The 144,179-nt window shown below is 45.6% G+C and overlaps 5 protein-coding genes and 1 long non-coding RNA gene across 21 annotated transcripts; 2 read left to right on the top strand and 4 right to left on the bottom strand.

Annotated features, from left to right (window-relative positions):
* Positions 1-1,679: 1,679 nt before the first annotated feature.
* On the top strand, positions 1,680-65,008 carry LOC126983610 (probable histone-lysine N-methyltransferase CG1716). Of its 9 annotated transcripts, none has more exons than XM_050836426.1 (18): positions 1,703-1,788; positions 6,677-6,736; positions 8,049-8,370; positions 16,891-20,737; positions 33,396-33,524; positions 49,542-49,743; positions 50,640-50,737; positions 51,199-51,370; positions 52,373-52,615; positions 53,127-53,383; positions 54,085-54,537; positions 55,771-55,927; positions 56,460-56,637; positions 57,478-58,022; positions 58,305-58,463; positions 59,083-59,361; positions 60,855-61,034; positions 63,244-65,008. In XM_050836426.1, the coding sequence occupies exons 4-18, from the start codon at positions 17,019-17,021 to the stop codon at positions 63,406-63,408; spliced, it is 6,936 nt and encodes a 2,311-aa protein (XP_050692383.1). In that variant the 5' UTR covers positions 1,703-1,788; positions 6,677-6,736; positions 8,049-8,370; positions 16,891-17,018; the 3' UTR covers positions 63,409-65,008. The 9 variants fall into 9 exon arrangements, with proteins under 9 accessions (XP_050692384.1, XP_050692385.1, XP_050692386.1 ...); XM_050836434.1 differs by having other exon boundaries at positions 57,493-58,022; XM_050836433.1 differs by having other exon boundaries at positions 51,199-51,361.
* LOC126983617 (uncharacterized) lies at positions 27,798-31,232 on the bottom strand. The gene is made up of 3 exons (XR_007736046.1): positions 30,989-31,232; positions 30,346-30,827; positions 27,798-30,191 (listed from the first exon to the last, which is right to left on the bottom strand). It is a non-coding gene; the product is annotated as an uncharacterized LOC126983617 (long non-coding RNA).
* A 1,963-nt stretch (positions 65,009-66,971) lies between the features above and the next one.
* LOC126983611 (uncharacterized) lies at positions 66,972-98,549 on the bottom strand. 8 transcript variants are annotated; one of them, XM_050836440.1, is made up of 16 exons: positions 98,404-98,549; positions 95,953-96,069; positions 94,641-94,769; positions 90,318-90,529; positions 85,894-86,027; positions 84,793-84,981; positions 82,950-83,219; positions 80,507-80,737; positions 79,610-79,813; positions 78,813-78,898; positions 77,953-78,193; positions 77,582-77,683; positions 76,823-76,986; positions 75,511-75,758; positions 74,619-74,836; positions 66,972-74,196 (listed from the first exon to the last, which is right to left on the bottom strand). In XM_050836440.1, the coding sequence occupies exons 5-16, from the start codon at positions 86,015-86,017 to the stop codon at positions 73,967-73,969; spliced, it is 2,307 nt and encodes a 768-aa protein (XP_050692397.1). In that variant the 5' UTR covers positions 86,018-86,027; positions 90,318-90,529; positions 94,641-94,769; positions 95,953-96,069; positions 98,404-98,549; the 3' UTR covers positions 66,972-73,966. The 8 variants fall into 8 exon arrangements, with proteins under 8 accessions (XP_050692397.1, XP_050692399.1, XP_050692395.1 ...); XM_050836442.1 differs by having other exon boundaries at positions 90,318-90,539; XM_050836438.1 differs by lacking the exon at positions 95,953-96,069.
* Positions 89,747-93,991, top strand: LOC126983616 (uncharacterized). The gene is made up of 3 exons (XM_050836452.1): positions 89,747-90,175; positions 92,530-92,718; positions 92,947-93,991. The coding sequence occupies exons 1-3, from the start codon at positions 90,092-90,094 to the stop codon at positions 93,142-93,144; spliced, it is 471 nt and encodes a 156-aa protein (XP_050692409.1). The 5' UTR covers positions 89,747-90,091; the 3' UTR covers positions 93,145-93,991.
* Positions 98,550-98,576: 27 nt separating the features above from the next.
* Positions 98,577-105,322, bottom strand: LOC126983613 (uncharacterized). The gene is made up of 6 exons (XM_050836446.1): positions 104,515-105,322; positions 103,329-103,553; positions 102,664-102,734; positions 102,143-102,273; positions 101,628-101,730; positions 98,577-101,291 (listed from the first exon to the last, which is right to left on the bottom strand). The coding sequence occupies exons 1-6, from the start codon at positions 104,744-104,746 to the stop codon at positions 101,163-101,165; spliced, it is 891 nt and encodes a 296-aa protein (XP_050692403.1). The 5' UTR covers positions 104,747-105,322; the 3' UTR covers positions 98,577-101,162.
* Positions 105,323-105,463: 141 nt separating this feature from the next.
* Positions 105,464-118,029, bottom strand: LOC126983460 (glutamate-gated chloride channel-like). The gene is made up of 10 exons (XM_050836159.1): positions 117,880-118,029; positions 113,104-113,187; positions 112,474-112,571; positions 111,580-111,641; positions 110,630-110,699; positions 109,945-110,115; positions 109,422-109,436; positions 108,977-109,120; positions 107,554-107,888; positions 105,464-107,244 (listed from the first exon to the last, which is right to left on the bottom strand). The coding sequence occupies exons 2-10, from the start codon at positions 113,157-113,159 to the stop codon at positions 107,068-107,070; spliced, it is 1,128 nt and encodes a 375-aa protein (XP_050692116.1). The 5' UTR covers positions 113,160-113,187; positions 117,880-118,029; the 3' UTR covers positions 105,464-107,067.
* Positions 118,030-144,179: the final 26,150 nt, after the last annotated feature.

Here is a 144,179-nt window from a genome sequence, read left to right on the forward strand (position 1 = left end):
TGTACCATGAACCTAAAGAAACATATATTTGACAAGGCTTTCGTAGGAGTTGTGAGCATTTAGGAAGGCGCATTTTGTCTTTAATGTTATACCCCAAAAAAGATATAGGCCTACTGTCACTTTTCTTGCCAAACTTAACCTAAAAACTACAAAAAGAGGATAAAATGGGAAACTTAAGAGGCAGTAGGCTATGTGATAAATTAGGAAGGCGCAGTTTGTCTCTTTACTATAATACCCCCAAAAAGATATACTAGTCACTTTTCTTAACAAACTCAACCTAAAAACTGCAAGAAGAGGATAAAACGGGAAACTATAAGAGGCAGTATGTGATAAATTAGGAATGAGCAGTTTGTCTCTTCACAATACCCCCCAAAAGACATGTTCTTGCCAAACTAAACCTAAAAACTACAAAAAGATGATAAAATGGGAGGCTAACGATGCAATATGTAATAAATTATGTAAGAATGCGTAGTTTCTCTATACTGTAATAGGCCTACCCTAAAAAATATATAACTTTACATTTACCTATATATAACAAATCCCACAATCCCCCTTAAAAGCCACTTGGATATGATATTAAATAGAAGCGTACAGAGGTGGTATATATATATATGATCAAATAATGGAAACACGCTCTCCTTGTCTGGAAATCATGGAGGCAGAGTGCTAATTAAACCAACCCGTCGTCACATAAGGGAAAGTATAATTAAGGTCGATAAATGAGGAAGATAAAGAGGAAACATTTATGACCAGCCTTAACCTGATAACCCATAGACAAAAGGTGAAATAGTAGGTTAAAAAGGCCATATGTAGCCATTAAAATCAGAAGGAGAAGGGAAGGAAAGGAAGAGATGGTCATTTCCCTTTCCAACCAACCATGGCCTTAAAAACCAATAGATAAAAGATAAAGTAGTAGGTTGATATTAAAATAGGTGATATATAGCCATTGAAATCAGAAGGAGAAGGGAAGGAAAGGAAGAGATGGTCATTTCCCTTTCCAACCAACCATGGCCTTAAAAACCAATAGATAAAAGATAAAGTAGTAGGTTGATATTAAAATAGGTGATATATAGCCATTGAAATCAGAAGGAGAAGGGAAGGAAAAGAAGAGATGGTTATTTCCCTTAATTTCCAACCAGCCATAACCTTAAAAACTAATAGATAAAATATAATATAGTAGGTTAATATTAAAATAGGCGATATATAGCCATTGAAATCCAGTGTTGCTACATGGAAGAAGGGAAGGAAAGGAAAAAGACATGGCCGTTCCTCTTTCTAACCAACCATAGCCTCAAAAACATTAGATAAACGATAAAATGGTAGATTAAAAGAGGCGATATATAGCCATTGAAACCCGGTGTTGCTATATGGAAGAAGGGAAGGAAAGGAGAAGGACATGACCATTCCTCTTTTTAACTAACCATAACCTCAAAAACATTAGATAAACGATAAAATGGTGGATTAAAAGAGGCGATATATAGCCATTGAAACCCGGTGTTGCTATATGGAAGAAGGGAAGGGAAGGAGGACATCGCCATTCCCCTTTCTAACCAACCATAGCCTCAAAAACTAACAGATAGAGATACAACTGCAGTCTAAAAGAGGAGATTTAGATCCATTTAAATCCGGCGGGGTTGCAGAAGAGAGGGAGGGAGAGGAGGAGGGAAGGAGGAAGAAGGGAAGGGGGAGGGAGAAGTCACGTGACCCTCGCCATGGTGGACGTGGACGTGCCTCTCTCCCTGCTACATTTTCACTCTTTTCACCATGTAATTCGCCACTGAGACGCAGGTAAGCCGGCCCACCTGTCCATAAGGGTGCAAGGGAGGCATGGGAGGTAAAAAAATAAGCGTGAAAGACAAATAAACAGGGAAAAGGGAGGATAATGTGACGGGTTGAGGGAGTTTGGGTCGACCCCGGGTAAGACGGGGACCTGCGAATCGGTATTTTCCGTTATTTTATCCGTTTTATGCTGTTCTGGTCTACTTTTCAGGGTGCGGCGGATGCAGGGTGAGCTGGAGAGGGCGAGGACGGCGCAGGGAGAGTAAGGGCGGCGAGGGAGAGGCAGGGAGAGAGGGAAGATATGGTGGCTGGTGGCGTGGTTAGCTCCCTCACCCTCTCCCTCCCTCGCCCTTGCTCCCTTGCTTCGCCCTGCCTCTCCCTGCCTCCCACGTCGGTTCCCTGCCTCATTTCGCCCCTGTCACGCCTCCCCTGCCTCACCCTGCCTCCCGTGCCCCTGCCGTAGGAGACTGGAGCTCCCTGCCCCTGTCACCCTTCCTCCCTTCCTCACCCTTGCTTCACCCTGGCTCCTGCATTCGTTTCCTGCCTCATTTTACCCTTGTCATGCCTCCCGTGCCCCTGCCGGAGGAGACTGGAGCTCCCTGCCCCTGTCACCCTTCCTTCCTTCCTCACCCTTGCTTCACCCTGGCTCCTATGTTCGTTTCTTGCCTTATTTTACCCTTGACACGGCTCCCCTGTCTCACCCTGCCTCCCGTGCCCCTGCCAAAGGAGACTGGAGCTCCCTACCCCTGTCACCCTTCCTCCCCTTTTCACCCTTGCTTCTCCCTGGCTCTCCCTGCCTCCCACGTTCATTTCCTGCCTCATTTTGCCCCTGTCACGCCCCTCCTGCCTCACCCTGCCTCTGATGCCCCTGCCGAAGGAGACTGGAGCTCCCTGCCTCCCTTCCTCACCCTTGCTTCTCCCTGCCTCCCACGTCGGTTCCCTGCCCCATTTCGCCCCTGTCACGCCTCCCCAGCCTCACCCTGCCTCTCGTGCCCCTGCCAAAGGAGACTGGAGCTCCCTGCCCCTGTCACCCTGCCTCTCCCTGGCTCCTACGTTCGTTTCCTGCCTTATTTTACCCTTGACTCGACTCTCCTGCCTCACCCTGCCTCTCATGTCCCTGCCAAAGGAGACTGGAGCTCCCTTTCCCTGTCACCCTCCCTCCCTTCCTCACCCTGCCTCTCCCTGCCTCCCATGTCAGTTTCCTGCCTCATTTTACCCTTGTCATGCCTCTCCAGCCCCTGCCAGCCACCTTCACCTACTCTCTTGTTTCTCCCTTCCTCTCCCAGCCTCCCCTGTCCATTTCCTGCTGTATTTCACCCTTGTCATGTCTCCCTGCCTCTTCTATCCCTGCCATAGCTCCCTGCCCCCCTCCCTGCCTGTCTGATTTGCTCTGGAACTTCCTCCTATACTTCCTCTTCCTCCTCCTCTTTATTCTGCTTCTTTTCCTCCTCTTCTTCCTCTTCTATCATTCCTCTTCCTTCTGAATCAATGGCATTTCTTCTTCCTCTGTCGAAGTCTTCTATGGCCTCTTCCTTTTCTCCTCCTTTTCCTGCTCTTCTTTCTCATCTTCCTCCTTGTTTTCTTCTTCCTCCTCCTCCTCTTTCTTCTCCACTCCTTGTTCTCTTCCTCTTCCTCCGTTTCCTTCTCTTCTCCACTCCTGTTCTCTTCCTCCTCCTCCTTTTCCTTCTCTTCTCCACTCCTGTTCTCTTCCTCTTCCTCCGTTTCCTTCTCTTCTCCACTCCTGTTCTCTTCCTCTTCCTCCATTTCCTTCTCTTCTCCACTCCTGTTCTCTTCCTCTTCCTCCGTTTCCTTCTCTTCTCCACTCCTGTTCTCTTCCTCTTCCTCCGTTTCCTTCTCTTCTCCACTCCTGTTCTCTTCTTCCTCCGTTTCCTTCTCTTCTCCACTCCTGTTCTCTTCCTCTTCCTCCGTTTCCTTCTCTTCTCCACTCCTGTTCTCTTCCTCTGTTTCCTTCTCTTCTCCACTCCTGTTCTCTTCCTCCTCTTCCTTTTCCCTCTCTTCCTTCTCCACTTCTTGTTCTCTTCCTCCTCTTCCTGTAAATACTCCATGTCTTTCTTTTCCTTTTCCTCCTATTTCCTCTCCTCCTCCTCTCACTCCTGATCCACCTCTTTCAATCAATAGCAGTTCCTCCTCCTACTACTCTATGGCTACTCCTCTCCCTCCTACACTTCTTTCCTCCTTTTCCTTGTACATGTTGCTACGTACTCAGTCTTTTTATTATGCATTTGTTTTCTGTTGTATGTTGGGTCGGGTGTAATAATATATTCGTGATTTGCCGTAAAGTGAAAATTTGTGTTAGTTTTCTTAGTTTAGTTTTACGGATTCATTAGTTTTGCAGGTGTTTCTATTGATAAGTTTCGTGTGTTGGTATTTGGGACGCCTTTGTGCGAAATGAAGTATACTTTGTGCACACTGCCGCGTTGTTTTCGGTCGCAAATCACTCGTTTGTGAAAAATTTCTTAAAATGTGGTCCAAGGGTTTGTATATTGAAAGACGTATTTCCGTTTAATGCATTTTGGAGGTCACAGGTTAGGGTAGATTTAGTTAGGTTAGTTTTATTTTGGTTAGAGTTAGTTGTTTAAGATAGATACATGATCCGCTTTGTCTGGAGGTCACAGGTTACGTTAGATTGTTAGGTTGAGGGTGACTTAGGTTAGTGTGCTTCAAGTGTTCAGAGGAGGAGGAGGCAATTGAGGGGGAGTGATGGGAGAGGGGAAGCAGTTTGGTTACATGGGAGCCATCGTGGAGAGTGAGGCTGGAGTGGGGAGGGCAGGCAGAGGAAAACCAACGACAGCGTGGGAGAGATCTGTGTTTGTGATGCATAAGGAATTGAGAACAGAGGCAAGGTACCGTATATGTTTATGGCACTTGTATTAGATCTGTGCTGGAGGAAATGTGTGGAGGATGATCTTGTCGCCCTCAGTGTTAACAGGAAGCAGTTGATAAAAGATATTTGTAGGATGATGATCGAACAAAAATGGATGATAGATGGAATATAATGATGTTCTTATGCACTGCACATATTGACGTAACTGATTGGGAAATTGATTCTTCCTTGGTTGAATTTGTGTGTTTGTTTGATGCTTAACCCAGTAGCTGCGATGGGCCGAATTTGTGGCTTTACCGTGTAGTAGTGACGGGCCAAATTTGTGGCTTTACCGTGTAGCAGTGACGGGCCAAATTTGTGGCTTTACCGTGTAGCAGTGACGGGCCAAATTTGTGCCATGATATAAACCCCCCAAAATAGTTGATACATAAACTGATCACAAATGCTTTGATATATATTATGAAATGGTTTGTATAAGTGATGATTTTTTCTCATTTTTCTCGCTTCGAGGGACCATTAGGAAACATGATCCCCGCTGCTACCGGGTTAATTCATCTCCCCTCTCCTCTCTCCTCCCCTCTCCTAACCCAAAGAATAAACTGAGCAAGGTGGAGGAATATAGAATGAGGGTACAAGTTGCAGAAAAAAAATTGCATATCTACTTTTCTCATTGATGCTACCGGGTTAAGGTAATCAATATTCACTCATCCTTTGGCACAGTAACTTGGTGCTTGACATTGTTCACTGGTCCTCGTATGTTTTGCTGCCACCTTGAACGTTATCATTTATTTTTCATACGTATCTTCTTTTCTTCTTCCAGCTTTTCCCTACTTGGGGTCGCTACAATGATCCTTCGCGATTCTCGTCCAGGTGTTTCTCTCTTGTGCTACATCCGGAGTTAGTCCAACTTCTTCCATATCTCTCCTTACGCAGTCCCTCCACCTCGTCTTCGGTCTGCCTCTCCTTCTCCTCCCTGGTATCTCCCTGTTTGATACCCTCTTGAGATAGTGATCTTCCTCTCGCTTTCCACATGACTGTCTGGGAAGGGTAATTGAAGAACGCATATACTAAGAGTCTTCATAGTAACGGTCAAGCATCACATTTCACCCTCGCATATGTAGCTCTTTGATATGTTGCCAAAGTTGCATCGTCTTAAATACTAATGAAAATGAAGGATGGTCTAATGAAAGATTTATATAATATGTGCAAAATCAGGATTCCAAAAGTAAAGCAAGTGTTGATCTCCAAAGAATGGTATAGTTCAGTTACAGAGGTGTCACGTTACTCCCCTTGTGTCACTTGTTCTCGGTAGACCTGCCAGCACCTACGTAACCTTTGCTGTGCTGTCTCTGTCGCCTCCAGACCTGACACTCACCCAGTATACTCGTCTGTTAAACTGGTGTTGCTGGTGCGCTTGCTGTTGCCATAATTAACTAGGTCTTATTCAGGGTTGTAATAGAATCAGTGTGGTGGTTCTCATTATGTCATAGCCCGTTAGCAGCGACGGGCCAAATTTGTGGCTTTACCGTGTAGCACCGATGGGCCAAATTTGTGGCTTTACCGTGTACCAGCGATGTGCCAAATTTGTGGCTTTACTGTGTACCAGCAACGGGCCAAATTTGTGGCTTTACCATGTATCAGTGATGGGCCAAATTTGTGGCTTTACTGTGTACCAGCAACGGGCCAAATTTGTGGCTTTACCATGTATCAGTGATGGGCCAAATTTGTGGCTTTACTGTGTACCAGCGACGGGCCAAATTTGTGGCTTTACCATGTATCAGCGATGGGCCAAATTTGTGGCTTTACCATGAAGCAGCGACGGGCCAAATTTGTGGCTTTACCATGTATCAGCGATGGGCCAAATTTGTGGCTTTACCATGTATCAGCGATGGGCCAAATTTGTGGCTTTACCATGAAGCAGCGACGGGCCAAATTTGTGCCACGATAAAGACCCCCCAAAATAGATGATGCATAAACTGATCACAAATACGTTGATACATATTATGAAATGGTTTGCGTGAGTGATGATTTTTTCTCATTTTTCTCGCTTAGAGGGACCTTTAAGAAACATGATCCCCGCAGCTACCGGGTTAAATTCCTGACATAAAAAAAGTGAGTGAAGTGGCATCAATTTTGTTCAGTGTGTGGCGGGGTGAGTTTCTGTGACGTTGCTTTTTAAATATTTGTGTATTTAAAATGAGGCACACTGACTTGACTAGCATACACGTAAATGCAAATATGATGAGAATTTTATGTAAACTGTAGGAGGATTATGGTAGTTTGTTGGTTGTAAATATGCCAAGAATGATGAATAGCCTCTTCACAGAACCCCTCGCCAACACAGCACTGCAAGTAGACACTATGCTTCATCCTCGGAGAGTTTGATAGTTTTGGTCAGTTCACAAGAGGGGCTGTGTGTCAGGAACATGTTTGACAGTCATGGATCAGGCAGGAGTGTGGTTGAAGGTTAACCCGTCCGCTGCGATTAGCACGCATTTCCCCTTCACTGGTAGCCTGGTAACATAAACCCCCACGTCTTTCTCTGCCTCTGTGGTGGATAGTGGATTGTTTCCCATGTGGTACTAGTATGCTGGATTTTCCCTCACAAGGTGCATGACTTTACATTTTTCTTCATTGAATTGTAGCAGCCACTTTTTGTTCCACTCCTGTAGCTTGGTGATGTCTTCTTGTAGGAAATCCACATCCAAGGGGTTAAATTGTTGATGGGGTCTGGAAGATTTGGTAATATGTCCTCTATCAAGACACCTCTCTTTTGGCCACTCTTTAGTTTTGTCTGTTGTGGGAGCGGTGAGTAGCGGGCTTTTTTTTTCTACGCTTTTTGTTGCCCTTGAGCCGTCTCCTTTGTTGTAAAAAAAAAAGAAAAAAAAGAGTTGTGTGGGCCAAATGGTTGCTTGCCGTCTCTATTTAGCGCCAATTGGTTGTTTTACCGTTCGTTCAGGTTACTATTACTTGGTTAGAGGTCAAGGTGTTCGTTGAGTTTACTATTATTTGGTCAGAGGTCAAGGTTTGCGAACTCCTAACACAAAACATTCTATTTCCACAAAGTCACATCAAACTCGTGGAAAATGATTTTGCCGCCAACTTGCCTCAGGCCAACCTGTTATTAAACACGGAGTATCCACATGACTGTGCCTGTGCTTCTCTTTATTGAAATATGGAAGTGAAAGCCTCGCACAAAAGGTTCAGACGTGGCCAAATTTGTGTTTACATAGGGTTTCAAAAATAATTGTGGAAGTTGTTTTTATCAATGGCCACGATTTGTATGTTTTTTTGTTTTTAGTCTTGTGTGAGTGTGTGCGTGTGAGGTTGTGTGTGTGTGTGTGTGTGTGTGCGTGTGCGCCTCCCTCACTGCTGGACACAGGCTCACAGTGATATCCGCGTTACCACACTTTGCCTTCCCCAGGTGTCCATAAACACACCAAGCCACAATGGAGGATGAACCCCCAGTGAGCCGTGCGCGCTGCCCCAGCCTGGCCTGTGGGTGGCTGTGTGCGCCGTCCACCACCACCACCTCCGTCACAGCCGCCACCACCACCCGGGAGGCAGCACAACACTAACATGGCAGAAACACAACCAAGAGGCAGAAAAACGTGCTGAAGAGAACAACCAGAAATTGATTGTTTTGTGCCGTGATGGATCATTGAAACACGAACCCCTCCGTCATGTTTAAAGACTTGTGCTAGACCCGCTTAGAAGGCTGAGAGTGATGTTTTTCCTAAGTCAAGGTAGTGTGGGGTGTACCGAGTGTTTGTGTTGATGGCTGGAACTGTGAGGTTGGTGCTGGAAGATCAAGTGTGTGGGAAGTTGTTCATTGGTGGATATTAACCCTTATACTCCGTCAGGCACGATCATGGCTTTCATGTTAGTCTCCGTCACGCCACGAACGTATCACTCTTTAAATATCACACTCATTTTATGACACAATTTGTTTATGCTTGAGGCAATGCATCATACATCAAGCCCTGTCATTGGTCCTTTGTCTTCAACATGCTGGATGCTTGGCCAGTCACGTCCCAGCTTTTACAAGGATTTGTTTATGTTGTAGTTAGGCTCCAGATTTTCCCGCGGTGGGTACATGTTCGCGATGTGTGCTGTATTTTTTTATTTTTTTAGCAATTTCTAGGCAAGTTAGCAGATACCTTGGTATATATGTGTTTCCATGAGTAAATTAAGTATTTCAGGCACATGATATGAAACATTGACAATACGTGAGAATTGTTTTTTTGTCTTATTGAGCTAGATAAGAGTGGAGTGTGCCACGAGGATGGTGTCATATGACGAGTGTGAGGTGATACTGGAGGTTTCCCATCTAGAGGAATATATAACTTCCATTTGTTCATTTATGATTATACCACAGCAGAGAGCAACTTCTAAGCTTTCAAATGATACATAATTGTCCCAGTGTTTGTTACAATAATTTGACTGAACACTGAGGTAAGCAAGGGAACACCTGTTAACTATAGTGACCCGTTTTTTATGTACGTAACTTAACACCACCCACTCATTTTATCACGGAGTATAAGGGTGAAACACGCAAGATCTTGTACACGTGTAGTATTAGTATTTGTTAACAGTTATGTGGCTCGGTTGTCTTTTTTATTCAATTTTTGGGATGGTCAGTTAGAAATGTTGAGTTTTCACCGAGTTTAACCAGGCAGCAGCGACGGGCCAAATTTGTGGTTTTACCGTGTAACAGCGACGGGCCAAATTTGTGGTTTTACCGTGTAGCAACGACGGGCCAAATTTGTGCCATGATACAAACCCTCAAAAATAGATGATACATAAACTGATCACAAATGCGTTGATATATATTATGAAACTGTTTGTGTGAGTGATGATTTTTTCTCATTTTTCTCGCTTAGAGGGAACATTAAGAAACATGATCCCCACTGCTACCGGGTTAAATGACATTACACACTCATAAAAAGGGATACAAAAAATGTCAACCAAACCAACCATTCATGCCTTGAAATGTCCATAAAGGATAAATCTGGCGGTTACTGAACTCTACTGCATCGTGTGGGGAAGCAAGCAAAGGAAAAACTACCTTAATTAATGTGGCTGATTCCTAGGCCTAAAGTTGTATGACTGTCGAACTCGGCTGGCGTGGGAGGTACTGTGGAAGGAGGGAAGGGGTGGAGGAAGCAGGAGGTGGATGGGAGGAGAGGTGAAGGGAGTAGGAGACAGATTGGAGGAAATGGGACTTAGAGGAGAGGAAAAGGATGCAGGAGATGGATGGGAGGAGAGGTTAAGCAGACAGTAGGTGAGTGAGAGGTATAGAGGAAGCAGGCAGGAGACAGGTTGGAGGTAATGGGAGCGTGGGGAGTAGATGAACAGTGAGTAAAGGGGGAGGAAGCAGGAGGTGGATGGGAGGAGAGGTGAAGCAGACAGTAGGTGGGTGGGAGGTACTGAGGAAGTAGAAGGGGAGAGAAAGCAGGCAGGAGATAGATTGGAGTTAATGGGAGTGTTGGGAGTAGATGAACAGTAACAGTAAAGGAGGAGGAAGCAGGAGATGGATGGGAGGAAAGGTTAAGCAGACAGTAGGTGAGTGAGAGGTACAGAGGAAGCAGGCAGGAGATAGGTTGGAGGTAAAGAACAGGGAGAGTAAAGGAGGAGGAAGTAGGAGATGTGTGAGAGGAGAGGAGGTAAGGGGGAGGTACAGAGGATGGAAGGTAATGGGACTGTGGAGGTATAAAAACAGGCTGAGGAAGCAAAAGGGGAAATAGAGGGAATGAAAAGAGGTAAAAGAAAAGGGGAAAAGGAAGAGTAAGTAAAATGTAAAGGAAAGGAAAATGGGAGTGTGTTATCAGAATTCCACAACCACATAACCCTCCTCAGTATATTGGACCCATAACTCTCCTAATCCATATTACTACACCCACTCAGATAGTAATATATAATCAAGTCTGGGTCGAGCTTAACCTGGTAGCAGCGGGGATCATGTTTCTTAATGGTCCCTCTAAGCGAGAAAAATGAGAAAAAATCATCACTCACACAAACCATTTCATAATATATATCAATGCATTTGTGATCAGTTTATACATCATCTATTTTGGGGGTTTATATCATGGCATAAATTTGGCCCGTCGCTGCTACACGGTAAAGCCACAAATTTGGCCCGTCGCTGCTACCAGGTTAAGTCCTATTTATTTGTTATGCTTATATAGAGGGTATGATTGACGTTATTTAGTTGCTTTAGTAAGATGAGCTTATTCTCTGGGAAATTCTACGATTTTTTATTTATTTATTTATTTTTACGGCAAAGGAGACAGCTCAAAGGCACACAAAAAAGGGAAACTAATGAAAAAAAGCCCGCTACTCACTGTTCCTAATTGCGCTGTATTTGTGTGAGCTTTTTCCATGGCACTTCTATGCACACAAAAATCATCACAATATTACATGTACCGTCTCACTACACTCCCACCTTGGTCGTAAATCTACCCATTGAAATCTCCACGCCTTTGTTCAATGAGTGTAACAAAGCGTAGAAACATTTGAGAGTGTCCGCCTAAGACCCTGCAGTGGTCGGTCACCTTGATGCTCGTTCTAGGCAGGGGCGTGGAGTTGGAGGCAGGAGTTTGAGGAGTGCTACTTTTGGCTGGAGTCGGAGTCGGTAAAATTATTTCCAACTCGGATTCCTTAACGTGAGGAATTCCCATGTAAAGTACAGAGTGGGAAATAAGCTTTTGTGGCATTCTTGTGGAGGTCATTTCAGGCGAGCAATTTATGTGAAGTTTTTGTGGGACTTGTGGAGGTCATTTCAGGCAAGCAATTTATGTGAAGTTTTTGTGGGACTTGTGGAGGTCATTTCAGGCAGGCAATTTGTGTGAAGTTTTTGTGGGACTTGTGGGAGGTCATTTCAGGCAAGCAATTTATGTGAAGTTTTTGTGGGACTTGTGGAGGTCATTTCAGGCAAGCAATTTGTGTGGAGTTTTTGTGGAACTCTTGTGGAGGTCATTTCAGGCTAGCAATTTGTGTGAAGTTTTGTGGGACTCTTGTGGGAGGTCATTTCAGGCAGGCAATTTGTGTGAAGTTTTTGTGGGACTTGTGGAGGTCATTTCAGGCAGGCAATTTGTGTGAAGTTTTGTGGGAGGTCATTTCAGGCAGGCAATTTGTGTGAAGTTTTTGTGGGACTTGTGGAGGTCATTTCAGGCTAGCAATTTATGTGAAGTTTTTGTGGGACTTGTGGAGGTCATTTCAGGCTAGCAATTTATGTGAAGTTTTTGTGGGACTTGTGGAGGTCATATCAGGCAGGCAATTTGTGTGAAGTTTTGTGGGACTTGTGGAGGTCATTTCAGGCAGGCAATTTGTGTAAAGTTTTTGTGGAACTCTTGTGGGAGGTCATTTCAGACAAGCAATTTATGTGAAGTTTTTGTGGGACTTGTGGAGGTCATTTCAGGCTAGCAATTTGTGTGAAGTTTTTGTGGGACTTGTGGGAGGTCATTTCAGGCAGGCAATTTGTGTGAAGTTTTTGTGGGACTTGTGGGAGGTCATTTCAGGCTAGCAATTTGTGTGAAGTTTTTGTGGGACTCTTGTGGGGGTCATATCAGGCAAGCAGCGAGTAGCGGGCTTTTTTTATTATTTTCTTTTTTGTGTGTGCCCTTGAGCTGCCTCCTTTGTTGTAAAAAAAAAAAAAATTATGTGAAGTTTTTGTGGGACTTGTGGGGGTCATATCAGGTAAGCGATTAGTGGGAATGTTAATTTAATGCAGATCTAACTTTGCTTGGAAAAGTTACGTTTCAGGAGGGGGTGGAGTCAGAATGAGTTGCAACTTAGAAATTTCCTGGAGTCGAGTCGTAGCTTTTAAAATCTGACTAGACATCCTTCGATTTACATGCCAAATATGTCATGCCATAGTCTGTCTGATGTGTTCTTGTGTGTTGTAAGTTGTGTGGTGATGAATTACTGCTTCAGGGTTGTATTCTCGCATTGCAGCATTATGATGAGGCAGGAAGGCACTGGTTGGAAAGCATATTTTATACCAATACTGGGTAAAATTCAGCAGGCGATTGGAAATTCATACTGATGGTTAACTAATGAACACCTTACATGTCATAGTTAATAGTTCCTCTTATTTACCACTAAAAGGACTGGCATTCCTTCCCCTACAGACACCACCACAACCACCACCCCCTGAACCACACCAACCAGCACTACCAAAACACCCAGCACCCCCCACCCCCTCCCCTCCCCACAGGACCACCCATCCCACCACACCCAGGACCACCACGATCAAATACTTTCATGTAGAAGTTTCAAATGAATCTATTTTCTCTTACAGTATCAGCAGTTAGCAGGCTTTTTTTCCCCCCTCCTAAAACTGCTTCTGTTACTATACGCACACACACACACTCACACACACACACACACACAAAAAAAAAAAAAGATTCTGCTTACACACACACACTCACACACACACACACACACAAAAAAAAAAAAAGATTCCAGATTGGATAGCTTATTTCACACTGATGTTAAAAATCTATCATTATGTTCTGTGTTTAGAGTCCCTTTGTGAGTGGTGTGCAGTAAGGACTTTGGCATTTAGCTCCAGTCTTGTGCTTCACTAGTATGGCAGGAACTCCCTATCAGTTGTTATTACCAGCAGGACATCCTCTTGATTGTGAGGGAAGTGCGTGTGGAATTAATTAGTGAGTGAGGAAAGCATACCAGTGCCACAGCTTGGTGTACTCTGAATGCACAAGTCTGGTCATCTGGGCTGATCATCCCGCACACCCCAACGTAAGTGTTGACATTCAACACTCCCTGAACGTGTATGTACATTCGCAAGAGAGGCATACATAACCGACTCCTATAGATCTGGACCTCCTCTTTCCAATTGTGTTTTTGGTTTTTAGCTGTGATGAATAGTTTTTGAGATACAGAGGTTAAAGGAGACCTCCCATTGGGCTCCCCGACTGCGCCTGAGGGGATAGTCGCGTCCGTAGCGCGCAAGGAAAGGGTTAAGAAACATGATCCCTGCTGCTACCGGGTTAACATTGGTGTGAAATAAGCTATCCTCTCGAATAATTTTTTCTGTGGTAATGGAAGCAGTTTTAGGAGGGAAAATAACCTGCTAAATGCTGCTCCTGTAAGAGAACATAGATGCATTTGAGACTGCTACGTGAAAGTATTTGATCATCGTGGTGTGGTGGTTGGGGTGGTCCTGGTGGGTGGAGGTGCTGGGTATTTTGTCAGTGCTGGTTGGGGTTGTGGTGGTGGTTCAGGAGGTGGTGGTTGTGTTGGTGTTGATAGGGTGAGTGCTGGCCTGTTTGGTGGTGCATAAGGGGAACTATTCACTAAGACATGTAAGGTGCTCATGAGTTCACTATTAATACGAATTTCAAGTCGCCTGCTGCATTTTACCGTGATAGGCTGTCTAATCTCACACCAGCCAAGTGAAAAGTACATTGTGGCTTGTTGATTGTTTGGGAAGTAGCAATGTGGTTTGTCATGTGTTCCTTGCAGTCATGTGTTAATCTCCAGAAGCCTATAATCGCCTATGGACCAACCTATGCAAAAAAAACCATCACAACCTGGGAGAAACACCCATGTCGAAGCCGGAACATCATATTCAGTGTTCTTAGTCATGGGAAAGGAATATAAAGAGATACGAGAAGTGACAACATTGAAAAAAAGGAAGGATCAAAAGGAGCCAGACCTATGAAGCAATCTAAGGCAGTATTTGTCGCAAGATGAAAAATGCTAGGTAGAGCCCCATCTCTTAACCCGTCCGCTGCGATTGGCATGGATTTTGCCGTCACTGGTAGCCTGGTAACATATACTCCCAGGTCTTTCTCTGCCTCTGTGGTGGATAGTGGAGTGTTTCCCATGTGGTATTGGTATGCTGGATATCCCCTCCCAAGGTGCAGGACTACATTTTTCTTCATTGAATTGTAGCAGCCACTTTTTGCTCCTTTCCTGTAGCTTGGTGATGTCTTCTTGTAGGAAATCCACAGTCAAGGGGTTAAGTAATCCTCCACATAGCAAGAGCAAGCTGTCTGCCGCTAAACAATCCAAGAAGATGCAGTAATGAAAACACAGACTTCCTAATATGTGGAATCAATTAAGACCTGTAATCTTTCCTTCTTATCTGGCCTGACTACTCCACTGAAAGACTCAACAACACAGAACAACAACAACAACAACCACAACCATATTAGGAAGACAATGAAGACAACAGGAAGATTTTTACTTAACCAGGATTGTAGAAATAAGAAAAAAGTACCCCTATGCAAAATCTGGAAAATAAGAGACTAGAAAACAAAGGAGCTTGCAATATGTGTGTAGTGAAAGTAAACAAGGTAGAAGAAGGTGCTGTTACAAAGGGTCGGGGTGATGATATTAACCATTTTCGGCACCCAAGCGTACACGTTTGACAAGGCTTTCTTTCGTAGGAGTTGTGTCTGGCCTTCCCTTGGGTAGTTTAACCGGGTAGCTGTGGGGATCGTGTTTCTCAAAGGCCCCTCTAAGTGAGAAAATTGAGAAAAAATCATCACTCGCACAAACCATTTCATAATATATATCAAAGCATTTGTCATCATCTATTTTTGGGGGTTTATATCATGGCAAAGATTTGGCCCGTCGCTGGTACACAGTAAAGCCACAAATTTGGCCCGTCGCTGGTACACAGTAAAGCCACAAATTTGGCCCATCGCTGGTACACAGTAAAGCCACAAATTTGGCCCGTTGCTGGTACACAGTAAAGCCACAAATTTGGCCCATTGCTGGTACACAGTAAAGCCACAAATTTGGCCCATCGCTGGTACACAGTAAAGCCACAAATTTGGCCCATCGCTGGTACACAGTAAAGCCACAAATTTGGCCCATCGCTGGTACACAGTAAAGCCACAAATTTGGCCCATCGCTGGTACACAGTAAAGCCACAAATTTGGCCCATCGCTGGTACACAGTAAAGCCACAAATTTGGCCCGTCGCTGGTACTGGGTTAAACTTTTCCTTCTTAATTTTTCTTCTGGAGTCTGTCGAAGATAAAACTAAAGACTATTCATAAACATACCATGGCCTCAGTTCACCTGTTTGAAAAGCCTCTCATTGAAGTTACAGGGATTTACATGGACTGTTTCGTGATCCCATGATAGTTTTACATGACTTCTGCAACTTGAATGGGAAAATCACCCAAGAAAACCCAGTTAATCCTCTGTGGCCCTGGAAAATAATCGCAATGGGAGCCCGGTATGTTTAAGAAGATTGAACTAAGCTCCTTCAGTCTTTGTATGGTGTATTTCTAAGTCATTTTGTTAGGTGTGTCATTGAACAAAAAAAGAGAGAGAGAGAAGAAAAGGAGCTGCATTGAAGGTTTTTTTTATTTTATTTTTATTTATTTTTTTATTTTTTTAGTTTGTATTTTGCCTCGAGCTTCCTCCCTTCCTGTAAAGAAATATATAATAAAATAAATCAATAAATAAATAAATAAATGAGCAACATCCAGTGAGAATATCTTGCGTCAGGTTGCATAAGCGTTTGGGCGAGGGCAGTGACACGCAGCTGCTGGCAGGTTGTGGGCAGTGGGGAAGGGAGGGACAGGCAGGGATTTGGCAGAGGGTTGTTAGGCTATATATGTTTCAAACACGTTTACAAATACATCTTGATAACATCCCTTATTATAGATTGACATCATATAATTGCATAGATTTATACAGATTTATGGATTTTTGCATTTTTCAGTTAGTTTTCTCTGTCAGTTTTCACATTTACAAAACTCTTAACCTGTCCGCTGTGATTGGCACGGATTGGGCCTTCACTGGTAGCCTGGTGACATATACTCCCAGGTCTTTCTCTGCTTCTGTGGTGGATAGTGGAGTATTTCCCATGTGGTATTGGTGTGCTAGATATCCGCTCCCAAAGTGCATGACTACATATTTCTGCACTGAATTGTAGCAGCCACTTTTTGCTCCACTCATGTAGCTTAGGGATGTCTTCTTGTAGGATGTCCACAGTCAAGGCGTTAAGGCATATCACCCTAACAAACCCTTACAGAATACCTCTTTCCATTTCAGGTACTTAATGAAGCTCCTCTCCCTAACAGTTAACCCTTAAGACTCCCCCATTCCCCTGTTAGCTCTAAGGCCCAACACCCTTACAGAATACCTCTTTCCATTTCAGGTACTTAATGAAGCTCCTCTCCCTGACAGTTACCCCCTAAGACATCCCCCTTTCTCCTATTAGCTTTAAGGCCCGGCACCCTAACAGACTCTTACCGAACACCTTTCTTCCCCTCACAGGCACCAAGGCAGCAGAGAACGGAGAGGCGGAGGAGGCAGGGAGGGCACTACTGGGTGAGCTATTCCCTTAGTGCCATCGCGTAGTGTCGTACCAGTGCCCTCGGCGTCACTACCCCCTGGCCACAGCTATGAATGGGGACGCGGGTGACGCCCCTACCCTTGCCCCGTCCACCACCACCACTGCTGCTGCTACTCCAGTCAGACGATCGGCACGGACTCGCAAACCGAACTCGCGATTTGCAGATGACGAGGTCGGGGGTTGCTTCAAGAAAATCGTCTCTGGTATAGGGTCCCCAGAAGCTACCGCCCCCGCCCCCTCCCCTACCCTAACCCCAGGCCGCCCCAGGAAAGCAACGGGGCGGAGGAAGGACAGCCGGAGCGACGACCGTAGCGATGAGGGAGAGGAGAGGGGTGAGCGAGGGAGGAAAGACAGCAGGGAGGAGGAGAAAAGTGAGGAACTGGAGGAAAGGAGCGAACGAGGGAGGAAACTAAGTGAGGAGGCAGAGGAGAAGAGTGAGAAGAGGAGGAAGGAGGAGGTGGTGGAGGAGGAGAGAAGTGAGGTAGTGAAGAAACCCAAGCAGAATGAGGAGCAAGTGGAGAGCGTGGAGGAAAAAGACGAGCGGAGGAAAGAAAACAGGAGTGAGGACGTGGAGGAAAAACAGGAACGGAGGAGAAAACTTAGCGAGTCCGAGAAGGAGGAGAAGAGGAGGAGAGACAGCCAGAGCGAGGAGAGAGAGGAAAAACCACCCACTAACTCCCTCCACAATGGCTTAGAGGAAGTGGAGGAGTTCGTGAGGATAACCAGGAGTGGGCGGAGGGAGGAAGACCCACGGAGGAAACCAATCAGAAAGAGAGGAAAAGGGAAGGATGATGAACGCGAGGAGAACGAGGGAGTAGCGGACAACCCTAAGATCGCACCTTCCGAAGATAAGAGTAGAGATTCCCCTGCCGGTAAAATCAGTAAACCAGCGACTCAGGAGGGGAGCAGAGCAGTTGAGGAGTCCCCACACACCCCCAGTGAACCTGCAAAAAAGACGGACAGTGAGAAAGGCAACAGTGATAAGGAGTGTGTCCAGTCACCCAGTGTAGGGCTCGGGGTGAAGGGTGTGCGTGAGGGTGCGGATAAGAACACAGACTCACCCATGGACGTAGATCCCCCACCTCATCTGCAGAAGAAGGAGGATGAGGAGAACCCATCGTCGCAGAGAGATACCATGCACAGGAGGCTGCAGGGACAGGTCGTGACGGTTAGCCTGACAAGACTGACCAGAATGAACTCCACTGCAGCCTCCACTCCACCCACTACCTCCACCACTGCCACCACCACCACCACTCCTGCTGTCTCCACCGTCACCAGCACCACCACACCCACCACCACTAGTGTAGCCACCACCACTGCACCTGCTATCACCACCTCCACCACCACCACCAAGATCACCACCATCACCAGTCACCCCAGGCAGCCAGCACCCAAGCTCATCCCCCCCCAAGCACCTGCAGAACCTCCCCCAGACCCCAGACTTAACAGGGGACAAAGGAGCAACTTAGTGACACTCGTTGGAGGCCCAGCGTCACCCAGAGCCCCAAGTACGCAAGGCAATGACCCCAGCGGTACCTCCCCCCCGTCCATTCCTCCGCCATCCCCAGCCACAAGGGGGAAGGAGGGTGTTGTCTTAGCCCCAGGGAGTGGACAGGATGCCAAGGACAGTGCCAGGGGGTGTGAGAAGGGTGCCAGCTCCCCACAGAAGGTAAAAAGTGCGAGTGTGATGGAGAATATACCCCTGCCTTCTGCTTCCCTCGCCTCCATGCCCTCCGCCCCCTCTGCCTCCCCTTCCTCACCCAGACACAGCAGGCAGGAGGAGGAGGCACTAAGGAAGGCAGGAGGGAAGAGGGAGAGAAGTGAGAAGGAGGACAGTCCAGCAAAACCCATCAAACCAAAGGAGGAAAAGGAGCCGGAGATAACTTCACCTCAGGCTAAGAAGAGGAAAGAGGACCAGAAGGAGGAGGAGACTAGAGAAGAGAGCAAACAAGAGGAGACGAAGAAGAGACTCGGTGACGCCAAGGAGGAGGACCAGCGGAAGAGGAGGAAAGTGGAGGAGGAGGAGGAAGAGGTGGAGAGGCATGGCACACCCACACCCACATCACAGAGGGAAACACCACACTGCCCAACTTTAGCTGACATCCACATGCCCCCTGAACCGCCCCCTGCCCCAGCCACACCAGTACCTCCCCCAGTGCCACCTCTACCCAAGAAGCCCCCAGTCACACCCCAGGACTCCCCCAGAAGCAAGAAAGACGCAGTACTGTCCCCCAGGGTAGAGCGAGAAGTCCCACGCGAGAAGGAGTCCCCCACACACAACAGGGACTCACAAAGAAGCGGGAATCCTACTCGACCCCTGGAAAAGGAGACACCCAGGGAGATCAAGGACTCCAGGGATGAGAAGGACGCTGGGAAGGAGCCATTGAAGGATAACACAAACTCCCTCAGAAGCGTTGAGAGGGAGAAGAGCGAGGAGGCGGTAGAGCAACGCAGCTTGAGTGAAAAAGACGCAAGGGAAGACTCAGGAAATGGAGGTGATAAGGACGAGATAGAAGGCAAAGAAGAGGTGACCAGAGGAGACAGAGACACAGTGAAGAGTAAAGAAACCATTAAGAGTGACAACAAAGACCAGAGCAAGACTGAGACTAGAGATAAGAGCAGTGAGAGAGATGCCGTCAGGGGAAGAACGGAGGCTGCCACAGTGGACAGAGAAGCAGGCCGGGGAAGGAGCGAGAGGGAGAGGGAGACGAACAGGAGTACCAGAGACCAAACCAGGAAGAGGGACGACCAAGTTAGGGACAGAGAAGTGAATAGAAGCGAGAAAGAGGAATCGCATCAAGGGGAGAGAGAGAAAAACAAGAGCAAAAGGGACAGTTCAAAGGAGGAGAAGGATGAGAAAGAGTCCGTCAGCAAGAGAACGCAAATCACAAACCTTCTAGACATACCCATGCCCTCGGACACTCCACCTACCCCACCTACACCACCTACCACTATCACCACCCATAACACCAACACACAGGACACCCTCACCTCCAAGGGCCTGTTCTCCCACAACGCCGAGGACCAGGGAGGCTTAGGGAGCTTTCTCGGCTTCTCCTCCTCCAGCACAACCATTCCCTTCCTCGAGGACACGGCATCGCCAGCCTCGGAGTGTGAGATACCCGGGCTCTCCATCATCGCCTCGTCCTCCCCCAAGACCAACGCCCCAAAGAAACCCGCCAAGGATGACCAGTCGCATAGGAGCTGGTTTGCATTTAGGGGTGGCCGCAGGAGTCAGACAAACGGGCAATCGGAAACGCAGAGCAACGGAAGTGACAAGGAGAATAAAAGCAAGGAGGAGGAGGAGGAGGAAAGCAAGGAGGATGAAATACAGGAGATTCACATGGAGGAGATAACCAAAGCAGAACCGATGGACTTAGAAGAAGAGGAGGAGGAGGAGGAGGAGAAGGAGAAGGAAATGGAGGTGAAGGAGGAGAAGGAAGACAAGGAGGAGGAAAAAGCAAAAACAGAAGTGGTGGAAGAGAAGGAGGAGGTGAAGAAGGAGGAGGAGGTGGAGGAAGTGGACGAGGAGCAGCTGAGGAAGGAAGCGGAGGAGAGGGTGGCGCGGAACAGGGCTGTGGTGGAGGAACGGCTGCGGAGCTTCACCCACCTGGAGGAGAATGTGTACATCTGTGAGCGGAAGAGGAGCAAGCGGAACAAGGAGGTGCGTCGGATGGTGTGCGACTGTTCCCTGACCAAAGAGGAGGTGGCGCGGGGAGAGGTGGGCTGCGGGGAGGACTGCCTCAATCGTCTCCTCATGATAGAGTGGTGAGTGTCTTCCTGTTCCTAACTCCTCCTCCTCCTCCTCTTCCTCTTCCTCAAATTTTCCTCTTTCTAATCTTCTTTTGGTTTCTTTTCTTTCTACTTTTTCTTTCTTTTTATTTCAGATCTCTTCTTCCTCTTCCTCCTCCTCCTCTTCCTCTTCCTAATCTTCTTTTGTTTTAATTTCTTTCTACCTCAGTTCTCTTCTTCCTCCTCCTCTTCTTTCTTGTCTCTTTCTCTTTTTTTTCTTCCCTATGATAGTGGTAAGTGTGTTTTTCCTAGCTCAAGCCTTCTCTTCCTCCTCCTCCTCCTCCTCCTCCTCCCCACTCTTTTTTTTTTTTTTTTTTTTTTTCCATGATCATTTTGTTTAACGTCCGTGTTCACTCTTCCTGAGCGGTTGGACGCTTTATGGCTCTCCTCCATTCTACTCTGTCTTCTGCCCGATGCTCATCCACTCTGTCTTCTGCCCGATGCTCATCCAATCCCATCAATGCCAAGTCTTCCTGTATACACCTCCACATTTTCCTAGGTCTACCAACTGGTCTCCTTCCTTCTACCTCTAATCTCTCCACAACTCCCAGCACTGTATCCTCACCTGCTCTCTTTACATGTCCAAACCATCGGAGTCTTTCCCTTCTGAGCACTGTTTCTTTACATGTCCAAACCTTATGAGTCTTTCCCTTCTGAGCACTGTTTCTTTACATGTCCAAACCATCAGAGTCTTTCCCTTCTGAGCACTGTTTCTTTACATGTCCAAACCATCGGAGTCTTTCCCTTCTGAGCACTGTTTCTTTACATGTCCAAACCATAGGAGTCTTTCCCTTCTGAGCACTGTTTCTTTACATGTCCAAACCATCGGAGTCTTTCCCTTCTGAGCACTGTTTCTTTACATGTCCAAACCATAGGAGTCTTTCCCTTCTGAGCACTGTTTCTTTACATGTCCAAACCATAGGAGTCTTTCCCTTCTGAGCACTGTTTCTTTACATGACCAAACCATCGGAGTCTTTCCCTTCTGAGCACTGTTTCTTTACATGTCCAAACCATCGGAGTCTTTCCCTTCTGAGCACTGTTTCTTTACATGTCCAAACCATCGGAGTCTTTCCCTTCTGAGCACTGTTTCTTTACATGTCCAAACCATCGGAGTCTTTCCCTTCTGAGCACTGTTTCTTTACATATCCAAACCTTATGAGTCTTTCCCTTCTGAACACTGTTTCTTTACATGTCCAAACCATTGGAGTCTTTCCCTTCTGAACACTGTTTCTTTACATGTCCAAACCTTATGGGTCTTTCCCTCCTGAGCTCAGTTTCTTTACATGACCAAACCATAGGAGTCTTTCCCTTCTGAGCACTGTTTCCATTGGTGATGAGTACTCTTCCTTTCTCAGTCCTCCTCTTTCCTCTTACTCTTCCTCCTCCTCCTCCTCCTCTTCCTATAACCTTCCCAATTCCTCTTGTGACATCGTGGTGACAGTTCGTCTATCTCAGTTTTCCTCTTCCTGTTTTCCTCCTCCTCTTTTTATACCTCACTGGCCTCCTGCTGGTGGTAATTATAGCAGTCATTAGAGCTTTTTCTGTCTTTGTTTTCCTCTTCTACTTTTCCTCCTCCTCCTCTTCTTTCCATGTCCAATTTTCCTCTTCTCCTTTTCCTCCTCCTTCTCCTCCTTTTCTTCCTACGTCTAATCCACCTCCTCGCGATGTAGTGAGTTTTTTCTTCTTCTCTTCCTTTTCCTCTCTCCTCTTCCTATTTTCCTTCCACCTCCTTATATTCACAAACTAACTAATGACATTGTATTTTTTGGTTATTTTTACTGTTCATTTCTATTATTCTCTGCTTTTTTATTTTACTGATGTCTCCCTACCAAATATATCATCCATTTTCCTTGCTTTCCTAATAATCGTGGTGAATATGTGTATCTATGTTCATCTATATCTCCAGAGGCTCTTAAAATCCCCTCCATAAGAAGATAGCCTCGACAGAATCCTCTCCAGTATCCCCTTCAGCACTCCCTCTCAGCATACTTTCCCTGCCTACTAGTTCTCCAGAGGCTCTTAGATTCCACCCCCTCAGAAGATAGCTACGACAGAATCCTCTCCAATATTCCCTGTTCTGGCACTCCCTCTCAGCACACTCAATCCCTTGCCTAAAAGCTCTCAAATACTCATATACTCAATTGGTCTAGTGGTCTCCCCTTAACACCCTCTCCCTCAGTCTTGTTCTCATATACTCTCCTCTCAAAGTCATTCTCACTCTTTTATATATCACGTGTCCGAACCATCTCAGAGCGCCACACTAGTCTTCACCTATCCAGCCCACTCCACTATTCACTCCCGTCACTGTTACACCCGAAATTGACGTCTCCTCTGACCTCTTGCCCTTTTTTTCTGTTGTGGGGGCAGGGTCTAGTGGGCTTCTTGTTGCTGTTATTGTTTTTTTGCCCCCTTGACCTGCCTCCCTTGCTAGAAAATACAAAATTAAACAAAATAAAATAAAAATGAAATCTCGTCCACATCTTCATTGCTTCCAAATTGACCTCTCTTGTGGCCTGTTGTTCTTTTTTTCTGTTGTGGGGGCAGGGTCTAGTGAGTGGGCTTGTTGTTGCTGTTTACTGACCTTTGACCTGCCTCCCTTGCTAGAAAAAATAAAAAAATAAAATGAAAACTCAGCGACATCTTCATTGCTTCCAAATTGATCTCTCTTGTGGCCTGTTGTTCTTTTTTCTGTTGTGGGGGCAGGGTCTAGTGAGTGGGCTTGTTGTTGCTGTTTATTGACCTTTGACCTGCCTCCCTTGCTAGAAAAAAAAAAAATAATAATAATAAAATAAAAATGCAAACTCATACACATCCTCATTGCTTCCAAATTGACCTCTCTTGTGGCCTATTGTTCTTTTTTCTGTTGTGGGAGCAGGGTCTAGTGGACTCTTTGTTGCTGTTGTTGTTTTTTGTCCCTTTCACCTTTCCCTTGCTAGAAAATACAAAACAAAATAAAATAAAAAATGCAAACTCGTCCACATCCTCATTGCTTCCTCTGTCCCATCTTTACTTTTTTTCTGTAGTGGGGGCAGGGTCTAGTGGGCTTGTTGTTGCTGTTGTTGTTTTTTTACCTTTGAACTGTCTCCCTTGCTAGAAAAATACAAAATAAAATACAATAAAAATGAAAACTCCTCCTTTTCCTTTCTCCTCTTCCTATATTCCTTCCACCTCCTTATATTCACCAACTAACCAGTGGAACTTTATTTTTAGGTTATTTTTACTCTTCATTTCTATTCTTCTGCTTTTTTTCTTTTACTGATGTCTCCCCTACCAAACATATCATCCATTTTCTTTGCTTTCCTAATGATAATGGTGAGAAAAAGTCGTCCACATCTTCATTGCTTCCTCTCTCCAATCTATACACACCACATGCACCTCTCATACAGCTTGTTTCCACCGCATGTAGTTGTAATTGCTCGGCTACGCTCCGCCCCCATATGACAGAGCTGAGAGGATGATTCTATTTCCTATGCCCTTCTTTACCTCTGCTCCCGAAATTGACCCCTCTTTCGACCACCTCTTTGGATTCTTTTTAGGAGCAGCGAGTAGTGGGCTTTTTTTTATAATTGTTTCCTTTTTTTGTGCCCTTGAGCTGTCTCCTTTGTTGTAAAAAAAAAAAAAAAAAAATGCTAACACTTCCTCCTTTCATAGCTCTTCAATGCACCTATTATCTGTTTAATTACCTGTTTATCCTATTATCTTCTCCCATTACTTTTCCTCCATGCTTCAACGCTTACATCAAACCATGCCTCCTTAGTATTTGAATTCACTTGCATCCTTCATTCTCTCTTTCCCAGTCATGTCTTGTACTACCTAACCTAACCTAACCTAACTCTGTACGGCATCTCATAATCAATGGTCGCTCGCTCTTGCCCATCCAGATACAATTACATTACTCCTTCTGACATTTTCTTATATATTTTCCTCTTACACACCCTGTCAGATTCATTAATAATTCTCTACAGCATCCTTTTCTATCTAACCTAACCTAACTCTGTACGACTTCTCAAAATCAATGGTCGCTCTGTCTTGCCCCTTCAGATACAATTACATTACTTCTACTTATATTTTCTTATATGTTTTCCTTTTACACACCCTGTCAGATTCATTAGTAATTCTCTACAGCATCCTTTTCTATCTAACCTAACCTAACCTAACCTAACTCTGTACGTCATCTCATAATCAGTGGTCGCTCTCTCTTGCCCTTCCAGATACAATTACATTACTTCTACTGACATTTTCTTATATGTTTTCCTCTTACACACCCTGTCAGATTCATTAATAATTCTCTACAGCATCCTTTTCTATCTAACCTAACCTAACCTAACCTAACTCTGTGCAACTTCTCAAAATCAATGGTCACTCAGTCTTCCCCTTTCAGATACAATTACATTACTTCTACTGTCATTTTCTTATACGTTTTCCTCTTACACACCCTGTCAGATTCATTAATAATTCTCTACAGCAGCCTTTTCTGTCTAACCTAACCTAACCTAACTCTGTACAACTTCTCAAAATCAATGGTCTCTGCTCTCATTCAGACACGATTACATTATCCTGACATTTCCTCCTATGTTTTCCTCTTCACACACTGTCAGATTCATTAACAACTCTACAGCATCCATTCATTTCCTCTTCTTCCTAACCTAACCTAACTCTGTACAACTTCTCAAAATCACTGGCCTCTGCGCTCATTCATTACTCCTACTGACACATCCTCCTATGTTTTCCTCTTACACACCATGTCAGATTCATTAACAATTCTCTACAGCATCCTTTTCTATCTTAACCTAACCTAACCTAACCTAACTCTGTACAACTCCTCGAAATAAGTGGTCTCTGCTCTCATGCCCTTTCAGATATTATTGCATTAGTCTTTCCAACACATCTTTGCAACTTTTTCCTTTTACACACCCTGTCAGATTCATTAACAATTCTCTACAGCATCCATTCCCCTCATACCAACACTGTATCGTCTGTAAATATACCTGCCCACACCCACTCTATACCTCTCACTTGGAACCCTGCACATATATCCCTCACCCTAGCTTTCATTTCTCATATAACCATCCATGTAATTATTGTGTAGTCTTTGTGACATCATATATTCCTGTCAACAACTCCTCCGTCTCCTATTCCTACACACAGAGGCACTCACATCCCTTCTAAAAGTACCTGATCCCTTCAAGCAGACACCTTCCCACACTGTATATATCTCAATCCTATTCTCTTTGTCAGTTTTCCTCTTCTCTTTTTTTTTTTTTTTCCCTCGTTTTCTTCCTGCGTTCAATCCCATTCCACGTCCTTATGATTTTGTGGTGAGTTTGTCTTCCTATGCCAAATGTCCTCCTCCTCCTCCTCCTCCTCCTCTTCTTCCTATATGTAATCCTCTACCTCCTCTTCATTATCTAGTTGTGAGTGTTTAACCTATCTTCTCTTCCTCCTCTTCTTCCTGTATCTAATCATCCTCCTCGTCATGGTATAGTGGTGTGTTTTTCCTATTTCAGTCTTCTCTTCATCCTCCTTTCTCCTCCTCTGCTTTGTATTCCTATTCTGTCTCGGCATCCATCAACCCTTCCTGTCAGTGGGGCTTCGTGGTGCAGTGGTTAGCACACTCGGCTCACAACCGAGAGAGCCCGGGTTCGATTCCCAGGCGGAGTGGAAAATCTTGGGCGGCTTTTCCGATACCCTATGCCCCTGTCCACCCAGCAGTGAATGAGTACCAGGTATTAATCGGGGGTTGTGTCCCGTCTCCTGGGATCTGTTCCCTTCTCCTATAATTCCTTCCCCTTCTGTCTCTCTCCGGCATATGACCACAGATGTTGCACCGACTAAACAAAACTTTCCAACTTTTCCTGTCAGTCATCCATGTCGTAAGCCTTCTCCAACTCCATGAAACCAGTTAACAGCTTCCTATCTTTAACTATTTTTCAACCTTCATTTTCAGTGGTAAGATTTGGTCCACACCTCATTTCCCTTTTCTATCTTTCTTGCCCATAACGATTATTTTCATCGCCTCATTTCAGGTCCACACATCATTTCCTTTTTAATCTTCCTTCCTCATCACCATCATATTCAGTGCTAAGATTTGGTCCATGCCTCCTCTCCCTTTTCTATCTTCCTTGCTGATGACCTACATTTTTATTGGTTGTTTTCATCCCCTCATTTCAGGTCCACATATCATTTCCCTTTTTAATCTTCCTTCCTCATCACCAACATTTTTCAACCTTCATTTTTGGTGCTAAGATTTGGTCCACGCCTCCTCTCCATTTTCTATCTTCCTTGATCATAACCTTCATTTTTATCGGTTGTTTTCATCCCCTCATTTCAGGTCCACTCATCATTTCCCTTTTTAATCTTCCTTCCTCATCACCAACATTTTTCAACCTTCATTTTTGGTGCTAAGATTTGGTCTACGCCTCCTCTTCCTTTTCTTTTCATTATCTACATTTTTATTGGTTATTTTCATCTCATCATTTCAGGTCCACATGTCATTTCCTTTTTCTCAGTCTTCCTTCCTCCAACATTTTTCATCGGTTATTTATCTCATTGAAAGCCCTTCCATATACTCTCTGGCACACTGCATAAGCCTAGCCTCCTATAACTCGTACAATAATCCTTAGGCACTCCTTTTTTTCCCTTTATCCAGCGGCACAGTGACGGCTGTTTCTCTAGTCTTCTGGCACCTCACCCTCCTCCCAGATAGATTACACAGCCACAAGGTCTATTCCACCAGTACATATTAGTTTAGTATTTCTTCCGTTATGTTATCAATGGCAGGTGGCTCTCTCTTTCTCTTTTATTTTATTTTTTTACAACAAAGGAGACAGCTCAAGGGCACAAAAAAAGGAAACAATAATAAAAAAAGCCCGCCACTCGCTGCTCCTAAAAAGAATCCAAAGAGGTGGCCGAAAGAGGGGTCAGTTTCTTACTATTAACTTCTTTATTGCTGTTTTTCTTTCATCCATTTCCACCTCTCGCTCTGGTTCCCTACATTGATTTTGCTCCCCTACTGGCTACTGATGCCCCCCCCACACACACACACACACACACGCACACAGTCATCTCTGGTTTGAAATGCCTCCTCTGTATCTCATTCATCCCCTCATCCTTGTAACAAACATTTTTATCAGTTATTTTCATCCTCTCATTCAAAACACTTCCTTATACATTTCCCGGTGCACTGAGTAAGCTTCTTCCCCTATAACTGTTACAATCGGATCTTACTACTTTTATACAGTAACACAACAATCATTTCTCTATTTTGCAAGTGTTCATTTTCTCCCCTATTTCTCATCTTTTTATTTCCAGATTATTATTATTTTTTTTTCCGAGATAATTTTCCATCATTTTTCTACCCAAATTCATCCAACTACTATTTTTTGCTTTCCCTGTTGAGTGACCTATGAAAAGCAGGATAGGTTAGTTCTATCACTGGTCCAGTATGCATGTTTTTTCTGTCCTTTTCTTTTCTTTTTTATTTAATGGTTGTTATGATATCTCACATACACACACACAGCTCATATGTGACTTCAGGGTTAGATATATTGGCAACACTGAGGAAGTTCGGCATCACAATCTGCTAATCTCTTTCATTTGTCTTCCCACTTTTTTTTTTCTTCATATTTGTTTCCTTTTTTTATGCCCTTGAACAGACTCCTTTGCTGTAAAAAGAAAAAAAAAAAAAAAATCTTCCCTTGTTTTCCTTTTTCCTGCTTATCTTTTCATCTGTCTTCCCTTGTGTTAATTTTTTTCTGCTTATCTTTCCATCTATCTTCCCTTTTGTCCCTTTCTGTCCATTCTACTTTGCCGTTCCCCAAATTTTCCATACCCCTTTCCTGCTTTAATTCCTCTCATCATCATCATCATCATCATCATTTCATCAACGCCTGCTCCTAGGAGCTCCCACCAGGGGATGGCCACGGCAGAAGAGCTTCCATCTTTATCCAGACACTCCCTCCTTGCCTGCTCAAAGTTTCTCAAAGATTTTTCCCCCCTCTCCCTAACGTACTCTTGTACCCTATCCCTCCATTTCACTGGAGGTCGTCCTCTGGCATTCCCTCCCTCTATCTCACTCACATATGCCCTTCTGGTCATCTTACTCTCCTCCATTCACTCCATGTAGCCAAACCACTTTAAAGTCTGTTGCTTCATTTCTTCCACTGCTCCACACTTCTTCCCTTCACCCCCGTGACACATTCCAAAATGCTCGTACACACTTTCATTACTCATTCCATCCATTCTACTCACACCACAAGCACTCCTCAAATAACTCATTTCCACTGCCTGCACTCTAGACCTCTGACTTTCATTCCAGGGCCATGTTTCACTTGCATATGTGAGGGTTGGTACTATTATTGTATTTCTCAAATCCCTCTTTACCTCCATGCTCACACTTCTGCCATTCATTATTCGTCCCAAAGACCCGACCACCCTTCTTCCTTGCAATGCCCTTTCTCTTATCTCTCCTTCCATACCACCATGCTTACACATAACTGATCCAAGGTTCTTAAGCTCATTGACCTCCTCCATTTCTTCACCATTCAAAATTATTTTGCATTCTTTTTCACTTTCAATTCCCACTCTATATGAGCATACAAAATCTACAACCTCACTTCGACTTCGCTCACAAACCATCACTTTACTTTTGTTGACATTTACTTTCAGCTTTCTTCTATTACAGACACTATCAAAAACACTGAACAAATTTTCCTCTCGTGTTTTAATTTTCATCTGTTTCAATTCACTTTACTGTTCCCAAGCTTTTTAATTCCCCCTTTGCTATTTTTTTATATTTTCATTGCCATTTTGAATGCCCTCTCTTTCTACAAAACTTTAATTCCATTCTTTTCTTGAATTCTCACATGCTGTTCCTTAACTTTACGGAAATTCTCGTCGGCTATCTAATTTTCCTTTGGTGTCTGCATTCCCCTCTGCTGTCTCATAACTTCTTAACCCCCATTTGCTGTTTTGATTCCCTTCTTCTGTTCCAAAACTTAATATAATGATTTTGACTTATTTTCTGCCCTCTCACGCCTTCATTTCTTCACACTTCCCCTTCCCTGATATTCCAAAACAGAACCTTTATTTATTTTTTCTCCCCCTCTCCTACTGATTTGATAGCTCTTTCTCTTCCCCATACTCATCTATTTGTCCTGTAATTCTTTCAATGCCTGTACTTCTTCCACTTCATGCTAACTAACCATCTTTACTTACCACTCCATGCTACACTTTTTAAACTTTCCATTAATTTATATCTTTTCATTTGTTCACCCATCTGTTTCATTCTATTCAAACCTTGCATCCTTTTCTACGTTTAAATTTATTCATGCATCCTCTATATCCATCCTATTCTTTCTTTTCTTCACCCACTATCTCATATCTTAGCATGTTATCATAGTTCCCCTTGCCATTCATCAGTATTCCCAACCTTTCCCTGCTCACCCACTACTACCACAATCCTCCTGCTAGCCATACCTATTCCTTACCCAAATTGTCCATCCCATTCTTTCTTTTCTTCACCCACTATCTCATACCTTATCATGTTATCATAGTTCCCCTTGCCATTCATCAGTATTCCCAACCTTTCCCTGCTCACCCACTACTTCCACAATCCTCCTGCTAGCCACATATCTATTCCTTACCCATATTTTCCATCCCATTCTTTCTTTTCTTCACCCACTATCTCATATCTTAGCATGTTATCATAGTTCCTCTTGTCATTCATAGTATTCTCAGCTTTTCCCGTCTCATCCACTTCTACCTCAGTCCTTCTTGCCATATATATTTCTTTGCCGTCGTTCATTCTTCAATCCCCTTCACCTTATCACCATTCTTTCCTCCCTTCTCTTAGCATATTCTCAGTGGTCAGTATTTCCAACCTTTCCCTGCTCACCTACTACTACCTCAGTCCTGCTTGCTATATCTATTCCTTACCCTCATTTCTTTCTCTACTATCCCCTTCACTTTTCCACCTTCTTTCCTCCCATTCACTTAGCATGTTCTCATAGTTCCCCTTGCCATTCATAGTATTCCCAACCTTTCCATAATCACTTACCCTACCTACCTCAGTCCTGCTTGCTATATCTATTCCTTACCCTCATTTCTTTCTCTACTATCCCCTTCACTTTTCCACCTTCTTTCCTCCCATTCACTTAGCATGTTCTCATAGTTCCCCTTGCCATTCATAGTATTCCCAACCTTTCCATAATCACTTACCCTACATACCTCAGTCCTGCTTGCTATATCTATTCCTTACCCTCATTCCTTCTGCTATCTCCTTCACCTTTCCGCTGTTCCTTCCTCCCCTTCCCACGCCCATACAAGTCCATCCGTTCGCCTCTTATCCATAGCCGTCACAACCATCACTGCTTCTTACACACACTGCGCCTCATCTATCCATCCGTTCTTCTTCTTCATCCTTCGTCCTCTAACACAATATTCTTAGTACTTATATTCTTGCATTACTTTATTATTTTTATTTTTACTGTCCTCTTTGGATTCTTTTTAGGAGCAGTGAGTAGCGGGCTTTTTTTTTTATTAATGTTTGCTTTTTTTGTGCCCTTGAACTGTCTCCTTTGCTGTAAAAAAAAAAAAAAAAAAAAAAAAATTATTGTTACTCATTTTCATCATTCCTTTTGCTCGTCCTTACTTGCCGCTCTGCTTCCCTCCCTCTTTACTTGATGGTACTCGCTCCTTATTTATCTCCTTCATCCCCTCAGCTTTACTGTTATCTTCATCTTTTTTTACGCTATTTTCTATAGCGGTGAAGTACGAGGTTCCTATATTGATGATGCTTTATTCAATAGCCTCGTTCAGGGTGTAATTTCATTGTTTATTTAAGTTTTGCTCATCATTTAATTCATAAGTTATTCAGTGGGATTATCTTTTGTTTGATCCTAGATGTTGACGTGCAAACGATCTATCAGTTATTCATTAGCAAAGGAGTGAGTGTTTAGTATTATCACCCAGGTTTTAGATGTCACCCATATTTAGAACCGTTCCGAATGTCTTTGGCTTCATTCTCAGTCTGCTTGGATATGGAGCTGTGTGTTCGAGGCATTTTATTTATTCATTAGCAAAGGGGAGATGCAGTGTTCAGTCTGATCACCCAGTTTTTAGATGCAACCAGACATGGGGTAATTGTAATCTGTAATCGTAATCAATTACGGTTTTTCAAGTAATCGTAAACGTAATCAATTACCCTCTTAGTTTTTTAAGTAATCGTAATTGTAATCGAAAACATTAAAATGTAATCGTAATCGTGATTACTTTTGCGATTACATTAGCAAAGTTTTAGTTAATAGTTTCTGGTACACAATTATGTACTCTAAATATCTGTAGTAATTCAACCAATTAAATATTTAGTATGGTGCATGTGTAGGAAATTTGCAAGTTCACCTTTCAGTCCTTCCTGTAATCACGATTGTAATCACGAGTAATACATCGTGTAATCTTAATTGATTACACCTGATTTTATTGTAATCGTAATCGTGAAAATGTGAAGTAATCGTAATTGATTACATAACATAAGTAATCACCCCATGTCTGGATGTAACCCATATTTAGAACTATCCTGAATGTCTTTTGGCCTCATTCTCTGTCTGCTTGGATATAGAGCTCTGTGTTTGAGGCATTTTTTCCTTATTTTTGTGTTGTCGTGACCTGTCCTAGTCAGAAGATGAAGCAACTCCTAGCCTTACTTACCTACTCATCATCACACTCCTACTACATACTCCTTCTCCTACTAAACTAATCAGTATCACTCCCCCAGCCTTTCAGTCCCAGCACTTCTTAAATTCTCAACGACACTAACCCTTCTGCTTTTTTTCTTTCATCCCTTTCCACCTCGCTCCGGTTTCCTACGTTGATTTTGCTTCCTTACCAGCTACCTCTGTTCTCCCTCACACTCACACACAGTCATCTCTGATTTGAAATGCTTCCTCCATATCTCATTTATCCACCCATACCCCTCCTTACCATATCAAACAGTTCTGCTACTTGTCACATCCACCCTCTCCACTATCATATCGAGCATTTCTGAGCCACTCCATATCACAGCTTTCCAATCCCAGCACCTCTTAACCTCTCAATGACATCAACCCTTCTGCTTATGTTCACACCTTACCCTTTCCCCTCCAGTACCATATCAAACAGTTCTGAGCCACTCCATATCACTCACAGCTTTCCAGTCCCAGCACTTAACCCTGTATCTACCACTAAGGCCCTCCACTTCTAACCCTTTTTCTAACCCCTCTTCTAAAACCCTTCTTTTTCTTCTTCTTCTTCTAACCTCTCCACTTCTTTCACTTTCCATTCTTCCACTTCTTGTCACACACACTCCACACCACTACATTAAACAACTTGATATATTACCCACTCCATATCACATCCAGTCCTCCACATACCACACATCCACCCCGCACAACTACTACATTAATACACTACCCACTACATATCACATCCAGCCTTCCAGCTCGTAACCCCACACACAATCCTACCTACAATCTCCTCACACCTTCTCCCGACCTCATGATTCATCTCCCCTTCATCCCCCCACAAACAATCCCACGTACAATTTCCTCGCACCTTCTCCCGACCCCATGACTCATCTCTCCCCTCCGTTCCCCCACAGTGGTTCCCGGTGCCCTCTCACGGATCGGTGCACGAACAAACGCTTCCTGAACCGCCAGTATGGGGACGTGGAGGTGTTCAACGCGGACGAGAAGGGCTGTGGCTTACGCGCCCGCTCGGACCTACCGCCGTAAGTACTGACTGCCCTGCGTTCATTCTTTTTTATATTGATGCCAAGTTGTTATTGTGGCCTTGTGATTATTCTCTGACTCATGTTGTTCTTGCTCCTTAATCTGTCTCTTTCTCTGTATGTCTTATCTGTTTTCCCTCCCATTCTCTTAATCTGTCTCTTTCTCTCTTTCTATCTATCTGTCTTTCTCTTGCTTCCCTCGCTGCTTCCCTTCCTCACATTCTCATAATCGGTCTCTCTCTCTCTCTCTATCTGTCTGTCTTTCTCTTGCTTCCCTCGCTGCTTCCCTTCCTCACATTCTCATAATTGGTCTCTCTCTTTCTATCTGTCTGTCTTTCTCTTATTTCCCTCGCTGCTTCCCTTCCTCACATTCTCTCTTTCTCTTTCTTCTATCTCTGTCTTTCTCTTAGTTCCTGTTTGTCCTCTTCTCATTCTCTTCCTCTATCTATCTCTCTTTCTCTTTCTATCTATCATTGTTACATTATTCCCATTTTTTATTTTTCCTTTATTATTATTGGTAGCTACTTATTTTCATCATTGCTTTTGCTTCCCTCGCTGCCTCCTTTCCTTGCATTCATTGTTACATTATTATTTTTATTATTTTTGCATTTATTATTATTGGTAGCTACTTATTTTCATCATTGCTTTTGCTCAACCTTATTTTCCTTCCCTGCTTCTCTCCCTCTTTCTTTTTCTTGCATTCAGATTCTTAGTTCTTGTCACTGTTGTTCTCATCATTGCTTTTGCTCAACCTTATTTTCCTTCCCTGCTTCTCTCCCTCTTTCGTTTCCTTACATTCAGATTCTTAGTTCTTGTCACTGTTGTTCTCATCATTGCTTTTGCTCAACCTTATTTTCCTTCCCTGCTTCCCTCCTTCTTACTTTTTCTTACAATGATATTCTTACTTCTTGTCACTGTTGTTCTCGTCATGGCTTTCGCTGTGTTCACTGTTGGATATAACCTCTTAACTTTTTGTATTTATTTATTTGCTTTTCTTATTTATGTTTGCTATTTTATTTTAGTATTTTTTGATTTGGGAAGAGGATATGAAGTTCCCTCAATCATAAATTTATCTCCATTTTCTCTCTCTCTTTTTTTTAACTGCTCGTCCATTGCTCCACATTAACTTGTTCATTTATCTGTTCATCATTTATTTTATTATGCATTTTTTTTCAACTGCCATTTATTGTTATTCTTTCCTCTTGTCCTTTCCTCCACTCTTCTCAGGCTCTATCAGTTTCCTCTGCTATCATTACCTCACCTTTGCCGACCTTCCTCTTCCTTGCTTCACTGGTCACCATCATCTTCACCACTCATGACCTTTCCTCAGCTCAGGCAGACAAGCAGGTCACAGGATGGTCTGGGGTCATGGTTCTCATAACACACTCATCATCCCCATCACTTGACCACCCTCACTATCATCAACCCTCACTATCATCTTGCACAATTGAGTCGCCGCCCGAGGGTTGTGGCGGGCAGGCTGTATTGCGTGTTGAGCAGACAGCAGATGAATGGCCAGAGTAACACAGCGGCCACCTATAAATATAGAAGTCGGGTCAGACTGAGCACCTGGTGGAGAGATGGAATTAGATCCTTAGGTGCAACAAAATAAGTACACTAAGATGAGATAGAAGCAGAGAGGTTTGGGAAAGACCTTCATCCTGCAGCCAACCAGTAATGGCTGCTGATAAGGTGTTGGTGTGAGCAGGAAAGGTGGGTCAGGGAGGGAACAGATACTTGAGAACTGGCCTCCTCCAAGTGTGGCTGCCACCCCTGCACTGGCTTGTTGCCTCCTACAAACAGTGGAAAGATAGCAGGTGAAGGGAAACTCATGGTGTTCAGTAGTGGCCAGAGGCTTGCAGCAGGACCATGAGTGTTGTGAAGACAGTCAAAGTTGGCTGCTTTATAAGAAACTTGATAAACCTTGCTTTAGCATGAAGTAATTGTACTGCTGGACACATGCAGTATACAAGTAAGCCTGAGCCAAACACTTGATTATGTTGTAGCCGCTAAACGTGGTGACAGGCGTGAAGGACAAGTTTGTGTGTTGTGGGTGGTGCGGCAACAAGTCTGCCCAGAATCAGCAACTAAAAAAATAGTGTTGACACAGAGACTACAATTGAAGTGTAGGATTATACACAGCACAAATATTACACCAATAATACAAAAGTTAATTGCACCAGCTTTGTGAAATGTTTAGTAGTGTGTGTGTAGCATTTAAAGTGTTGAGTCACTGCAGCGGTGCAGAGACCCAGGCCAGCATCACCTCTGCCTTTGTGCACGCACCACAGCTCTTGTGGCCGGTGCCAACAGTTGTATGGTGTGAATTCCATAGACAATTTATGTGTTGTTGCTTGGTGTGTCCACATAGCCTTAAAACATTTCCTGCACCAGTGGTGCAGCATCTGACTTGTGTCCAGACTAAAGAGTCTCAGACGTGTCTTCCTGGTGAGTGAATATCTCATCACTTTGATGGCTCTCAGGGGTGTGGGCATGCCGGGGCAAGGAAAAAGTCAGCACACTTGTGCAGAGTTGTACCTTGTATATTAACACACTTGGACACAAGTCCAACATTGTCCGCTGTGACAAAATAATTTTACAGCAGAGGAAACAGTCAAGGGCAAATACAAAATATAATGAAGAAGCTTTCCTCTTCAATAGTAGCAAGGAAAAGGTCTTGATTGAGTAGTCTGAAAGGATTACTGTTGTCTTGATACTCCCCTTTGAAAGCACTTAAGTTTGAGGAAGGAGGCATTACAGGTGAAGGAAGCCTCTTCTAAAGGTTGCCAGCCACAGTAATGAAAGGATGAGATGCTGCTAAACTTTTGCATAAGGGACATGGGCAGCAAAGGAGTGGGTTAGAGTTGTTCAGCGAGGCCACAGGAGAGGTGGAGGCTTGCATTTCATAAGTTCAGAAGAACAGTTAGCATGAAAATGGCAGTAGAAAATGGAAAGAGATGTAACATTGTGGTGAAATTTAAGAGGCAGAAAAGTCAGCGACATAAGGGGAGCTAATGAGGCAAGAAGCCTTTGCCTCCACCGTCCTCAAGGGCTGTGTGTGTGGAGCCTCCCCACACCAGACGCACTCTCTGTACAGGAGTATAGGCAGGGTGTCTGTGCCTTGATAAAGTTTGCATTGTAATCTGTTGACCAGATTTATTATGCTGAGTAAAAGTTGTGATTAGACTTTGTGTTGCCTTTGAGGAATAATCCGTGCCATTGTGTTGCTGCCAACACACGTCAGCCTCCCCCACCACCAGCGCGTGACTCTGTTGTGCCTCATCATCATCATCCTTGTTCCCTCATACAAGTGCATGCTTGCCTCCAGAGGCCCATAGTGATACATAAGGTTGTTTTGTATGAGTGTTTGTGTGAGTATGTGATGATGCCATGAATACACACACCAATTATGACACATATACATACATGTACGCTACATGAGCCCATTGCCTGTCCTAGGTAGACCTGTCCATACCGTAATGCTTCCAGTCAGGGAGGAATGACTAACACACCATTCACCAGAGTAGTGGAGGAGAGGTGGCCCAGTGTGTCCAGCCCTGGCAGTGTTCTCAGGGGGGAGGGGGAGGGGGTGCGAGGTGGCTGTGTGCTGAGTCTGAGGAGGATAACTTTGATTTACTCACTGCTGTGCGCTTTGGATTTGTGGCCATGTGAGGGTGAAGGTGTGAGGGAGGATGGAGGAGGAAGGGAGTGGGTGTCTGCTTCCCCCTCTTGCATGGGGATACTTGTTGGGGAGGGCAGGGCAGGGCAGGGAGGAGAGGAGAGGAGAGGAGAGGTAAGGGGGGGAGTGTGTGTATCCAGCCTTGCTATTATAACTTTGTGCCTTTTATTATAAACCTCGATGGTGAAGCCTTTGTACGGTACTACTGAATGTGCAAATTTCCAGGAAGTTATTCATGTGCCTAAGGGACTCTGACATCAGCAAGTTGCCAGTGCATGAGGCATTACCCTGAGGCACCCTGGTGGGCACAGGGCCGCAGCGGGCCACCACCCACCCGTCAGGGAGCGGCCAGGCAAGGTGGAGGGCGCCCCACCCACCACCCGCCGCACCCACCCACCCACCCGCGCCGCAAGGCTCTCAGTACTCACGGGTCTCGAGTTGTCTCACTCACCCTGCGAGAAAGAAAACATACAGAGGAAAATGGAGGAGGAGAAGGAGAAGGAGCAGGAGTATTAGGAGCTTCACCAACACCAGGAGCACCCACAGGAGCACCACCAGAAGCAGCACCAACAGAAGCAGCAGCACCACCAGGAGGAAGAGGAAGCCGAACCTTATCACCACATATCCTTAGCCAATGCAACGTTCCTCTACATACTGTGGCCTCGATGCACCTCCAAGAAGGGGCAGACGGTCAGACTGACTGTTGAACCTTCTTTGAGGGGTCACTCGGGGCACCGGTTGTGGAGAGTTAGTTGGATGTGAGGGTCATTGTACTGTTAATGGCATTGTACTGGCAGGGTTCTGTTGTGACTGAGCAAGTCTGTAATAATGACCCTTTGTGTCTGTAACTCATCTTGTAAAATCTTTCTTGTACTTGCTGTTGTCACACATGGTTAATTTTATTGTGAGCCATTCACTTGATTTCCTGACATGTAGCTGTCATGAAGGAGGAGCGTTTAAGAGTGTGTGACGGCTCTGTAGACCATTGCCATGCAGTTTAGGTGCAATTATATGCTTTGCTCTTGTCTTGTGTTGTGTGGGTGTTAGGTGGTGGTGAGGCAGTGAGGGCAGGCAGGCAGGGTGTGTGTACCTAGCTGAGGTGTACAGGATCAGCAGTAGCCCTGTGTTGTTCTGTCCCCGTGTCTGTCAGTATCCAGCTTATCTCTGAAGCTGTGTGTGTTTGTGTGTGTGTACGTTTGTGTTTCTAAGTATCTGTCTTTGAGAGTTTGAAGTTGATGAATTTGGAACTTGAAGTTGAGTGTTACCACTAAAGTTTTGAGTTAATAGTTAGAAGAGAGCTACTTTTTACTAAATAGTTATATTGTAATATTGGAGGAAAATCACAACACTGTGTATCTGAAAATTATAAAGAGTGCTTGAGGCACTGGACTGTTAACTCATGGTTTCTGTGGCTCTGTGTTGGCTGGTTATGGCAATGCTCTGTGTGAGTGTTGTTAAGTATCTCTTGAAGATGTTACTATCACCATTCATTGAATGTCTGGATTTAATTAACATTCAGCAACAATGTTGCTGTGGAAATTTTGATAACAGCACATGTGCTGCAAGCATTTTCAACCTCATCCCTGGACTCCCCCTCCCCCTCCACACCTCGGCCCGTCTTTCCCATTCCCTTGGCATCACTGTGTTGTGTTGTGTTGTTCAGACATGAGTGGCCTGATATCTGCCTTAAAGGCACTTGAAAAACAAAACATGATTGTTTTATTAATGAAAGGAAAGCCACAAACAAAATTGCCACAGAAACCAGCTCCTGCAACAGTCCTTTTATGTTTTTATTGATGCACAGTGTGTTAGATTTTTCTACAGTATTGTGGACAACAAATTGGTGGACCACTTTGAAAGGTCTTTATCAATTAATTAATTACAAACCTGCCACACTCTAGAGGTGTGAGAGGCAGCCACTGGTTGGTTAGCCAGCACTGTTTGCAAGGAGGAAGACTGATTCTAGAAGTTAATTAGAAAGCTTCTCCTTGGTGAAGGGAAAGTGTGCACTAGGTGTGTGTGTGTTTGAGTGCCTGAAGCAGTGGAAGAGAGACAGGAAGACAGGAGAGAGATAATGTTTCAATAGTTACATCCTCAAAGCTCCCAAATATGAGCAAGTAACACATTGTACCTGATTATTGTGATATTACTTTGTAGTTTGTTATTACTGTGAGAGTCTGAGCTCTAAGAGAAAGTATTGAGGAGATGGGGTTTGGGTGTGAGAGCAAAAGATGTGAGTGTGGAGTGAGTGATGGGGTGGGCCAGGTTGGGAGGCTGCACACTGGTTGGTTGTGACGAGGGTGTGCCCGAGGCAAGTAGGAGGTCAGGGCTGTCTGTGTGACCACCAGTAAGGCTTAGGTGGTAGATGAAGGAACACAAGATGGAGAGGTGTTGGATGGGGTGTGAATATTGTGAAAAGGGAGTGGAAAATTCTTAGTGGAAATAGTGAATAAGTGGAAGATTGCAAAAAAGGGAGTATGGAGAAGTGAAGAATTTGCCTCAAGGGGAGTTTCTGGAGGCAATAGCAATACATTAAAGCTATGAATGAATGGATAGGCAGCATCAGACATGGGCAATTATTTATGTTATGTAATCGATTACGATAACTTAATATTTTCACGATTACTATTACAATAAAATCAGGTGTAATTGATTGCAAGTACGATTACATGATGTATTAATCGTGATTACAATCGTGATTACAGGAAGGACTGAAAGGTGAACTTGCAAATTTCACACACATGTACCATACTAAATATTTAATTGGTTGAATTACTACAGATATTTAGAGTACATACTTGTGTACCAGAAACTATTAACTAAAACTTTGCTAATGTAATTGCAAAAGTAATCACGATTACGATTACATTTTAATGTATTTGATTACGATTACTTAACAAAAAACAAGAGAGTAATCAATTACTTGAAAAACTGTAATCGATTACAACCGTAATCGATTGTAATCAATTACAACTGTAATCGATTACGATTACAGATTATGATTACACCATGTCTGGGTAGCATAGGAATTTATTTAAGCTGAAACCTGTGTTTGTATGTTGCAAAAAAGGGAGTTTATGGGCAGGAAAAAGTTCAGGATTTGCCTCAAGGAACTGAAGAGCAGTGTGTGTTTGTGTATATTAGCTGGAGGGAAGTGTGTGTCTGTGCATGAGTGTGTATGAGTGTAGTGTAATTTTCTGTTCAGTATTAAGGTATGTCAAGTCATTTGTATGCACCATTTCAGTTGTTACTTATATCATCAAGAGTGGGAGAGACTCATAGCTTGTCCAACCCCATAAGGGAAAAAAAGGATGTGAAATGAGAAGAGAGAAAAGGGTGCTTTGGGAAATGATTTAGGCTTGGTGTGGATGTAAACTAGTGTTGAGCTGCACATTAAGACAGTGTGGTAAAATATGAGAGGAAGAAGATAGGAAAATGAGATGAGTGGAGATGAGTCATTTGGAGGGGAGGTGAAGGGATGAGGTGACACAAAAGAAGGGATGTATGAGTTAAAATGATGCTGGGAGGACTGGTAGAGTATTTGAGGTGAAGGGGATAGAAGCATTAGAGGAGATGAGTTTGCAATGATGGAGCGTAGGTGACATGAAAGAAGGGATGTATGAGTTGAAATGATGATGGAGGACTCTTAGAATATTTGAGGTGAAGGGAATAGAAGCATTAGAGGAGATGAGTTTGTAATGGTGGAGTGTAGGTGACATGAAAGAAGGGATGTATGAGTTGAAATGATGCTGGGAGGACTGGTAGAGTATTTGAGGTGAAGGGGATAGAAGCATTAGAGGAGATGAATTTGCAATGATGGAGTGTAGGTATAGGAACATATGTAGAGTCTTCTGCCATGGTCAAGGAATGGGTGTCAATAGGTGTATATTTAATGTTTGTGTTTATGTAATGTTGAGTTTTGACAATGCTGTGAATAATGTGTTCATAGGTAAATATTTATTGTAACCAGTAACGCAACACTTAGCCTTTCCTTGCCAATGTCTCGTGATGGGTGGAGAGGTTCATTATGAGGGGAAATGCAGGATTGCCAAAAAAATTTTTTTTTTTTTTTTTTTTTTTTTTTTTTTTTTTAGATTGGTATATTCTCTTTGTATTGAAGTTCTTGGCACTACCTGGCACTTAAACCCTCACTGTGGATATCTCCGTTGTAGTGATCCGTTACCTTCCAAGTTGGGTGGTGGTTGGCCTAGCTAGTCCAGGGGATGAAGGTTCTTGGTTGTGAGGTGTTGGGTTGTCACTGGGCAGCTGGAGGGAAGTGTAGAGGTGTGTGGTGATGGTGTGGGTGTTCAGAGTGCTTTTCATATTTCCCTCCAGAATGATCTGTGATGTTATTGTTACATTTACTTAATGCTGTTGAATGTATCTCAGGAGGATGTGTTTCATACCAAGAGTCGTTATATATATTGTGTTATGTTTCAAAGTTGACAATGAATTTTAATTTTCTTTCCCTGTATGGCAAATCAAAGCTTGAAACAATCTTCCCAGCAGTGTTTTGAACACTGAACCATCAGGTTAAAGTGTAGGCCAGCCATCCACTTGTAAAGAGGGTGTTGTGTTGTGTTGTGTTGCCCTACCAACACATGGTGCTGCTGGGACACACAGGGTTGAACACTGCTTCATCTGACACATTACTCACTTATTAGTTTTCCTGCGTCACATTGAGTGTCACACAGGAAAATGATGCAAGTGTTTAATAATGAAGGAGGAAAATATTTTTTTCCTTCCTTCCCTGTAAATGAAGCTCTCATTGTTGAGTAACTGCACCTGTCGTTTTCTCATAATGTGTTAATTTGACTGCCACTGTGCTGGCAATGAGTAGTGGCCAGAACATATGCTGGGAAGATGACTTCATGTAATGACTTTACTGTGTTGTACAGAGCCATTGTTGGGGGCAGTGATACTGAGGGCCTGTGGCTGTGTGTTGAGGCACATTTTGTAGTATGGTTGATTACTGCCCCCAGTATTAGCTGATGAATAGGGACCCATGTTGTGGATGGTTTTTGTGGACATGAAAAGTCTTGTATTTTTCCCAGTGTGGGAAGAGAGTTTTCACATTTGAGACAAGGAGGTCAACATTCCTGTGCCTGATAAGGAAGTAATGTGGTTCAGCAGATTAGATATAAAAATATTTTTCCAATGACAGATTAGACAGATTGTTATATTGATGATTAACATTTCCCTTATTCCCTGTAGACAGTTAGGAACATGTACATCTATTCACATTTACTGCCATTGATATTTAAATGTGTTATCTATGAACACCTGCAATAGAGATACAAGTAATGTGTCTTTATCATATACTGCATAGAGGAAAAATGTCTGAGCCTGTGTGTGTGGAGTCTTGGCAAGAAGTGTTGTCATTCAGGTGGAGGAAGGAATTAATGAGATGTCAGCAATGTGTTTTTGTTGAGGTTTAGGAAGTGACATGTTGAACCATTGCATCATACTGCCTGCACCTGTGTTGGCTTTGTGCTTGTAAACTGGTGCATGCAGGTTACTTGTGTGGCAGGTGTTTGTGTTGGCTGGGCAGGGTGGCTGGTGTGGCAGCTGAACACAGTAACATTGTAAAGACAAATGTTGCCAAACTATGGTTGTGGTAAAAAAATATCGGTCCACCTTACCCTTAACTCACTGTGACTTGGTAAACCTTTGTGTGGCAGAGTCTCCTTTTTCCTCTTCCCTACCCTCCCTTACCCCATGTGTCTTGCCACACAGAAAGGGGCCACAAAGTCACAAGGTTAGAGTTAGGTGGGTCAGTGTTTTGTATGCAGCAGTACAATGCTTCAACACACTGCACACCACTGAGAGATTCTGGCCACAGGAATGTCCTGTTTATAGAGTTCTTGTCATGGATGAACTTTCACTCCACTCACTGAAACTTTACAAATTAAAAAGTCTCCTTCAAACAAAATCAGGTTTGGCCTTGAATCATTTGTGTAAAGTGTTTGGGGTTGTGTGATGAGGCAGGCCATGTGAAGGATGCGCACACACACACACACACACACACACACACACAGTTGTTGAGAAGGTCTGGACAGTTTTGTATTTGTCAAGGAAGCTTGCCTTCCCTCTCACTCATGTCACTCCTCATGATTCAGATCAGACTGGGCTAAATAGAACTCAAGAATTGATTAATAAAACAATAAAAAAATGCATGGCAGTACAACATAAGATTACAAGGCACACACTGGTCATTGGCTGTTGATGATAAAGAAATGGAGCAGTGAAAAAGCCATTTGTTTGTAAAATAATGATCCCAAGATTACTGAAGTGAAGTGTTGTGAAAAAACATTGCCACTTACTGCTGTCAGTAGAGGGTATAGGAAATGATGACTGGCCTCAGACATGTATGTGTGTTACTCACCCAGCCCAGCCTCACCACACATGATATTTGAAACCAGCTCTGGCATTTCAAGTGTCTATGTTTCTCAGATAGACAGGAAAAAGACTGATCAAATGAAGCCTATAGAATCCTAAGGCTGCAAGCACCATTTTTGTAAAGGAAGATGTTGAAAGTGACTCCTCTTTCAGCATAAGAGTTCTTGTTAAGTAATACAGTTTTTGAGTCATGATTCCTCCAATGACACCTCCACAAGACTGAATTTGTCTTTATTTGTTACAACAAACTTGTTTTTGGCATAATCTGTCTTTGCTGTGTTGGGTCCATTCTGGCAGCCTTGTGGGTCTAGAGCACCCAGAATGAGGGACATGTGGAAGCAGTGTGGGCAGTGTTGGGTCATGTTGGTGCTGTTTTATACTGTGTGTACCTGTGGCCTCAGGCACTGCTCTGAGGTAAATAAAGGACTGTGATACTAAAGAATGTTGATGTTTATCTATGCCTTGGGATGCCTGTTGAGCTGAGTGTGTAATGTGTTGTAACACAAACTTTTGGGCCATATCATAAAATGTAGAACAAAGATTATTATGTACTTAGATTTGTTACGAAATTAACATTGTATTAAGAATATTTTACACCTTCAGACACATGAATTGAAAACCTTGTGCAAAAATTTTGTAAATATTTTTATCTTTGAGGAAAAGAAGTCATTGCAAATTTGGAGAATGGCAGCATTTTGGGAATCACTTTGAAAGTTGAGGAACTGTGTCATGGGAGTGGCAAAGAAGGAGCAGGAAGGCACAGTGTTGGTCCAGGGGTGGGTGGAGCCTGGCCAGGGAGGGATGGACTGTGGACAGGTGGCTCAGGGATGGTGTTGGTGTAGGGTGGCAAGATTATGTTCAGGAGTAACTTGATGGGTGACTCCTTCCTCCCTTCCCTCCGTGTGATGCATGTCATTGCTCTCCCTGATGGGCCGGCCTCCCTCACCCACGTCTGACCGTGACATGTACTGGTGGTCCTTGTAGTGTGTGGTCATATTGGTCATGGGAGGGAGTCTGCACATCAAGAAACTCTAAACATACCAGAGCAGGGTTGTTGAAGGCACGGGTTGCACAGCAGCGCTGGGTTGTGTTAGACTACTTACTGGGTTGTTAAGTCTTAACGGAGATAATAGACCTTTGGGAGGCACACAGCTCATGGTGCTGTCATTAACCCGTCCGCTGCGATTGGCACGGATTTGGCTTTCACTGGTAGCCTGGTAACATATACTCCCAGGTCTTTCTTTGCCTCTGTGGTGGATAGTGGAGTGTTTCCCATGTGGTATTGGTATGCTGGATATCCCCTCCCAAGGTGCAGGACTTTACATTTTTCTTCATTGAGTTGTAGCAGCCACTTTTTGTTCCATTCCTGTAGCTTGGTGATGTCTTCTTGTAGGAAGTCCACAGTCAAGGGGTAAAGCTCTGCCACACATTTACACCAATACAAAACATGAAAAATACTCATCAGAAAAAGTGACCTTGTATAATAATGGGAATAGCTGTAGAGGAAAATTTTCATTCATAGCATACAAGGAAAAAAATAGGTCACGAGGGTAATACTTCAAGAAAAAAACGGGTCGTGTTGATAAAAGTTTGCCGAACACTGGTGGACGGTAATGGAAAGTTGACGGAAGGGTTTTAAAGGGAGGGAAGATTTTTTTGTAAGCCGAATTTACTGGACTTGACTTCTATTGCGAGTTAAATTCATTCCTCAGTTAAACATGTTAACGCCTTTAGACTGACTATTTCATATACTTCTTCATCTACATTTTTATTGGGTTCTCTCTCCCTTCCCCCCATTACCCTCCACCTCACTATCTCTTATTGTTCATCCATTTCATCCTTCTTACACATGTTCTCAGTCTCATCATTCTTCATCCATCTCATTCTTGGTTTCATCCTTCACTCTCTCTTAACCACTTTCTCAATATCTCCTCATCCATTTGTCTCATCCTCGGTCTCATCCTTCACCTCACAAACACTCCTAACCACCTGTCATCCACTCATCCAGCTATCTATTGGTATTAAGTCATCCATCACCTCATCACTCAGTCTCATATTGTTCATCCATTTCATCCTTCATCTCACTCTAACTTACTCAGTCTCATCATTTTTCATCCATCTCATTCTTGGTTTCATCCTTCGCTCTCTCTTAACCACTTTCTCAATACCTCCTCATCCATTCATCCATCTGTCTCATCCTTGGTCTCATCCTTCACCTCACAAGCACTCTTAACCACCTGTCATCCACTCATCCAGCTCAAATTTTGCATGGGACTATTTACCCCATGAGCAAATATGAAAAAGGAAATGGCTGGAAAATATCTTGAGGTGAGGTGAATCGTGTCGGGGGAGGGTAGAGTAGGGTTGGGGGTCAAGCTTTTTTGGTAGTGTTGTATGATGGGGCGGGAAGCTTCAGGATGGACACTTTTGGATACAGGAATACGTGGACACTTTCACACCCTTAAACAATGTGTGTGTGTGTGTGCGTGTGTGTCAGTGGCTGTTGGCTTTCATCCTTAATTTTTCATATCCTAAGTTCATATATACATTTTTCTCTCATATCCTGATTCACTTTTTCATATCCTAAATTAATCTATATATTATTTTCTCATATCCTGATGCATTCTTTCATATCCTAAATCCATCTATATATATTTTTTCTCATATCCTAACTCATTCTTTCATATCCTTCCTTCATACATATATATTTCTCCTCATCTTTATTCCTTCCTTCATATCCTAAATCCATCTCTATATATTTTTCCTCATCCTCATTCACTCCTTCATATCCTAAATCCATCTATATATATTTTTTCCCATGTCCTGATTCACTCTTTCATATCCTAAACTCATCTATATATCCTTTCCTCATCCTCATTCACTCCTTCATATCCTAAATCCATCTCTATATATTTTTTCCCACATCTTGATTCACTCTTTCATATCCTAAACTCATCTATATATCCTTTCCTCATTCTCATTCACTCCTTCATATCCTAAATCCATCTCTATATATTTTTTCCCACATCTTGATTCACTCTTTCATATCCTAAACTCATCTATATATCCTTTCCTCATTCTCATTCACTCCTTCATATCCTAAATCCATCTATATATATTTTTTCCCACATCCTGATTCACTCTTTCATATCCTAAACTCATCTATATATCCTTTCCTCATTCTCATTCACTCCTTCATATCCTAAATCCATCTATATATATTTTTTCCCACATCTTGATTCACTCTTTCATATCCTAAACTCATCCATATATTTTCCTTTTTATGCTCAAGATTCTGTGACCCGTGTGAGGCTTTGTCTGTGCTTCCATCAGTGAGAAAACTAGACTTGCAATTTTTTTCTGCAACTCGTACTGTCATTCTATATTCCTCCACCTTATTCAATTCATTCTTTGGGTTCGGAGAGAGAAGAGGAGAGGAGAGGAGAAGAGAGAAGGGAGGAGAGGAAAGAGGCAAAAGGAGGGGAGGGAAAAGTATGGGAGAGACTGATGAGGAGAGATTAGTAGAGAAGAAAAAAAAGAAAAAGAGGAACAGTATTTGTTGTAATCTCTCCAATCTCACCCCGCATACTTTTTCATAATTTTCTTCATTTTCTTAACATTTTCTCATCTTAATTTGTGTTGTATTTTATTTTCCTATTTTATATTTTTCTTCCATCCACATTTTTTATCGGCTTTTCTCACCCTTTCCCTTTGTTACGCTCCACTTCACTATCAATCATCCACTCATCCAGCTATCTATTGGTATTAGTCATCCATCACCTTGTCACTCAATCTCATTCTTCATCCATTTCATCCTTCATCTCACTCAAAACTTACTCACTCATAATTTTTCATCCATCTCATTCTTGGTTTCATCCTTCGCTCTCTTAACCACTTTATCTCCTCATCCATTCATCCATCTATCTCATCCTTGGTCTCATGCTTCACCCCACAAACACTTTCTCAATATCTCCTCATCCATTCATCCATCTGTCTCATCCTTGGTCTCATCCTTCCCCCCTCAAACACTTTCTTAATCTCTTATCATCCATTCATCCATCTATCTCATCCATGTCCTCATCCTTCACCTTTCAAACACTTTCTCAGAGTCATCCATTCATCCATCTCATCCTTGCCCTCATCCTTCACCTCTCAAACACTTTCTCAGTCTCATCCATTCATCCACCTCATCCTTGCCTCATCCTTCACCTCTCAAACACTTTCTCAGTCTCATCCATTCATCCACCTCATCCTTACCTCATCCTTCACCTCTCAAGCACTTTCTCAGTCTCATCCACCTCATCCTTGGTCTCATCCTTCACCTCTCAAGCACTTTGTCTCATCCACTCATCCACTTCATCCTTGCCCTCATCCTTCACCTCTTAAGCACTTTCTCAGTCTCATCCACTCATCCACCTCATCCTTGGTCTCATCCTTCACCTCTCAAGCACTTTCAGTCTCATCCATTCATCCACCTCATCCTTGCCCTCATCCTTCACCTCTCAAGCACTTTCAGTCTCATCCATTCATCCACCTCATCCTTGCCCTCATCCTTCACCTCTTAAGCACTTTCTCAGTCTCATCCACTCATCCACCTCATCCTTGCCCTCATCCTTCACCTCTTAAGCACTTTCTCAGTCTCATCCATTCATCCAGCTCATCCTTGCCCTCATCCTTCACCTCTCAAGCACTTTCTCATCCATTCATCCACTTCATCCTTACCTCATCCTTCACCTCTCAAGCACTTTCTCAGTCTCATCCACTCATTCACCTCATCCTTCCACAATCCAATCAATCAATCTCATCACTTTTCATCCATCTATCTCATCCACTCTCAATTTTACCCTTACACTTAGTTAATCTCTGTCCACCCGCCCATCCATCCATCCATCTCATCCTTAACCTGTCCGCTGCGATTGACACGGATTTGGCCTTCACTGGTAGCCTAGTAACATATACTCCCAGGTCTTTCTCTGCCTCTGTGGTGGATAGTGGAGTGGTTCCCATGTAGTATTGGTGTGCTGGATATCCCCTCCCAAGGTGCAGGACTTTACATTTTTCTTCATTGAGTTGTAGCAGCCACTTTTCGTTCCACTCCTGTAGCTTGGTGATGTCTTCTTGTAGGAAGTCCACAGTCAAGGGGTTAATCTACTTTTCACCTCACTGCCATACCCTGCCAATCCCCAGCCAGCCATCATCTGTATTTCCCTGCTATGAGAGAGAGGGGAGTGTCAAAATGCCTCTCCACCCACAGTTGGCCCTCTCTTCTGGCCACTCAATTCTGTTTTCTCTTAACCCGGTAGCAGCGGGGATCATGTTTCTTAATGGTCCCTCTAAGCGAGAAAAATGAGAAAAAATCATCACTCACACAAACCGTTTCATAATATATATCAAAGCATTTGTGATCAGTTTATGCATCATCTACTTTGGGGGGGTTATATCATGTCACAAATTTGGCCCGTTGCTGCTACACGGTAAAGCCACAAATTTGGCCCGTCGCTGCTACACGGTAAAGCCACAAATTTGGTTGTCGCTGCTACGGTAAAGCCACAAATTTGGCCCGTAGCTGCTTCACAGTAAAGCCACAAATTTGGCCCGTCGCTGCTACACGGTAAAGCCACAAATTTGGCCCGTCGCTGCTACACGGTAAAGCCACAAATTTGGCCCGTCGCTGCTACACAGTAAAGCCACAAATTTGGCCCGTCGCTGCTACACGGTAAAGCCACAAATTTGGCCCGTCGCTGCTACTGGGTTAAGCGAGGATTGGTTAGCGGCCTTTTCCTTTTCTTTTTTTCTTTTATCTCTTTCCTTTTTCTTTAACTCTTCTTTTACTGTTTTGTCTTGAGCTTCTTCCATTGTTGTGAAAAAAAATGTATGTGTATGTTTCTCGACACATTTTCATTTCATCCGCATCTCACAGTGACTTGTTCTCTCCACAGCGGGACCTTCATCATGGAGTACGTGGGCGAGGTCTTCGACACGCGGGAGTTCAAGCGTCGGAGGAAGGAGTACGCGAGGGACATGCGGGCCCACTTCTACTTCATGGCCCTCAAGTCTGACCAGCTGATTGACGCTACTCGGATGGGGAACATCTCGCGTTTCATCAACCACTCCTGCGACCCCAATGCTGAGACGCAGAAGGTGTGTATTTACCTAGTTCTAGTTTTACAGGGCCTGGGCTTTACGCTCGTGTGGTCTCGTCTCTGTGTCTATATTCATCCAACTTTTCCTTAAAGCTTTGCACACTCCTCGCCAATATTACATCCTCACTCAGTCTGTTCCAAACCTCTATCTTTCTTTTGTGTGCATGTGTGTTTGTGTGTGTGTGTTGGTAAGGGCAAGGGAGAGAGGAAAGACTGGTGAGGAGAGGAGAGATGAGTAGAGAAGAGGAGAAAAGAGAAAATAAAGGAGAGGAGAGAGGTAAGGCGGGGGGGAAGAGGAGAGGAGATAAGTTATTTGCTAAACTTCCTTCATATGTGTGTTCGTATGTTGTATTATTGTTTACTATTCTGTAGGTTTGGTATTTATTTATTTATTTATTATTGTGGGTCTGTGGGAGTGTTATAAAGACAGAATGCATTTGAGAGACAGACAGACAGACAGACAAACATATGCAGACAAACAGACATGCAGACAGACAGACAGAGAGAGAGAGAGAGAGAGAGAGAGAGAGAGAGAGAGAGAGAGAGAGAGAGAGAGAGAGACATATGCAGACAGACATATACAGACAGACATTTGCAGAGAGGCAGACAGACAAACAGACAAAGAGTGCATGGTTCAATAGGCTTGTTTGTGTTCTTACCTGTCATTAGTTTATCAGTCTCATTTTTTTCTTCCTCTACTCTTATTTACTTATTTCTTTTATTTTTTCTTTTATTTATTATTTATTTATTTATTTATTTATTTTTTTTTTTTTGTGTGTGTGTGTGTGTGTGTGTTTGTTTGTTTGTATGTGTGTGTAACTTTCCTTTGTTTCATCTCCCTTCGCCAACCTCAAACAACAACAACATCAAATTTCTCGTTCCCTTCTCTTGCAGTGGACGGTGAATGGTGACCTCAGGATTGGCTTTTTCTCCAAGAAGCACATCGAGGCGGGAGAGGAGATTAACTTTGACTACAGACTGGAGAGATATGGGTAAGTGTGTGTGTGTGTGTGTGTGTGTTTTTACCTAGTTGTAGTGTTCGGAATGTTAGATAAGCTTGTTTTGTCCTGTTTCCATATCTATTTTCATGTGTGTGGGTGTGGGTGTATGTATGTATGTATGTATGTGTGTGTGTGTGTGTGTGTGTGTGTGTGTGTGTGTGTGTGTGTGTGGTCACTTGAGAAACAAAATGTAAGCCATGTAATCCATATAAAAGAGGAGCTTTAAAATTTACCTAAAAAAATAAAAAAAAAAAAATTTAAGATGAGTAAAATAACATATGGTACACAAAACATTACAAATCATTCACCAGTTATTCATCATTCATCTATTATTCACCCAGGCTTTCTATTTCCCCCCTCCTTATTCGCACCTTTGAGCTGTTGCCTATCCCGTAAGAAGACAAATAAATAAATAAAAAAAATAAAACCGTCACGCTTGCCTCGCCCCGCAGCCGTGAGCCCCAGAAGTGTTACTGTGGCACCGCTATCTGCCGCGGTTGGCTCGGGGAATCACCAGACGAACAGACCAAGGAGGAGAAGGACGAGGCACGGCGGAAGGAGGAGCGAGACAGGCGGAAGAGGGAAGAGCGGCGAGCCTACTTTGAGGACATTGATGTAAGAAAGGTTTGGATTCTTAATTATGTTTGGGTGTGTAGTGGATTTGGGGGTTGAGTTTATGGGTATATTTATCATCCACTTGGCTTGTTTTAACCTGTCTGCTGTGATTGGCACGGATTTGGGGGTTGAATTTATGGGTTTATTTATCATCCAATTCGCTAGTTGTTTAAACCCGTCCGCTGCGATTGGCACGGATTTGGGGGTTGAGTTCATGGGTTTATTTATCATCCAATTCGCTAGTTGTTTTAACCCGTCCGCTGCAATTGGCACGGATTTGGGGGTTGAGTTTATGGGTATATTTATCATCCAATTGGCCTGTTGTTTTAACCTGTCCGCTGCAATTGGCACGGCGTTAATGGTTTGTCCACTGTAAGAGTTAGGGTACAGTCACCAATTTGTATGTGCTCTTCAGTGGGCATATATATTTTTTTTATCAAGGATCAAGTTACTTAGTTTCATATTCAGGTTCGTTCCCTGTTGCCGTGATCATGGGTTACTTTTGTACTCGGTGAAATAGTGCCTCATCGTCAAGGAACTTTTTCATTATGATCAGAAGCTATCAAGTTAGTATAATCTGTGTTAATGTATTTTCTCACAGCTGAAGCAATATCCTTACCAAGTACCTTCTCTTACCTCCTCTGTTTTTGTTTTTCTGTGTCTGTCTGTCTGTCTCTGTCTGTGTCCCCCCTCTATCTGTCTGTCTGTGTCTATCTTCCTCTCTATCTGTCTGTCTGTGTCTATCTTCCTCTCTATCTGTCTGTCTGTGTCTCTACCTCCCTCTGTATGTCTGTCTATCTGTCTCTCTGTCTGTGTCTATCTCCCTCTGTCTCTCTCTGTCTGTGTCTATCTTCCTCTGTATCTGTCTGTCTTCTCTCTCTCTTATTCATCATCTTCCAAACTTTTCTCATGTTAACCATTTCTCTCGTAACCTTTCCTCTCCTATCAGTCTCTCTCTTAACCATCTCTCCCTCTCCTAACCATTTCCTGACCGCCTTCCTTCTTCCACAGCTCGAGGATGAGATCGAGAAGCTCAACTCCCACAAGCTTCGGAACAGACAGGATACGCTCAACCTCTCCCGACTCATGGTGCGCGCCGAGGACTTCAGCTCGCGCGTCATGCTCCTGCAGCTCCTTCAGACGGGCGAGCCGGCGTGTCGTAGGCTCTTCCTCGACTACCATGGCCTCAAGGTGCTCTGGTCCTGGATGGCGGATCTTGGGCTCTCCCGCCAACACACGGCTCTCAAGGTGGAGGTGAGTGGTGGGATGTGTTGATGGATTTTTCTTTTATTTATTTTTCTTTTTTTTTTTCTTCTCTCCTTTCCTCTTTTTTCTCTCCTTTCCTCTCCTCTTTTTTTTCTTTTTTCTTCCTTTCCTTTTCTTATCTTCTCCTCTTTTTTCTCTCCTTTCCTCCCCTCTTTTTCTTTTCTCTTCCTTTCCTTTTCTTATCTTTTCTCCTCCTCTCCTTTTTTCTTTTCTTTTCTATTCTCTTCTTCTCTTCTCTTTTCTTTTACCTTTTCTTCTTCTCCTTTATTTCCTCTAATCTCCTTTCCTTTCTTCTAATCTCCTCTCTTATCTCCTTTCCTTTCCTCTCATCTCCTTTACTTTCCTTTAATCTCCTTTTTTCTCTTCTTTCCTTTCCTCTTATCTCCTTTCTTCTCTCCTTTCCTTTCCTGTAATCTCTTTTTTCTCTTCTTTTCTCTCCACCATTTCTTTTTTTTTCTCTCTGTCTTTTCCTCTATTAATCATCACTCCCTCTCCGCAGATCCTCAAGACCCTGGAGGTCCTTCCCATCACCAACAAAACGCAGCTCACCGACAGCCGCGTTCTCTCCCTGGTGGAGCGATGGAGCGGCCAGGGGGGGTGCACGCGCTCCTCCACCTCCTCCACTAGTCTCTCCCCGCCCCCGCCACCGCCCCCACCACCCAAGACCAGCGAGGCCGCCCTACCCCCGCCGGCGCCGAACCTTCCTGCAACTCCTGCCTCTGCTGCTGAAATGGATCCGAGTAATAAAAAGTCGAGGTTGGTGGTGTTTGGATTTTTTGTTGTTGTTATTTATTTATTTTTAGTCTACATTTGTTTGTCTATTCTTATCTACTTTTCTGTTTATTTGTTCGTTTACCTTTTTGATTCGTTTATATTGATTAGTCATTTTTCTTGTTTATCTTTTTTATTTGTTTATATTAATTACTTTCATTTTTATCCGATCATTTATTTCTTTGTCTATTTGTGTATCTATTTATTTGTATTTATTAATCTATCATACCTTTATTTTTATTTATTTGTTTGTATATGTTACTTTATTTACTTTCCCTTTCCTGAAGTTGTCAAATTTACATGGATTGGTTTTAATATTTCTCCATTTTCTCGATTCTTCCTCGTATTCTTCTTTCTCGTTTTCTCTTGCCTCCTCTCTCCTCGCATTTACTCTCCTCTCCTTTTCACTCTCTTCTTTGTCTCCTTTTCTCTTTAATCCCCATCTCTTCACTCTCTTTTTCTCATCTTCCCTCTCCTCTCCTCTCCTCTCCTCTCTCCTCTCTCCTCCCTCTTCTTTCCTCTTCTCTCTCCTCTCTCTTCCCTCTTCTCTCCTCTCTCCTCTCTCTTCCCTCTTCTCTCCTCTCCTCTCTCCTCTGTCTTCCCTCTTCTCTCCTCCTCTCTCCTCTGTCTTCCCTCTTTTCTCCTCTCCTCTCTTCTCTGATCTTTACACTCCATCATCTCAACAGTGACACCAGTGAGGAGTCAGATAGCGAGACGGAGCCCAAGTTACCCATCGAGGGCTCCAGCGCGGACGACAGCAGCATGGACTCAGAGGTGGATAACCCCAAGACAGGCATGGAGGAGGAGAGCAGCGACTCCAATGATGCCAAGGACACCGCCGCCGCTGCCTCCTTGATCCCTGGGGCAGAGGAGAAGCTGAGGGCGGAGGGACTGTCGGACGAGGAGAAGGAGGTGCAGGAACTTCTGGAACTGCACAAGTCGATGGTGGAACTAGCCCAGAAGCTCCTTGACGCCTGGAAGAACCTCAAGGAGTTCTTCCGGATCCCCAAGAAGGAGCGGATCGAGCTGATGAAGGAGCACGAGAGGGAGGTGGACCGTGGCTACAAGGAGTATCTCGACCAGGCCTCCGAGAGCGACCGGGACTCCGAGAGGGACAGGGACCGCAGGGACAAGGACAGGTATGGGGTGATGGGAAGCAGGACTGGGGTTGTTAAATGCTAGGGTAGGCTGGTCAGGTTAGGCAAGGTTAGGTCAGGTCATGTCAGATTTGGTTACGTTAGGTTAGGTTAAGTTAGGCCAGGCTAGGGTAGGTTAGGTCGTCAGGTCAGGTCAGGCAAGATCATGTCAGATTTGGTTAGGTTAGGTTAAGTTAGGCCAAGCTAGGTTAGGTTAGGTCATCAGGTCAGGTTAGGCAGGGTTAGGTCAGGTCAGGTCAGATTTGTTTAGGTTAGGTTTGGTTAAGTTAGGCCAGGCTAGGGTAGGTTAGGTCATCAGGTCAGGTTAGGCAAGGTTAGGTCAGGTCAGGTCAGATTTGGTTAGGTTAGGTTAGGTTAGGTTATGATGTGTTTGTTTATTCTTTCCTGCCCAGGTTAGGTTAGGTTAGGCTGGGTGTGCTAAGGATAGATTTGCATAAGTTGGATTAATTTTAGATTGGATTAGCATTTAACTCACATATCCTTAACCCACTAGCTGCGGGGATCATGTTTCTTAATGGCCCCTCTAAGCGAGAATAATGAGAAAAAATCATCACTCACGCAAACCATTTCATAATATATATCAACGCATTTGTGACCAGTTTATGTATCATCTATTTTGGGGGGTTTATATCATGGCACAAATTTGGCCTGTCGCTGCTACACGGTAAAGCCACAAATTTGGCCCGTCACTGCTACCAGGTTAAAAAAGCACCTACATTCTCCTCTACTCATCCTTCATGCTCCTTTTTCCTCTCTCTACATAGGTTAGGTTAGGCTAGGTTATGTTAGGTTGCATTAGGTTAGGTTAGGTTTGCATTGATGTGATTTGTGTTAGATTGAATTAGGATTTGTTTAGCTCACCCACATCCTTCTCTACACATCCTTCACGCTCCTTTTTCCTTCTCTACACAGGTTAGGTTAGGTTTGCATTGATGTGATTTGTGTTAGATTGAATTAGGATTTGTTTAGCTCACCCACATCCTTCACGCTCCTTACACAGGTTAGGTTAGGTTTGCATTGATGTGATTTGTGTTAGATTGAATTAGGATTTGTCTAGCTCACCCACATCCTTCTCTACACATCCTTCACACTCCTTACACAGGTTAGGTTAGGTTTGCATTGATGTAATTTGTTTTAGATTGAATTAGGATTTGTCTAGCTCACCCACATTCTCTTCTACACATCCTTTATGCTCCTTTTTCCTTTCTTACACAGGTACAACCGCCGGGACCATCACTACGACAGGCGGCGGCGGTCCCCAGACAGAGAGAAGGACCGCTACTCAAGGGTCCGCGGGTCATCCAGGGAAGACCGGTCATCAGACTCCCCGAAGATGTCCAAAGAGCAGAGACGACAGCTGTTTGAACTCAAGGTAAGGGAAGAAAAGGAAAGGAAGAGAAGGGAAGGGAGGGAGGGAGGGGAGAAGGAAGGAAGGAAGGAAGGAAGGAGGAGGAAGGAGGAGGAGGGAGGAGGGAGAGGAGGAGAAGAAAGGAAAGGAAGGAAGGAAGGGAGGAAGGAAGGACAGGAAGGAAGGAAAGAAGGAAGGGAAGGGAAGGAAGGAAGGAAGAGGAAGGAAGGAGAGAAGGAAAGGAAGGGAAGGGAAGGGAGTGGAAGGAAATGAAAGGAAAGGAAGGAGAGGGAGGGAGAGGACCAAGGAAGGAAGGAAAAGGAAAGGGAGCAAGAGATGGGAGGAGAGAAGAAAGGGAAGGAAAGAGAGGAAGGGAAGGAGGGAAAAAGAGAAGGAAGGGAAGGGAGGAGAGAGAGAAGACAGAGAAGAGAGGAAGGAGGAAACAAAGGGAAATGGTGTCAATAATAATAATAATAGTAATAATAATAATAATAATAATAATAATAATAATAATAATAATGTGTCTCTCCTGTTGACCTGCTTCCCTCTTCCCCAGGTTCAGCAGCAGGAGGAGGAGGCCAAGCAGAGGAAGATGCAGGAGGAGATGTGGACCATGCATGTAGACCGGTGCCGTCTCTTGGGCCATGACCCGTACCTCACCCCCATCTTTGACCCCACCTACCAGTACTTCTGGGACCCCGTGGCCGCCAACTGGCAGCCCTACACTGGATCCGGTGAGATGGGGCGCCGGGTGGTGGTGGTTTGCTTGTTGTGTACAGCTGGCTTGTCTCAGGCTTTCATTTTTTTGTTGCTTTCTGTGATTATAAAGAATATTGTTTTCCATCATGTAGTCACGGCATCAAGCCTAAGCTGTAGCTGTTTGTTGCCAGTGGTGGGCACCGCTAACCCAAGAGTTGGCTTCGCTAATTGGTAATCCACTAACTAAAACGTCAGCTTTGTTTACGCTAAACCGCTAAACTGATAAAGAAATTATTGGAAGCTAATGCTAACTGCCAACTTTTTTATATGGATTTGGCTTCATTCTAGTATTTTGACTCTTAAGACTCTTAAAAACAGACCTAGTGATGTGAAATTTGAATATTTTGTAGTTTAGACCAAAAAGTTTCTTTAATAATTATCCAGTTAGCCAACTTTAAGGCACAATTTACCCAAAAGTGGAGGCCCTGGAATTATTGCGCCATGTGGCTCAACTGGTGCTGTGTCCGCCCACAACGGACAAGAACAAACCTGTATGAATTTTTTAGTGGACTTAAAATTAGCGGAGGAGGAACTACATTTAGTGGAAGCTAATTGGTCAGCTAACTGTTTTGAAAGTTAGCAAAAATGCTAATCTGCCAATGAAAAAGTGAGCTTCGCTAATCAGCGGTCAGCGGAGCCGTGCCCACCACTGTTTGTTTCTCTTCACCCTCACCAAAAACATGAGTTGAAAACCTCGTGGTAGTTTTTTCTGCCGACGGTTTCCTCGTTGTTCAAGGTGTGCAGGTGTTGTATTTTGTGTAAGGCAGAGCTTTGGTGTGTACCTGTTCATGCGTGCATGTGCGCGCCCCTAACAGTGTGTGTGTTGCCAGACCCCAACCTGCCGGTGCCTGCCGCCTACGGCCTCAACAAGGGCGAGGGCGACGGCTCCCCCATGACGCTAGTGATGGCTGGGGCGCAAGGCTGCCGCCTCGGGGGGGCCGGAGAGCTGCCGGGGCTGGGCCAGGGGGGGCCCGACGACCCCCTCAACCCTGCCAACATTCCACTGCCAGGGGAAGTACCGATGCTGCCCCCTGGCTCCCCCTCCCAGGGTGTGGATGGCACACCGCCACACGCTGCCAAGCTTATGTCCATCCCCCTGCCAGGCGAGCCAGCGACTGTGGGCCTGGAGGGTGTGCCTGGCCTGGGGGGCGAGGGCGCGGAGGTCCCCAGCGCCATCACCATCCACCTGCCGGCACGCTGGCGTGTGGCACGGGATGCCGACGGACACGTCTACTTCTACCACGTCAAGACGCGCATCACCCAGTGGGAGCCACCCACCATCCTCACGCCGGGCCTCGCCTCAGACTCATCCTCGTCATCGTCCTCATCGTCTGACTCGGACTCCAGCAGCACCACCGACGTGAGTCACCCGCCGCCCCGACTACCTGTGCTCCCCGTGGGTGTGTCAGTGAGGCCTGCCAGGCAGCCTTGGGGGCCAAGCCTCACCCCTGCCTACCTCCAAGGGCCAGACAGCCACTCACTGACACACCACACACAAATGATGACAACTTTCCCTCACTCATTTACATATATAGCAGTGCTTAGTGGGCCTTTTTGTGTTTTGTTTTTGCCCTTGACCTGCTTCCTCTGCTGTAAAAAACCCACAAGACGTGTCAGTAACCTTCCTGTGTTGCTGTTCCAGAGTGAAGACTTCTCCACGGAAGAGGAGGAGGAGGAGGAGGCAGCAGAGGAGGTGGAGACGGTGGAGCGCAGTGAGGTGTCCAACGAGAAGATGATCCGCCACCCGAAGAACTCCAAGCGGCGGCGGTCGGAGGCGCTGGTCCAGGAGAGGGTCATCAGTGTGAGTGTGATGACCTATGCTGACCTTGACCCTCACTCTGACCTGACTCTCTACTGCCTTACTCATATTCACCTGACTCATTCTTCTTCACCTTCACCCTTCCTCTTTCCATCCTTCATCTTAAGTCTGTTCCCTATTCCTCCACCATTCTTAGTAACATTGATTGCACTCTGGACTCTTTCTTTCCATTTCCTTTTCTCCACCATTCTTAGCAATTGTTACACTGTCTCCTTCCCATTCCTTCTTCAGTCCCTTCCCTTCCTTCCCCCATTCCCAGCAGCCATGACAAGCTTATTCCTTTCCTTTCCATTCCTTCAATCCCTTCCCTTCCTTCATTCCCAGCAACCATGACAAGCTTACTCCCTTCCTTCCCATCCCTTCGTCAGTCCCTTCCCTTCCCTTCCTCCATTCCCAGCAACCATGACAAGCTTACTCCCTTCCTTCCCATCCCTTCGTCAGTCCCTTCCCTTCCCTTCCTCCATTCCCAGCTTACTCCCTTCCTTCCTCTCATTCTTTCCACCATTCCCAGCACCACACTTCCTGATAACTAAAAATATATAACAGCAACATATGAATACCTCGTGACCATAATCTGACTCCTGGCCGTTCCCTTCTTCAGCCCATCCTGGAGATCGACAAGGAGGCAGCGAGGAGAGAGCGAAGGGAGGCAAAGGAGCGGGCACGGGAGGAGGCCAGGCAGGAGAGGCAGGAGGAGCGAAACACAAGGACGCAGAAGGAGGAAAAGACCCAGCAAACGACTGACCAGCAACAGACGGAGGAGGAGGTGGTGGTGGCGGTACCAGGAGAGAGGGAGAGGGAGAGGGAGAGGGACAGGGAGAGGGAGAGAGAAAGGAGGGCGGAGAGACACGAAGCGAGAGCCAAGAGAGAGAAGGTAAAGGTGGGTCTTGTTCGGCAGTGTTTGGCCGATGCTTCTTTTGTTTTGTTTTCTGAGTTGATTTATTGCCGAGTCCTGGAGTGAGGCGGAGTGTTGACCAGCGCCAAGCCTGTGTGGAAGGGTCTGAGGATAAGTGAGGGACAAAAGTCGTGTTAAGTGTGGTGAAATCCTAAGGCTGAACATGTGGTATATTCTGCAGTTTATCAAAGGGATGGTTAGTAGCACTGACTGGAGTTACCATCTGGTCCATATAGTTATTGTTTTTGGAAAGTAGTTTGGAAAGTTTCGTTTAGTCGGCGCAACGTCTGTGGTCATATGCCGGAGAGAGACAGAAGGGGAAGGAATTATAGAAGGGAACAGATCCCAGGAGACAGGATACAACCCCCGATTAATACCTGCTACCCATTCACTGCTGGGTGGACAGGGACGAAGGGTATCGGAAAAGCCGCCCAAATTTTTCCACTCCGCCCGGGAATCAAACCCGGGCTCTCTTGGTTGTGAGCCGAGTGTGCTAACCACTGCACCACGAAGCCCCCGTGTTGTTTTTGGAGATAGACCACATGTTTAGCCTGCCCACATTGCATGACACGACTATTGTCCCCCACTTACCTGTTCATTATGTTTGTGTTGTTGAATCAGGCAAACTGAACACCCTATGATGATGTACATACAGTTTACAAATGAATACAAATCTACTTAGTATTTTATGTAAAGTGTAAGGTGTTCACTTTGATTCACGCACAATAGATATGATGGACGGATTACTTCACAGAACCTTTTTATACCGTGTTGTGCCGAGAAAATGATACACTACTTCATTCCGGGACTTTTTGACATTTCTGATGGATTTATTTTGTTTTGTGTTCTGATCCTGACACAGCAACCATTCACACACACAGTTCATGGTAGTGACACGCCAGCAGTTTGGAGTAATTTTTTCTCCAGTGCATACATGTTCTGTTTTCTGCAGGATTATTTTTTTGTGGGCGACAACAAACACACTTCTTGGACATCCTTAGTTTTATTTCGTGAGGAGAAAATATTTTCCAAAAGTGTTAAATTTTTGTTGACATTTTGAGTACTCCACTTTCCCACACATGCACACACACTTATGTGAAGCGCCTTCCAGATGAATATTTTTCTTTTGCTGAATTACTTTTCATTGGCCAAACAGCTGCTGTAGATGTTTACATTTGTATATGTCATGATAACATTCTCAATAGTTTTAATTAACTATATATTTTTAATTAACAATGTAAGGAATATGATCAGGAATTCTCTGTTAAATAGGCAGAGGTGGACCAGCCATCACTGAACCTGGGAGACATTCAAACAGCTCAATGACAATCTGTTAAACAATATTTTATCACATGGTTTGGATGCCTGGCTCTGCAGACGTTCCATTGTGTCCTCACTTTTATATGAATTGAATTATGTTATTCGGCACCATGCTGTACCCTCACACCCACCCACTAAACCTGCCCCTCTTCCCACAGAGCAAGGAACGCGCAGCCACTGCCATCGCCGACAACAGCGATGCAGCACGCAAGATCAAGGACACCTTCCGTTCCAAGATGGCAACCTTCATTGTGTCGGTGCTGAACCCGTACAGGCGCGGGGACTGCCGGGAGGGGAAGATCACCTGCACCGAAGACTTCAAGTACCTGGCACGCAAGGTGAGGTGGGAAGGAGACATGAGAGACACTTGGGGGAAGGGACTGAAGGTGTTTTAGGCATGTTATAGCCTATAGTATGTAACCCCACACTATGTTGACATACCCCACAGGCACATGAATAATTCTCTCTCAAAGTTATCTCCATAAAACTAAGGCTGTGCTGTGCTTCTCCACTCCCACTGAAAAAGAAGGGATCAGTAAGATTAGTAACACTGAAATCATTGACCCACACCAAGAGTATGGACGTCTCAATGCATCATCATCTTACACTACCCCTTCCCTCTCCTCCCCAGCCACCCCACACTACCCCTTCCCTCTCCTCCCCAGCCACCCCACACTACCCCTTCCCTCTCCTCCCCAGCCACCCCACACTACCCTTCCCTCTCCTCCCCATCCACCCCACACTACCCCTTCCATCTCCTCCCCAGCCACCCCACACTACCCCTTCCCTCTCCTCCCCAGCCACCCCACACTACCCCTTCCCTCTCCTCCCCAGCCACCCCACACTACCCCTTCCCTCTCCTCCCCAGCCAACCCACACTACCCCTTCCCTCTCCTCCCCAGCCCCCCCACACTACCCCTTCCCTCTCCTCCCCAGCCAACCCACACAACCCCCTTCCCTCTCTCCTCCCCAGCCACCCACACTACCCCTTCCTCTCCTCCCCAGCCACCCCACACCACCCCTTCCCTCTCCCTCCCCAGCCACCCCACACTACCCTTCCTCTCCTCCCCAGCCACCCCACACCACCCCTTCCTCTCCTCCCCAGCCACCCCACACCCCTTCCCTCTCCTCCCCAGCCACCCTTCCTTCTCCTCCCCAGCCACCCCACACTACCCCTTCCCTCTCCTCCCCAGCCACCCCACACTACCCCTTCCCTCTCCTCCCCAGCCAACCCACACTACCCCTTCCCTCTCCTCCCCAGCCACCCCACACTACCCCTTCCCTCTCCTCCCCAGCCACCCCACACTACCCCTTCCCTCCTCCCCAGCCACCCCACACTACCCCTTCCCTCTCCTCCCCAGCCACCCCACACTACCCCTTCCCTCTCCTCCCCAGCCACCCCACTGCCCTTCCCTCTCTCCTCCCCAGCCACCCCACACCACCCCTTCCCTCTCTCCTCCCCAGCCACCCCACACTACCCCTTCCCTCTCCTCCCCATCCACCCCACACAACCCCTTCCCACTCCACCCCAGCCCACCCACACTACCCCTTCCCTCTCCTCCCCAGCCACCCCACACAACCCCGTCCCGCACCTACCCAGCCACCCCACACCACCCCTTCCTCTCCTCCCCAGCCACCCCACACTGCCCTTCCCTCTCCTCCCCAGCCACCCCACACCTACCCCTTCCCTCTCCTCCCCAGCCACCCCACTACCCCTTCCCTCTCCTCCCCAGCCACCCCACACCACCTTCCTCTCCTCCCCAGCCACCCCACCCCTTCCCTCTCCTCCCCAGCCACCCCCCTTCCCTCCTCCCCAGCCACCCCACACCCTTCCTCTCCTCCCCAGCCACCCCACACCACCCCTTCCCTCTCCTCCTCCCCAGCCACCCCACACTACCCCTTCCCTCTCCTCCCCAGCCACCCCACACTACCCCTTCCCTCTCCTCCCCAGCCACCCCACACCACCCCCTTCCCTCTCCTCCCCAGCCACCCCACACTACCCTTCCCTCTCCTCCCCAGCCACCCCACACCACCCCTTCCCTCTCCTCCCCAGCCACCCCACACCACCCCTTCCCTCTCCTCCCCAGCCAACCCACACCACCCCTTCCCTCCCTCCCCAGCCAACCCACACCACCCCTTCCTCTCTCCCCAGCCAACCCACACTACCCCTTCCCTCTCCTCCCCAGCCACCCCACACTACCCCTTCCCTCTCCTCCCCAGCCACCCCACACTACCCCTTCCCTCTCCTCCCCAGCCCCACCACCCCTTCCCTCCCCCTTCCTCTCCTCCCCAGCCACCCCACTACCCCTTCCCTCTCCTCCCCAGCCACCCCACACCACCCCTTCCTCTCTCCTCCCCAGCCACCCCACACCTCTCCTCCCCAGCCACCCCACTACCCCTTCCCTCTCCTCCCCAGCCAACCCACACTACCCCTTCCCTCTCCTCCCCAGCCAACCCACACTACCCCTTCCCTCTCCTCCCCAGCCAACCCACACTACCCCTTCCCTCTCCTCCCCAGCAGCTAATGCCTCTCTTCTCCTCTTACAGCTGACACACTTCGTCATGGTGAAGGAGCTCAAGCAACTACACAGCATTGAGGCTTTGGAGTGCAGCGACAGTGTCAAGCACAAGACCAGAGACTTCGTGCGCAAGTACATGAGCAAGTACGGCTCCGTGTTCAAGCGCGACCCCAATGACACCAAGGAGTACTGAGGGAGGTGGTGCAGTGACCCATCCTAGAGTGTCTTGGGGTGTTGACTGTGATTTGTAAAAGGGGAAAGTCAGATTCTGCCACCCTCTCACCCCATGCCCTGCACCCTAGACATCCCTGTTGCTGCGGGTCAGGTCTGCGTCTGCCACTAACAGGGTGTACAAGATGGCCTGGTTCTGGGCCGTCACACCCTCTCATCCCTCGGCCTACACCCCAGATATCCATGTTGCTGCTGCCGTGTAGAGTGAAGCTAGGTGGAAGGAAGGCAAGTGGAGAGTTTTCAGTGTGTGTCCTGTGAAGTGAAGGTCATTCCTCCTGCCTCTCCATGAGTTTGACAAAGGCTGGCGAAGATGCGACGGTAACCTGACGGACTTGCTTGGTTTATTTATTTCTTATTCATCCTTCGGCGTGACCCTCGAGAAGCGTAAAGGTGGATTTTGAACGAGACAACTTGGGAAAGGAAAGGTAACACTGAACTGCTACACACTGGCTGGGTTCAACTTATGGCCAAAGATTGTTATTTCGGAGGCGACAGCAAAGGACTGATCACGCCTCCAGGAACATACAGTTAGTTGTGTAGAAAATCCACACCGGACCAGCTTCAAGTGGCTAGTGTATTTTATTTTTTCAAGGCTGTGTTTGCTTCTCTGCGCCTGGCCCCGAATTAACTATGCGATAAGGAGTGTGCCTTGGCCAGGGTGTGCGGTGTGGACAGGGCAAAGTGTGGCGGGGGAGGAGTGTGCAAGGGAGCATTGATTGGTACAACATTGACGGTACAAAGCAGGCGAAAACAATGCATACTAAGGTGTTTTAATTCATGCAGCCAGATCACAAAAAAGGGATTAGATGTGAAGTGTGTTTAGGACCCTTTTTCTTTTCCTTAATTTATGGGATGAGGATAAACAATACAAAAGGACAGTAAACAAATGGGATTACATGTGAAGTGCGGTATCCTTTTTCTTTTCCTATTTAATTCATCGGATGAGAGAAAACAGTTTATTGGGTTTCACATTTTAACAAGGAAGGTCGATAGACGGATTGGGGTTATGTGGCCATGGCGTCGCAGTTGTCAGGGTCACACGGCACCGAGTGTGTACGGAAGGTGCGCTCAACGTCTTGGTGAGTGAAGAAGGAGTGCGAAAGGAGACACACCCAAACTTGAGTCCTGGTCATTAAATAAAAGAGTGGCTCCAGTCCCCATGTTTTTGGTGAGTCTGGTGGGTCGCTCCGCCTCAGGACTGTTACATATGCGGTCAGGAATTACGCTCTTGACATATCGTAAGGGACACACAGAAGATATTTTGTTAGACACTTGGATGTTCTCAAAGGACGCACATACTGACAGTGACGAAGATGATGATGACACGAATAGCAATGTTACGCGTGGTGATTTTATAACCGACGGAAAATATGACGCAGATAAAAATTAATGAAACGCGACTTTTTACGATGGCTTCTCCGAGGTTGTGGAGCAAGACGTGTCCGAACATAGTATAAATTCACTCTGGGTGTTCCGACTTAATGTGTAAGAAGTTTTCTGTAGATGTTGTTGTTAAATGTACATAATTTTATGGATGAAAAATTAAAAAATGAGATACTGCCCCTGTGTGTTTGTTTCTGTCCTGTGTGTGTGAGAGGGGAAGAGAAAGAGAACACAGCACTGAACAGCAAAAGGATATGACTAAAAAGAGTATTGACTTGAGAGCTTCCTAACCCACTGTGACAAACTAAGGGCTGCTTTCACAGTTGTTTTGTTTGTGTTGATCGTTACCAATGGCGGGGATCGCCGCTATAGAATTTCCACTTAAAGTGGCGGCTGCGGGGTTAGCCTAGTCCCACACCTTACCACACACTCTCAACACCTCTCACTTCTTCTGTAGCCGCCACTACCCCGTCGGCCAGTTTCACGTGGAAAACTATAGCGTCGATCGGCGCCATTGGGAACAATCAAAACAAACAAAACGACTATGAAAGCGGCCCTATGAAACTGGCCCTGTGTCATGTGCCTCAGCTCACTAACCAATGCAATAATAATACACTCACCTGCTACCTTGGTTGTCTTCTATGGCGGGATGAAAGCCGGGATGCACAGATTTCAACAGTTGGGTCTTGAATGGCGTGTGATCGAGGTAACACCAGATAACAGACCAATAAATAAAACTGATAAATTTGACAAAGTGAGATTTAAATAATGAGGCCCATAATTTAGATGTAGAGAATGACATGAATTAGATTAGTATGTGGTTGTGCATCCAAAAAGTCCTTGCAATATTCAGGGCTGTGCTGGATTAACCCAGTAGCTGCGGGGATCATGTTTCTTAAAGGCCCCTCTAAGCGAGAAAAATGAGAAAAAATCATCACTCATGCAAACCATTTCATAATATATATCAATGCATTTGTATTCAGTTTATGCATCATCTATTTTGCGGGGTTTATATCATGACAAAAATCTGGCCCGTCGCTGCTACACAGTAAAGTCACAGATTTGGCCCATCGCTGCTACCAGGTTAATGATATGCCAAGTTAGACAAAGTTAAAATTCAAATATTGTGGCCCATAAGTTACATGAAGAAAAGAATGAATTTAATCAGTATGTGGTCATGTACCCAGAAAGTCCTTGCCACATGCAGAACTATGCAGGATTAATGATATGCCAAGTTAGACAAAGTGAAATTCAAATATTGTGGCCCATAAGTTACATGTAGAGAATAACATGAATGTGGTCGTGTACCCAAAAACTCCTTGCAATATTCAGGGCTGTGCTAGATTAATGACATGCCAAGTTAGATAAAGTGAAATTCAAATATTGTGGACCATACGTTACATGAAGGAAATAGCATGAATTCAATTAGTATGTGGTCGTGTATCCCAAAACTCCTTGCAATATTCAGGGCTGTGCTAAATTAATGACATGCCAAGTTAGACAAAGTGAAATTCAAATATTGTGGGCCATAAGTTACATGAAGGAAATAGCATGAATTCAATTAGTATGTGGTCGGGTATCCCAAAACTCCTTGCCATAATCAGGTCCGTGCTGGGTTAGTGGATAGATACCGCAGTCCCAACCCCTCTCTAAACAAGTTCTACAAATATGCCTGATTTATTAAACATCATATTAGTTTTTATCAATAATACTGTGGCTGATTTGTCTTCTTTTGATCCGATTCTCAAGGCGTGGTCAGTTGGTTTTGTTAATTTTCATGTCCCATTATACAACCGAAATTGACCTCTCTTTTGGCCACTCCTCTCAACTCTTTACAGGAGCAGTGATTTGCGGGCTTTTTTTCATTATTATTATTTTTTTTTTTTGCCCTTTACTGTAAAAAAAAAAATAAATAAATAAAAATGTTTAACTGAAAATCTAATACTTCTAACCAATTCCATCCCAAAAGTGGAATTAAAAAGCCAAACGCACCACAGAACTGTTGATAAATACTAATACATTGCTTAGAATAATGTGCCATAAGACTACCAATGTGCAGGAACCATCCACTGCACCATAGACACCCACACACTGCACCATAGCTACCCCGTCACCACTAAGGGTCCTCCGAGTCACCACAAATGTTATCGTTACAGTTTATTCTCTTTGGTTCACTGATACAAAAAGACATGGTAGAGTAATTCTCGGTAGCATCATGCACTAAGAAGACCGCCGACTCATATGGTGATGCGTGTACGAACGAACGAACAGCCACACTCCAACGTAACCTCTCCTCGCAGCTCTGGCCCATGTTATCAAACTTTTCGGAACCTTACTACGTCTATATAAAAAGGCTCTTGCAGAAGTTGTAGGGGTTTCCATGGGTGGTTTCTGGACCCTTAGGTAGTTTGGGAAGGCTTCTGTGCCATGAAAGGGGAAAACACTCCTGAAAACTCAACGTATCTCCTCTGCAGCCTTCAAAAATGTCATAATAAGAGCCTGAAATGTTTGATAATATGTCTGCCTTTCTTTCGATGCAGGGTGTGTTTGCTAACTCGTCCGCACTCTTCAAATCACAGCGCTCGTTTTACGCTACGGTCATTCCTGAAGAGGCTGCATATAGTGAACAGTGTGTAATTCAACCATAATTAATTTCACAGTCTCTCATTCTCATACCTTGGCTACGAATTTCACAGTAGTCTTTTACCAACTGGAAGAGTGCAGACAATTTAGCAAACAAACCCTAGCACGAACACTTTCTATCACCACCTTTTCCTTACATACAACTAACCAGAACCTTATCAGTCTATCATGGGAGTCACAGGCTGAGGAGGAAGAGCATCACTATTTCATCTTCAAAAAACATCTCAGCAGACACTAACGAGATTGTGTTGTATATTTGTGCGGAGCGAACCGATGACGCAAGCCACGACAGACTGCCAGGCGACCACGGCGAGACCAACACTCAAGGTCCCTCTACGGAGATATGTGAGGCTTACCAGAACACCAAAAGACTCACCAATGTTCTGGACTCTTTGGTATTCTGAATTCTTAAAAGCCTGGAAACTATGATCCTCCCAAAAGCCTGAATTCTTGAACCCTAACCGACTACAATGACAGACAAAGAGACATTCCAACTCCCTTCTACAACCACACAAGTTAAGCCTACGTCAAATTTTCCTTTCCTTCCACGTGACAAAGAGGGAACATTGAAACTTCTTCCTTAGACAACACAGAATCAATTTACACTAAACTTTTCTTTTCTTCCACGTGACAGAGGAAGCATTGAAACTTCTTCCTTAGACAACACAGAATCACCTTACACTAAACTTTCCTTTCCTTCCACATGAACAAAAGACATTCAAGCTTCGTCCTTTAACCACAAAATGAACCAACTCTCTCCATGCTCTCCTCCACACTCTTCCCTCCCTCCAGCCTGCAGTCACTACCCATCGATATGACTTCTGTGACCATCCATGAAGGTTACACTGAATACTTATGTGTCCTAAGGTTGGGTTAAGGTGGGAAGCTACCATGACTGCCGACCGAGTACATGAAGGTTTGTTTGGTCTGTGGCTGCGTGTTTTGTGACGCGGTGAGAAGGATGTGTGCGTCAGTTTGTAAGAGGCATCGTTCCAATCCATACACAGGTAAAAGAGTAAGATAATATAAAATGAAATAGAGTAAATAAATAGATCCTGGACTGAGGCATATAAATGAACGCTTGCTAAGAGTATCAAGATGCCTCTCCATTCAAAATCTACCTTTCCTCGGGCCACTCCATATGTTGGCTTTAGCAAGAAGAAAAATATAAAATGAAATAAAGTAAATACATAAGTACTGAGCTGAGGCATATAAATGAACACTTGTTAGGATTATCAAGACCCTTCGCCATTCAAAACTGACATCTCCTTTGGCCACTCCCGCTGATGGCTTTTGTAGGAGTGACGATTAGCAAGAAGAAGAATCGTAGTTAATTTTCTATGGTAAATTTTTGATGACTCACCTCAGCTCCTTGACGTGCGTTTCTCTTCTGACAAACATTGACTGGAACGATGCTTTTAAACTGGCGATCACACATTAACATAAGAGTTTTGGCTACAGATAAAGGAGTACAGTCTACGGATGCTAGTAATGACTGACGGACAGATACACACACCGACACCATATGTACAACTGGTTAACTCGCACTCTCTCTCTCTCTCTCTCTCTCTCTCTCTCCGCACACATAGATACAGACACAGATACACACATTATCACTCTACTTTATCCTATCCTTTGGTTCTACTGTTACTGCTAATAAGTATAGACATATAATAGTGTTTTTTTTAGCTCATTGGTTAAGGTTACATTGATCTTATGAATATTCTTAGTATTATACATCGTTCATTTTTTGTTATTCTCTCTCTCTCTCTCATACATGTAAATACCTTAATGATAGTTTGTTATATTATATGAAACCGTCAAATCCTTCTCTCGACTTCTCCTCCTTCTCCTTTCCTCTCCTTCTTCTTTCTCCTCCTCCTCTTAACCAGACCTTCTACTGTATGACTCTCTTCCTACCCTGTATAATTGTCTCTCTCTCTCTCTCTCTCTCTCTCTCTCTCTCTCTCTTTGGTACTCTATAAACTTGCATAGAGAAAAAAAATGAATGACTGAAATGCTGAATAAAAACAGGCGTGGGAGGCGTTGGCTCTTTGCAAGCTGCGGAGTGTGTGAGACAGAAGACCGAACGAGGCACCTGGAGAAGGGGCATAAGGGACGAGGCCATTTCTTTCTAGTTTGCAAGGGAAAAGCGACACTCGGTACCAGGGCTGTGGAGTCGGAGTTAAAATTTTCTGACTCCGGGAAATTTTAAAGTTGTGACTCCGACTCCGACTCCAACTCCGGCCTCCATGCCCCTCCCCCTCTATTGCATTTTTTTTTTTTTTTTTTTAGATGCTGCCTGTAACGCCGGTAGACTCTCTTGAGGTCCTTTTTCTTACATATATTTACATGCAAATTACGTGTACTCTATATAGACAACATCAAGATAATGTAAAAGAAAAGACTTCATAACTACATTACATGATAACTGATTACGTTAAGGAGTCGGAGTCGGGGGTATTTTTACCGACTCTGACTCCGACCAAAAGTACCCGACTCCACTGACTCCACACCTGCTCGGTACACCAAATACAAGGTCAATTTTTCCTAGCTATTTGATTTGTGTTCTTGGGATGTGTAGTCTGGTCTGCCTTTCCCAGTGCAACCTAGAAACAAATGGCTTAGTCCCGTATGTCCCTTCCCCGCCAGGTGCCTGATATGTGAACTAAAGCCTAGGGTAAGCTATTGAGTGGTTTGTTCTTATCCTACCAAAAAAGAGAGAACGTCTGAGTACACTCCAACATACATACACACACACAAACACACACACACCAGAGGAGGTTAGTATACCATCAAATACATCTCAGTACTTAAACCAATCTACTGCTACGCCTACTACTACTATGGCAACTGCTGAGTACATACCACTGTCAGGTTCCGTGGCCTCTCAAACACAATACACGCCTGGTTTTTGCATGCCGTGTTGGTCTTTCTTAATGGTGCTGTGGCTGGCTTGTCTTTTGTGACCCGTTCTTGAAGGTGCGGTTAGTTGGATTTGTTGATTTGTTTTTGTATCACTTTTTATGACTGCGTTTGTATTGTGTCGACTTAACTCTGTGGAAATGCAACACTTCTTTTTATTGTGTCGATTTAACTCTGTGGAAATGCAACACTTCTTTTTATTGTGTCGATTTAACTCTGTGGAAATGCAACACTTCTTTTTATTGTGTCGATTTAACTCTGTGGAAATGCAACACTTCTTTTTATTGTGTCGATTTAACTCTGTGGAAATGCAACACTTCTTTTTATTGTGTTGACTTAACTCTGTGGAAATGCAACACTTCTTTTTATTGTGTCGATTTAACTCTGTGGAAATGCAACACTTCTTTTTATTGTGTTGACTTAACTCTGTGGAAATGCAACACTTCTTTTTATTGTGTTGACTTAACTATGGAAATCCAATACTTCTTTTTATTGTGTTGACTTAACTATGTGGAAATCCAATACTTCTTTTTATTGTGTTGATTTAACTCTGTGGAAATGCAACACTTCTTTTTATTGTGTTGACTTAACTCTGTGGAAATGCAACACTTCTTTTTTATTGTGTCGATTTAACTCTGTGGAAATGCAACACTTCTTTTTATTGTGTTGACTTAACTCTGTGGAAATGCAACACTTCTTTTTATTGTGTTGACTTAACTATGGAAATCCAATACTTCTTTTTATTGTGTTGACTTAACTCTGTGGAAATGCAACACTTCTTTTTTATTGTGTCGATTTAACTCTGTGGAAATGCAACACTTCTTTTTATTGTGTTGACTTAACTCTGTGGAAATGCAACACTTCTTTTTTATTGTGTCGACTTAACTCTGTGGAAATGCAACACTTCTTTTTATTGTGTTGACTTAACTCTGTGGAAATGCAACACTTCTTTTTATTGTGTCGATTTAACTCTGTGGAAATGCAACACTTCTTTTTATTGTGTTGACTTAACTATGGAAATCCAATACTTCTTTTTATTGTGTTGACTTAACTATGGAAATCCAATACTTCTTTTTATTGTGTTGACTTAACTATGGAAATCCAATACTTCTTTTTATTGTGTTGACTTAACTATGGAAATCCAATACTTCTTTTTATTGTGTTGACTTAACTATGGAAATCCAATACTTCTTTTTATTGTGTTGACTTAACTATGGAAATCCAATACTTCTTTTTATTGTGTTGACTTAACTCTGTGGAAATGCAACACTTCTTTTTATTGTGTTGATTTAACTCTGTGGAAATGCAACACTTCTTTTTATTGTGTTGACTTAACTATGGAAATGCAACACTTCTTTTTATTGTGTTGACTTAACTATGGAAATGCAACACTTCTTTTTATTGTGTTGACTTAACTATGGAAATGCAACACTTCTTTTTATTGTGTTGACTTAACTATGGAAATGCAACACTTCTTTTTATTGTGTTGACTTAACTCTGGAAATCCAACACTTCTTTTTATTGTGTTGACTTAACTATGGAAATCCAACACTTCTTTTTATTGTGTTGACTTAACTCTGTGGAAATACAACACTTCTTTTTATTGTGTTGACTTAACTCTGGAAATCCAACACTTCTTTTTATTGTGTTGACTTAACTATGGAAATCCAACACTTCTTTTTATTGTGTTGACTTAACTCTGTGGAAATGCAACACTTCTTTTTATTGTGTTGACTTAACTGTGGAAATCCAACACTTCTTTTTATTGTGTTGACTTAACTGTGGAAATCCAACACTTCTTTTTATTGTGTTGACTTAACTGTGGAAATCCAACACTTCTTTTTATTGTGTTGACTTAACTATGGAAATCCAACACTTCTTTTTATTGTGTTGACTTAACTATGGAAATGCAACACTTCTTTTTTATGACTGAGTTTGCAATACGTCAACGTAACTCGGTGGAAATCCAACACTTCCAAGTAACCCCGCCCCAAAAGTGGAGTTCAAAAGCCAAACAATCGACAGCACTGTTAATAAATACCAACGCCACTTTTAAAAAATCCGGCGACAATCTAGTAGAAAATAATCCATAAATACAATGTACATGTAATACCACATGTCAAAAAAATATATATAAACAAACTAAAACTAGGCTTGTACACTTTGACCTAAAACCTTTACATTAGATAATATATATTACTGTGTATATATAGCGACAGGTAGATAATATAACTATCATAATAATGCTTTGTGCTACATAATATTACGTGATATGGTATAAATAGCACTGGTTTAATCTTATACAGTGTTGGCGGATGAAGTTTGTTATATTATATGAAGACGTCAAATCCTTCTCTTGTCTTCTCCTCCTCCTCCTCCTCCTCCTCTTAACCAGACCTTCAACTGTATGACTCACTTCCTATCCTGTATAATACTCTCCCTCTCTCTCTTTTTGGTACTCTATAAACTTGCATAGAGAAAAAAATGAATGACTGAAATGTTGAATAAAAACTGGCATGTGTTTGTTAATCATCATCATCATCATCATCGTTTAACGTCCATTTATTCCCTATGGTGGGATTGGACGGGATATGAGCCTCCTCCACTGTTGCCGGTCCATAGACATTTCTTCCGTGATAATCCCAATAGAATGTAATCCACGTCCATTCTTATTAGCTGATATTGCAGACTAATGGATAAAAGGGGTGTACGGTATAGCTGCACATGGCCTCAGTGCTCACCTCTGTCCCATTGGCTCGAGTCTACGGCCAGTGTGACTTCTAGGTTACCACAGTTTACCTTCCCCAGGTTTCCCCAGACACCCATTAACCCGTCCGCTGCGACTGGCACGGATTTGGCCTTCACTGGTAGCCTGTTAACACATACTCCCAGGTCTTTCTCTGCCTCTGTAGTGGATAGTGGAGTGTTTCCAATGTGGTATTGGTATGCTGGATTTCCCCTCCAAATTTGCATGGCTTTACATTTTTCTTCATTGAATTGTAGCAGCCACTTTTTGTTCCATTCCTGTAGCTTGGTGATGTCTTCTTGTAGGAAATCCATAGTCAAGGGGTTAATCCACCTGCCTAAAAGGGAGGATGAACAGCTGGGTGGACTGCATACCAACTCCCCAGGTCTGTGTAGTCCTAACTAAGCATGCTAATCACTTCACCACGGAGCCCCATATCCCTGCAAACCTGTCCACAGCATTGAGTATTTGAACATCGGAACTTCTGACCTCCTAGATTTCTGACAAGCAGAATTTTACGAGCATTTTTAAGTCTGAAGTGTTGTCCTCTGTGCCGCCTTCATCCGCCAGCACTGTAAATAACGGTATTGCGACGTTCTTCCGAAATCGTAAAGAAGAAAAAAGTTAATGCGATGATTCTTTAGTTTTAACCTGAGATTATGTTTGTGGTGGTGGTGGCGGTGTTGTTTATTATTACTGTTGCTGTAATTATCATTATATTTACCATCCTTACTATTATCATTCTTATCATTATGAATTCAAAGGGGTGGCTAGCCTAAAACATCTCAAAACACTCTCTCTCTCTCTCTCACTGCCCCTAACATTACTCCTGCGGGGGGAGGGGTGCTGGGGGGCGGGGGTGAGGGGGGTTGGGGGTGGGACAGGTGTTGTGATCCTTTAATGAGTCAGTGTCCCTCAAAGACAGGTGATCGTCCTCCCCACGGTGGTGGTGGTGGTGCTGGTGGTGGGGGTGGGGGTGGTGTGGCTGGGGGTGGGTAGGCGGTTCCTCCACACTCCCATCGTACACCTCCGCCTCCTCCAGCAGCGGCGCCCCTGGGTGGAGGAAAGGTGGAGAGTGAGCATGGTGAGTTAAGAATTATGTTCACTTACATTTTACACAGTTTTATGAATTCCACTTACGGGGAAGAGGTCAGGAATTTGGAATTAGGCACAACATTTAGCAGCCATGATACAGCATATGTTGTGGAGGATTTCCGCTTCTCCAATCACATGAGAAATTGATCTGTTAGGGAGAATAAATCTTTTTCTAAACACACTGCCCAGGATTTTAACCCAAGCACCCAAGACAGGAAGGTGGACACTGTAGCATCAAGCCAAAGGGACTACTGCTGCTTAACACACTAACTTTAATTTTCTATCATTATTTGAGGCTTAGAAAGGCTAAATACAATGTGGTGAATATGATAACCTGACAACGCTGCAATAAGGGTAAAATCAGCCAAACACTCACTCACCTTCATTATTCACCAGCGAGGACGTATCAAAGGACGCCAGGGAGCCCGCCAGCGCCCTGCAGGAGGGGGCCTGTGAGGGTGCCGAGCCTGTGCTGACGCCGCCCGAGCTCTGCGTGTCCACGGTGACATTGGTGGAGTCGCTCGCGGCCGCCACCGTGTCCGTCGAGCCCAGGCTGTCGCACGCTGACCAGCTGCGCATACTCATTGATCGGGATGTGCTGCGTAAGGGGTGTGAGGGTGTGGGTGTGGGGGTGTTGGGAGGGAAGGGTGGGATATGGGGTGGGATGGGTATGGAGGTGTGTTGGTGTGTGAGGATAGGTGTTTAATGAGTGTGTGTGTGTGTGTGTGTGTGTATTTACCTAGTTGTGATATACAGGAAAAGAGCCTTGTAAATCCGTAGAAAGATAGCCCATTTTTCCTCCACATTGTCAGCCTCAAAAAAAGTATCCCATTGTGCTTCCTCAAAATGTTTCCTAAGTTGTTCAAAATTTGCCTTATTAAAGTTGAACCATTCTTTCCTGTAGTCCTCATTCCTGATTCTTCTACCTCCTTCTCGTAATAAGTATTCAATAAGGACATGATCGCTCTTCCCTATAGGGCTCTTATAGTTCATCTCCTCTATGATATCTGGCTCCCTGGTGATTATCAAGTCCAATCTAGATGGCTCGTCATTTCCTCTGAATCTCGTATAGTCCTCAACCCGCTGTGTGTGTGTGTGTGTGTGTGTGTGTGTGTGTGTGTGTGTGTGTGTGTGTGTGTGTGTGTGTGTGTGTGTGTGTGTGTGTGTGTGTGTTTAGACTACTATATTCAATGATTTCATATACAAAGAAGACCATTATAACACTCTCTCTCTCTCTCTCTCTCTCTCTCTCTCTCTCTCTCTCTCTCTCACCTTGAAGACTGTCGGGCAGATCCAATTGACTGGTATGAAATATTATCAGGATTGTCGCGGTGTCTGCTCCTCCGGCCCCCTACCGCCACCCCCACCACCCCAGGCACCCCAACCCTGTGTGTGCGGCTGCGGGGGGCATGGGGGGTGTAGCGGCCGGCCCCCCCTCCGCCTGTCCCTGCTGCGGTGGGTGGCTCAAAGAGAATGGCCGGGCGGTGGCGGACAGCTTCCTCGTAGGTGGGGGGAACACCCTGGTTTGGTTTTAGGGGAAGAGGATGAGAGAAAATGTTGAAAGATGGGTGCTATTCTATTTTTTTTTTATGACAGCAGTGCACTTTCCTACCTCAGTCCAATTTTGATGATATGAGAAACATGAGTACAAATTGGAATGACATGAGTACAAACTGGGATACTCTGGGTACTATTTTTTTAACAGTAAAGTAAGCAACTGAGGGGAAAAACATAAAGAAATAAACAAAATAAAGTAATAATAATAATAATAATAATAATAATAATAATAATAAGAATAAGAATAAGAATAAGAATAAGAAGAAGAAGAAGAAGAAGAAGAAAAAAAAAAGCTTGCTAATCACTGCCCCTAAAAAAAAAAAAAAAAAAAAAGTAGAGAAGTGGAGAGGCCAAGAGAGAGGTCAATTTTGAGAGGAATGGAATGGTGTGAGTACAAACTGGAATGGTGTGAGTAAACAATGAAAGGGCACGAGTACACTAGACACTCATTATCCTGGACAGCGTTGCCAGACTGTCACACTCAGGAGGTTGTGTTTGACGGTTTATGCAATTTATAACCACAAACTGTCACCCCTATGCAGACAACCCTATCTATTTATAGTTATTGCTACAAAATTTAATTCCTGATGATCTTTATTTACATAGTTATGGATAAGTAACTGGATAATACGGAGCTAGGTAACGGCAAAATGGTACCACTTATCCTGGACCATGATATCTTGGACCATGATTTTTTGGACCATGATTTTTTGGACCATGATTTTTTGGACCATGATTTTTTGGACCATGATTTTTTGGACCATGATTTTTTAGACCATGATTTTTTGGACCATGATTTTTTAGACCATGATTTTTTGGAACATGATTTTTTAGACCATGATTTTTTGGAACATGATTTTTTAGACCATGATTTTTTGGACCATGATTTTTTGGACCATGATTTTTTGGACCATGATTTTTTGGACCATGATTTTTTGGACCATGATTTTTTGGACCATGATTTTTTGGAACATGATTTCTTAGATGTCTGATTCCCCGCCCCCTCCCATCCCCCTTCCCCCCTCACCTCATCAGGGAAGGCAATGAGGGCCACTCTGTCTGGGTCGTGGTCTGGGTGAGGAGGTGGTGCGCTGGCGGGGCGGGGGTGGGGCGCAGGGGGGATGTCCACCACCCCACCACTGCCGCTGCTCCTCAGACGCACCAACTTGGGGCTGACGGCTCGCTGGTACACTGTGGGAAGGAGGAGAGAAGGAGGAGGAGGAGGAGGAGGAGGAGGAGGAGGAAGAGGAGGAGGAGGACGAGGGAGAGAAAAGTAAAAGAGAGGAGAGAAGAGGAAAGGAGGAAGAGAAGGGATAGGAAGAGGAGAGGAGAGGAAAGGAAAGGAGAGAAGAGGAAAGGAATAGGAAGAGAAGGAATGAGGAGGAGAGGAGAAGAGAGGATGGGAAAGGAAAGAAGAGAAGAGGAGAGGAGAAGAGAGGAAAGGAACAGGAAGAGAAGGAATATGAAGAGGAGAAAAGAGGAAAGGAGAATGAGGAAGAAACAAATGAAAGGAGAGAAGAGGAAGAACACACCATGGAGGAGGAAGAAGAGGAGAGAAACAAGGAAAGGAGTCAAGGAGTTAAGGAGGAGGAGGAGGAGGAGGAGGGGATGATCATTAGTACTACCGTTGTTGTTATATAAATCATAACACATTACCTTGCAAATCAATCTATACATCAATCAATACTTCATCAATCTATACTAGACACTCACACCCACCAACATCACACACACACACACACACACACACACACCTCTCCTCTCTCTCTCTCTCTCTGACACTCACGTATAAGCGCCAGAACAATGAGTAGAATGCCGATGACGCTCCCGGTTGTGGCCACGAGGATGGTATGGATGTCAAGGATGGAGCTGTCCCCCCTCACTGGCTCTGTGGGGAAGAAAATGGGAGTGTGAGGTTGTGGAGAAGTGACAGAAGGGGGAGGAGGAGGAGGAGGAGGAGGATTTAGGGTCATATTCTTAACCATATCAGCACCCTAGCACACACAATTGACAAGGCTTTCATAGGAGTCTTGGGGATGGCATTTCCAGAGGTAGTTTTAAGACCCTAGTGGTAGTTTTGACCCTTCTCCTGTACCATGAGTGTAAAAAAAACTTCCCTTTCCCTTTCCCTTCCCCATCTCCAACTGCAGCACCCACCTTCCCTGCTGTACTGATGCAGGCGCTGACACACAGGGGGCAGGCGAGGGGTCCAGCAGCCTGTGTACTCCTGGCAGGTCACCACAGAGGGCCCCATCAGCTTGTAGCCCGAGACGCACTGGTAATAGACCTGTGGCGGGGCGGACAAGCAGTGAGGAGGAGAAGGAGGAGGAGGAGAGTAAAGACACACAGATACGGAGGGACCCATCAACTTGTAACCCAAGACACACTGGTAGTAGACCTGTGGCAGGGCGGACAGGCAGTGAGGAGGAGGAGGAGGATAGAGAATAAAAACACATGGATAGAAAGTCTGACTGATTGATTGACTAGACTGAAATCACTGGTCATATGGCGCTGAATAAAATGATCGTATAAAATCAAAAAATTATAAAGTTAAAAATCGTGAAATTGTGAAAAGTTTGTGAGCATAATAACAGATAGAAAGGTAGAGGAGAGTGCTGAAGATGATGATGGTAAATAATGGAAAGACAACTGGAGAAGGTAATGAGAAGGTGTTAGGCGTAGTGATAAACAATGAAATGAAACGATACAGAGAGGTGAAGAAGGTTTAAGATGATGATGATGGAATTTTAAAGACATACAAAGATAGAAAGGTAGAGAAGCGGTGTCGGGTGTAATGATAAACAAAGAAATGATACAAAAAGACAGAGATGAAAAAGAGCTGTTTGAGTAGATGATTATGGACTATTAAAGACATACAAAGAGAGAAAGGTAGACAAGAGGTGTTAAGGAGGATGAACATAAAAACACACACAAGGGTAGAGATATTGGGAAACATACAGAAGGGAGGAAAGTATAACTAGATGAACACACACACACACACACACACATACTCTCACCTGGGCCTGCACTGGGAAGGATGAGGCACTGTCCGAGAGTGTGCCGTGAGGGATGTTCTGTGGGGGCATGCAGCTGTTGAAGGGCTCTGTGGATAGGAGGGATCATTATTATTATTATTACCGTTATTGCAATCCTCCTTACTTTTCTACATCTTTCATTAACCCTAAAGCATGGGTGTCGACAATAGTCGACAGCTGGTGCCTGGGCTCAAACCGCAGGTGTCGACAATAGTCGACAATGCATTTTTTGAATTAGCGCGCAGCCAAATTTAACTTGTTTGTGGTGAAGTAGGGTAAGCATGTTGTTTTCTTTCAAAAAATACCTAACCATGCTTTGAGAAGATGTCCGCTAGACATCCCACCTCCTCTCACCTTCCTATGAATTTCATCCATAAGATGGGGGCCATTTGACCTCAGCACCCATCGAGGGCATCAGGAAGGCCCATAAGTTAAGTTTTTTGGGTGTGTTTCACATAAACTGTATAAAAGTTATGCTTTTTATTACTAAGTCATAGAAGGGAGGTCCACTAGTGGTGGAAAACTGTCTATAATATTAAAATGTGCTTTCAAATCACCCCTTGGCTTCCTTCCTTCTTTCTAAAGTTCTGACTTCAACCCCCTAACCCCAAGCCTCTCACCACACTCCGGCGACATCCCCACCCACTGTCTTCCTTTTCCACTAACTTATTCACCCAATCTCTCTTGTATATGGCCTTAGAATTAGCCTCAAATCACCCCTTGCCTTCTTCCTCCTTTCTATAGTTCTGTCTTCCACCTCCTAACCCCATGCCACTCACCACACTCTGGCGACGTTCCCACCCACTGCCCAGCTCTGCAAGTGAGGGTGTGGGTGATGCATGGCGCCAGGGTGTTGCGATAACGTGGCAGGCAGCGGTAGGCCACCTCGGTCCCCTCCACGGCACCCCTGACGGCCACCACTCCCCGAACAAGCTTCTGGAGAGTGTGGGGCACCTCAGGCGGCACGGGGCATAGCTCAGCGCCTGTGGATATGGTTTTGTATGAGGGTTTGTTGAAGGGGATGGGAAGAGGATGGGGAAGATAAGGTAAAGAAGAATGCTAGATGAGAAAAGGGCGGCACGGGGCATAGCTCGGTGCCTGTGAATGTGGTTTTGTATGAAGGTTTGTTGAAGGGGAAGGGAGGATGGGGAGGGGAAGAGAATGGAAAGGGGAAAGGAGGAAGGGGAAGATAAGGTAAAGAAGAATGCTAGAAGATGAGAAAAGGGAGAAGTATGTAGAAAAGAAGAAACAAGGAGAGAAAAATGTGAAATATCAAGAAGATGGGGAAGGGAAGGGGAAGAGAATGGAAAGGGAAAAGAGGAAGGGGAAGATAAGGTAAAGAAGAATGCTAGAAGATGAGAAAAGGGAGAAGGGGAAATATGTAGAAAACAAAGAAACAGAGAGAGAGAAAAATGCGAAATATAAAAAAACAGATTTAGACTAACATTGGTTTACACAGAATTATAAAACATACACACACACACACACACATAACCTCCTTCCCCTCACGTACACACACAACCTTCCCCTTCTCCCTCCCACACACACACACACACACACACACACATATACAACACAACATCCCTTCCCCACCTCTACCCCTCCAAAAAAAGATAAATAAATAAAATAAAACACTAATAATAATAATAATAATAATAATAATAATAAACACTCACCAATCAGCTGCTGCGACGGTTCACACTGAGGCACGACCTTCCTGGGCACCCACACTCCCCCTTTCTGGCAGAGGAAGCGATCGGGTCCCCTCAGAATGTACCCAGTGTGGCAGACGAACTGTATTCTCGCCCCCGCTGGGTACTCCTGATACTCCTGCCCGTCCCATGACCCAGTGACCTCAAGGTAGTACCCATTCATGACGGGCTCCCTCGCGCTGCATCCCTGACTCACTGGAATGGAGAGACGGGTTGGATTTTAGTGGTGGTGAACTGTATTTGGTTGTTGTGGTTTAGTGTTCTTATTTGGTTGAGTTTCCCCTTCTTAACCAACATGATTTTAATGGCAGACTATATTTGGTTGTTGTGGTTGAGCATTCTTATTTGGTTTAGTATCTCCTTAACCTAAATGATTTTAATGGTGAACTGTATTTGGTTGTTGTGGTTTAGTGTTCTTGTTTGGTTGTTTCTCCTTCTTAACCAACATGATTTTAATGGTGGACTATATTTGGTTGTTGTGGTTGAGCATTCTTATTTGGTTTAGTATCTCCTTAACCTAAATGATTTTAATGGTGGACTATATTTGGTTGTTGTGGTTTAGTGTTATTTGGTTGAGTTTCCCCTTCTTAACCAACATGATTTTAATGGTGGACTATATTTGGTTGTTGTGGTTTAGCATTCTTATTTGGTTGAGTTTCTCCTCCTTAACCTACATGATTTTAATGTCAGACTATATTTGGTTGTTGTGGTTTAGCATTCTTATTTGGTTGAGTTTCTCCTTCTTAACCTAAATGATTTTAATGGCAGACTATATTTGGTTGTTGTGGTTGAGCATTCTTATTTGGTTGAGTTTCTCCTTCTTAACCTACATGATTTTAATGGCAGACTATATTTGGTTGTTGTGGTTGAGCATTCTTATTTGGTTTAGTATTTCCTTGACCTACATGATTTTAATGGTGGACTATATTTGGTTGTTGTGGTTGAGCATTCTTATTTGGTTGAGTTTCTCTTTCTTAACCTACATGATTTTAATGGTGGACTATATTTGGTTGTTGTGGTTGAGCATTCTTATTTGGTTTAGTATTTCCTTGACCTACATGATTTTAATGGTGGGCTATATTTGGTTGTTGTGGTTTAGTGTTCTTATTTGGTTGAGTTTCTCCTTCTTAACCTACATGATTTTAATGGTGGACTATATTTGGTTGTTGTGGTTTAGCATTCTTATTTGGTTGAGTATCTCCTTAACCTACATATTTTTAATGGCAGACTATATTTGGTTGTTGTGGTTGAGCATTCTTATTTGGTTTAGTATTTCCTTGACCTACATGATTTTAATGGTGGACTATATTTGGTTGTTGTGGTTTAGTGTTATTTGGTTGAGTTTCTCCTTCTTAACCTACATGATTTTAATGGTGGACTATATTTGGTTGTTGTGGTTTAGTGTTATTTGGTTGAGTTTCTCCTTCTTAACCTACATGATTTTAATGGCAGACTATATTAGGTTGCTGTGAGTCTAGTATTATTTGCTTTAGATTATCCTCCTTCTCCTACATGACTTTAATGGCAGCGTAAATTCAGTTGTTCTTATCTTAGTATTTTCCTTTTAATTCTAGTTTCTTCTTCTCTTTACACATTTATCTAGTTTCCTACATTCTTCACCCCTTCTCTTTTGGCATGTTTTCTCTCTTCTCTCTTTTAACCCCTTTAACACGAGGACATGTATACTGCGTCCTTGTGTGCCCCGTACCATATCTGAGGACGAGCATACTGCGTCCTGGCTCGCTTTAGCCAATATACGAGTTATTTTATCTCTATATTTATGCCTACATCTCAAAATTATCAATTAATTTATGTTTCTTTATGTGCACCATTTAATTATGCATGTTTTCATATATAATACATGATGATTATGTTGAGTTTATGGCTGAAAACTTGTTATATTCGATGGCGACATTTGAAATTTGGCGCACACGGCGATCCCGGATACGGAGCGGGGCGCTGTTTTGGCCTGGCCGTAGTGAAGGGGTTAACATTCTTTTTCTCCTCTACGTCTCTCTCCCCTTCTTTTCTGATATTTTCTTTGTTTTTCTTTCCTTTCCTTTCCTTCTTATGTCTTTATCCCTTCTGCTTCCCCCTTTCTACTTCCCTTCTGCTTACTGCCTTTCCCTTCCCTTTTCTCATGTCCTTACTTTCTCCTATATGTTCCCTTTCCTTTTCTCCTTGTGTCCATCCACTCTTGCATTCTTCCTTTCCTTTCCCTATTCATTCCTACATTCCTTTTTATCTTACTTCCCCACTTCCTTCTGCATTCTCTTCCCCTCTCCTTTCCTTCTTCTATCTATCTACCGCATCCTTTCTCTCCCTTACATTATCTTAACTCCAGCATGTCTCCCTCACCTTCCTCCCCCTCCACCCCAATCCCCAGCTTCCCCACCCTAATACTCACCACACTGAGGCACCTCCCCTTGCCACTCCCCATGGTGACACGTTAGGTGGTGGGGCAGGCGCGGGGAGAGAGAGGTTTGCAGACGATACCCGGCCTCACACGAGTACTCCGCCAAGGTGTTCTCTGGAAGCCACTCCCCTCCTATGTCCTTCTCGGATACCTCTACGCCGGCCCCGCCCCAGCCCTGGACAGGCACGTTGTATAGCCCGGGTCTCTGTATCACCTGTACCTTCCCCTTCGGTATGCTTTCTGGGGGTCCGCACTGCATGGCTGTCGTCGGGAAGGGGAGAATGGCACAGTTAGAGTGTGTGTTTGTGTGATTTAGTGCTGTACATGTTTTTACTACAACTACTACTACTACTACTACTACTACTTTTTTTATTTTTTTTACAACAAAGGAGACAGCTCAAGGGCACAAGAAAAGGAAACAATAATAAAAAAATAAAGAGAAAAAGCCCGCTACTCGCTGCTCCTAAAAAGAATCCAAAGAGGTGGCTGAAAGAGGGGTTAGTTTCAGGAGGAGAGGTGTTCTACTACTACTACTACTACTACTACTACTACTACTACATTGGAGGGAGAGAGAAGGGGCTGGGAGTTATGGGAGAGAAAAACCATGGAGTAAAGAGGGAGGATGGAAGAGGAAGAAAGGAAAAGGAAGAAAGAGGGGAGAAGAAGGGGGATGGAAGAAGAAGGAAGGGAAGAAAAGTGAGGAAGGAAGGTGTGAGAGAGAGAAAAGTTAACGATGAATAGAAAAAAAGAAAGAACGGAAGGGAAAGGAAAGAAAAAGGGGAGGAAGATGTGGGAGAGAAAAGTCAGGTAAGAAGAGAAAGGAAGGAAGGGTAGAAGGGAAGGGAAAGAGAAGGGGGAGGGAGATGGGAGATACAGGAAGGGGTGAACTTGTGAAGGGAAGGAAAAGGAAGGGATGGAAGGGAAGGAAAAGAGAAGGGGAGGGAGATGGGAGATACAGGAAGGGGTGAAGGGAAGGAAAAGGAAGGGATGGATGGGAAGGAAAAGAGAAGGGGAGGGAGATGGGAGATACAGGAAGGAGTGGAGGGAAGGGAAAGGAAGGGATGGAAGGGAAGGGAAAGAGAAGGGAGATACAGGAAGGAGTGAAGGGAAGGAAAAGGAAGGGATGGATGGGAAGGAAAAGAGAAGGGGAGGGAGATGGGAGATACAGGAAGGGGTGAAGGGAAGGAAAAGGAAGGGATGGATGGGAAGGCAAAGAGATGGGAGATACAGGAAGGAGTGGTGGGTAGGGATAGGATGGGTTGGATGGGAAGGGAAAGAGAAGGGAGATACAGGAAGGAGTGAAGGGAAGGAAAAGGAAGGGATGGAAGGGAAGGGAAAGAGAAAGGAGATACAGGAAGGGGTGAAGGGAAGGAAAAGGAAGGGATGGAAGGGAAGGGAGATGGGAGATACAGGAAGTTGTGAAGGGAAGGAAAAGGAAGGGATGGAAGGGAAGGGAAAGAGAAGGGGGAGGAAAGGGAAGGAAAAGGAAGGGATGGAAGGAAGGGAAAGAGAAGGGAGAGGGAGATGGGAGATACAGGAAGGTGTGAAGGGAAGGAAAAGGAAGGGATGGAAGGGGAGGGAAAGAGAAGGGGAAGGAAAGGGAAGGAAAAGGAAGGAAATTAACACAACCAGGCAATTCAAAACAAAAGTGGACATATGAAAACAGAACAACAGAACAACATATGAAACCCAACATACTTTAACTAGGTCAACATATCTATGCCCCCAAAATACCCTAATTAGATAAAAGATTTGGAGCCTCAGGACTAGATAGATTAGATAGACCTGACACAACCAACAAACACACACACACACACTAAAAACGAACACTCACAGCGACAGCGGGGAAGCACGGTGAAGCCCTCCTGGGTCTTCCATATGCCCCCAGTCCCACAGTGCAGCTTGTGTTCCCAGCGTGGCATGAATCCCCTGGGGCAGTGCAATGTTACCACCTCCCCCACTAGGTACGACCTCTTGTGGGGTGTGATTTGGGCGTTGGGGATGTGTGGGGATGTGCACTTGCCTGTTGAGAGAAGGGGATGAGAAGAGGCAGGGAAGAGGAAAGGGATGAGAAGGGTGAGATAAAAAGGGAAGGTGTGAAGAGAAAGGAAACAGGGAGGAAGGAAAGGAAAAGAGGGGAGGGAAAGAAGGGGAAGGAAAGGGAAAGAGAAGAGAAACAGAAGGAAGGAAAAGGAAAAGAGGGAAAGGAAAGAAGGGAAACAGGAAGGAAGGAAAAGGAAAAGAGGGGAGAGGAAGGAAAGGGAAGATGGAAAGGGGATGGGAAGGGAAGGGGAAGGTATTGTGGGAATGTTCAAAGGGATAGGAAGGTTGGAAGGAACAGGAAGGGAGGGATGGGAAAGGAAGGGAAGAGTGGAGAAAGGCAGATGGAAGGGAAGGGAAGGGAAGGGAAGGGGAAGGTATTGTGGGGATGATTAAGGGGATAGGATGGGAAGGTTGGAAGGGAGGGATGGGAAAGGAAGGGAATTGTGGGGAAAGGCAGATGGAAGGGAAGGGAAGGGAAGATGGAAAGGGGAAGGGAAGGGAAGGGGAAGGTATTGTGGGGATGATTAAGGGGATAGGATGGGAAGGTTGGAAGGAACAAGAAGGGAGGGATGGGAGAGGAAGGGAAGAGTGGAGAAAGGCAGATGGAAGGGAAGGGAAGGGAAGATGGAAAGGGGAAGGGAAGGGAAGAGGAAGGTATTGTGGGGATTATTAAAGGGATAGGATGGGAAGGTGGGAAGGAACAGAAAGGGAAGGATGGGAAAGAAAGAGAAAGAAAGAGAGATGGAAGGGAAGGGAAGGGAAGGGAAGCAAAAATCCACTAATATTACGTTTTGATCAAATTTTTCCTTACCAAATATATTAAGGAGGTCCCCCTATACCAAAACAACAACGAAAATAAACAACAACAACATCAACTACTATCGTCCGTCACCTGTTGAGATGTTACTCCGCGACGATATCAGGTTCGCCTCGTCGTCTGTGTCCGCTGCCATCACCACCACCACCATCACCATCACCACCATAGTCACCACCATTGCTGTCATTGTAGCCTTCATGGTTGCTTAGCTGGTGAGGAAACAAGAAAAGAATGTTAGAGGAGAGAGTGAGAGGGATGGAAATGGCTGAGGAGTGGTGTTGTGATATGATAAAGGAAGGGAAGGGAAGGGAACTGAATGGAAGGGGAAGGGAAGGGAAGGGATGGTAGAGAAAGGAAAGGAAATGGAACTGAATGGAAGGGAAAGAAGGAGAAAGGAAGGGGTGGTAGAGAAATGAAAGGGAAGGGAACTGAATGGAAGGGGAAGGGAAAGGAACTGAATGGAAGGGATGGTAGAGAAGGGAAGGGAAGGGAAGGGATGGTAGAGAAGGGAAGGGATGGTAGAGAAAGGAAAGGAAATGGAACTGAATGGAAGGGAAAGAAGGAGAAAGGAAGGGGTGGTAGAGAAAGGACAGGGAAGGGAAGGGAAGGGAATTGAATGGAAGGGAAAGGAAAGGGAACTGAATGGAAGGGGAAGGGAAAGGAAGGGATGGTAGGGAAAGGAAAGGGAAGGGAACTGAATGGAAGGGGAAGGGAAAGGAAGGGATGGTAGAGAAAGGGAAGGGAAGGGGAAGGGAAAGAAGGAGAAAGGAAGGGGTGGTAGAGAAAGAGAAGGGAACTGAATGGAAGGGGAAAGGAAAGGAAGGGATGGTAGAGAAAGGAAAGGGAAGGGGATTGAATGGAAGGGCAGTGTGCAAGAAGGGGAAGGGAAAGGAGAAAGGGAAGGGAACTAAATGGAAGGGAAGTGTGAAGAAGGGAAAGAAGGGGTGCTAAAGAAAGGGAAGGAAAATGGATCAAAAAGTAAAGGAAGGGAAGGGAAGGGTGAGGAAGGGAGACCAACACCCTATCAATCCCTGTGACCCTAGCCAAATGCCTCAATCTCCACCCTCAGTCCTGTGCTCAGCTCCCTCAAATCACATCTTCCCACCTCCTCCCTCGACACCCCATCTCTCCATGTGACCCCAGCCAGAAGCTTCAACATTCTCCAATCACAGCCAACCAAGACATCCTCCAACTTCTTCGTTCAGTGTATGGAGGTGTGTATATGCTCCATGCTACAGAGGTGGAGAAATCAGTAATGTAAGAAATGAGGTGGAAAATACAAAAAGGGCGACCTAATGTTTTAATAGTTTTGGTCAATTTGTGTTTTAAATCTACCGCCAGCCTCCCACGCCCCATGTCAGGCGAGTCTAGCAGAAAAATCATGCAACTTTAGGTCTATGAATCGCCCGTTTTAAGGTTGCTTTTTCCTTAACCCGGTAGCAGTGATGGGCCAAATTTGTGGCTTTACCGTGTAGCAGCGACGGGCCAAATTTGTGGCTTTACCGTGTATCAGCGACGGGCCAAATTTGTGGCTTTACCGTGTATCAGCGACGGGCCAAATTTGTGGCTTTACCGTGTATCAGCGACGGGCCAAATTTGTGGCTTTACCGTGTAGCAGCGACGGGCCAAATTTGTGGCTTTACCGTGTATCAGCGACGGGCCAAATTTGTGGCTTTACCATGTATCAGCGACGGGCCAAATTTGTGGCTTTACCATGTATCAGTGACGGGCCAAATTTGTGGCTTTACCATGTATCAGTGACGGGCCAAATTTGTGGCTTTACCATGTATCAGCGACGGGCCAAATTTGTGCCATGATATAAACCCCCCAAAATAGATGATGCATAAACTGATCACAAATGTTTTGATATATATTATGAAATGGTTTGTGTGAGTGATGATTTTTTTCTCATTTTTCTTGCGTAGAGGGACCATTAAGAAACATGATCCCCGCTGCTACTGGGTTAAAAATCATCAGCGTTCTTCAGTGGCCCCAGACTCACCACACCAGCACACTGACCACTCGGCCACTGCCTCCCCAGCACATGTCTGGAGCCCTGAGATGGTCTGATTTATCCAGTATCCTGAATATAAAGGTTCAATTTAACCCGGTAGCAGTGGGGATCATGTTTCTTAATGGTCCCTCTAAGCGAGAAAAATGAGAAAAAATCATCCCTCACACAAACCATTTCATAATATATATCAAAGCATTTGTGATCAGATTATGTATCATCTATTTTTGGGGGGTTATTTCATGGCACAAATTTGGCCCGTTGCTACTACACGGTAAAGCCACAAATTTGGCCCGTCACTGCTACACGGTAAAGCCACAAATTTGGCCCGTCGCTGCTACACGGTAAAGCCACAAATTTGGACCATCGCTGCTACACAGTAAAGCCACAAATTTGGACCATCGCTGCTACACAGTAAAGCCACAAATTTGGACCATCGCTGCTACACAGTAAAGCCACAAATTTGGCCCGTCGCTGCTACACGGTAAAGCAACAAATTTGGCCCGTCGCTGCTACTGGGTTAAAGAGGGTCTACTGCCCTAACTCAGCCCTCCTCAGATGGTAACCTTGAATTTGTACCCAGGAAGTAGGCATGATGAAAGAATATGTCACTATAAATCATGATATACTTTTAATTAACATCTTGGAAATGTCACAGCCTTCTAAAAACTTTTATTCCAATCCATCTCCATCAATCATATTCAGAGATAAGTCTGGTTTATAATTTTATGGAGGAGTTTAGAGGCAGTGAATTTACCAAACAGGAAACAGGGTATTGCCGAGGCTTGAGAGAGTGACAGGTACTGGGCGTAATCTCTCCTGCGGCTTGTCTAAAGTTGCTTAGTACACTTGCACTGTAGCCACAACATATGAACATAAGAACCTAAGGTGTCTGCAAGAAGCTGGTATGTCTATGCAAGGCAGCCCCACCTAACCTCACTATCCATGAATTTATTTAATCTTTTCTTGAATGTGTCTATTGTATTAGTACTCACAGCATGGTCACTGACTCTCTTAACCCGGTAGCAGCAACGGGCCAAATTTGTGGCTTTACCATGTAGCAGCGACAGGCCAAATTTGTGGCTTTACCGTGTAGCAGCGACGGGCCAAATTTGTGGCTTTACTGTGTAGCAGCGACAGGCCAAATTTGTGGCTTTACCATGTAGCAGCGACGGGCCAAATTTGTGGCTTTACCGTGTAGCAGCGACGGGCCAAATTTGTGGCTTTACCGTGTAGCAGCAGCGACAGGCGAAATTTGTGGCTTTACCGTAGCAGCGACGGGCCAAATTTGTGGCTTTACCGTGTAGCAGCGACGGGCCAAATTTGTGGCTTTACCATGTAGCAGCGACAGGCCAAATTTGTGGCTTTACCGTGTAGCAGCGACAGGCCAAATTTGTGGCTTTACCGTGTAGCAGCGACAGGCCAAATTTGTGGCTTTACCGTGTAGCAGCGACGGGCCAAATTTGTGGCTTTACCATGTAGCAGCGACAGGCCAAATTTGTGGCTTTACCGTGTAGCAGCGACGGGCCAAATTTGTGGCTTTACCGTGTAGCAGCGACGGGCCAAATTTGTGGCTTTACCATGTAGCAGCGACAGGCCAAATTTGTGGCTTTACCATGTAGCAGTGACGGGCCAAATTTGTGGCTTTACCGTGTAGCAGCGACAGGCCAAATTTGTGGCTTTGCCGTGTAGCAGCGACGGGCCAAATTTGTGCCATGATATAAACCCCAAAAAAAGATGATACATAATCTGATCACAAATGCTTTGACATATATTATGAAATGGTTTGTGTGAGTGATGATTTTTTTCTCATTTTTCTTGCTTAGAGGGACCATTAAGAAACATGATCCCTGCTGCTACTGGGTTAAAAACACAAGAACACAAGGAATCTGCAAGAGTCTGGTAGGTCTATGCAAGGTAGCTCCTGTGAACCTAACCACACCTATCCTCAAAATCCATGACAATTTAATCTTTTCTTGCATGTGTTTATCGTATTGCCACACACCTGCCGAGCCTGTTCCACTCATCCTTTGATCATGCTCTTTTGACATCTGGAGGAGATCCCTTCATCCCTTTATCAGAGTGCACTGCTGACACACCATATATAAGCCAGTTCTGCTCAGGCCAGGACAGTGATAAGACGGCTCAGTGCCAGGACCAGAGGGTGCTGCAGCAAACCAAGAGTTCACCAAATTCACCATCCAAAGGTGCCACACAGCCCACGCCACAAAGCACCTCCACCACCACCACACCAAGACAGACATGGGGAAGCCAGAACCAAAGAAGGAAGGTCCAACCAAAGCCCAGATAGAGTCGTGGACCAAATCCATCACTGATCTCCTCGGGGTAAGTCTTCGCCTCAAGGTGCCTCCTGTGGCCTAAGGAATGAGTACAGTACAGGTAACTCTCGATTTACACGAGTATTGTGTCCTTGAAGAGCTCGCATAAATCAAAAACAATGTAAATCATACAAGAGGTAGGTTTGTACCTTTATTGCCTACTGTATCACTCTGACTCTTCTCCCTCTCGTGGTTCCTCCTCTGGGTGCCCTTCCCCTCGTGGTAGCACAGCAGCGAGGGTGTTGTTGTTGTTTAGTAGCGGGGCAGCGTGGGTACTGTATTGTTGTTCAAGTGGCGTGCGGGAAGATCTGAGATCAGCTGTGTGGCCGCGGCGCCGTGTGAGTCCAGTTGCGTGAGACATCTGGTGGCCACTCCATAAAATATCCCGTATAAGTGAAAAAAAACATGTAAATTAAACATTTATTTGGATTTTGGACCCCGCGTTATTTCAAAAATGCGTAAACCAAACTCGTATATATCGAGAGTTACCTGTATACACAAAAAATATTGTGCCCTCCTGCCAACATACCCTAGGCGTGAGTCACTCATTAAGATATATATTATATTATCCCGCCCTGGACTTATTCTTTTTTGCATTTCTGGCAACTCAGTGTCTGGCAGGGTCTGCGAGTGATGCGTGGTGAGGTAAATCACCAGTGCTCTCTGAGCTATGGTCAGAAGACGTGTGTCACACCCTCTTAGCGTCACTTCTTACGCATTCTCGACCATCTTCCCTTTCGCTCCATTATTTTTTCTCCTCGTTCTCCATCATGCCTGCCAAGCAGTTGTCAGATGTGGAGAACGCCAGAATTCTCACCCTGATTAAGGAGAATGAATCTCTAAGGGGAATTGCAAGGCATACCGGATGACATTTTTTCCACTATCAAGTGACTCAATGCTGCTGCCAAAGGCGCACCAGACTGCATGATCCCTCCCAGGAAACATGGTTCTGGACGCCCCAGGAAAACATGTAAGGCCACTGACACACTTCAAAGGAGAGAAGTGTTAAAGAAGCCTAAGGTCACAGTTGGACAATTGAAAATAATGCATCCTGGACTGCTGAGAGATGTCTCAGTGGACCATTCAGCATCGCCTCGCCAAGGATCTGAAGCTGCCCTCACGATCACCTGCCAAAAAGCCTCGCCACAAGAGCAATGATGAAGAGGCTTGCATTTGCTTGGAAATATGAAACATGGACTGAAGATGACTGGATGAAGATAATGTGGAGTGATGAGTCCACATTCAGATGCATTACAGAGCATCAGAGGAGAGTAAGGAGGCCTGTCGGTGCCAGTCACTACTTCATTGAGAAGACTGTCAAGCACCCACTGTATCTGATGGTGTGGGGCTGCTGCAGAGGTGAACGTGGGGGTGGAGCTTTACACATTTTGCCAAAGAATGTTACAGTAAATAGTAACATTTGTCAAAGTGTTATGCAACCACATGCTTGCTCCCTTTAACACTTAAAGCGCGGGCATTAACAATTGTCAACGGCTGGTGCCTGGGCTCAAACTGCAGGTGTCGACAAAAGTCGACAAGCCATTTTTTCAGTTACCGCGCTCTCAAATTTAATTTGTTTTTGGTGAAGTAGAGTAAGGATGTTGTTTTCTTTCAAACAATACCTAACCATGCAAGTACTGTACAACCAGCTCTTGACCGCTGTGGCTGTACCGTTCCAACCCTATTTTCTCCTTTCTTCTTTCCGTTCAACATCCTTGTTTTCCTTATGGGGCTGTACGGGCCATGAGTCTCTCCCACTCCTGAGTGTCATGTACTCCCTCCTCCTGCTGCTCACCCTTCTCATGCCTTCCTCCACACACCACCTCCAGGCTTTCCTTGGTCTTCCAGCTGGTCTCCTTCCCTTCACCTCCATCTGGATCACACTTTACCTGATAAAAAACCTGGCAAGTACAAGGATCAACGGTCGCCTTGTATTCCCACTTTCCCGTGTAGGTGCTATGCCTCTGCCTTGGCCGGGCATCAGACCCTGGCCTCGGCCTCCCACACACGGGTGTTACACAGGTGCTGCACATCAGCCTCAATGCTTACTGTGCCGTGACTGTCGACTGTGTGGCCAGTCTTGAATCAAGGGAACAGTGACTGTGTGGCTGTGCAGTGCCTGAGGTCATCTGGGCTGACAACACCCATGCTGGAATAGTCTGCAATACATTTCCCAGTTCATGATTTGTGTAAATGGGTAAATCTGACCACCAGATAGCTATTATATAAAAGTCAAAGCCAGAAAAACTGGTTTCTCAGATGCTGGATGTTTGAAAACACGCCAAGTTATCAATCTCTATGGCAGGATGTTTGGTTGGCATAATAAAGACACTGTTGCCTCAACAACTGTACTGCTTGCAGGACCCTGAGGGACGGGAAGCCATCCTACAATTCCTGAAGGATAAGGAGAATGAGAAGGACACGAACGTCAAGGAGAGATATGAAGGGAGTACCAGCTATATGAGTTTTTACAATGAAAGTGAAGCTTACAAGTCTATGTATGTGAAAGCAAAAGAGAAGGCTCATGAGATCTACAATAAACACATAAAGGTGAGTTGTCAACAGTTTTCAATAATTTTGTAAGAATCTGTGCTCAGTGCTACATACAGTTAAGAAGATTAGCTAAAGATGCTACATGAATGGTATTGCAGCAGACATATTTTTTTCCTTGCTACTACATAAGTCAGTAAATGTGTGATTGTTTTTGTATTATTATTTTCACACTATTAAATTAATTTATTTTTCCAACATGTTGCTCATCTGCCACTTTTATTCCAGGTGACCGCCGAAAAGAAAGTCGCCACAGGGGAGAGTGAGACAATTAAGAAAAGGTTGGACGAGGGTCTGAAGGACGAGGGCCTGTTTGACAAGGCTCAGGACAATGTTAAAAAAATAATGGAGGACAGACTTTGGTACAGTGGTTTCTGTGAATATTTGAATAATCTAAAAATAAAAAAAATAAGTAATAAAAAATAAGTGCCAGTTCTCTATATCGTCACCTTCGTAAACAAACCGCCTAAGTCATTATTTTCTACTTTACAGGTAATCATAAAAGAAGTGTCATTATCTCATTTGGCTTAAGATTTAGGCAGGAATGAAAAGGCCAATTCTAGAACACTCAAACCCTGAATGACCAAGGCAACTATACAGAAATGGGCGTCACATGTTGAAAAATTAATGTACACAAAAACCTGGAAATCACTGAAAAATGACTTAGGCGATTATTTTATGAGGGTGACGATATTCCAGTCTCCATAAGCATCATAAACATTACAGTATATGCAATGTTCATTTAATCTTTTGTTGATCTGCACCACTTGAATGGGAAGCACTTTTACACTGATCAGACTCTGGTGGTGGCCTTCAGTGTGCCATCTTACATGTAAATTGGAAAGTTTTGTTTAGTCGGCGCAACATCTGTGGTCATATGCCGGAAAGAGACAGAAGGGGAAGGAATTATAGAAGGAAACAGATCCCAGGAGACGGGACACAACCCCCGATTAAAACCTGGTACCCATTCACTGCTGGGTGGACAGGGGCATAGGGTATCGGAAAAGCTGCCCAAATTTTTCCACTCTGCTCGGGAATCGAACCCGGGCTCTCTCGGTTGTGAGCCGAGTGTGCTAACCACTGCACCACGAAGGCCCCCCCCCCCCCTCTTACATGCGCTCTGCAGCCTTTGGAGGAAGGATATGTCTCGTTGCTGCACCAGTCACTGCACAGCTGGGTGTTGTGTCACATGGCCAGCACCGTGCCTTTGACAGTGCTTGGTTTGCAGTAAACTTATGTACCAGATGACTACTAATAAAACTTCACTCTAGAATTTTTTTTATCATTTCCCTAAAAATAATGACTCGTATTTCTACAAGCAGTCTTTTGTTGCTTTCAGGTCTGTAATTTTAGCAGATTTTCAAGGGTGGCTAGAGGGCACCATGGGTTCATGAGGTAGTGGGGGAGGATGGCGAGCAGTAGGAGCATGCGCAGATGGGGAAATTTTTGGAAAAGTAAGGTCTTTTAGGGGCATTTTGTTGGGAGGTCTATAGCCCCCCTAGACCCTAGAAATTAAGGCGCTGACTTTGTTCAAAACGAAGGTATAGTTGGGGGCATACACTACAGCTAAACGTGGCCGTGGTGCTCATCTCTGTCCCGCTGGCCCTTGAGCCTGTGGCAGTGCGGTGTTATGTAGGCTGGGTAGGTAAGGTTAGGTAAGGTTGGGTTTGGTAAGGTCAGGTTGGGTAAGTCATATTAGGTAGAGACAGGTTTGGTAAGGTCATATTAGGTAGAGACGGGATTGGTAAGGTCATGTTGTACCCATTTATTGACCAGCCCAAAACAAAGGATGAACAGCTGGGTGGACTGCATGCCGACTACCCAAGTTTGGATTTGAACCCAAGTCCACAAACTCTTAGCTTGGAACACTAACCATTGCACCACGGAGCAGTATTAAAAGCAAACCAACTCTTGACTCATACCTTTTCTTTCTTCTGACTGCCGCTCCCAAGCTGACTCCCTGCTCTGGCACTGCAGGAAACAGTTGGTAAGCTTTCCAGTCCTTCACCAGCTTCACTCCCAGTTGGCAGTCACCGCCCAGCACGCCGCCACTATGCACCGTGAGAAGGGTTACAATTACTGGTCAAAATTAACCTGGTAGCAGAGGGGATCATGTTTCTTAATGGTCCCTCTGAGCAAGAAAAATGAGAAAAAATCATCACTCACACAAACCATTTCATAATATATACCAAAGCATTTGTGATCAGTTTATGTATAATCTATTTTGGGGGGTCTATATCATGGCACAAATTTGGCCCGTCGCTGCTACACGGTTAATAAAATCTAGCAAATTAAATTAAAACTAACTTCCCTTCACCCTCACTGGACCTCCATTACCCCCCGCCCCCTAAACTCCCCTTCACCCATACAGACCCCCTATTACCCCTTCCCATGACTCCCCTTCATCCATCACCCCTCTTCTCCCTGTCACCCAGTCCAGTCCAGTAGCAGGCGTGGCACTGCCAATGTAACGGCTCCCACTTATGGTCCTTGTTCTTGATTGGTGTTGTTGAGTCTTCTGGTTTTGGTGAATTTTCTTTTTTCTTCTGTTCCAGATTTTTGTGATATAATTTTTCCTGTCTTCAATTTCTTCTGGCGATGATGGTTGAAACACTAATATATTGGCTATTAAGTAGTCTCTGCTTTGGTTTTCTGTGTTCTGTATAAAATTTTGATTGTCTTTATTCTTTATTTTCACAGTCCAGCAGAAAATGTTCCAAAGTTTCTATTTTTGCACCACAACACAGACGCTCCTCACTTTTCCTCTGGAACCTGTTGCTCCAGTTTAAAGTTAGGGTGTTAGTTCTTCCTCTCAAAATTAATTTTGTTCCAAGTGTGTTTGTTGTCTGTCCAAGTTTCTTTTAAGTCCTTTTTGTATCATTCATATATCCTTATCCCTTAAAGCGCAAGGATGTTTTCCCGTGCCTGTCCTCCACGCGGGCATATTCAGGCTAAAACATACCTCACTTCAACCTTTCATACCTTTACTGCTACTTAACACACGTGACTGAATGAAGTATCATTATAAAGTGCATACCCTCACCTGTCCTTTGACGTTAATTTGAAATCTATATGACCATTCGTAGAGCGAGTACAGAATATTGAATAAGATCACTGAAAATGCATTATTACTGACAGTTTTCCACCCTTAGTGGACTTCCTTTCTGTGATATAGTAATAAAAGGCATGAACTTAATAGTTTAAATGAAAAACACCCAAAAAAACTTAACTTACAGGCCTTCCTGATGTCCTTGATTGGTAGTGAGGTCAAAATTAATGGCCCCCATCTTATGGATGAAATTCACGGGAAGGTGAGAGGAGGTGGGATGTCTAGCGGACACCTTCTCAAAGCTGTCATTGGTATACACCGACCAAAAATTAGTCAAGAGAGCATGGTTGGGTATTGTTTCAAAGAAAACGACATCCTTACTCTACTTCACCAAAAACAAATTAAATCTGAATGTGGTAAGTGAAAAAATGGCTTGTCGACTATTGTTGACACCCGCGGTTTGAGCCCAGGCACCAGCCGTCAGCAATTGTCGACACCCGCGGTTTGAGCCCAGGCACCAGCCGTCAGCAATTGTCGACACCCGCGGTTTGAGCCCAGGCACCAGCCGTCAGCAATTGTCGACACCCGCGGTTTGAGCCCAGGCACCAGCTGTCAGCAATTGTCGACACCCGCGGTTTGAGCCCAGGCACCAGCCGTCGGCAATTGTCGACACCCGCGGTTTGAGCCCAGGCACCAGCCGTCAGCAATTGCCGACACCCGCGGTTTGAGCCCAGGCACCAGCCGTCAGCAATTGCCGACACCCGCGGTTTGAGCCCAGGCACCAGCCGTCAGCAATTGTCGACACCCGCGGTTTGAGCCCAGGCACCAGCCGTCAGCAATTGCCGACACCCGCGGTTTGAGCCCAGGCACCAGCCGTCAGCAATTGCCGACACCCGCGGTTTGAGCCCAGGCACCAGCCGTCAGCAATTGTCGACACCCGCGGTTTGAGCCCAGGCACCAGCCGTCAGCAATTGTCGACACCCGCGGTTTGAGCCCAGGCACCAGCCGTCAGCAATTGCCGACACCGCGGTTTGAGCCCAGGCACCAGCCGTCAGCAATTACCCGACACCAGCGGTTTGAGCCCAGGCACCAGCCGTCAGCAATTACCCGACACCGGTTTGAGCCCAGGCACCAGCCGTCAGCAATTGTCGACACCCGCGGTTTGAGCCCAGGCACCAGCCGTCAGCAATTGCCGACACCCGCGGTTTGAGCCCAGGCACCAGCCGTCAGCAATTGCCGACACCCGCGGTTTGAGCCCAGGCACCAGCCGTCAGCAATTGACGACACCCGCGGTTTGAGCCCAGGCACCAGCCGTCAGCAATTGCCGACACCCGCGGTTTGAGCCCAGGCACCAGCCGTCAGCAATTGCCGACACCCGCGGTTTGAGCCCAGGCACCAGCCGTCAGCAATTGCCGACACCCGCGGTTTGAGCCCAGGCACCAGCCGTCAGCAATTGTCGACACCCGCGGTTTGAGCCCAGGCACCAGCCGTCAGCAATTGCCGACACCCGCGGTTTGAGCCCAGGCACCAGCCGTCAGCAATTGTCAACACCCGCGCTTTAAGGGTTAATGTTGACTTTGTCTGTATTTTGTTTTTCCATTTCATTGTGTCCAATGTCCTTACTCTTTCTATTATGTTATTCTTAGTCAAACTATCAAGCTGTGTTATAGTTATATATAGTTCATTCATATATTTCTTTCAGGTTTTAGTCCACTTTGTGTTAGTGTTTTCTATTTCTCTAAGGAATATATTTTTAGCCAGGTTTCTTATGTCTTCTTTCAGCAAGTGCTTAGCAAATAGTATTTTAATTTTCATGTCTGGCATAGCAGGATGAGGCACCGATATCTCCTATTAGGGCACTGTTGGCGGCATAGGTTGGGACTTGTAATATTGCCCTGTAGACGATATTTTATATTCTTTGCAATTTAGTAATCTCTTCTCCCTGTCACCCATTACCCCTGCCCCCTGTCACCCATCACCACTTCTCCGTCACTCATCACCCATCACCCCTGTCCCCTGTCACCTATCACCAATGTCCCCTGTCACCCATCACCACTTCTCCACTCATCACCCCTGTCACCCATCACCCCTGCCCCTGTCACCCATCACTCCTGCCCCCTGTCACCCATCACCACTTCTCTGTCACTCATCACCCATCAACCCTTCCCCCTGTCACCCATCACCAATGCCCCATGTAACCCATCACCACTTCTCTGTCACTCATCACCCATCACCCCTGTCACCCATCAACCCTGCCCCCTGTCACCCATCACCACTTCTCCGTCACTCATCACCTCTCACCCCTGCCCCCTGTCACCCATCACCACTTCTGTCACCCCTGTCACCCATCACCATTTCTCCATCACTCATCACCCATCAACCCTTCCCCCTGTCACCCATCACCAATGCCCCCTGTCACCCATCACCATTTCTCCATCACTCATCACCCATCAACCCTTCCCCCAGTCACCCATCACCAATGCCCCCTGTCACCCATCACCGCTTCTCCGTCACTCATCACCCATTAACCCTTCCCCCTGTCACCCTTCACCCCTTCCCTGTCACCCATCACCCCTTCCCCCTGTCACCCTTCGCCTCCCCATCACCCGTAACCTTCCCATCACCGTCACACCCACCAATCTCACGGGCGGGGTGCGAACACTGGCTGCTTAGAGTGTGTGGCCGGTGGTGGGTGCTCCGCGGTGACCTGTGCAGGGTGGCAGCTACGGCAGGCGGCGGCAAAGGCGGTCCTCCTTGCTCTCCGCCATGGCCACGCACTCCTCTGTTGACATCAATGGCGTCGTCTGCTAGGGGTGCCAACCATGGAGGAACAATTGGTGGAGTCGACACGGCCCGCTAATAATCCCAGTCCAGTAGTTGGCGTGGGATTGCCTTTGTAACGGCTTCCACTTATGACTTATAATAAATCTCACTTATTCTTGATTGTTGATTGGCGTTGTTGTGTCTTTTAGTTTTGTTCCATTCATTGAGGTGAAGCCTACGAACTGTCAAATTTACGGCCAAAAGATGGGGGTGAGCGAGCCTGGCCGAGCCCATTAAGAGGGACAACACCTGACACCTGGCCGTAAAAATGAAGCTCAGGCGGATTCACTTATTAATTGGGCTGATGTCGACTCCACCAATTCTACCTCCATGATGGCAACACTGGTACCGGTGCTGCGAGAAATACCTCCCAGCAGAAATAAGTCGCCCTGGGGAACGCATCAGCAGGAAAAGCTATTAATTTCCCTGGTTTTGTTGTAGTTTGTCCACTTTTAATCTTTGTGATGGTTGGTATTTCCGGCAAGGATACAACACACCAGACCAACACACCAAACTAGCGAGAACTTAGTGAAATTCAACGTGGGGTAATTTTTTTTAAAAATCTGCCCTGCTCGTTTGTTATAAAGCCATCTCTGGGTTTAAAGTGTTGCTCTGATGCTTTTGCCATGTAATGGAACCGAAACATGACACGTAAACGATAGCAGTGAGTGAAATATAGAAACAGTAAGCAAGTTGAACCTCTCTCAACGAGCTATTTCGCGACGAACATTACCGGTACCAGACTGCTCGGTACCGGTACGAGACTGCTCGGTACCGGTACCAATACTGACCAATCGCTCACGCTGTCCCTCAATCAGTTCTTAGCTTATAATCAATGACAAGCTCACACATCACCTTATATTTCAGGAGATATTTTATTATTTTTGTATGGAGGTTAGGATAGCAAACATAGCCCCCACCTCTCTCTCTCTCTCTCTCTCTGCAGCAATAAAACTGATATGCAATACACAATGTCGAGTTTTAATACGTCAGATCTTTCTCAAACAACTTTATTTCTCTTAATCTCCATACAAAACACACACACACACACACACACACACACACACACACACACTCTCTCTCTCTCTCTCTGGGATCAGCCACTTTTTAAAATTGTGCAAAAATAAATAAATAAATAAATAAATAAATAAATAAATAAATAAAAATAATAATAATACTCCATAAAATACCTTAAATTACACCAGGCAGGTTATAGTGCCCACAACCCTCCCTCTAGAAGTGTTTTGTCTCCTAGAATAATAATTTTCCCTAACTCCCTAATTTCCCCTAACTTCTTTCTTTCCTTTCCTTTCTTTTTCCCTAACTTTTCTTTCCTTTTTCCTTCTCTTCCTAACTTCCCTTTCCTCTCTGTCGTTCCTAACTTCTCTTTCCCTTCCTTTCTTTTTCAATAATTTTCCCTTCTTTCCCTAACTTCTTTCTTTCCTTTTTCCTTCTTTCCCTAACTTCCCTTTCCTTCTTACCCAACTTTCCCTAACTTCTTTCTTTTTCCATAATTTTCCCTTTTTTCTTTAACTTCTTTCTTTCCTTTTCTTCCTTTTATCTTTTTCCCTAACTCTCCTTTCCTTCCATAACTTCCCTTTCCTTCCCGTCTCTCCTTCTTATCTAACTTCCCCTTCCTTCCCTTTTTACCTTTCCCTAACTCTCCCTAAAGTCTTACCTCTACATCCTCTTCCCTTAAACTCATTATCTTCACATATTTGCCATTTTTACTTCACTCTTTATGCAGCTTCCTCATTCCACCCATTCCTCCTCCTTGCCAACCTCACCTAACATCCTCCCTCTTCATCTTTTTCATTCTTCACTCCCCTTTCTCACTCTTCTCTACATTCACTTACACCCTCACCCACTGCATTCAAAACCTTTCTGCTCACTCTTAACCCAGTAGCAGCGACGGCCCAAATTTGTGGCTTTATCGTGTACCAGTGACGGGCCAAATTTGTGGCTTTACCATGTACCAGCGACGGGCCAAATTTGTGGCTCTACCGTGTACCAGTGACGGGACAAATTTGTGGCTTTACCGTGTAACAGTGACAGGACAAATTTGTGGCTTTACCGTGTACCAGTGATGGGCCAAATTTGTGGCTTTACCATGTACCAGTGACGGGCCAAATTTGTGGCTTTACCGTGTAACAGTGAGGGGCCAAATTTGTGGCTTTACCATGTACCAGTGATGGGCCAAATTTGTGGCTTTACCATATACCAGTGACGGGCCAAATTTGTGGCTTTACCGTGTACCAGCAACAGGCCAAATTTTTGCCATGATATAAACCCCCCAAAACAGATGATGCATAAACTGATCACAAATGTGTTGATAAATATTATGAAATGGCTTGCGTGAGTGATGATTTTTTCTAATTTTTCTCGCTTAGAGGGGCCTTTAAGAAACACGATCCCTGCAGCTACTGGGTTGACTCTCCTTTCTCACTCATCTCATTCATCCCTGCCTTAACCTAAATTCTCACTCACTGCATTCAAAACCTTTCTGCTCTCTTTTAATCCCCTTTTTTCTACTACTCACACATCTTGCTCCTCCCTACCTCAGACCACATCTTCATTTCTTTATCCTCTTCACCCCCAGGTCATAGTCATGCTTGGTCAGTTCATAGCCCCAGTGCTGAAGGGTCTGCCGCACCACCGGGGACACCACCGCTGCGTCGTAGCTCGCCCCAGCCCGGAACACCTGTGGGAATGATGGTGATGGGTGTTATACTGGAGTTGAAAAGGGACAGAAGAGGGACAGAAGAGAGAAAGACATCAGTGAGGGAGTGTTTGAATAGAGAAATATGGAAAAATAACATGAGAGAGTGAGAGAGATACGAGAAAGGAAACACAGACAGAGAAGGGATGAGAGAGCGGCAAAAACAGGGATGACAATAATAAAAATAATAATAATAATACACAAACTAACAAACACACAACACAAAAAATAATCCAAAAGGTACCACATGAATACCTTGACTCATTCTTCATTGAACACAGACAAACAAAAACAAGCAGGTGAGGTAAGAACACACACCTTGGTAATTAGGTTGTTCCGCCATCTGCCCTTGAGCCCAGTGCAGCGATCCCACCGGCCGATCTGCCTCTCATCATCGTCAGTTCTCCGGCCACGATAATATCTAGAAGTGAAGGGACGAGGGTTAAGTTGGGAGTTAGGGATAGATAGGGATTTCTTTCCTTTTCTTTCTTTTTCTTTTTTATAGTAAAGGAAAAAGTGCAAGGGCAAAAATAAAGGAGAATGAATAAGCCTGGTAATTGCCGTTCCTATAAGAGAAAGAACAGAGTGAGTGGTACAGAGTGACAGAGATGAATGGTGTGTGTGTGTGTGTGTATCTCTCTCTCTCTCTCTCTCTCTCTCTCTCTCTCTCTCTCTCTGCCAGAATTATCTGTGCTTTGTGCAATATGTAAAAACAAAAAACAAACAAACAAAAAAAAGAAACAGGAAGTAAAGGAAGAGATTTAACATTATATAAGACATTATATAAGGACACACACACACACACACACACACACACACACACACACACACACCTGCAGTACCACATGAACCAGCCATAGGGGTCCTGTTTGAGTATCCAGCCACTCTGCTCCCACATCTCCAGCGATCCTCCGCATTTCACTTTGTACTTGTTGACTTCTGTATCGTATATGGATGAAGCAACCTGTAGCAAGAACAAGAAGTAGTAGTAGTAGTAGTGGTAGTAGTAGTAGTAGTAGCATTAGTATATTTATTGAAATTTATCAGAACATATGAAAACTAGTGTCAGTCATAAATTAATTAATAGTAACTCAAGGACTGAGTATATAAGAAGAAGAAGCATAGAAGTGTAGTAATAGAAGTAGTAAAGAAGTAAAGAAGAAGTATTGAAAGTGAAAAGTGTAGAAGTTTAAGTATAAGAAGTAGAAGTGTAGACAAGTAGTAATAGTGGCAGTAGTAGTAGTAGTAGTAGTAGTAATAGTATATTCATCACAATTTATCAAAGCATATTATATTTCATCAGTCAAATATTGTAACGTAATGACACAGGGTAGAGAATTCAATGTATCCTAACCTGCTTCTTGATGTCCAGCCCCTCCAGCCACTCAGCAGGCAGCTCCTTCCATGCCTGGTTGTGAGATTCACCTGGGGAAGACACTCAATTAATACCTGCACACCTGTCCCTTCCATAGCACACATACTGTCACTCTTATTCACCTTATACCTACAAACATTCACTTTTCTTTACTATCTATCTATCTAAAGACTTAAATTTTCATCTTATATCTGCAAACTCACACTTTCTCACCTTATATCAACACTCATTCCATTTACGCTTACACCACTCACTCTTGAATAACTACACAGGTGAAATTGTCTATCAAGGAATTCTATAACATGATGAAATACATGACACAACCAGCTTGACTTAATATTATAACAAAATAAATAGTTAACCCGATAGCTGCGGGGATCATGTTTTTTAAAGATCCCTCTAAGCAAGAAAAATGAGAAAAAATCATCACTCATGCAAACCATTTCATAATATATATCAACGCATTTGTGATCAGTTTATGCATCATCTGTTTTGGGGGGTTTATATCATGGCAAAAATTTGGCCTGTTGCTGCTACATGGTAAAGCCACAAATTTGGCCCGTTGCTGCAACCAGGTTAAGCTAGACCTCTCCCTCTCTCTCTCTCTCTCTCTCTCTCTCTCTCTCTCTCTCTCTCTCTCTCACCTGTGACGCTGGACTTAATGGGCCTGAAGTAGGTGCCCCCAAAGCTGCCCATCTGTAACACCTGCTCTGGGGTCAGGTTGGGGCGGAAGGAGGGGGCGTCTTGGAACACCAGCTGTCCTTGGCCATTGCGGGTGGGTGGCGGTGCGGTGAGGTAGAAGGACTCCCCACACTTCACTTCAATAAACTCCCCAACCTCACTCTCACCCTTCTTTGACGTTCCTCCTCCTGGTAATGATTTTCAGAGGTCTGAAGGTTAGTAGGTAGAAGGGCTCCCCACATTTCACAGTCCCCCTCTTTGTTATAGCCTATTTTGACATTCTTCCTCCTGGTAATGATTTTGAGTGAGGCTTGAAGGTTAGAAGGTAGGACTCCCCATACTTCACTTCAACAAACTTCCCAACCTTGCCATCACCCTCCTTTGACGTTCCTCCTCCTGGAAATGATTTTCAGCGAGGCTTGGAAGTTAGAAGGTAGGACTCTCCACTCTTCACTTCAACAAACTTCCCCCACTTTGCTATCACCTATTATGACATTCCTCCACCTGGTAATAATTTTCAGTGAGCCTTGAAGGTTAAAAGGTAGGACTCCCCACACTTCACTTCAACAAACTTCCCAACCTTGCTATCACCCATTTTTGATGTTCCTCCTCCTGGTAATGATTTTCAGTGAGATTTGAAGATTAGCAGATAGAAGGACTCCCGAAGCTTCATCTCCATATAGTCCCCCGGCTCACTCTCACCCTTTTTTCCTAGTCCTCAGTTGGTATAGATCTTCAAGGAGGTTTGAAGTATCATTTTTTAATAGTAAAGATATAAATGAAAACAGACAAGTCATTAGTTAAGTAGGAAATGAAATATGGATCCATGACGCACTGGATTCTTTACCTAGTTTCAAATCTGCCCTACATGTATCCCTTGGTCCCATTTTTTACAAGTTTGATTAAATTCTAACCTCAGTACTCTTATTAATCACAGCATACACCTAGTAGTCTAAACAATAATTAATACACCCATCAATATAAAGTGATCTGTCCAAGGTACACAATTCAGTCTTTTTTACTTAATGTCTTATACTTAGTTATATACAAACCCCTACAGACTGCCTAACTTGTGCACATGGGGTAACAACCAGGTGAGTTAACCAGGTGAGACTGCATAAAGGAAATCTCAACCCTCCACCCTGTTACCTTTCTTCGTGGATTTTGACACAGCACTGCTTGGCTTGGCGCTCACATCACTCTTCTTGGCGCCCTTCTTGGAGGTGTCTTCGCTCTTCTTGGCTTTCTTGGAGGGTTTTGGCGTGCCCGAGGGTGTTTTAAGGCCGCCAGCTCCTCGTTTAGGGGCCATAATGGTGTTTGTTAAGGTCACTAAAAGCCCGCGTGGAAGGTTTGCTCGTGGGCGCCAAAGGAACCAAAACATTAGTCCGAATCCCTGGGTCCTGACGTCGTGTTAGTTTTTGACATTTTCTTTATTATTCCGAGCTTCTTAGGGGTTTTATTTATTCTGATTGATGCTTTAATATGTACTGATGACTTTTTAGTCGTAGAATGTGTTTATTCAGCTTCCATGCTACAAAAAAGGCAATGCGAAGTCGTCAGTAACATAATCGAACCAAAAAATAAGTTTTGGCTCCTGACGTCGTTTTGTTTTATGGCATTTTCTTTATTATTCCGAAATCCTTAGGAGTTTTATTTATTCTGGTTGATGGATTAATATGTGTTGATAACTTGTAAGGTTGTAGAATGTGATTATTGAGTTATATATTAAAAAAAAGCCGATGCGAAGTTCTCGGTAACGTATTCGGACATGGCAAGTGAAAATTTTGTTGCATAAAGGGTTATTCAATCTGTTTTAAGTGTTTTTATGCCCATTTCTTTATCATTTTGAGATCCTTAGGCGTTTTCTTCATTCTAGTTAGTGTTAGTGTCGTAGGATGTGTTTATTCAGCTTGTTACAAAACGGCAATGCTAAGTCCTCAGTAACTTAATCGGACATGGCAAGTGAAGATTCTATTGCATAAAAGGTTATTCATGCTGTTTTAAGCTGTTTTTATGCCTATTTCTTTGCTGTTTTTGGAGTACTTATGAGTTTTCTTTATATCTGTTGGTGTTTTGATCTGTATTGATGAGTTATAAGGTCGTAGGGTGTGTTTATTCAAGCTTCCATGCTACAAAAGGCAATGCGAAGTCCTCAGTAACATAATCGGACATGGCAAGCGAAGATTCTGTTGCATAAAGGGTTATTCATGCTGTTTTAAGCTGTTTTTATGCCTATTTCTTTGTTGTTTTGGAGTACTTATGAGTTTTCTTTATATTTGTTGGTTTTGCTGTGTACTGATGAGTTACAAGGTCGTATGATTGTATATTCAGCTTGTTACAGTTGAAGATTGTTACATAGCCTAGACTTTTTTTTTCAGTATACATGTTTAACTTCACGGTTGTTCACTGAGAAGGGAAACACAATACTTATTTATATAATGTCTGCTCCCAGGCAACACATATATCTCCGTAACACTGGCTATACACGAGGACAGGTGTAGTACACATTCTACATTAGAGGTCAACAACAATTAACGTTGTTGTTGTTGATTTGTCCTCCAAGAGGAGGGCACGGGCTGGTGAGCCCGTCAGAGGATGTCGTCAGTTTTCGGAGTTTATCGAGGAGGTGGGTATTTTGCCACCACCTCTGCCAGGGTGGAATCTTGGGTGAGGGTCACTCGCTCTGCTGCTGTCTGGGGAGCCGTGTCGTCGTCCGGGTGGAGCTGTGGGGTGGTGAGGGGGCACTCCAGGATGTAGTGCAGCAGAGGTTTCCGGGTGGCTTGCCAGCAGTGGGGGCAGGGTAGGCTATCCTTGTTTGCCACCTCCTCGTAGCAGGCAAACCCGAGTCAACAACAACAACACACACACAACACAAAGAAATATTGGTTGTCGTAATTAAAACAATACATCCAGGTCAGGCTCTAGCACTACACAATACATCAACAATACGTAGCCTACTGTTAACCTAGCAATGTTACAGTTCCCGCGAGCCAACTATATATAAAAAAAGTTTTGCCCCCGCCCCCTTCTTAAATATTCGTTCGTGATTACTTGTGCTGTCTTAGATTCATGGAAAACAAAATCAAGAACAATTACATATATATATTCATGACAGAAAGGATAATAAGAGGTTGTAGTCGAACTGAAGTCGACAGTAAAATCAGTCTAATTGGAGGCGTGTTAATTCTAATCACTAGGAAACAAGAAACGTGATGAATTGATCCCGGCCCGAAAGGAGTAAATAGGCCTATAAATTTCCGACGCCGGGGATTGAACTCGCGGCCAGCCAGACGGACAGCCACGCTTATAACCTCTTGGCTTAAGAGACGACCCATCTCCCCTTCGCTAAGTGTTATTTTTCATGGGCTTTCCACATCGGGCGGGTAATTACACAGGCCTCCCTTCCATCAAGATCAATTTTTGTGTGCTCTCTCACCTCCGAGCAGAGGGGAAATACAACTCATGATAGGATCACAGCGGTGCCAGGCACTTACCATTATCGAACACATGATATATCGATCTAGTCCGGAAAAGGGGAATATACTCTCAACGCCAGGGATTGAACCGGCGACCAGATAGACGGGATGCTATACGTAGTGTGTGTGTGTGTGTGTGTGAGTGTGTGTAAAAAGAATAACCATGTAATTAGAGGCAAGCAATTAGATATGTAAGAATAAGTGTGTGTGTGTGTGTGTGTCCTGACTAGCCAGTGGCGCAGAAGGCCACGAAGTACACAAACAGGAAGAAGGAGTAACCGCTGACCAGCAACACGCGGGAGAGGTAGTTGGCTCGCTGGCGGGCGCGAAGGGCCAGGCGCCGCACCAACCCGCCCTCCGCCTCCCCGCCCTTCGTGACCTCCCCGTCCTCGACGCTGGCCTTCTGCGAGAGAAACAAAATTATACAAATATATAAGAAAATATTAAAGAAGACGATGGGAAAAATCAACTTTCCTAAATCAATGGTTATATTACATGAAGTTGTGTGCGCAATAAACATTGGCAATTTTAAATAATCTGAAAAAAATAGACGAAAATAGAAAAGCTGGAACACTATCAGCTTGACTAAATTCAGTAACATTACAAGTGGGTTAGAACAATTAGGTAAGTACACATGCATGATAAATACACAACAAAAGAAACAAACAAACAAAATAAAAAGGAAATAAAACAAATACACAAACAGACATACCTCCTCTCCTTCGTTCTTCTTGTTCTCGTATACTTCGCAGACAATAACGTACAGGAGGGTCAAGAAGAGCACTATCAGGGAGACTCCACTGAACGCGTCCATTGCGGTGGCATACGGGACGGAGGCCAAAGTCATCTTGAACTGCATATTAGTGAACATTGTAAAGATGAGGGGTATGAGGGTGAGCAGGATGCGGGCCAGGAACTGTTTAGCGGGGATGAGGAAGCTGAACCACGCCACTATGATTAGGTTTAAAGTAGGAATGTACCGCTCCAAGAGGTAGTTGCCGAAATACCTGCGAATCATTACGGATATTCGCACATTGCTGTACTCGCCTGTAGGGGAAAAAAAAGATGAAATGAGAGAAGGGAAGGAAAATACCAAATGATAACAAGTGATTTATACAAACTAACTAGCCATAACTCTGACCGCTGAGATTCGAGAGCCTTCGTGTGACGTAAGAACTAGACATCGCTGCACGCAAGCATTTAGAGAAAAAAATATTGTTGACATCATCGTTGCCAGATTATCGTACTCAGAGCCTCGTATTCTCCTGTTTCTGAGCCATAACTATTGCTAAAAACACCAATAATTAACCATTTTAAGGATAACTATATATGAAGGCAGTTATTGGGGTCGTGGAGGAAGTTTTTGGGTCGGAAATCGGCAAACATAGGTGGCTGAGTACGACAATCTGGCACCGTTGGTTGACATTTATATTTTCTAATCGCAGGTAGTGAAATCGCGCTTGCCAAATCCGTAGACTTGGTGCGTAGACTACACTACTATTTCATTATGGTAATATTTTAGAGGATACTACTAATACTCGATGACTTTTAATGCTGGTAATAATAAAGACAGATATAGTGACATGGCAAACCAAAATACTCTCTCTCTCTCTCTCTCTCTCTCTCTCTCTCTCTCTCTCTCTCTCTCTCTCTCTCTCTCTCTCTCTCTCTCTCTCTCTCTCTCTCTCTCTCTCTCTCTCTCTCTCTCTCTCTCTCTCTCTCTTTTATATATATTTTTACTGATACTGTACGTTATTTTTTGCTACTGTGATCTATTTAAATTTACAGGGAACGAGATCTCTCTCTCTCTCTCTCTCTCTCTCTCTCTCTCTCTCTCTCTCTCTCTCTCTCTCTCTCTCTCTCTCTCTCTCTCTCTCTCTCTCTCTCTCTCTCTCTCTCTCTCTCTCTCTCTCTCTCTCTCTCTCTCTCTCTCTCTCTCTCTTTATATATATTTTTACTGATACTGTACGTTATTTTTTGCTACTGTGATCTATTTAAATTTACAGGGAACGAGATCATTTTCTCTCTCTCTCTCTCTCTCTCTCTCTCTCTCTCTCTCTCTCTCTCTCTCTCTCTCTCTCTCTCTCTCTCTCTCTCTCTCTCTCTCTCTCTCTCTCTCTCTCTCTCTCTCTCACCCGTGGCCGTGGAGGAGGTATAGGTGTCGGAGGAGATGCCCGCGAACGTGAATCCCTCGGGGCTAACTTCTGCCCCGACGGAGACGGCCTGAGACTCATCCTCTCCCGACAACACCAACTTGACGTCCTTCGTTGTGTAGCCGTCTGTGAAAGGAAGAAGGCGAAAGAGAAGGTAAAATAAATAAATGAATAAATAAATAAGGTCCATATTATAAAAACGACTACTTCTCAAGGCCACGGAGAAGATTATTTGGGTTTTCAAGGGTATTTGTCTTGTTCATGATGTAAAAGTCGTGTAAAACTTTCAGCAGGATAATTATTGTTCCATTTTGTCTCGTGAGGGTACATTAGCTTACTCTCTCTCTCTCTCTCTCTCTCTCTCTCTCTCTCTCTCTCTCTCTCTCTCTCTCTCTCTCTCTCTCTCTCTCTCTCTATCAGTACTTACAGTCGGCAATGTCACAAACATACACAATGCGTGTCGTGAGAGAGAGAGAGAGAGAGAGAGAGAGAGAGAGAGAGAGAGAGAGAGAGAGAGAGAGAGAGAGAGAGAGAGAGAGAGAGAGAGAGAGAGAGAGAGAGAGAGAGAGAGAGAGAGAGAGAGAGAAACAAAGTAGGCTATTATCATTACCACAGTTCTCATCCCAACCACAACAACACAGAAACAAAACAAAGAAGAAGAAGCAGAAGAAGAAGAAGAAGAAGAAGAAGAAGAAGAAGAAGAAGAAGAAGAAGAAGAAGAAGAAATCAATGCTACTGTTTATTTTTTATTTTTTTAATATACTAGTACTCGTTCCCTAACATTGTATACCTTTTTAGTTTCATTGCGCTACCTACAGGCGTCTTAATAGTTGTACAATCACACTACATACTGCCTGGGGGTTGGGATATATATGGCAGATTCCTCCCTTCTCCTTTGCGGTAAATCTGCAATAATAAACCATCAACTATCAATCAATCAAAACAACAACAACAATAACCCCACCTGGTGCTGAAGATAATACGACCGTCGGGGAACACTCTGAGGTACTGTTCCGGGCGGATGGAGGAGTACTGCGTCACCTTAGCGTTCTTGAAGAAGGCGTCGGGGAGCCACAGCGGCGACGGGTCCAACAGCGACACGTAGTTGACCCCCGCCAGACCTGGGAGGAGGAGGACGGAAAAAAGTGGATGATGATGATAATGATGAGGAGGAGAGGCGGTAGTGACGATGGAACAGGAATGATCATAGGGCAGCGTTGCCAAATTATCGTATTAACCACATATCGTATATATAATTTTTCTGCCTCAAACTCTCGTACCTACAACCTACAAGAACGACGTGTCAAGTGAGTGAATGAGAAAAGGAATAAGAGAGAAGAGAGAAGAAGGAGAAGGGCGGGAGAGGCATGAATGACCATCTATAACCATCTATAAAACCATGAGAAGCTACAAGAACGGCGTGTGAAGTGAATGAATGAGAAAAGGAATAAGAGAGAAAAGAAGGAGAAGGGCGGGAGAGGCATGAATGAAAAAGAGATGAATGAACGGACAGACGGAGAAAATATATAGTCAAGATTAAAGGAGACTCGCCACTTGTCAGACCACTAAATAATTCGGTCAAGGTCAATGCTGGGTCAGTAATAACAATAATATACTAAAACATCATCAAGTTACCTGGCATACCCTTGTAGGCGAGCCGTGAATCGTTCCACAGCATTCTGAAGGTGATGTCAAAGTTGGCTTTCTGTGGAGAATGCAAACATAATAATAATGATAATAATAATAATAATAATAATAATAATAATAATAATAATAATAATAATAATAATAATAATAATAATAATAAGATGAAGAAGAAGAAGAACACGAAGAAGAAGAACAAGGACAAGAAGAACAAGAAGAAGAACAAAAGGAAGAAGAATTATAATAATAATAATTATAATAATAAGATCAAGAAGAAGAAGAACAAGAAGAAGAACAAAAAGTACAAGAAGAAGAACAAAAGGAAGAAGAAGAACAACAACAAGAACAACAAGAACAAGAACAACAACAACAACAACAACAACAACAACAAAAGGAAGAAGAATTATAAGAAAAAGAAGAAGAGGAAGAAAAAAAAAAAAAGGTTAACATAAATACATTCATACGATAAAACATTACGTATAATTAAAACAAACAAACTAACCGTGACCACACAACCAACACACTTAAACCACACAAGCCTCTCCTGATATGCGAATTCGGTATATGCGAATTCGCGGACAAATGTGACTGAGCTCGGGTTTCGCGTTCTTTCGCATTAATGTGTCCTAAGAAAGACCTATCGTTTGTTTCTTATTTCTACGGATTTCCCTCAGCCAATAAGCTTCAACAATGATGACACTCGCATCTTATTCCTCCTAATGGGTTGAGGTTCATCCAGAGACACAGAAAGCACACTAGTACCTGATCGCCATTCGGTAGTCAAGACCCCAAGGAACCCACGGAGCCTCACCTTCTAATCAACTCATAGGTATTACTGAATTGAGGGATCGAAGATAATATATGACATCACAAAAACAAAAGACGATCAAGACCACGTGACACCCATAGTTAGGACGATATGAAGGTTACGTGACACTTACCATGTTTACGTCATCGATGCTCATGTCCCGGATGTAGAGTTGAAGGGCGACGATGGTGGGTCCTGCATGAGAGGGGGAAACTATTTAGTACACTCTCCACACGATAACTTGGCAGATAGGCCCCGCCCCGTAACCCAGTGCGTGTATGTGATTGGCTAGTCCACACGCAAGCCACGCCCACCACTCCAATTCAAGCTTTATTCTGTTTCGTACCTTTTTTTACTGTCCTATTCCTCCCATCTCTCTCTCTCTCTCTCTCTCTCTCTCTCTCTCTCTCTCTCTCTCTCTCTCTCTCTCTCTCTCTCTCTCTCTCTCTCTCTCTCTCTCTCTCTCTCTCTCTCTCTCTCTCTCTCTCTCCAGTAAAGGAAGCAGTTTAAGAGCAAAAAAAAAAATAATAATAATAATAATAATGAGAAAAAAAGGCCGCTAATCACTGCTCCTATAAAAAAGGTGTTTAGAAGAATGGCCAAACTATCTATCTATCAGCTTCTATCTATCTATTCATATCTCTCAGTCATCCCTCAACCTGCAATCCCCTTTCCTTTAATTCCTACAATCCCCTCTTTCCCATGCTTCCTCCTCTTCCATTTACCTCCCTCTCCCTCTTCCCTTCACATAGGCTGCTATTATAAGACACACTCGCTTCTCATATCAACTATTTCTAAAGGTCAAAGAGGGGATCAATCGGGTTCTAATAAGTGTTTCTTTAGATTCACGGTATAGAAGAAGGGTCAGACTACCACCAGGGTCATGAAACTACTCCTGAACATGTCCCAAACTCCTATGAAAGCCTTGTCAAATATGTGTTCTTGGGCGACGAAATGTTTAGAAATACGGCCCTTATATAATAGTCTTCCCTTCGCTCCATTCCATTCCCACCCCTCCCCTTCATACCTGTTCCTGGGGGTCGAATCATTTTGTGGTAGTCATCCCCCTGGAGTTTCAGCGCAACCGCCTTTGTCGCTCGGGCTTCCGCTGGTGTAGCCTCGAGTCTGGCCAAGGGAAAGGAAGAGGAAGGGGAAGGTGATTGTAAAATAGGTAATTGGTAAAGGAGATACGGGTGAGCTTTCCTGTATGTATGATAATGATTCCTAAATACGAGAATCTTACATCTTCATTAAGGTTAATTTTCCACTTGTACTGAATAGGTAGCAAGCGAGTGTAAGATGACGGATTTGCTTGAATACCGTTGTTTATGTGTGTGTGTGTGTGTGTGTGTGTGTGTGTGTGTGTGTGTGTGTGTGTGTGTGTGTGTGTGTGTGTGTGTAAGATAGTTTTTTGGCAGAAATTGATGAATATATATTATGAAGACGTATATAATCTGGTTGGAGGAGAAAGAAGAGAGGGAGAGAAAGATAGAATAATAGAAGGGAGAGAATGTAGAAGGGAGGGAGAAAAGGAGTGAGAGAAAAGAAGTGAATTTTGTAATGCTAAGAAACCAAATTGCAGTCAAACGAAAAGACAAACAAAATAAATGAATAAACAAAAATTAATACGAGAGAGAGAGAGAGAGAGTTAGCTTACCCTTCGGAGGCCACCAGCAGCAGTAGGATGGTCAAAAGGAAGCCACCAGCCGCCATCTTGGTCTGTCCTGTCACGTGACCTCACCTGCAGAGACAAGCAAACGAACGAATGAATTAATAAACAAAGAAAAAGAGTACAGAGAGAGAGAGAGAGAGAGAGAGAGAGAGAGAGAGAGAGAGAGAGAGAGAGAGAGAGAGAGAGAGAGTCATTTCTTTTCATATTTCAACCAGTCAGTCTTTCTATAGATATATGCGGGTGGTCACAATCCTCACTTTTAACCCAACCATACAAACTCCGGCCAGTCATCACAGAGCCCCTATCCTCACTTCTCACCCATACTTCCTTATCCCCCTCCTTTTATTTTATTTCTCACTCTCTTCTTGGGGAGGTGGTGGCAGAGTGGTCAGCCTGCGGGCGTGTTGAGCTGGAGGACATAGGTTCGAATCCCACTGCTGCTAGTTAACAATTCCCTACCATCGTTTAGTGGAGGAAGATTACCCATATGCTGCCCCATTACTATTACTACCACTACAACCATTGATCCTATTACTACCACTATTATTATTACTACTACTACTACTACTACTACTACTACTACTCAGAAACAAGGCTATGCTACCACTGTTACTAATACGGAAATTAAGACTACTGTTACTACTACTACTACTACTACAACTACTACTATTACTACCACTGCTACTAGCCTACCATACACTTTTTCCGGCCCGAATTACAATATATGGTATCTATCTTTCTATTTATTTTATCATCAGCGTTAACAAGCTGGCAACACGAATGGCCCGTTGACAACAAGCTAGATATGAATGACGATTAGGAAGAAACAGGAGAAGGGTTGGGTGAGGGAAGGGGAAGGGAAGGGAGGAGGAAGGGGAAGGGGAACGAAGGGAAAGGGAGGAAAGGGAAAGGGAGGAAAGGGAGAAGGGAGAGAGGAGGAAGAGAGAGAGAGAGAGAGAGAGAGAGAGAGAGAGAGAGAGAGAGAGAGAGAGAGAGAGAGAGAGAGAGAGAGAGCGTAGGGACTAGGCTATCCGTGTCTTTTCATTGTAATATATTTCTGAATCATCGTTTTACTATACAAATGTTATAAGCACAAAGTAAAAAATATACGTGCGCGGATAATAGCAACACTTCTCTATAACATAACTTACATACGAAAAAACAAAAGAGACTCGTATCGTACTTTTCATGAACTGTAGTTGAAGATTGCATTAGAATTTCGTTGCCACAGGTCTACATAACACACACTTTTAATGCAAGCTTTCATTCATTTTCATTTATTATCTCATTTCATTTTCACTCCATTCACATTTTATTTTCACTACATTCATTCATTTCCCTTTCATTCAAATTCATTCATTTCCCTTTCATTCATTTCATTTTCATTCCATTCATTCATTTCATTTTCATTCCATTCATTTATTTCATTTTCATTCCATTCATTCATTTCATTTTCATTACATTCATTTCATTTTCATTCCATTCATTTCATTTTCATTCCATTCATTTATTTCATTTTCATTCCATTCATTCATTTCATTTTCATTCCATTCATTCATTTCATTTTCATTACATTCATTTCATTTTCATTCCATTCATTCATTTTCATTCCATTCATTCATTTTCATTCCATTCATTTATTTCATTTTCATTCCATTCATTCATTTCATTTTCATTCCATTCATTTATTTCATTTTCATTCCATTCATTTATTTCATTTTCATTCCATTCATTCATTTCATTTTCATTCCATTCATTCATTTCATTTTCATTCCATTCATTTATTTCATTTTCATTCCATTCATTCATTTCATTTTCATTCCATTCATTCATTTTCATTCCATTCATTCATTTCATTTTCATTCCATTCATTCATTTCATTTTCATTCCATTCATTCATTTTCATTCCATTCATTCATTTCATTTTCATTCCATTCATTCATTTCATTTTCATTCCATTCATTCATTTCATTTTCATTCCATTCATTCATTTTCATTCCATTCATTCATTTCATTTTCATTCCATTCATTCATTTCATTTTCATTCCATTCATTTATTTCATTTTCATTCCATTCATTCATTTCATTTTCATTCCATTCATTCATTTCATTTTCATTCCATTCATTCATTCATTTTCATTCCATTCATTCATTTCATTTTCATTCCATTCATTCATTTCATTTTCATTCCATTCATTCATTCATTTTCATTCCATTCATTCATTTCATTTTCATTCCATTCATTCATTCATTTTCATTCCATTCATTCATTCATTTTCATTCCATTCATTTATTTCATTTTCATTCCATTCATTCATTTTCATTCCATTCATTCATTTCATTTTCATTCCATTCATTCATTTCATTTTCATTCCATTCATTCATTTCATTTTCATTCCATTCATTCATTCATTTTCATTCCATTCATTCATTCATTTTCATTCCATTCATTTATTTCATTTTCATTCCATTCATTTATTTCATTTTCATTCCATTCATTCATTTCATTTTCATTCCATTCATTCATTTCATTTTCATTCCATTCATTCATTTCATTTTCATTCCATTCATTCATTCATTTTCATTCCATTCATTCATTTCATTTTCATTCTATTCATTAATTTTATTTTCATCCCATTCATTCATTTCAATTTCATTCTATTCACTCATTTCATTTTCATTCCATTCATTAATTTAATTTTCATTCCATTCATTCATTTCCCTTTCATTCCATTCATTCATTTAATTTTCATTCATTCAATTATTTTCATTATGGGGAGGCGGTGGCTGAGTGGTTAGCGTGCCGGCGCCGCGTCCGGGAGATCCAGGAGGGAAGCGGGTTCGAATCCTGGCTGCCACACTGCTAGGATTTTTTCAGCCACCGCCGAGTGGCCCAAGACTACCCACATGCTGCCCTGAAGACCACCTGTTAACCCGGACTCTACATTACCTCTCCAAAGATGAGCTCCGGGGGGGGGGCAGTATGAGCCAAAACAAGATGGCGCCACTATAAACACTCCCCTGCGCCACGAGTGAAAAAGCCTTACAGCGCAACAGGCCGCGACGTAAAAAAAAAAAAAATCATTCCATCCATTCATTTCATTCTCGGCTAACACGGGGGGTCTAGTCACGCTGAAGGCTGCCCAACACCACTTCTTTCCCTCAACTAACGCATATACTAGGCTATAAGGAGGCTTCAAAAGGCTAGTCATTTCCCTTTTGAGCGAGGCTAATCTTCCGCCACTTGCTCATGATTGTTAAGTGCCAGCTGGTGCGGCGAGTCATAGCCGGGCCGTACTCCCAGATGCTTTCGGCCCTCACAACTATTTCAAGGCCACAACAGAGATTATAAGTTGGGTTCTCATGTGTGTTCTGTTACTACTATGGCAATTAAGAAACCGAAAACAAAAAGAAAAACAGCTACTACTACTACTATTTCTACTATAACTACCACGGTGACGGTGGCGGTGGCTGAGTCGACAGAGTGACGGCGCCGCGTTCAGGAGGACGCGAGTTCAATCCTCGCCCGGTGCCACCAAGCTGGGATTTTTCAGCCGCCGCCGAGTGGCTTAAAACTACCCACATGCTGTCCAGAAGACCACCTAGCAACCCGGACTCTAGATTCTAGGATTAAAGATGAGCTCCGGGAGGGCAGCATGAGCCAATGCAAGATGGCGCCACTATAAACACTGGCCTGCGCCAGAACGGGCTAGGCCGACCATCAGGCCCCACCGGGAAGAAGCCTTGGGCCGACCATCAGGCCCCACTGGGAAGAACCCTACCGGCGCAATAGGCCAAGACGTAAAAAAATAAATAAATACCATGCACCTTTTTCCGGCACGAATTATAATATATGGCATCTATTTCTCTATTTATTTATTTTATCATCAACGTTAGCAAGCTGGTGCAGATGTCTTGTCAAACTATCACTAAGCTCATAAAACTACCCATGGATATACTACCACAACCGCTATGAAAGCCTTACCGAATGTATATGTGTGTAAAAGGGGTCATATTATTAAACATTTCGTCCCTATTGCATACATTTGACAAGGCTTTCGCAGGAGACGTTGACCTTTCCAGGGGTAGTTTTCTGACCCTGGTGGTAGTTTGGCAAGGATTCTGTGCTATGAACGTGAAAAAACACCTATGAGAACGAACGAAACATCTTTTTTGGCTTTTAGAAATAACTGATATGAGAGTAAAAAGTGAAATACTGACCTAAGCCGCGAAATCTTTGACCACCCCCGCGCGCTGACCACCTACCCACCTCCTCCCCTTCCTTCCTCTTCCTCAACCCGAATGTTCACTTGTTCCCATTGCTACCGGTCCTAACATCTTTTATTTGAGGTGTGAGTAGTTCGTCAACATCACCACGCTGGCTCCGTATTTCCATATGATACAGATTTAGTTGTACGATGATCGATGTTTTTTTTTTTTTTTTTTTTTTACAGCAAGGGTACAAAAAAAAATCTCAAGGAAAAAAAAAAATCTCGCTAGACGTTGCTCCAAACAAAAGCCAAAAGAACGAGAGGCCGGAAGAGAGCGAAAGGGGGCGTGGCTAATCCGTCCAGTTATCGTAAATGAACTACAGTATCAGTGAGTTTCCCTTCTTAAACGCACACAAGATACCAATGACCACTTAGCATATCAAGTCACTTTCCTAAACGAGCCATATTTTTCTTCTTTCCAGGTGACAAAACAAACAAATAAAAAAAATCCACAAAAACTACGAAAAATACGCGCACGAGAGAGACTTACCGTGAGTGAGTGAGGAAGAGAGGGAGGAGGGAGAGCGACACTTCTGCAGCTAAGGAGGGTCCGGGCTATTCTAAGTCAAAGTAAGTCATGCAGCAGCCTCGCCCCTCCCCTTCCTCATCTGCCTCAACCACTCTCGCCACGCCTCCCTCGCCCCTCTCTCAAATACCAATTTATACACATCAAGGGATATATTCCCAACACTAAAGCAGCCATTTGTAGCACACACACACACACACACACACACAGGGGAGGCGGTGGCCGGCGGTGGCCGTGCGGGCGTGGTGAGCCCGTGAACCTAGGTTTGAGTCCCACCGATGCACGCTGATAATTTTCAACCATCGCCGAGTGTCGGAAGATTACCCACATGCTGCCCAAATCTTCAAACAGCCCTAACTCCGACGACTGCGGTTAAGAGGAGCACCGGGGGGCAGCATGGGCCAAGCAAGTCACATATCACGGCAGCCACAATAAGTAAAATTCGCCTGCGTCACTAACGGGCTGGCGCCGCCCAAGAGACCCCTCAAGAAAGCCTACCGGCGCTATAGGCAGCACCTACACACACACACACACACACACACACACACACACACACACACACACTTATAGGCTCTGCCTTGCCTGGCGTCAGCCTGAAAAATCTAAAAGAAAACACTGCATTGTGAAGGCCCGTCACCAACTTGCCTCAGTAACATATACGTACTCTGTCTGGCTGCCGCCACGGTCGAGCGGAGCAGGGTCGGTTTCTGGGCAGCGTGCCGCATGCCCGTATAGCCGGAGTTAGCGTTGAAGTAATACTGTAATAGGCCTCAAATCAGTCTCACGAAGTAATCGCCGGTTTGACACAGTCATTCCAGCGATATCCCATGATTCTGCGAAGACGCTAATTACCAAAGGCATGAATCCGCCTCTTCAAATCTATATTTGGTGTTAATGTCCCACAGCCGTAGGGTAAGACAGGGAGAACAAGCGACTTGAAGATCCGGTTTTGTCCTTCTACACAGGCATCGACAACGCCATATACTCGTACTGTGAGAGCCCATAACACCGTGGGCCAAGTCAGTCTGCCGTAAGACTTTCTGGCGAGACCCGCCGTTGTTCTGAACTACGTTCCCAAGGTGTGTGAAATTTTTCAAGATCTCAATGTCCTCGCCACATGCATGAGCTGACTATACTGTTTCATCTAACAAGCCTCCATATACCTGTACCTTGGTCTTGGCCCAGGAGACCTGGAATCCCAAAGACTTCGCCTCCTCATGCAGTACCTCGAGAGGCATTACATGTCTCCAGCGACTCCGCAAAGATTACTGCACCATCGGACAAACCAAAGTTAGTAACCCTGGCATTGCCAAAATATGCTCCACAACAGTTACTATCCTTAATATCCAGTCCATACACCTGTTGAAAAGTAATGGGCCAAGTACTCAACCTTGCTGCTTCATTCTCGTGTTCACAGGGAAGAATATGAATAGGCTACCCCACCCCATATGCACACACAACTGACATCTTTCTGACCCTGAATAAAGGTCAGGTGGTAATATACCAACAATCCTTGCAGGAATCCCACGGAATCGCAGGAGATACCAACGTGCCCTAAGGAAACCTCTGATGGCTTGGTGGCGTGTGGCCGCCCGCCGACAACATTCAGAAAATAACAAATATCATCGACTGCTCTCGCCTGACAGATGGGCTCAGGAGGTATCAACACAAAATAAATACATACATATATATATATATATATATATATATATATACTATACATATACATATATACATATATATATACATATATATATATATATATATATATATATATATATGTATATATATATGTATATATATATATATATATATATATATCTATATATATATATATATATATATATATATATATATATATATATATATATATATATATATATATATATATATATATATATATATATATATATATATATATGATCTTATTACATTAGCATGTATTACAAATTATAGAAAGTCCATTACCAACTCTGCCCTATCCACCAGTCCCATTACCAACTCATCCCCTATCCACCAGTCCCATTACCAATTCTTCCCCTATCCACCAGTCCCATTACCAATCCTTCCCCTATCCACCAGTCCCATTACCAACACTTCCCCTATCCACCAGTCCCATTACCAAACCTTACCCTCTCCACCAGTCCAATAACCAACCCTTCCCGTATCCACCAGTCCCATTACCAACCCTTTCCCTATCCACCAGTCCCATTACCAACCCTTCCCCTATCCACCAGTCCCATTACCAACCCTTCCCCTATCCACCAGTCCCATTACCAATCCTTCCCCTATCCACCAGTCCCATTACCAACCTTTCTCCTATCCACCAGTCCCATTACGAACCCTTCTCCTATCCACCAATCCCATTACTAACCCTTCCCCTCTCCACCAGTCCCTTTACCAATCCTTCCCCTATCAACATGTCCAATTCCCAATCCTTCCCTATCCACCAGTCGCATTACCAACCCTTCCCTATCCACCAGTCCCATTACCAACTCTTCCCTATCCACCAGTCCCATTACCAATCCTTCCCCTATCCACCAGTCCCATTACCAACCCTTCCTATCCACCAGTCCCATTACCAACCCTCCCCTATCCACCAGTCCCATTACCAACCATCCCTATCCACCAGTCCCATTACCAATCCTTCCCTATCCACCAGTCCCATTACCAACCCTTCCCTATCCACCAGTCCCATTACCAATCCTTCCCCTATCCACCAGTCCCATTACAAACCCTTCCCTATCCACCAGTCCCATTACCAATCCTTCCCCTATCCACCAGTCCCATTACCAGCCTTCCCTATCCACCAGTCCCATTACCAATCCTTCCCTATCCACCAGTCCCATTACCAATCCTTCCCTATCCACCAGTCCCATTACCAACCCTTCCCTATCCACCAGTCCCATTACCAATCCTTCCCCTATCCACCAGTCCCATTACCAACCTTTCCCTATCCACCAGTCCCATTACCAACCTTCCCTATCCACCAGTCCCATTACCAATCCTTCCCTATCCACCAGTCCCATTACCAATCCTTCCCTATCCACCAGTCCCATTACCAACCTTCCCTATCCACCAGTCCCATTACCAATCCTTCCCCTATCCATCAGTCCCATTACCAACCCTTCCCTATCCACCAGTCCCATTACCAATCCTTCCCCTATCCACCAGTCCCATTACCAAACCTTCCCCTATCCACCAGTCCCATTACCAACCCTTCCCCTATCCACCAGTCCCATTACCAACCCCTCCACTATCCACCTGTCCCATTACCAATCCTTCCCTCATCCACCAGTCCCATTACCAACCCTTCCCCTATCCACCAGTCCCATTACCAATCCTTCCCCTATCCACCAGTCCCATTACCAACCCTTCCGCTATCCACCAGTCCCATTACCAACTCTTCCCCTATCCACCAGTCCCATTACCAACCCTTCCCTATCCACCAGTCCCATTACCAACCCTTCCCTATCCACCAGTCCCATTACCAACCGTCCCCTATCCACCAGTCCCATTACCAATCCTTCCCTATCCACCAGTCCCATTACTAATCCTTCCCGATCCACCAGTCCCATTACCAATCCTTCCCCTATCCACCAGTCCCATTACCAACCCTTCCCATATCCACCAGTCCCATTACCAACCCTTCCCGTATCCACCAGTCCCATTCCCAATCCTTCCCTATCCACCAGTCCCATTACCAACCCTACCCTATCCACCAGTCCCATTACTAATCCTTCCCATATCCACCAGTCCCATTACCAATCCTTCCCATATCCACCAGTCCCATTACCAACCCTTCCCCTATCCACCAGTCCCATTACCAACCTTCCCCTATCCACCAGTCCCATTACCAACCCTTCCCTATCCACCAGTCCCATTACCAATCCTTCCCCTATCCACCAGTCCCATTACCAATCCTTCCCTATCCACCAGTCCCATTACCAATCCTTCCCTATCCACCAGTCCCATTACCAATCCTTCCCCTATCCACCAGTCCCATTACCAACCTTCCCTATCCACCAGTCCCATTACCAATCCTTCCCTATCCACCAGTCCCATTACCAATCCTTCCCTATCCACCAGTCCCATTACCAATCCTTCCCCTATCCACCAGTCCCATTACCAATCCTTCCCTATCCACCAGTCCCATTACCAATCCTTCCCTATCCACCAGTCCCATTACCAACCCTTCCCTATCCACCAGTCCCATTACCAACCCTTCCCTATCCACCAGTCCCATTACCAACTTTCCCTATCAACCAGTCCCATTACCAATCCTTCCCCTATCCACCAGTCCCATTACCAACCCTTCCCCTATCCACCAGTCCCATTACCAAACCTTCCCCTCTCCACCAGTCCCATTACCAACCCTTCCCGTATCCACCAGTCCCATTACCAATCCTTCCCCTATCCACCAGTCCCATTACCAACCCTTCCCCTATCCACCAGTCCCATTACCAATCCTTCCCATATCCACCAGTCCCATTACCAACCCTTCCCCTATCCACCAGTCCAATTACCAACCCTTCCCCTATCCACCAGTCCCATTACCAACCCTTCTCCTATCCACCAGTCCCATTACTAATCCTTCCCCTATACACCAGTCCCATTACCAACCCTTCCCCTATCCACCAGTCCCATTACCAATCCTTCCCCTATCCACCAGTCCCATTACCAACCCTTTCCCTTTCCACCAGTCCCATTACCAACCCTTTCCCTTTCCACCAGTCCCATTACCAACCCTGACCCTATCCACCAGTCCCATTACCAATCCTTCCACTATCCACCAGTCCCATTACCAACCCTTCCCCTATCCACCAGTCCCATTACCATACCTTCCCCTATCCACCAGTCCCATTACCAACCCTTCCCCTATCCACCAGTCCCATTACCAATCCTTTCCCTATCCACCAGTTCCATTTCCAATCCTTCCCCTATCCACCTGTCCCATTACCAACCCTTCCCCTATCCACCAGTCCCATTACCAATCCTTCCCCTATCCACCAGTCCCATTACCAATCCTTCCCCTATCCACCAGTCCCATTACCAACCCTTCCCCTATCCACCAGTCCCATTACCAATCCTTCCCCTATCCACCAGTCCCATTACCAACCCTTTCCCTATCCACCTGCCCCATTACCAATCCTTCCCTATCCACCAGTCCCATTACCAATCCTTCCCTATCCACCTGTCCCTTTACCAACCCTTCCCTATCCACCAGTCCCATTACCAACCATTCCCCTATCCACCAGTCCCTTTACCAATCCTTCCCTATCCACCAGTCCCATTACCAACCCTTCCCTATCCACCAGTCCCATGACCAAGCCTTCCACTATCCACCAGTCCCATTACCAACCCTTCCCCTATCCACCAGTCCCATTACCAACCCTTCCCTATTCACCACTACCATTAACAACCTTCCCTATCCACCAGTCCCATTACCAAGCCTTCCCTATCCACCAGTCCCATTACCAATCCTTCCCTATCCACCAGTCCCATTACCAACCTTCCCTATCCACCAGTCCCATTACCAACCCTTCCCCTATCCACCAGTCCCATTACCAATACTTCCCTATTTACCAGTCCCATTACCAATCCTTCCCTATCCACCAGTCCCATTACCAACCCTTCCCTATCCACCAGTCCCATTACCAATCCTTCCCTTATCCACCAGTCCCATTACCAATCCTTCCCCTATCCACCAGTCCCATTACCAACCCTTCCCTATCCACCAGTCCCATTACCAGCCTTCCCTATCCACCAGTCCCATTACCAATCCTTCCCTATCCACCAGTCCCATTACCAATCCTTCCCTATCCACCAGTCCCATTACCAATCCTTCCCTATCCACCAGTCCCATTACCAACCTTCCCTATCCACCAGTCCCATTACCAACCCTTCCCTATCCACCAGTCCATTACCAACCTTCCCTATCCACCAGTCCCATTACCAACCCTTCCCTATCCACCAGTCCCATTACCAACCTTCCCCTATCCACCAGTCCCATTACCAATGCTTTCCCTATCCACCAGTCCCATTACCAAACCTTCCTCTATCCACCAGTCCCATTACCAAACCTTCCCCTATCCACCAGTCCCATTACCAACCCTTCCCCTATCCACCAGTCCCATTACCAGCCTTCCCTCTCCACCAGTCCCATTACCAACCCTTCCCTATCCACCAGTCCCATTACCAACCCTTCCTTATCCACTAGTCCCATTACCAACCCTTCCTCTATCCACCAGTCCCATTACCAATCCTTCCCCTATCCACCAGTCCCATTACCAACCCTTCCCATATCCACCAGTCCCATTACCAATCCTTCCCCTATCCACCAGTCCCATTACCAACCCTTCCCCTATCCACCAGTCCCATTACCAAACCTAACGCTATCCACCAGTCCCATTACCAACCTTCCCTATCCACCAGTCCCATTACCAACCCTTCCGCTATCCACCAGTCCCATTACCAACCCTTCCCCTATCCACCAGTCCCATTACCAACCCTTCCCCTATCCACCAGTCCCATTACCAACCCTTCCCTATCCACCAGTCCCGTACCAATCCTTCCCTATCCACCAGTCCCATTACCAACCCTTCCCCTATCCACCAGTCCCATTACCAATCCTTCCCCTATCCACCAGTCCCATTACCACACCTTCCCCTTTCCACCAGTCCCATTACCAAGCCTTCCCCTATCCACCAGTCCCATTACCAATCTTCCCTATCCACCGGTCCCATTACCAACCCTTCCCTATCCACCAGTCCCATTACCAACCCTTCCCTATCCACCAGTCCCATTACCAACCTTCCCTATCCACCAGTCCCATTACCAGCCTTCCCTATCCACCAGTCCCATTACCAATCCTTCCCTATCCACCAGTCCCATTACCAACCTTCCCTATCCACCAGTCCCATTACCAAACCCCTATCCACCAGTCCCATTACCAATCCTTCCCTATCCACCGGTCCATTACCAATCCTTCCCCTATCCACCAGTCCCATTACCAGCCTATCCACCAGTCCCATTGCCAATCCTTCCCTATCCACCAGTCCCATTACCAATCCTTCCCCTATCCACCAGTCCCATTACCAATCCTTCCCTATCCACCAGTCCCATTACCAACCCTTCCCCTATCCACCAGTCCCATTACCAATCCTTCCCCTATCCACCACTCCCATTGCCAGCCTTCCCTATCCACCAGTCCCATTACCAATCCTTCCCTATCCACCAGTCCCATTACCAATCCTTCCCGTATCCACCACTCCCATTACCAATCCTTGCCCTATCCACCCGTCCCAGTACCAACCCTTCCCCTATCCACCAGTCCCATTACCAATCCTTCCCCTATCCACCAGTCCCATTACCAAGCCTTCCCTATCCACCAGTCCCATTACCAATCCTTCCCCTTTCCACCAGTCCCATTACCAACCCTTCCCCTATCCACCAGTCCCATTACCAATCCTTCCCTATCCACCAGTCCCATTACCAACCCTTCCCTATCCACCAGTCCCATTACCAATCCTTCCCTATCCACCAGTCCCATTACCAATCCTTCCCTTCCACCAGTCCCATTACCAACCTTCCCTATCCACCAGTCCCATTACCAATCCTTCCCTATCCACCAGTCCCATTACCAATCCTTCCCTATCCACCAGTCCATTACCAATCCTTCCCCTATCCACCAGTCCCATTACCAACCCTTCCCTATCCACCAGTCCCATTACCAACCCTTCCCTATCCACCAGTCCCATTACCAGCCTTCCCTATCCACCAGTCCCATTACCAACCCTTCCCTATCCACCAGTCCCTACCAACCTTCCCTATCCACCAGTCCCATTACCAACCCTTCCCTATCCACCAGTCCCATTACCAATCCTTCCCTATCCACCAGTCCCATTACCAACCCTTCCCTATCCACCAGTCCCATTACCAATCCTTCCCTATCCACCAGTCCCATTACCAACCCTTCCCTATCCACCAGTCCCATTACCAATCCTTCCCTATCCACCGGTCCCATTACCAACCCTTCCCCTATCCACCAGTCCCATTACCAAACCTTCCCTATCCACCAGTCCCATTACCAATCCTTCCCCTATCCACCAGTCCCATTACCAACCCTTCCCTATCCACCAGTCCCATTACCAATCCTTCCCTATCCACCAGTCCCATTACCAATCCTTCCCTATCCACCAGTCCCATTACCAATCCTTCCCTATCCACCCGTCCCATTACCAACCCTTCCCCTATCCACCAGTCCCATTACCAGGCCTTCCCCTATCCACCAGTCCCATTACCAATCCTTCCCTATCCACCAGTCCCATTACCAATCCTTCCCTATCCACCAGTCCCATTACCAACCTTCCCTATCCACCAGTCCCATTACCAATCCTTCCCTATCCACCAGTCCCATTACCAACCCTTCCCTATCCACCAGTCCCATTACCAACCCTTCCCTATCCACCAGTCCCATTACCAATCCTTCCCTATCCACCAGTCCCATTACCAACCCTTCCGCTATACACCAGTCCCATTACCAACCCTTCCCCTATCCACCAGTCCCATTACCAATCCTTCCCTATCCACCAGTCCCATTACCAACCCTTCCCCTATCCACCAGTCCCATTACCAACCTTCCCTATCCACCAGTCCCGTACCAACCCTTCCCCTATCCACCAGTCCCATTACCAACCTTCCCTATCCACCAGTCCCATTACCAACCCTTCCCTATCCACCAGTCCCATTACCAATCCTTCCCCTATCCACCAGTCCATTACCAATCCTTCCCTATCCACCAGTCCCATTACCAGCCTTCCCTATCCACCAGTCCCATTACCAACCTTCCCTATCCACCAGTCCCGTACCAACCCTTCCCTATCCACCAGTCCCATTACCAACCCTTCCCTATCCACCAGTCCCATTACCAATCCTTCCCCTATCCACCAGTCCCATTACCCCTTCCCTATCCACCAGTCCATTACCAATCCTTCCCCTATCCACCAGTCCCATTACCAGCCTTCCCTATCCACCAGTCCCATTACCAACCCTTCCTATCCACCAGTCCCATTACCAATCCTTCCCTATCCACCAGTCCCATTACCAACCTTCCCCTATCACCAGTCCATTACCAATCCTTCCCCTATCCACCAGTCCCATTACCAACCTTCCCTATCCACCAGTCCCATTACCAATCCTTCCCTATCCACCAGTCCCATTACCAACCCTTCCCTATCCACCAGTCCATTACCAATCCTTCCCTATCACCAGTCCCATTACCAATCCTTCCCTATCCACCAGTCCCATTACCAATCCTTCCCTATCCACCAGTCCCAGTACCAATCCTTCCCTATCCACCAGTCCCATTACCAACCTTCCCCTATCCACCAGTCCCATTACCAATCCTTCCCCTATCCACCAGTCCCATTACCAGCCTTCCCTATCCACCAGTCCCATTACCAATCCTTCCCTATCCACCAGTCCCATTACCAATCCTTCCCTATCCACCAGTCCCATTACCAACCCTTCCCCTATCCACCAGTCCCATTACCAATCCTTCCCCTATCCACCAGTCCATTACCAATCCTTCCCTATCCACCAGTCCCATTACCAATCCTTCCCTATCCACCAGTCCCATTACCAATCCTTCCCTATCCACCAGTCCCATTACCAAGCCTTCCCTATCCACCAGTCCCATTACCAATCCTTCCCTATCCACCAGTCCCATTACCAATCCTTCCCTATCCACCAGTCCCATTACCAATCCTTCCCTATCACCGGTCCCATTACCAACCTTCCCTATCCACCAGTCCCATTACCAATCCTTCCCTATCCACCAGTCCCATTACCAACCTTCCCCTATCCACCAGTCCCATTACCAATCCTTCCCTATCCACCAGTCCCATTACCAATCCTTCCCTATCCACCAGTCCCATTACCAACCCTTCCCCTATCCACCAGTCCCATTACCAATCCTTCCCTATCCACCAGTCCCATTACCAACCTTCCCTATCCACCGGTCCCATTACCAGCCTTCCCTATCCACCAGTCCCATTACCAATCCTTCCCTATCCACCAGTCCCATTACCCTTCCCTATCCACCAGTCCCATTACCAACCCTTCCCTATCCACCAGTCCCATTACCAACCCTTCCCTATCCACCAGTCCCATTACCAGCCCTTCCCTATCCACCAGTCCCCATTACCAACCCTTCCCCTATCCACCGGTCCATTACCAACCTTCCCTATCCACCAGTCCCATTACCAATCTTCCCTATCCACCAGTCCCATTACCAGCCTTCCCTATCCACCAGTCCCATTACCAACCCTTCCCTATCCACCAGTCCCATTACCAATCCTTCCCTATCCACCAGTCCCGTACCAATCCTTCCCCTATCCACCAGTCCCATTACCAACCCTTCCCCTATCCACCAGTCCCATTACCAATCCTTCCCCTATCCACCAGTCCCATTACCAATCCTTCCCTATCCACCAGTCCCATTACCAACCCTTCCCTATCCACCAGTCCCATTACCAATCCTTCCCTATCCACCAGTCCCATTACCAATCCTTCCCTATCCACCAGTCCCATTACCAACCCCTTCCCCTATCCACCAGTCCCATTACCAATCCTTCCCTATCCACCAGTCCCATTACCAACCTTCCCCTATCCACCAGTCCATTACCAATCCTTCCCTATCCACCAGTCCCATTGCCAGCCTTCCCCTATCCACCAGTCCCATTACCAACCCTTCCCTATCCACCAGTCCCATTACCAATCCTTCCCTATCCACCAGTCCATTACCAACCCTTCCCCTATCCACCAGTCCCATTACCAATCCTTCCCTATCCACCAGTCCCATTACCAATCCTTCCCTATCCACCAGTCCCATTACCAACCTTCCCTATCCACAAGTCCCATTACAAACCCTTCCCCTATCCACCATTCCCATTACAAATCTTCCCTTATCCACCAGTCCCATTACCAATCCTTCCCTATCCACCAGTCCCATTACCAATCCTTCCCTATCCACCAGTCCCATTACCAACCCTTCCCTATCCACCAGTCCATTACCAATCCTTCCCCTATCCACCAGTCCCATTACCAACCCTTCCCTATCCACCAGTCCCATTACCAATCCTTCCCTATCCACCAGTCCCATTACCAACCCTTCCCCATCCACCAGTCCCATTACCAACCTTCCCTATCCACCAGTCCCATTACCAACCTTCCCCTATCCACCAGTCCCATTACCAAGCCTTCCCTATCCACCAGTCCCGTACCAGCCTTCCCTATCCACCAGTCCATTACCAATCCTTCCCTATCCACCAGTCCCATTACCAACCCTTCCCTATCCACCAGTCCCATTACCAATCCTTCCCTATCCACCAGTCCCATTACCAATCCTTCCCTATCCACCAGTCCCGTACCAACTTCCCCTATCCACCAGTCCCATTACCAACCCTTCCCCTATCCACCAGTCCATTACCAATCCTTCCCTATCCACCAGTCCCATTACCAACCCTTCCCTATCCACCAGTCCCATTACCAATCCTTCCCCTATCCACCAGTCCCATTACCAATCCTTCCCTATCCACCAGTCCCATTACCAATCCTTCCCTATCTCCACCAGTCCCATTACCAATTCCCTATCCACCAGTCCCATTACCAAGCCTTCCCTATCCACCAGTCCCATTACCAATCCTTCCCTATCCACCAGTCCCATTACCAACCCTTCCCTATCCACCAGTCCCATTACCAATCCTTCCCTATCCACCAGTCCCATTACCAATCCTTCTATCCACCAGTCCCATTACCAACCCCTTCCCCTATCCACCAGTCCCATTACCAATCCTTCCCTATCCACCAGTCCCATTACCAACCCTTCCCTATCCACCGGTCCCATTACCAACCCTTCCCTATCCACCAGTCCCATTACCAACCTTCTATCCACCAGTCCCATTACCAATCCTTCCCTATCCACCAGTCCCATTACCAACCCCTTCCCTATCCACCGGTCCCATTACCAATCCTTCCCCTATCCACCAGTCCATTACCAACCTTTCCCTATCCACCAGTCCCATTACCAATCCTTCCCCTATCCACCAGTCCCATTACCAACCATCCCCGATCCACCAGTACCATTACCAATCCTTCCCTATCCACCAGTCCCATTACCAACCTTCCCTATCCACCAGTCCCATTACCATCCTTCCCTATCCACCAGTCCATTACCAACCTTCCCCTATCCACCAGTCCATTACCAACCTTCCCTATCCACCAGTCCCATTACCAACCCTTCCCTATCCACCAGTCCATTACCAATCCTTCCCTATCCACCAGTCCCATTACCAATCCTTCCCTATCCACCAGTCCCATTACCAACCTTCCCTATCCACCAGTCCATTACCAATCCTTCCCCTATCCACCAGTCCCATTACCAACCCTTCCCTATCCACCAGTCCCATTACCCTTCCCCTATCCACCAGTCCCATTACCAACCTTCCCCTATCCACCAGTCCCATTACCAATCCTTCCCTATCCACCAGTCCCATTACCAAGCCTTCCCTATCCACCAGTCCCATTACCAACCTTCCCTATCCACCAGTCCCATTACCAATCCTTCCCCTATCCACCAGTCCCATTACCAACCTTCCCCTATCCACCAGTCCCATTACCAACCCTTCCCTATCCACCAGTCCATTACCAACCTTCCCTATCCACCAGTCCCATTACCAATCCTTCCCCTATCCACCAGTCCCGTACCAACCCTTCCCCTATCCACCAGTCCCATTACCAACCTTCCCTATCCACCAGTCCCATTACCAACCCTTCCCTATCCACCAGTCCCATTACCAATCCTTCCCTATCCACCAGTCCCATTACCAACCTTCCCCTATCCACCAGTCCCATTACCAATCCTTCCCTATCCACCAGTCCCATTACCAATCCTTCCCTATCCACCAGTCCATTACCAACCTTCCCCTATCCACCAGTCCATTACCAGCCTTCCCCTATCCACCAGTCCCATTACCAATCCTTCCTATCCACCAGTCCCATTACCAACCCTTCCCTATCCACCAGTCCCATTACCAACCTTCCCTATCCACCAGTCCATTACCAACCCTTCCCTATCCACCAGTCCCATTACCAACCCTTCCCTATCCACCAGTCCATTACCAATCCTTCCCTATCCACCAGTCCCATTACCAATCCTTCCCTATCCACCAGTCCCATTACCAACCTTCCCTATCCACCAGTCCCATTACCAACCTTCCCTATCCACCAGTCCCATTACCAACCCATCCTTCTATCCACCGGTCCCATTACCAATCCTTCCCTATCCACCAGTCCCATTACCAACCTTCCCCTATCCACCAGTCCCATTACCAACCCTTCCCCTATCCACCAGTCCCGTTACCAAACCTTACCCTATCCACCAGTCCCATTCAACCCTTCCCCTATCCACTAGTCCCATTACCAACCCTTCCCCTATCCACCGGTCCAGTTACCAATCCTTCCCCTATCCACCAGTCCATTACCAATCCTTCCCTATCCACCAGTCCCGTACCAACCCTTCCCTATCCACCAGTCCCATTACCAACCCTTCCCTATCCACCAGTCCCATTACCAATCCTTCCCCTATCCACCAGTCCCATTACCAGCCTTCCCTATCCACCAGTCCCATTACCAATCCTTCCCCTATCCACCGGTCCCATTACCAATCCTTCCCTATCCACCAGTCCCATTACCAACCCTTCCCTATCCACCAGTCCATTACCAATCCTTCCCTATCCACCGGTCCCATTACCAACCTTCCCTATCCACCAGTCCCATTACCAATCCTTCCCCTATCCACCAGTCCCATTACCAGCCCTTCCCTATCCACCAGTCCCATTACCAACCCTTCCCTATCCACCGGTCCCATTACCAATCCTTCCCTATCCACCAGTCCCATTACCAGCCTTCCCTATCCACCAGTCCCATTACCAAGCCTTCCCCTATCCACCAGTCCCGTACCAATCCTTCCCTATCCACCAGTCCCATTACCAAGCCTTCCCTATCCACCAGTCCCATTACCAGCCCCTATCCACCAGTCCCATTACCAATCCTTCCCTATCCACCAGTCCATTACCAGCCTTCCCCTATCCACCGGTCCCATTACCAACCTTCCTATCCACCAGTCCATTACCAACCCTTCCCTATCCACCGGTCCCATTACCAATCCTTCCCTATCCACCAGTCCATTACCAACCTTCCCCTATCCACCAGTCCCATTACCAACCCTTCCCCTATCCACCCGTCCCATTACCAGCCTTCCCCTATCCACCAGTCCCATTACCAATCCTTCCCTATCCACCAGTCCCATTACCAACCTTCCCCTATCCACCAGTCCCATTACCAATCCTTCCCCTATCCACCAGTCCCATTACCAATCCTTCCCTATCCACCAGTCCCATTACCAATCCTTCCCTATCCACCAGTCCCATTACCAATCCTTCCCTATCCACCAGTCCCATTACCAACCCTTCCCTATCCACCAGTCCATTACCATCCTTCCCTATCCACCAGTCCATTACCAATCCTTCCCTATCCACCAGTCCCATTACCAACCCTTCACCTATCCACCAGTCCCATTACCAATCCTTCCCCTATCCACCAGTCCCATTACCAATCCTTCCCCTATCCACCGGTCCCATTACCAATCCTTCCCTATCCACCGGTCCATTACCAATCCTTCCCCTATCCACCAGTCCCATTACCAATCCTTCCCTATCCACCAGTCCCATTACCAATCCTTCCCTATCCACCAGTCCATTACCAAGCCTTCCCCTATCCACCAGTCCCATTACCAATCCTTCACCTATCCACCTGTCCCATTACCAAACCTTCCCCTATCCACCAGTCCCATTACCAATCCTTCCCCTATCCACCAGTCCCATTACCAATCCTTCCCCTATCCACCAGTCCCATTACCAATCCTTCCCTATCCACCAGTCCCATTACCAACCTTCCTATCCACCGGTCCCATTACCAACCCTTCCCTATCCACCGGTCCCATTACCAACCCTTCCTATCCACCAGTCCCATTACCAACCCTTCCCTATCCACCAGTCCCGTACCAGCCTTCCCTATCCACCAGTCCATTACCAACCCTTCCCTATCCACCAGTCCCATTACCAATCCTTCCCTATCCACCAGTCCCATTACCAACCTTCCCCTATCCACCAGTCCCATTACCAGCCTTCCCTATCCACCAGTCCCATTACCAACCCTTCCCTATCCACCAGTCCATTACCAATCCTTCCCCTATCCACCGGTCCCATTACCAGCCTTCCCCTATCCACCGGTCCCATTACCAACCTTCCCCTATCCACCAGTCCCATTACCAATCCTTCCCTATCCACCAGTCCCATTACCAGCCTTCCCCTATCCACCAGTCCCATTACCAATCCTTCCCTATCCACCAGTCCCATTACCAACCCTTCCCTATCCACCAGTCCCATTACCAACCTTCCCTATCCACCAGTCCCATTACCAATCCTTCCCTATCCACCAGTCCCATTACCAACCCTTCCCTATCCACCAGTCCCATTACCAACCTTCCCTATCCACCAGTCCCATTACCAATCCTTCCCTATCCACCAGTCCATTACCAACCCTTCCCTATCCACCAGTCCCATTACCAATCCTTCCCTATCCACCAGTCCCATTACCAATCCTTCCCCTATCCACCAGTCCCATTACCAATCCTTCCCTATCCACCAGTCCCATTACCAATCCTTCCCTATCCACCAGTCCCATTACCAATCCTTCCCTATCCACCAGTCCCATTACCAACCTTCCCTATCCACCAGTCCCATTACCAACCTTCCCCTATCCACCAGTCCCATTACCAATCCTTCCCCTATCCACCAGTCCCATTACCAACCTTCCCTATCCACCAGTCCCATTACCAATCCTTCCCTATCCACCAGTCCCATTACCAACCCTTCCCTATCCACCGGTCCCATTACCAACCTTCCCCTATCCACCAGTCCCATTACCAATCCTTCCCTATCCACCAGTCCATTACCAACCTTCCCTATCCACCAGTCCCATTACCAATCCTTCCCTATCCACCAGTCCCATTACCAATCCTTCCCCTATCCACCAGTCCCATTACCAGCCTTCCCCTATCCACCAGTCCCATTACCAATCCTTCCCTATCCACCAGTCCCATTACCAGCCTTCCCCTATCCACCAGTCCCATTACCAACCCTTCCCTATCCACCAGTCCCATTACCAATCCTTCCCCTATCCACCAGTCCCATTACCAACCCTTCCCTATCCACCAGTCCCATTACCAATCCTTCCCTATCCACCAGTCCCATTACCAACCCTTCCCTATCCACCAGTCCCATTACCAACCCTTCCCTATCCACCAGTCCCATTACCAATCCTTCCCCTATCCACCAGTCCCATTACCAACCCTTCCCTATCCACCAGTCCATTACCAACCCTTCCCCTATCCACCAGTCCCATTACCAATCCTTCCCTATCCACCAGTCCATTACCAATCCTTCCCTATCCACCAGTCCCATTACCAATCCTTCCCCTATCCACCAGTCCCATTACCAATCCTTCCCTATCCACAGTCCCACCAACCCTTCCCTATCCACCAGTCCCATTACCAACCCTTCCCCTATCCACCAGTCCCATTACCAATCTTCCCCTATCCACCAGTCCCATTACCAGCCTTCCCTATCCACCAGTCCATTACCAGCCTTCCCTATCCACCAGTCCCATTACCAATCTTCCCTATCCACCAGTCCCATTACCAACCTTCCCTATCCACCAGTCCCATTACCAATCCTTCCCCTATCCACCAGTCCCATTACCAGCCTTCCCCTATCCACCAGTCCATTACCAATCTTCCCTATCCACCAGTCCCATTACCAACCCTTCCCCTAACCACCAGTCCCATTACCAATCCTTCCCTATCCACCAGTCCCATTACCAGTCTTCCCTATCCACCAGTCCCATTACCAATCCTTCCCCTATCCACCAGTCCCATTACCAGCCTTCCCTATCCACCAGTCCCATTACCAATCCTTCCCCTATCCACCAGTCCCATTACCAGCCTTCCCTATCCACCAGTCCCATTACCAATCCTTCCCCTATCCACCAGTCCCATTACCAACCCTTCCGCTATCCACCAGTCCCTTTACCAACCCTTCCCTATCCACCAGTCCCATTACCAATCCTTCCCCTATCCACCAGTCCCATTACCAACCTTCCCTATCCACCTGTCCCATTACCAATCCTTCCCTTATCCACCTGTCCCATTACCAACCCTTCCCCTATCCACCAGTCCCATTACCAATCCTTCCCCTATCCACCAGTCCCATTACCAATCCCTCCCCTATCCACCAGTCCCATTACCAATCCTTCCCCTATCCACCAGTCCCATTACCAATCCTTCCCTATCCACCAGTCCCATTACCAACCCTTCCCTATCCACCGGTCCCATTACCAACCCTTCCCTATCCACCAGTCCCATTACCAATCCTTCCCTATCCACCAGTCCCATTACCAACCCTTCCCTATCCACCAGTCCATTACCAATCCTTCCCCTATCCACTAGTCCCATAACCAACCCTTCCCTATCCACCAGTCCATTACCAATCCTTCCCCTATCCACCAGTCCCATTACCAATCCTTCCCTATCCACCAGTCCCATTACCAATCCTTCCCTATCCACCAGTCCCATGACCAACCCTTACCCTTTCCACCAGTCCCATTACCAAACATTTCCCTATCCACCAGTCCCATTACCAAGCCTTCCCCTATCCACCAGTCCCATTACCAATCCTTCCCCTATCCACCAGTCCATTACCAGCCTTCCCTATCCACCAGTCCCATTACCAATCCTTCCCTATCCACCAGTCCCATTACCAGCCTTCCCTATCCACCAGTCCCATTACCAACCTTCCCCTATCCACCAGTCCCATTACCAATCCTTCCCTATCCACCAGTCCCATTACCAACCTTCCCCTATCCACCAGTCCCATTACCAATCCTTCCCCTATCCACCAGTTCCATTACCAAGCCTTCCCTATCCACCAGTCCCATTACCATCCTTCCCCTATCCACCAGTCCATTACCAATCCTTCCCCTATCCACCAGTCCCATTACCAACCTTCCCTATCCACCAGTCCCATTGCCAACCTTCCCCTATCCACCAGTCCATTGCCAATCCCCTATCCACCGGTCCCATTACCAGCCTTCCCTATCCACCGGTCCCATTACCAATCCTTCCCTATCCACCAGTCCCATTACCAGCCTTCCCCTATCCACCGGTCCATTACCAATCCTTCCCTATCCACCAGTCCCATTACCAATCCTTCCCTATCCACCAGTCCCATTACCAGCCTTCCCTATCCACCAGTCCCATTACCAATCCTTCCCTATCCACCAGTCCCATTACCAACCCTTCCCTATCCACCAGTCCCATTACCAACCTTCCCTATCCACCAGTCCCATTACCAATCCTTCCCTATCCACCAGTCCCATTACCAATCCTTCCCTATCCACCAGTCCCATTACCAATCCTTCCCTATCCACCAGTCCCATTACCAACCCTTCCCTATCCACCAGTCCCATTACCAATCCTTCCCTATCCACCAGTCCATTACCAACCTTCCCTATCCACCAGTCCCATTACCAATCCTTCCCTATCCACCAGTCCCATTACCAGCCTTCCCTATCCACCAGTCCCATTACCAACCTTCCCTATCCACCAGTCCCATTACCAATCCTTCCCTATCCACCAGTCCCATTACCAGCCTTCCCTATCCACCAGTCCCATTACCAATCCTTCCCTATCCACCAGTCCCATTACCAACCCTTCCCTATCCACCAGTCCCATTACCAACCCTTCCCCTATCCACCAGTCCCATTACCAACCCTTCCCGTATCCACCAGTCCCATTACCAATCCTTCCCCTATCCACCGGTCCCATTACCAATCCTTCCCGTATCCACCAGTCCCATTACCAATCCTTCCCCTATCCACCAGTCCCATTACCAACCCTTCACCTATCCACCAGTCCCATTACCAACCCTTCCCCTATCCACCAGTCCCATTACCAATCGTTTCCCTATCCACCAGTCCATTACCAACCCTTCCCCTATCCACCAGTCCCATTACCAAACCTTCCCCTATCCACCAGTCCCATTACCAACCCTTCCCATATCCACCAGTCCCATTACCAACCCTTCCCCTATCCACCAGTCCCATTACCAATCCTTCCCCTATCCACCAGTCCCATTACCAAGCCTTCCCCTATCCACCAGTCCCATTACCAACCCTTCCCCTATCCACCAGTCCCATTACCAACCCTTCCCCTATCCACCAGTCCCATTACCAATCCTTCCCCTATCCACCAGTCCATTTACCAATCCTTCCCCTATCCACCAGTCCCATTACCAATCCTTCCCTATCCACCAGTCCCATTACCAAGCCTTCCCTATCCACCAGTCCCGTACCAATCCTTCCCCTATCCACCAGTCCCATTACCAACCCTTCCCTATCCACCAGTCCCATTACCAATCCTTCCCTATCCACCAGTCCCATTACCAGCCTTCCCTATCCACGAGTCCCATTACCAATCCTTCCCCTATCCACCACTCCCATTACCAACTCTTCCGCTATCCACCAGTCCCATTACCAACTCCTCCCCTATCCACCAGTCCCATTACCAATCCTTCCCCTATCCACCAGTCCCATTACCAATCCTTCCCCTATCCACCAGTCCCATTACCAATCCTTCCCCTATCCACCAGTCCCATTACCAATCCTTCCCGTATCCACCAGTCCCATTACCAACCTTCCCCTATCCACCAGTCCCATTACCAATCCTTCCCTATCCACCAGTCCCATTACCAACCCTTCCCTATCCACCAGTCCCATTACCAATCCTTCCCCTATCCACCAGTCCATTACCAACCTTCCCCTATCCACCAGTCCCGTACCAACCCTTCCCTATCCACCAGTCCCATTACCAATCCTTCCCTATCCACCAGTCCCATTACCAATCCTTCCCTATCCACCAGTCCCATTACCAACCCCTATCCACCAGTCCATTACCAATCCCTATCCACCAGTCCCATTACCAATCCTTCCCTATCCACCAGTCCCATTACCAACCTTCCCTATCCACCAGTCCCATTACCAATCCTTCCCTATCCACCAGTCCCGTACCAACCCTTCCCTATCCACCAGTCCCATTACCAACCTTCCCCTATCCACCAGTCCCATTACCAACCTTCCCTATCCACCAGTCCATTACCAACCTTCCCTATCCACCAGTCCCATTACCAACCTTCCCTATCCACCAGTCCCATTACCAATCCTTCCCTATCCACCAGTCCATTACCAATCCTTCCCTATCCACCGGTCCCATTACCAGCCTTCCCTATCCACCAGTCCCATTACCAACCCTTCCCCTATCCACCAGTCCCATTACCAACCTTCCCCTATCCACCAGTCCCATTACCAATCTTCCCTTCCCCATCCACCAGTCCCATTACCAATCCTTCCCTATCCACCAGTCCCATTATCATTCCTTCCCCTATCCACCAGTCCCATTACCAACCCTTCCCCTATCCACCAGTCCCATTACCAATCCTTCCCCTATCCACCAGTCCCACTACCACCCTTCCCTATCCACCAGTCCCATTACCAATCCTTCCCTATCCACCAGTCCCATTACCAACTTCCCTATCCACCAGTCCATTACCAATCCTTCCTATCCACCAGTCCCATTACCAACCCTTCCCTATCCACCAGTCCCATTACCAACCCTTCCCTATCCACCAGTCCCATTACCAACCCTTCCCTATCCACCAGTCCATTACCAACCCTTCCCTATCCACCAGTCCCATTACCCTTCCCCTATCCACCAGTCCCCATTACCAATCCTTCCCTATCCACCAGTCCCATTACCAACCCTTCCCTATCCACCAGTCCATTACCAATCCTTCCCTATCCACCAGTCCCATTACCAGCCTTCCCTTTCCACCAGTCCCATTACCAGCCTTCCCCTATCCACCAGTCCCATTACCAACCCTTCCCTATCCACCAGTCCCATTACCAACCTTCCCTATCCACCAGTCCCATTACCAATCCTTCCCTATCCACCAGTCCCATTACCAATCCTTCCCTATCCACCAGTCCCATTACCACCCTTCCCTATCCACCAGTCCCATTACCAATCCTTCCCCTATCCACCAGTCCCATTACCAACCTTCCCTATCCACCAGTCCCATTACCAACCCTTCCCTATCCACCAGTCCCATTACCAATCTTCCCTATCCACCAGTCCCATTACCAATCCTTCCGCTATCCACCAGTCCCATTACCAACCCTTCCTCTATCCACCAGTCCCATTACCAACCCTTCCCCTATCCACCAGTCCCATTACCAATCCTTCCCCTATCCACCAGTCCCATTACCAATGTTTCCCCTATCCACCAGTCCCATTACCAACCTTCCCCTATCCACCAGTCCCATTACCAATCCTTCCCTATCCACCAGTCCCATTACCAATCCTTCCCTATCCACCAGTCCCATTACCAACCCTTCCCTATCCACCAGTCCCATTACCAATCCTTCCCTATCCACCAGTCCCATTACCAATCCTTCCCCTATCCACCAGTCCCATTACCAATCCTTCCCTATCCACCAGTCCCATTACCAATCCTTTCCTATCCACCAGTCCCATTACCAACCCTTCCCTATCCACCAGTCCCATTACCAATCCTTCCCTATCCACCAGTCCCATTACCAATCCTTCCCCTATCCACCAGTCCCATTACCAATCCTTCCCCTATCCACCAGTCCCATTCCCACTCCTTCCCCAATCCACCAGTCCCATTACCAACCCTTCCCTATCCACCAGTCCCATTACCAATCCTTCCCTATCCACCAGTCCCATTACCAACCCTTCCCTATCCACCAGTCCCATTACCAATCCTTCCCTATCCACCAGTCCCATTACCAATCCTTCCCTATCCACCAGTCCCATTACCAATCCTTCCCTATCCACCAGTCCCATTACCAATCCTTCCCTATCCACCAGTCCCATTACCAACCCTTCCTATCCACCAGTCCCATTACCAATCATTCCCTATCCACCAGTCCCATTACCAACCCTTCCCCTATCCACCAGTGCCATTACCAATCCTTCCCCTATCCACCAGTCCCATTACCAACCCTTCCCCTATCCACCAGTCCCATTACCAACCTTTCCCCTATCCACCAGTCCCATTACCAACCCTTCCCTTATCCACCAGTCCCATTACCAATCCTTCCTCTATCCACCAGTCCCATTACCAACCCTTCCCCTATCCACCAGTCCTATTACCAACCCTTCCCCTATCCACCAGTCCCATTACTAACCTTTTCCCTATCCACCAGTCCCATTACCAATCCTTCCCCTATCCACCAGTCCCATTACCAATCCTTCCCCTATCAACCAGTCCCATTACCAACAGTTCCCCACTCCACCCGTCCCATTACCAAGCCTTCCCTATCCACCAGTCACATTACCAATCCTTCCCCTATCCACCAGTCCCATTACCAATCCTTCCCCTATCCACCAGTCCCATTACCAACCCTTCCCCTATCCACCAGTCCCATTACCAAGCCTTCCCCTATCCACCAGTCCCATTACCAAGCCTTCCACTATCCACCAGTCCCATTACCATGCCTTCCCTATCCACCAGTCCCATTACCAACTCATTCCCCTATCCACCAGTCCCATTACCAACCCTTCCCCTATCCACCAGTCCCATTACCAACCCTTACCCTATCCACCAGTCCCATTACCAATCCTTCCCCTATCCACCAGTCCCATTACCAACCCTTCCCCTCTCCACCAGTCCCATTACCAATCCTTCCCCTATCCACCAGTCCCATTACCAACCCTTCCCCTATCCACCAGTCCCATTACCAATCCTTCCCTATCCACCAGTCCCATTACCAATCCTTCCCCTATCCACCAGTCCCATTACCAACCCTTCCCATATCCACCAGTCCCATTACCAACCCTTTTCCCTATCCACCAGTCCCATTACCTACCATTCACCTATCCACCAGTCCCATTACCAATCCTTCCCCTATCCACCAGTCCCATTACCAATCCTTCCCCTATCCACCAGTCCCATTACCAACTCTTCCCTATTCACCATTCCCATTACCAATCCTTCCCCTCTCCACCAGTCCCATTACCATCCCTTCTCCTATCTATCAGGCCCATTACCAACCCTTCCCTATCTACCAGTCCCATTACCAATCCTTCCCTATCCACCAGTCCCATTACCAACCTTCCCTATCCACCAGTCCCATTACCAATCCTTCCCTATCCACCAGTCCCATTACCAACCCTTCCCTATCCACCAGTCCCATTACCAACCCTTCCCTATCCACCAGTCCCATTACCAACCCTTCCCTATCCACCAGTCCCATTACCAACCTTCCCTATCCACCAGTCCCATTACCAACCCTTCCCTATCCACCAGTCCCATTACCAACCCTTCCCTATCCACCAGTCCCATTACCAGCCTTCCCTATCCACCAGTCCCATTACCAACCTTCCCTATCCACCAGTCCCATTACCAGCCTTCCCTATCCACCAGTCCCATTACCAACCCTTCCTATCCACCAGTCCCATTACCAACCCTTCCCCTATCCACCAGTCCCATTACCAGCCTTCCCTATCCACCAGTCCCATTACCAATCCTTCCCTATCCACCAGTCCCATTACCAACCTTCCCTATCCACCAGTCCCATTACCAACCCTTCCCTATCCACCAGTCCCATTACCAACCCTTCCCTATCCACCAGTCCCATTACCAACCTTCCCCTATCCACCAGTCCCATTACCAACCCTTCCCTATCCACCAGTCCCATTACCAACCTTCCCTATCCACCAGTCCCATTACCAACCCTTCCCCTATCCACCAGTCCCATTACCAACCCTTCCCCATTCCACCAGACCCATTACCAACCCTTCCCTATCCACCAGTCCCATTACCAGCCTTCCCTATCCACCAGTCCCATTACCAACCCTTCCCCTATCCACCAGTCCCATTACCAATCCTTCCCCTATCCACCAGTCCCATTACCAATCCTTCCCCTATGCACCAGTCTCATTACCAACCCTTCCCCTATCCACCAGTCCCATTACCAACCCTTCCCCTATCCACCACTCCCATAACCAATCCATACACTATCCACCAGTCCCATTACCAACCCTTCCCCTATCCACCAGTCCCATTACCAATCCTTCCCCTATCCACCAGTCCCATTACCAACCCTTCCCCTATCCACCAGCCCCATTACCAATCCTTCCCCTATCCACCAGACCCATTACCAACCCTTCCCCTTTCCACCAGTCCCATTACCAAGCCTTCCCCTATCCACCAGTCCCATTACCAACCCTTCCCCTATCCACCAGTCCCATTACCAATCCTTCCCCTATCCACCAGTCCCATTACCAACCCTTCCCCTATCCACCAGTCCCATTGCCAATCCTTCCCCTATCCACCAGTCCCATTACCAACCCTTCCCCTTTCCACCAGTCCCATTACCAACCCTTCCCCTATCCACCAGTCCCATTACCAACCCTTCCCCTATCCACCAGTCCCATTACCAACCCTTCCCCTTACAACCAGTCCCATTACCAACCCTTCCCCTATCCACCAGTCTCATTACCAACCCTTCCCCTATCCACCAGTCCCATTACCAACCCTTCCCCTTTCCACCAGTCCCATTACCAACCCTTCCCCTATCCACCAGTCCCATTACCAACCCTTCCCCTTTCCACCAGTCCCATTACCAAACCTTCCCCTATCCACCAGTCCCATTACCAATCTTCCCCTATCCACCAGTCCCATTACCAATCCTTCCCCTATCCACCAGTCCCATTACCAACCCTTCCCCTTTCCACCAGTCCCATTACCAATCCTTCCCCTGTGCACCAGTCCCATTACCAACCCTTCCCCTATCCACCAGTCCCATTACCAATCCTTCCCCTATCCACCAGTCCTATTACCAACCCTTCCCCTATCCACCAGTCCCATTACCAACCCTTCCCCTTTCCACCAGTCCCATTATCAATCCTTCCACTATGCACCAGTCCCATTACCAACCCTTCCCCTATCCACCAGTCCCATTACCAACCCTTCCCCTTTCCACCAGCCCCATTACCAATCATTTCCCTATCCACCAGTCCCATTAGCAATCCTTCCCCTATCCACCAGTCCCATTACCAATCCTTTCCCTATCCACCAGTCCCATTACCAACCCTTCCCCTATCCACCAGTCCCATTACCAATCCTTCCCCTATCCACCAGTCCCATTACCAATCCTTCCCCTATGCACCAGTCCCATTACCAATCCTTCCCCTATCCACCAGCCGCATTACCAATCCTTCCCCTATCCACCAGTCCCATTACCAACCCTTCCCGTATCCACCAGTCCCATTACCAATCCTTCCCCTATCCACCAGTCCCATTACCAACCCTTCCCCTATCCACCAGTCCCATTACCAATCCTTCCCCTATCCACCAGTCCCATTACCAATCCTTCCCCTATCCACCAGTCCCATTACCAATCCTTCCCCTATCCACCAGTCCCATTACCAATCCTTCCCCTATCCACCACTCCCATTACCAATCCTTCCCCTATCCACCAGTCCCATTACCAATCCTTCCCCTATCCACCAGTCCCATTACCAACTCATCCCCTATCCATCAGTCCCATTACCAATTCTTCCCCTATCCACCAGTCCCATTACCAACCCTTTCCCTATCCACCAATCCCATTACCAACCATTCCCATATCCACCAGTCCCATTACCAACTCATCCCCTATCCACCAGTCCCATTACCAACCCTTCCCCTATCCACCAGTCCCATTACCAACCCTTCCCCTATCCACCAGTCCCATTACCAACCCTTCCCCTATCCCCCAGTCCCATTACCAACCCTTCCCCTATCCACCAGTCCCATTACCAACCCTTCCCCTATCCACCAGTCCCATTACCAATCATTCCCCTATCCACCCGTCCCATTACCAACCCTTTCCCTATCCACCAGTCCCATTACCAACCGTTCCCCTATCCACCAGTCCCATTACCAAACCTTTCCCTATCCACCAGTCCCATTACCAATCCTTCCCCTATCCACCAGTCCCATTACCAATCCTTCCCCTAT

Source organism: Eriocheir sinensis, chromosome 54 (assembly GCF_024679095.1).
Source record: "Eriocheir sinensis breed Jianghai 21 chromosome 54, ASM2467909v1, whole genome shotgun sequence".
Lineage (NCBI taxonomy): Eukaryota > Metazoa > Arthropoda > Malacostraca > Decapoda > Varunidae > Eriocheir > Eriocheir sinensis.

What these genes read in the sequence shown, in the direction of transcription:
- LOC126983610 (XM_050836427.1), top strand. Translation starts at nt 17,019, where the DNA reads ATGAATGGGGACGCGGGTGACGCCCCTACCCTTGCCCCGTCCACCACC. An exon ending in GCCCGCTCGGACCTACCGCC is followed by an intron (nt 33,525 to 49,541) that starts GTAAGTACTGAC and finishes TTCTCTCCACAG; the next exon opens with CGGGACCTTCATCATGGAGT. An exon ending in TCAAGTACCTGGCACGCAAG is followed by an intron (nt 61,035 to 63,243) that starts GTGAGGTGGGAA and finishes CTCCTCTTACAG; the next exon opens with CTGACACACTTCGTCATGGT.
- LOC126983611 (XM_050836436.1), bottom strand. Translation starts at nt 86,017, where the DNA reads ATGAAGGCTACAATGACAGCAATGGTGGTGACTATGGTGGTGATGGTG. An exon ending in ACCGTCGCAGCAGCTGATTG is followed by an intron (nt 79,814 to 80,506) that starts GTGAGTGTTTAT and finishes CCATATCCACAG; the next exon opens with GCGCTGAGCTATGCCCCGTG. An exon ending in CATTGTTCTGGCGCTTATAC is followed by an intron (nt 76,987 to 77,581) that starts GTGAGTGTCAGA and finishes TCCTTCCCACAG; the next exon opens with TGTACCAGCGAGCCGTCAGC.
- LOC126983616 (XM_050836452.1), top strand. Translation starts at nt 90,092, where the DNA reads ATGGGGAAGCCAGAACCAAAGAAGGAAGGTCCAACCAAAGCCCAGATA. An exon ending in CCATCACTGATCTCCTCGGG is followed by an intron (nt 90,176 to 92,529) that starts GTAAGTCTTCGC and finishes TACTGCTTGCAG; the next exon opens with GACCCTGAGGGACGGGAAGC. An exon ending in TCTACAATAAACACATAAAG is followed by an intron (nt 92,719 to 92,946) that starts GTGAGTTGTCAA and finishes CTTTTATTCCAG; the next exon opens with GTGACCGCCGAAAAGAAAGT.
- LOC126983613 (XM_050836446.1), bottom strand. Translation starts at nt 104,746, where the DNA reads ATGTTTTGGTTCCTTTGGCGCCCACGAGCAAACCTTCCACGCGGGCTT. An exon ending in TGGTTCATGTGGTACTGCAG is followed by an intron (nt 101,731 to 102,142) that starts GTGTGTGTGTGT and finishes CTTCACTTCTAG; the next exon opens with ATATTATCGTGGCCGGAGAA. An exon ending in GGAACAACCTAATTACCAAG is followed by an intron (nt 101,292 to 101,627) that starts GTGTGTGTTCTT and finishes TCATTCCCACAG; the next exon opens with GTGTTCCGGGCTGGGGCGAG.
- LOC126983460 (XM_050836159.1), bottom strand. Translation starts at nt 113,159, where the DNA reads ATGGCGGCTGGTGGCTTCCTTTTGACCATCCTACTGCTGCTGGTGGCC. An exon ending in CTGCTGGTGGCCTCCGAAGG is followed by an intron (nt 112,572 to 113,103) that starts GTAAGCTAACTC and finishes TCCCTTGGCCAG; the next exon opens with ACTCGAGGCTACACCAGCGG. An exon ending in GCATCGATGACGTAAACATG is followed by an intron (nt 110,700 to 111,579) that starts GTAAGTGTCACG and finishes CATTCTCCACAG; the next exon opens with AAAGCCAACTTTGACATCAC.